This window comes from Cryptomeria japonica, chromosome 6 (genome assembly GCF_030272615.1).
Source record: "Cryptomeria japonica chromosome 6, Sugi_1.0, whole genome shotgun sequence".
NCBI classification, from domain to species: domain Eukaryota; kingdom Viridiplantae; phylum Streptophyta; class Pinopsida; order Cupressales; family Cupressaceae; genus Cryptomeria; species Cryptomeria japonica.
In genome coordinates, this window is record NC_081410.1 from 448179623 (window position 1) to 448323801 (window position 144179).

General features: G+C 38.1%; 1 protein-coding gene and 1 long non-coding RNA gene across 10 annotated transcripts; both read left to right on the top strand.

The window, feature by feature from the left end:
* Positions 1 to 54481: 54481 nt before the first annotated feature.
* On the top strand, positions 54482 to 114152 carry LOC131856103 (uncharacterized). Of its 8 annotated transcripts, none has more exons than XM_059207412.1 (5): positions 54482 to 55006; positions 57928 to 58145; positions 58704 to 58777; positions 61042 to 61115; positions 62977 to 63282. In XM_059207412.1, exons 2-5 carry the CDS (start codon positions 58082 to 58084, stop codon positions 62993 to 62995), a joined length of 231 nt encoding a protein of 76 aa, XP_059063395.1. In that variant the 5' UTR covers positions 54482 to 55006; positions 57928 to 58081; the 3' UTR covers positions 62996 to 63282. The 8 variants fall into 8 exon arrangements, with proteins under 8 accessions (XP_059063395.1, XP_059063394.1, XP_059063393.1 ...); XM_059207411.1 differs by having other exon boundaries at positions 54483 to 54974; XM_059207410.1 differs by having other exon boundaries at positions 54486 to 54974; positions 57959 to 58145.
* On the top strand, positions 87174 to 111557 carry LOC131856104 (uncharacterized). Of its 2 annotated transcripts, none has more exons than XR_009358229.1 (3): positions 87174 to 87649; positions 107667 to 108487; positions 110303 to 111557. It is a non-coding gene; the product is annotated as an uncharacterized LOC131856104 (long non-coding RNA). The 2 variants fall into 2 exon arrangements; XR_009358230.1 differs by having other exon boundaries at positions 110834 to 111557.
* Positions 114153 to 144179: the final 30027 nt, after the last annotated feature.

The following is a 144179-nucleotide window of genomic DNA, read 5'->3' on the forward strand; positions in this document are numbered from 1 at the left end:
CTGGTCCTGCCAGGACAGGGGCGCTGGGTGCCCTGGTCCCTGGGACAGAGGCGCTGGGTGCCCTGGTCCTCCGGACAGACAGCATTTTCGACAGTTTCCAACAGTGTTCCAGAGTGCAAAATAGCAGTTTTCGGTGCAGTTTCAGGTGCAGAATCAGGACAGTGGCGCCCGCGCCCCCGTCCCGAACATTTTCAGTCTGATTTTGACTCTGGGTACGCATTTGCATTCTTGTTTTATCCTTGTGTTTACAGCTTTCCATTGTCTAAGTTCAATTCTGCAATCTTGTTGTTAGTTCATACTTGCATTTTAGGGTTAGGAATTGGACTTGCATAATCTTACCTTTCAATTACAACAAAGGAATAGAAACCCTAATAGGTAGCCCGTGGCTCTCTCTTTCACAAAAAGAAGTAGCCAATTGTGTGATACCTCTAGGCTCTTTCATATTCCGTAATGTGTGACAAGAGGTAGGATTAGGGCATGATAACCTAGTCTCGCTTTTTCCCCCACACAGCTAGGTAGAAAGTGCTAGCTTTAATGAAAGAAAATGGAGTAAGGGGCCTATGAGGGTATAGGTAGAGGTTGTATACCTCTAATATGTAGGAAACCCTTCTCCATTTCTGAAAAATCAGGAACAAGCAGCAACAGATGTAGGCTCTGATACCATGAAGAAGTTGAGGAAATACAACTTCAGAGATCCCAAGAACACCTGCATGCAAATACCTGTCATGAGAGAAGAATGGAAGCACATAAAGCAAAAAAGCATAAATGCTCTGAAGAAGAAGAAAAATATCATTTATAAAGGGAATCAATTTATGAAAAAGTACAATACAATCTTTATAAAAGGATAATAGAAACCCTAAAGATATGCAACCCTAAAGAAACCCTAAAGGGATAATGTGTATTTAATAATTAGAATAATTATTAAATACCTACAATATTTATTAAATGCCTAAGTTTAGCTTAAGCATAGAGTTTAATAGACTAATAATTAAATAAATAATTATTAGCTAATATATCAATTGGAAGATATTCGCAATCTACAAAATGATAGCGTGGATGAAGATATGATGAATATGACAACCCCAAGGATGGTGGATGGACACATCATTAGTTGAAGGACATGATAAATGGTATGAGTTAGAGGTGGAGTAAATGCCAGATCATGTGGAAAAAATATAAAGAAAAGCGAGGACGAATTTTTTACGATAGTGCATTTATGATTCAGGCCTATGGTGGCGAAGTAGGACGTTGGTGTCGGACGAAATGAATGAGGTGTTGTTTGTTTTATGGTTATTTGGTGGCTATGCATATCATTTTTTCATATTGGTTTCTTTGAAAACAAATTGAAGAGAGTTGAAAAATGAACTCAAAGGTGATGACACTATAGCAAGTAGAAAATGGAAGCCTTCTTCACCCTCAAAATGACGAAGAAATTAGTGTCATTTGTGGGGAAGGTTTCAAAGAGGCATATACAAGGACTCTTTCTATACAAGGATGAAAGGCTTTTGGAGGTGGTTAAGCTATTAATAGGTGAGGACATTGTGCATATTAGTCACAGATATAAGACTAAAATGGAGCATTTTTCTTTAATTGTTGCTTGGGGTTTAGAATTTGAAGATGTAGTGGATAAGATTAGACAAGTGTTGAAGGAATTAATCACAAAAGATTTTTTAGGCGGTATGGAATCCATACTTGAATGGGTTGTCCCAAGGGTTGGCATTATTATTTATGAAGGAACAGAGGAACCTACAAACCATATCCCATTTGTTCGTTGGTCGGAAGATGATTTGAAAGTGAGGTGTTGAGTGTTGGCATGGCGTGGTTGGGAGGTCTTTAAAACTTTTGTAGGTTTGATGCATGTTGAAGCAGCTACAAACATAGCGCATGAAGTGGCGAGGGTGGAGATGGGTCGAGAATTGAGACCTAGGGCACATATAGAGGAGGCGATGAGAACCTTGGCTAGGTTCAATGAGGAGCATGCTAATGATAGCTATTAGTTGAATTTTCTATATGTTTAGATTAGCAATGTTTTAGATAGTGATAGAGATACTGTTAGCAGTGTTTTTGGTTATCTGTTGGGTAGAAAATGTGCCCTTTATACTATTACGCATTGTCTTTCTATATTTTGTAGTGGTTGTTGAGATGTTATAAGGTACTATGATGTGTTAGAATTGATGGGTGGCTCTTTGTAGAAGGTTTTTGGGATGATGATTTTATGAACTATGTATTGTTTGATATTTCAAGTTAATACAAAAATCTATTACCGACCAAAAAAAAACTTATTTACTATTTACATTTTTATCAAATTACTATTTTATTCACGTTTTTACCAATGTATTACCTAATAACTATTTAATTTAAATTTTGATGTGTTTAACAATCACAACATAGGAGTGTGTTGTGGTTACTAACAAGCAAAATGGCATGCAGGAGTAGGCGAGCAAGCAAAGCTAGGGTTTCAGCAGAGGAAGCACAAGATTTAGGTGAACGAGACAATGATTGGAAGGTAGATGGCTCAGGTGGGCACAATTTTACCTTGGCTTGAGTTTGGTGGATCATCCTACTCGGTCAGGTCTAGTGCCCAGTTTGGGAAGCTTGCTTTGCTTCTCTCTGTGACCTTGTTGATCTCCTATATTTGGGTTGCCTCTGTTTGAGCATGATGTCCTTCATTTTTTCTCAAAATATTGGGAACAGTTGGTATTGTATGTGCTATATGTGTATTTTTACAGCTTTGACAAAGGGTTGTCATCATTAGTCTAGCCGTGTCTTTGTTGGTTTCATCCTTTGGATGACCTCTTCTCTAGTTTGGGCTTTGCTTTGGTTTTTTGATTTGTGGGGGTTGATGCTTTTGTTGGGGGTTTTCTCTTATCCTTTGGCCCTCTCTTTTTGTGGATGCCCTATTAGGGCTAAGTCACTTTGTGGTAGCTTTGGGGGGGTCTCTCTAGCCCTTTGAGGGTATGATCTTTGTTTTGGATTTTGGACATGATGCTTCTTTGGAAAAAAAAATTTGGGGTCTATTTTGTTGTGCCTTTTGGGAGCCTTTTTTGCCTCTCTATGTGTCCTCATTTCGTGACTCTCAAAGTTATTGCTTTGTTCTTGGGGGGTGTAGTTCTTTCTTGTCATTATCATGTCTTTACCCCTTCTTTGATTTTATTTTTTGTGAGGGGATGGTCAAGTATTTTTATCCCCCTAGCATTGTTTAATGTGCCTACCCTATGGGCTATTATGGTTGTCTCTGTCTTTGTTGGCCCCATTGTTGGTTTCTCTCTTCTTGCTTCTTCGGTGCTGGCCTTTTTGCTTCTATCTCAACATCCTTGGTTTTCTTTGTTTGTTCCTATAGAGGTGGCCCTATCTTGTTTTGAGGTGGAGATGGGTGGTGCTAGAGATAAAATTTCTCCTATTGAGGTGGACTTGGATGCTACGGTTGATGTTGGGAGGTGTTCGTGGGAGGCTAATGATGCCTTGTCTCTTGGTTGTATGGGAATTGAGGCTAGTCTTTTTACTAATTTCTCTCCTTTTTCCTCTATTGAGGTGGTGATCTTGGAGTGTATGATTAACTCAGTTTTATTCATTCTCAAGATTAAGGTTATGGGAGCCTTTCAAAAACTCATTGTTAAGGTTGAGGGTACTTGGAAAACCCCTATGGCTATGTTGGTCTAAGCCTCCTGGAGTATGGCTTTGACTTTTTTCTTTTTTCAGATGGCTCTTCAGTGATTATACTTTGTTGTTAGGTCAAGGATGGGTTGTTGGATGTCTATATTGTATCTTAGGGCAACGTTCTTCTTTGGGTTCCAAATCCATGTAAAATCTGAGGGTTTCAGGTCCCTTCAAAACTTGTTGTAAGGGTTTTCAAGTCCCCTCAAAACCTATTCGATCCTTAATAAAAAATTATTTAATTTACATTCTATACCTGTTTATTGTTAACTTTCACTAATAACTATTTTATTTAGTATTTACATTTTATAAGTAATTACTATTTTATTTTGAACACTTCATTCCCTAATAAATTTTTAATTTACATCCTATAATTATAGATCAATTGGTATTTTTAAAATTTAAAAAATAAATAAACAACCATCAAAACTAATACTATTTTATGTAACAAAATATAACTTAATTGTACCTAGTAATTTATTTGTATGCTCTATAGTTTGATCTCTAATGCATTGAGTAAACCTTTCTCCTCTTTATTTTAATTTACCTTGTGGTAATTTATTCTCTCCTCTTTGCACCTTGTTGTCCTGCTCTTCGAAATAATTATTTTTAAAGGCATGCATTTACCTTGATTTGTGTCTTGCTATTTATGTTTTTTTTTAATAAAAAGTGACGGTTTGAAAAGTTATCACTTTTAATTGAATATTTTATGTTGTCGACTTATTATTTGTTCAATTTAACATTTTTTTTAACACACTCACGTCATTCCACTCCACCTCATGCTACCACTATAGGTTATGCCCCTCGACATAATTATAAATCAATATTTAGAAAAATATCTCTTTACAAAACTTAAAATTAAATTTAAATTTTTTTATTAAAATGTAAAATAAAAAATAGAAGTAAAATTAGACAACGTGTCTATTATATACAATTCAAATTTCAAACCCCAAAAACATTTAATTTATCGCAGAGAATGATGTTAAGACTATCATAAGTTCTTGATAAAATTGAAAATTATGGTCATTGTAGACACAGAAAGTTGTCTCGTGCCTTGAATGCTAATTTTATTAATTTATTTCTCCTTATGAATTAAATAATTTTAATTATTTAATTAACTTAATTAATTTAACTTTGTTCTTCTAATTCAACCTCATTCCTCCACTTCAAAATCAAAATTCAAATTTCACTCCAACTTCATAATTAAATATTTTTATTATTATTATTTTTTTATCGGTAATAGTTTTTGAGTTATATTAATGCAAAATTTTAAGCATACAAAAATGCAATCTCCCATAGTCCATTTACATATTGTAGGCAACAAAACCCCATACTACCCACAACCATACAGTATGTTCTAAAAAACCATACAACCTATGCAAGTCCAAAAAAGACCAGTTCAATGTTGCTCCCGCCAAACCCAAATATTACAGAAATAGTTTAATTTTAACAGTTAACTATTATCAAAAAATTTGCAAAAGTATATAAAAACAATGGCCAAATGGTCACTCACTCGTTGTCGCCCTGGCTCTCCTTCTCCCCTCCCTCCTTGGTGACTGGAGCTTTACCTCTTGTCGCTTCATTTTTCATCTTTGGGATGCAATCCAAATATTCGAAGTCGAGGTCACCTTCCAAGCTCACCAACAACTGAACAACCTGTCCTTCCTCAAACATGTCTCTCGGGTCTCTATCAATTTCCATCCGTTCTACCACCTATAATGCCTTTGAGACTTCATCCACCCTAATTAGTTTCACACATAGCTTCATAGCTTGCCATCCAATATGAGCATGCTCACGACACTATTCTTTTATATCATCCTCTAGCCAACGGACAAAAGGCAACGGGTCCTCCTGGTCATCTCCCTCATTGATATGAATTCCTACTCAAGGCACAACCCACTCTAGAAGTGAGTCAAGATTGAGAAAGTACTCCTCATCAATTAGTTTGGTCAATGTGAGTCTAATCTTCTCCACCTCCAGCTCAAACTCGCATGCCCATGCTAGAACCAAAGAGTACACCTCCATATTCATCCAGTATCGATGATTGACAAACACCACCTCTTCTGCAAGCATGAGGTGAGCCGCACTCCACAGCTTCTTTGCCTTGTAATGGAAAAGTCCCTGCATCCTCTTCTCTGTCACCTTGCCCGGGAATGGCACCAACTTCTTATCTATGCACAAAGTGAAGTTTGCCTCCATAGTCACTTGCAAATTAAAACTGCACTAGCTTCTGCAATGACAATTTCATAAAAGCCACAAAGTAGTGCAATCAATTAAAAAACACACAAACACTAGCTTGCAAACCAAAAGGAAATAAATTCCTACGTTGTCGTTTAGGATGAGTAATGAATGCAAAAGTGATGGCATAAATGCCATGAGATTGCATGGAAGATTTGTTGTCATCCTCTACCCGCACCAAAATGTGCGACCTGCCAAAGATAACTACCACATTCAAGGAGCAAGCGCCAACTTGCGTGGTGTACTTGCCAGAAAACTTCCCTCGCTTGCGTATTGCAGGCTGCAAATTCCTAAAAGACTGCATTTAAAACTACCTCCATAGTCTTCCATCTCCTTTCCACCACTTGGTCGTATAACTATCCATATAACTGATAACTCAATGATGAACGAATAGTACCAAACCGGTACTGAGAGGGGGGGTGAATCAGTACAGACAAAATACAGTCTTAAACCAGTTCATCAACAATTACTCCAAATGACTGGCAAATAGTGACACCGGTTTGAAACAGAGTGGAACTGGTAAAACCCAGAACAACTAAAGCAATCATAAACTGGTTACTCACTTAGCTTTCCACTCAACTCAAAACTACACTACCATTTCACCCTTATGCATGAATAGGTAATCTATCATCATATCTTCACTATAGCTAGTTCAACATGTTTTATTGACAGGCATAAAACACAGAACCATCATATGCTTAATAGGCAATAACAGAGTATCACAAAATAAAAGCATCACACATAACACACACATTTTTCACGTAGAAACCCAACTGGGAAAAACCACGGTGGGGATGAATACCCACAAGTTGTTTTGAACTCTTTGGAAGTCCGCTCTGTTAGGAGCCTTGTCCGGTTAAAGACATTACAAAAGGTTCTGCTAGGAACCAATCTTGTTAGAGATTACCAGGTTAAGAGATGGCTACAATACCCGGTTAAGGGTTAAACCCTGTTAAGGGTACCTTGTTAGAGGATTTAAAGAACTCAATAGCTAAAGGATTTCCAGAGCTCTCTAGCTTTCCAGATCTCAATAACTTCGAGTTACCCTGTTAAGGGATTTACAACAAGTCGGTTAAGGCTACCCTCTTAGGGGATTTCACAACTGTTGAAGTGGTTAAAGATCAACAGGTATATCAATGACCTGATAATATCACTCAATGCCAATGCAGATCCGCTTAAGCTCCTCTTTACCTTCTGCACTTACTCTCTGCAGATATAACTTCTCTCTTCTGGTCTTGAAAGAATCACGTATCTCTTCTCTTAGATACACACACACAACTTTTGCCAATAACCCTAGAAAGAGTCACAACATTGACCTTATAGAAAACAGTTAGGTCGGAAGCATAAACCCTAAACCCTAAACCTAATGGGTTAAGGAATTCAAACGGTTCAATCCTAACCGTTGAGCATACTGCATTAATCTCCATCGTTCATTTTCTGTCATTTTACAGTCTTCTCATATTCCTGAGGTAGATAGGAAAGATCTTCTTTCCACTATTTCCATAGCGGCTGATAACCCATTCACATGTTATCACCGTTTTGTAGTCTTCTTATATTCCTCAGGTAGATAGGCAAGATCTTATTTCTTGTTGTCATGCTAACTCATCGCACAAAGTCACCGGTTGAGCCACACAGGCTTGAAGCACTTCAACCGGAAACCCTAAGGCTGAGACTACAAACTGGTAGTCATTCAACACTTCCATGTGCCGGTTCCATAACCATATGCCAGTTCACCTTTAAACAAGAACACTACTTCACTTTGGCACAAGTGTCGGTTCACAGTGTTATACCGGTTCTCTCATATGTCGGTTCACACCTTTGCAACATAGTGACATCAATGACAACATACAATGTCATTATGTCCACATGTTGGTTCTCATAATGCCAACAATCTCCTCCTTTGGCATTGATGGCAATATACAAAGATATCTCTCCGCTTCACATCTTCTCCCCCAATTTTTGCAGATATATTCTCCACTTTACATCTTTTCCCCCTTTGACAACAATGCCAAAGTGGAGGCACAAACTTCCATGTTCCATTATGTTGCTCCCCTTGAGGAGTAGCATCCTTCAACACATCAATCCTGAAGAAAGATTTGACTATGCAATACATGACTAATGTGGAGCATATACCTTTAGTTCACCTCCTGAAGGGGCAACACCCCTAATTCACCTCTTAAGTGTGTAAATGTAGTCTTTGGGAGAGGCTTGGTGAATATGTTTTCTAACTACTCCTTACTGGACACATGCTCTAGTGCAATCTCTTTGTTCTGAACCTTTTCCCTCAAGAAATGATACTTAAGCTCAAAGTGCTTGGTTCTAGAATGTAAAACCAGATTCTTTGAAAAATTTACAGCACTTGTGTTATCACAGAATATACTTGCCAGTTCAGATACAGGGATTTTGAAGCCATCTAATACATGCTTCATCCAGATTGTCTAAGTGCAGTTCATGAAAGCTGCAACATACCTCGCTTCCGCTGTAAACTGAGAGATACAACTCCGCTTCTTACTCATCCATGAGACCAGTCTACCATTGAGAAAGAATGCACCACCGGTTGTGCTTTTTCAATCATCCACATTACCTGCCCAGTCAGCATTTGTGAATACTTTCAAGTTGAAATCATTGTTGTATGGGTACCACAATCCATAGTCAATTGTTCCCTTCAGATACCTAAGAATCAGCTTGACTACAACCAAGTGGGATTCTCTTGGACTTTTCTGGAACCTTGCAGTAATGCCAACTACATGTGCAATATCCAGTCTGCTATGCACTATATAATGCAATTTACCAATCATTGATCAGTATTCCTTCTCATCAACCAATGTTGAGTCATCCTCTTTTGATAATTTGGGTCACCATCGGTGTACCAACCGGTTTGCTATCTTCCATGCCAAAGGTCTTCAATACCTCTTTGACATATTTGGACTAAGTGATAAAGATTCCATCTTTTATTTGCTAGATCTGCAGTCCAATGAAGAATTTAATCTCCCCTATAAGTGACATCTCAAACTCTTCCTTCATCTCATCAGCAAACACATGACTCATCTTGTCATCTCCACCAAAGATAATGTCATCAACAAAAACTTCACAGATCAGGATCTGATCTCCTTTAGATTTCAAGTAGATATTGTTATCTTCACTTGTTCTCTCAAATCCAATCTTCACAAGATGGTAATGTAGACGTTCATACCATGCCCTAGGTGCTTGCTTCAGACCATATAAGGCTTTATGTAGCCTACATACCATGTCACTGTCTTCAGATAGGGCAAACCCAGCTGTTTGCTCAATATACACCTCCTCTTCAAGTACACCATTTAGGAATACAAATTTTACATCCATTTGATATACTTTGAAGCCTTTAAAAGCTACATATGCAAGAAGCATACAAACTCCTTCCAATTTGGCTATAGGAGCAAAGGTTTCTCCATATTCTTCTCCTTCTTCTTGAGCATATCCTTTACAGACCAATCTGGCTTTGTTCCTAATCACTGTGCCATCCTCATTCAGCTTGTTTCTGAACACCCATTTGGTGCCAATGACATTTTTATGTTCCAGTCTGGGTACCAAGGACCATGTACCATTTTTCTCTATGTGGTCAAGTTCCTCTTTCATTGCCTTGATCCAGTCTTCATCTTTATGAGCCTCTTTGAATGACTTAGGCTCAAATTCAGAGATCAAACATGAGTTTTCTCTGATCTTTCTTCTTTTAAGGATTCCTGCATCTTATCTCCTATGATCTGCTTAGGATCATGATTCCACTTGACATACCAAGGAATAGTCTTGATCGGTTCTTCTTGCTTTTCCTCTTCATCCTCATCTTCATCAGTTTCGACATTCACCGGTTCAGGAACACTGTTAGTGGTACTTGGTTGACTGATAACTAGTTCCCAAAAGGTTGCAACCGATTCATTTATAGCTTGCTCAATGCCTGTTTCCTCTGGTTTCTTAGAGGTTTCATCAACTCTCACATTGATACTTTCCATAATTCTCTGAGTCCTATTGTTGAAACACTTGAGAGGTTTACTCTTGGTGGAATATCATAGGAATATTCCCTCATCACATTTAGCTTCAAACTTGCCCTGATGTTCACTCCTCTTGATGTAACACTTGCTACCAAATACCCTAAAGTAGCTAACCACAGGTGTCTTACCGGTCCAGTACTCATAAGGAGTTTTATCCTTACCTTTCTTGATGAGTACCCGGTTCATTGTGTGGACTGCAGTGCTCACCGCTTCTCTCCAAAAGGTGTGAGCTACCTTTCATTGAATCAACATCGTTCTAGCTACTTCAACCATGGTCTGGTTATTCCTCTTTGTTAATCCATTCTGCTGTGGAGTCTGGGGGGTAGATAACTACCTCTTGATGCCATGTTCTTCACAGTACTTGTTGAATTCATCGGAAGTGAATTCCCCTCCTTGATCAGTTCTCAGGCACTTGATCCTTTTATTGCTTTCCTTCTCCACTAATGCTATGAAAGCTTTGAACTTCACAAAGGCTTCAAACTTGTCTTTCAAGAATGTGACCCACATCATTCTTGAGCAGTCATCAGTGAAGATCATGAAGTACCTATCACCTTGCACACTTCTAGTTTTCATAGGATCACACAAATCAGTATGCACAAGATCAAGCAATTTGTCAGCAATGAAAGATTTACCTTTAAAGGTTGAGGAAGACATTTTCCCCAATTGACACTCTCTACACAAGGCATTATCCATTTTGCTTAGCACCGGCAACCCTTTAACTGCCTTGATCTTACTGACCTTTACAATGTTATCAAAGTTTACATGGCAGAGTCTCCTATGCCATATCCAGCTATCATCAAATTTAGCCATAAGACATGTACTTATATTTGCATTCAAATGAAATAGGTTACCTTTGGTCTGCATGCCGGTGGCCACCAATTCACCATCTTTTCCTTTGATTATGCAGACTCCATTCTTGAATTCTAGAGTGAGGCCACTGTCATTCAGCTCAGCAACACTCAAAAGGTTGTGTCTGAGGCCATCAACCCAGTACACATTGTTAGCACTACTCTTTGCATTTAGAGAGATGGAACCTCTACCTTTGACCATGCATGGTGCATCATTGCCAAAGCAAACCACACCACCATCATACTCCTCCAAGGATAGAAACTTGCTCCGGTCACCAGTCATATGGTGAGAACAACCACTATTAATGATCCACTCATTGGAATTATCAAACCAGGAGACAAGAGCCTTCTTGTCTGACACATCCTCTTTGACAACAACAAACACAATATCTTCATTTTCTTCATCCTCTGATTCTTCATCTGTGACACCTTCATCAACTGCCATAAAACAGTTTCTCCGGTTTCCTCCTTTATCTTTCCTGAACCTTTCAGGTTTGTCCTTGTTATCGCCATTAGGATAGTTTATAGCAATATGTCCTATCTGATTACAAGAAAAGCACTTCAAAGGTAGCTTACCTTTGTATTTACCGGTTCCTTTAGGAAGCTTCCTGACAAGGAGAGCTTCAAATGCCATCAGAATCTCCTCATCATCCATTTCTCTACTTTGTCTAGGTTCACCACTAGTGCTAGCTTCTTTTCCTTTCTTGGATGGTATAGCAGAGGCTTTAAAAACTGATTTAGTCTTTTGAACACTACCATCAAAACTATTTAGCTCATAGGCAATCAACTTGGCTATGATGGAGTCCAAGGATACCTTAGTCTTGTCTATTGATCTCAGCTCCTGAATAGCAGCAACCCTTATTGCATAGATTGGCAATAGGGATCTCAGGACTTTGCTTACCACAGTGGAATGTTCTATTTTACCACCTGCACTCTTGATTTCTCCCACAACTATTTTGATTCTTATTCCATACTACTGAATGGTCTCACCTTCAACCATCCGCATATCTTCAAACTTCCCTCTCAAGCTTTCTTCCTTAGCCTATTTTACATGTTCATCACCACCATGGATATTTTCAAGAGAATCCCATACCTCTTTGTGATTTACCTTGTCCTAAACATCAATAAACTCAATGTCAGATAGACTACTAATAAGGGCTTCCATGACTTGCCCATTTTCTTGTATCTCTTTCTTTTGGTCATCGGTGAGAGTACCAGTAGGGACAACATAGACATTGCCAACATAACTCCAGTGTTGAGCACCCATGCTTCTAATGAATATCTTCATCATATCTTTCCATATACTGAAATTTTCTCTGTTAAAGTTTGGACCTTCCCTCTTCATCATTTGACTGGGATCTTTACCTAAAGTGGTTAAGCTTACAACACAGAGGACCTGGAGGATGCTTTGATACCAATTGATAACTCAATGATGAACGAATAGTACCAAACCAGTACTTGGGGGGGTGAATCAGTACAAACAAAATACAGTCTTAAACCGGTTCAACAACAATTACTCTAAATGACTAGCAAACAGTGACACTGGTTTGAAACAGAGTGGAACCGGTAAAACCCAGAACAACTAAAACAATCATAAACCGGTTACTCACTTAGCTTTCCACTCAACTCAAAACTACACTATCATATCACCCTTATGCATGAACAGGTAATCTATCATCATATCTTCACTACAGCTAGTTCAACATGTTTTATTGATAGGCATAAAACATAGAACCATCATATGCTTAAAAGGCAATAACAAAGTATCACAAAATAAAAGCATCACACGTGAACATATTTTTCACGTGGAAACCCAACTAGGAAAAACCACGGTGGGGATGAATACCCACAAGCTATTTTGAACTCTTTGGAAGTCCGCTCTATTAGGAGCCTTGTCCGGTTAAAGACATTACAAAAGGTTCTACTAGGAACCGATCTTGTTAGAGATCACCCGGTTAAGGGTTAAACCCTGTTAAGGGTACCTTGTTAGAGGATTTCAAGAACTCAATAGCTAAAGGATTTCCAGAGCTCTCTAGCTTTCCAGATCTCAATAACTTCGAGTTAACCTGTTAAGGGATTTACAACAAGTCGGTTAAGGCTACCCTCTTAGGGGATTTCACAACTGTTGAAGTGGTTAAAGATCAACGGGTATATCAATGACCTGATAATAGCACTCAATACCAATTCAAATCTGCTTAAGCTCCTCTTTACCTTCTGCACTTACTCTCTACAGATATAACTTCTCTCTTTTGTTCTTGCAAGAATCACGTATCTCTTCTCTTAGATACACACACACAAATTTTGCCAACAACCCTAGAAAGAGTCACAACGTCGACCTTATAGAAAATAGTTAGGTCGAAAGCATAAACCCTAAACCCTAAACCTAATGGGTTAAGGAATTCAAACGGTTCAATCCTAACTGTTGAGCATACTACATTAATCTCCATCATTCATTTTTCATTGTTTTACAGTCTTCTCATATTCCCGAGGTAGATAGGCAAGATCTTCTTTCCATTGTTTCCATGGCGGCTGATAACCCATTCACATGTTATCACCATTTTGTAGTCTTCTCATATTCTTGAGGTAGATAGGCAAGATCTTCTTTCCTGTTGTCATGCTAACTCATCGCACAAAGTCACCGGTTGAGCCACACAGGCTTGAAGCACTTCAACCGGAAACCCTAAGGCTGAGACTACGAACCGGTAGTCATTCAACGCTTCCATGTGCCGGTTCCATAACCATATGTTGGTTCACCTTTAAAAAAGCACACTACTTCACTTTGGCACAAGTGTCGGTTCACAGTGTTATACCAGTTCTCTCATATGTTAGTTCACACCTTTGCAACATATTGACATCAATGACAACATACAATGTCATTATGTCCACATACCAGTTCTTAGAATGCCAACAATAACATCCAATATTAGATAGCAAGTCTACCACTGCATTTTCTCCTTGCCTGACATGAGAGACACAAAATTCCACAAATGATTTGAGCTTCTCTCAGATTGTAGACACCTAGCAGTTTATTTTCCAGCATGAAGCGTTGCCTTTAGCAATTGCGTTAATAACTACCTAAGAATCTCCTTCCAAATGCAATCGTTGGACTTTCATATTTAAAGCCAAGTCAGTTGCCAAAAGTGTCGCCTGGACCTCCACTTCATTATTTGTACCATCCTGTAGATGTTGTGCTCCTTTGAAGAGGATAGACCCATTATCATCCCTCGCCACCACCCCAACACCTGAGATTATCAGATTTCCTCTTAAAGCACCGTCAAAATTGACCTTTATCCACTCTTTACTAGATGGTTCCCATTTAACATCCCCTATATTAGAAAAAGGATCAACCCCCAAGGACCCATTAATGGGTTGGAAGTACACAAGAGACCAGTTTGCTTGAATATCTCTGTCTTCATTTGTGAAAGGGTGTTTTACCAAATTATGATTCTTAGCCGCCACAGAGACAGCTTCAACTATTTCTCTTTCTACCTTTGCACACAGGCTCTCCACTGATTCCTCTTTTCCTTGAAAAATTCTCCTATTTCTCTCCTTCCAAATCTCCCATACAACAAGGGAGGGGGTTACTAGCCAGAGGCTAGAGAAAACTAACTTGCTAGAGAAAACTAACTTACGACAAGGTAGTCTCCAACTTATAAAAATGTCAAAAATTGAGTTGGTTAATGGGACGGCCCAACCCAACTTATCAAGAAGGAAGCTTCATACCTTATGTGCCTCCTCACATTGGAGTAGCAAATGATCCAAAGTTTCTTCAGCCTTCTTGCACATTATGCACCTAAAGGGACCCAAGAAGCCTAATCTACACAATCTTTCTCCTATGAGGATTTGCTTTTTCAAAACCAGCCAAGAGAAGGCTTCTACTTTTGAGAGGATAGGAGAGATCCATAGCAATTTAGTTGGCCAGTCTGCCCTTCTTTCCAGATTTTCTAAAATACCATAACCAATCTTGACCAAGTATTGCCCTGATTTTGAACCACACCATCTAAGAGTATCTTCCTTGTTAGATAAAGGTGGCATGTACTCCTGCAGGATGGTCTTCAAAATATCTTTGTGGTTTGATGTTAGAGGAAGGTTATCCACCTTCTTCCACTCCCAACGATCTACCCCATTTGTCCTACATTTCATAAGGAAATCCCCTACCTTCAAACCCCATTGTGCTTCTGTGACCTGTTTGATTTTTGCGAAGCCTTGTCTCTCATAAAGGGTTGGTCTCCCCTCCCAAGAGTCCATCCAAAAAATTTCCGTTGTCCCTTTACCTAATTACCAAGTGATATGCTCAGTAATAACATGTCTATAGGAGCAAAGGAAGTTCTAGATAGCAAAGCCTTTGGGTAGGACACTGATTGTAAAAATTCATTCCCTGCTCATCAAATCTAGGTATTTATGTTTAAAAATTTGTACCCACTTCTGATTTGGATGAGAGTAAATTTTCCATAACAATTTTGCGCCCATTACCTCATTAAGAAAAGTCCAATTCCGCAAACCTACATCCTCTGCCTATTTGGATTGGCAAACTTTATCCCATGCAACCAAGGGGATTTTATCACGCATCTCTTTGCCATTCCATAGAAAAAAATTCATTCCTCTGTTAATGCAGCTAGTCACTTTCTCTGGTATCTTTAAAGCCGTCATGGAGTATATAGGAAGAGAAGAGAGAACCGATTTAAGGAGCATAATTCATCTAGCCAAAGTGAGCCATTTACTTTTTCAACCTTCAAGATGATTGACACAACTGTCAATAAGACTATGCCATAAATCCATGTGGCTTGGCCCACCAAATAAAGGAGTACCCAAGAATTTCCCAGGTAGTGTGCCCATTTTGACTCCTAGGATGTTGGTAATTCCTTGTTGTCTACTACCCCTAGTGTTGAAAAATAAAACTTCTATTTTTGCCCAATTAACCTATTGACCAGATGCCCTACAAAAGGTATCTATTGTCCTTCTAATTACTCTAGCCTCTTGAAGTGAAGACTATCCACATAAAAGGGTGTCATCCGCAAATTGTTGATGGGTTACTGGATCCATTCCTTCCACAATTTTAAATCCTTTCCAAGATCCTTGATTCTTCTAAGAGAGAATTAATCTTCCCAAAACTTCAGCCAAAATAATGAATAGAAAGGGTGAAAGTGGATCACCTTGACTGATCCCCCGGGAGGTCTAAAAGAAACCTTGTGGAGTGCCATTAACCAAAATAGAGGTCCACACTCCCCCAATACGTGCTCTAACCCAATTAATCCATCCTTCTGAGAAACCTAACCTATTCAGTGTTGGCATATGCACACTCCAATGAGACATTGTATGTGATTGAAGGTTTTGTCATTGATGGCAACCTTGCAATCCTATGGCACTGGCAAGACATTATACCGGCAAAGCATTACACTGGAAACCTTGCAATCCTATGGCACTGGCAAGACATTATACCGACAAAGCATTACACAGGAAACCTTGCAATCCTATGGCACCGACAAGACATTATACTAGCAAAGCATTACACCGACAAGACAGTGCACTGGCATCAACAGATCACTCTACACTGGAACTGGCACAGAAGAAAAGATGTATACCGGCACAGAGGCCGACAGGATTTTTGTTATGTAATATTTTGTTTATTATTGTAACTCAACTTGGCAAATTGTAAAATGACTCTTATATATAAAGGAGATCATTGTAGACATTTGTAGAAGTGAGGTAAGGAGCATAAAGAAAATTATTAGGCAGACCTAATGTGCGAAATATAAGTCAAGGGTATATGTAAAGAACAGAGCAGGAACCGGTACTGAATCTGGCATTGAAGATGCTATTGTAAAGTAGTACAAGTTATTGGATTAGTATAATCCTTATTGTAAGTCAGTGTGACTTCTCATTGAGTAGTGAGCTCTAGGCAGTTGGCCTTCCTGCATGTGCAGGCCCCTATTGTAAGTAATATTCTCTTATTGGCCAATGACTAAATATTGTGGGTCACAAATCCCACCAAGGTTTTTCCCACACTGGGTTTCCTCGTTAAACATCTTGTGTTATGGTGTACTTTTCATGTGGATGTTCTTGATTCTGTTTATTGCATTATTTCTTGCATACCGGTACACTGTTATATTATGTTCTACATGTTTTAACTTAAGAAATTCTTATTACCGGTTAGATGCTGATTCACCCCCCCCTCTTAGTATCTGTGGGACCCCTAACAATTGGTATCAGAGCTTGGTCCTCTATTTTCAAAAGCCTAACAGCATGAGGAAGATCTTGACACCGGTAAAGATGGAAAATCTGATGAAGCAACTTGAAGGAGCTCTCACAGACTATGATGTAGAGAAATTGAAAAATATCAAATTAGAAGATGATTTAAGGGTTGCTCAGGATATCATTCAGGCACTTCAAGAAAATTTTACTGTTGCAAGAAATAAGAGAAGAGAACTTTGTGAAAAACTGCAAAATGAGAATGATGAAAAGGAATCACTTAATGATATGATAAGCAAGTTGAAACAAGAAATCATGACAACAAAAAATGAAATGCAATATATGACTATGAGATTTTGCAAAGAGATTGAGGACAGGAAGAAGAATGAAGAAGAATTGACTAGAAGACTAAGTGATGCAGCAAATGAGAACACAAGACTTAGCTATGAAAATGACATGCTGAAAACAGATTTGATGCATACTCAGAATGACTTAAATGAACTGACGAGACAAAAAGAAATCTTGGAAAGGGAACTGGAAACTGCAAATCAACACAAAGAAAAATTCAAGAAAAGCTCAGAGGAACTTGGTACCTTGCTGAAGAATCAAAAACCTAAAGGTGACACTTCTTGAATTGGCTTTGAAGTTGGTGAAAGCTCCGGTACTGCAAATACTCAGGATCACAACAAACCGGTAAGACAACCTAATGCTTATAAATTCAATGGAAAATGCTTTAACTGTAATAAGTATGGTCATAGAGAAAATGAATGTAGATCTAGGAATTTTCAGAATATCAATACACCCACCGGTCAGTGTTCAAAATGCAACAAAGTTGGTCACAACTCTGAAAACTACAGAATGAATGTGAGATGTTATGTTTGTGGAAGATTTGGACATTTATCAAATCAATGTAGAACACAAACCGGCATAGGTTATGGGAAAGCTATTCAAAAGAATAATGTAACTTGTTATGCATGTAACAAGATTGGGCATATTGCTAAATTTTGTAGAAGTAAAAGAACACCGGTAGACAACAAAAGTGCTAGCTTGAAAGGTAAAGAAAAAGTTGAAGAGGTTAAGCAAGAATTCTCAAAACAATGGATTAGAAAAGCTGATCTAAATATTGGGAATACTTCTCCACCGGTAGAACCAACCAATGCTTCACCAGTAGAACAAAGTGATGCCTCACCGGCAGGACAGAGTAGTGCTCCACCGGCAGGAAGTTCTTCATCTAATTGAAGAAAATTTCCTTGAGGGTTTGGCAATCTAATGACACATGTGCTAATTATTCCCTCGGTTAGAGATAAGAAATTGAAAATTACTTATTACCGACAGACAATGTTAAGTGAATAGTTAACCGACATATAATAAATATGGTAGATGGTGAAAAGATATTATAAAAATAAGGTTTTGGCTCCATTTCATTTCACCGTGATTTCAAATTTTCAGAGAGCGTGAAGATTCCGAGCTAAGGCATTTTGAGCAAGAAGCAAGCACACTCCAAGCAATCATCCACCCAAGGTAGTAAAAGGTATTTAATCATGGCATCCACCTCTGCAATTGAATACATAGCAAAACCTACTATTGTTGAAGTAATTAAAAGACCTAGGCCCGTATTTCAATTAGTTCCTAAGATAGCAAAGAACGATGATACCCTAGGTGCTTTTTCTCAAATCCCTAAAGGAGTTGTATATGTTGAAGACCCTAGAATGTACCTCCACTATAACATTGAAGAGTTAGGAGATGAGGAAATCAAAACCATGTATAAAACCATAATATGTGATGATACCGACAATGTTAAAGATGAACACAAGGTTATTGAAACCCTAGGATTCACAGAAATCCTTAGCATTCCTGAATTTCCTAAGGATGTGATTAGGATAGTTTTAAGTAGAGTTCATGGAGAATTTTTCTGGTTAGATGCAATCCATAAGATCACCAAGGAAGTTGTGAAAGCTGTCACAGGGTTACCGACCATCAGTAAGAGATCAGATAAAACCAAGAAGGTTCCAAATGACCTAGTTACAAAACTAACTGGTGCAACATTCGATAAGAGGTCCCTAAGGGTTAATGATGGAAAAGATATCAATGTGAGATTCATAAGTATGATATTAGGTTACAAAGCCACTCATGCTAACAGACTTAACTCAGTCTCAAGTTTATGCATTAAGAGTGCTTATGATATGGTAACAGACAATGCAAAAATTGACATCTGTGAATAGTTAAAGGATGAACTGATTGACAACCTTGGAAAAATCAAGAAGGACAAGAAAGGAACTTTCAGATTTGGAAATATGTTAGTATGCCTAATGCTACACATAACAAAATAGGTTCCCAGTATAGGTTATAAAGAACTTGGATATGACATACTGGTAGGAAAGCAATTGATAGAACTGTTCAATAACATGGGTGAGAACAAGGAGAACAATATTCATGACTTTTTCCAAGCATTGAAGACCAAAATGAAGCAAAGAATAAGGTTATCTCATAAAATAGTAGACAAATACAAGGATGATATATGCTTTGTTATTAAGAAAGATGAAATCTGGATGGAAGCGGTCATCCCAAGGACAAATTGGGTAACCGAGATGGGCTATGAAACAGATGACTACATAGTTGAAACATATGCCAAAGCACTTCTGGAAGCCCCCAATGAACCTAAGGAAGAAGTATTTGGTAGTGTTGAGACCGTAGAAAGCCAAATACAATCAAATAAAAGAGTAAAGAAGGTTGAGGCATTTGTAAGGAAAGGATCCAGGCAAGCAAAGGCCATTAAGGAAGATGTATTAAAGAAAACCGGCATAACAGAGGATGAGTTGGCAGCTCCACAACCTGAAACACATCTATCACGAGTAGGTACTTCTTCAGAAGGTGACATGCCAGCAACTTTTAAAAGAGTTGTTAGAAAAAGAGATCCCTCACCAGCAACCACTCCTTCACCTAGAAGGACAAGGCAAAAGCAACAAGTAGTGAGATCTCTAGTTAGATAGGCCACACCAAAGAAAAAGTTGACACCAAAGAAAAAGAAAAGGACAAATAGTGACTTGACACCTCTTGATATACTATTAAATGAAATCACAGAGGAAGGAAAACTGAAAAATATAGAGAAAATTATGACACTCTAACTGCTGATGAGAAAGAGCAAGTTGAGAACAGTGTGATACTGCATATGGACATGTACAAGAAATTTTTTATGGAAGTAGCAAATGAAATTCCTGATGATTTATTCAAAAGACTTGAGGCTAGAAGGCAAGTAGTGATAGAATTAGACAAGAAAATAAAAATTGAGAAGCTACTTGATGTATATCCGGTAAACTCTCCCAAGGAAATTGATGATTTGATTGCTCAAGCAAACTGGTCAGTATTCTCTACTGCACACCGGCATATTTCACTAATGGCAGGAAGAGTTACCGAAGTAACAGAGGAAACAAAAGATGGTTGGAATATATTCCTGGTTGATAAAGAAAAACAAGAAGAGTACAGGAACCCTAAACCTATAAAGGTATATCAGAAAGACAGGGACAAGGGGAAAGGCAAAATTGGTGCACCACCAAGCATAAAAGTTAAAGACAACCTACCCCCACCAGTGAAAATAGCAACCACTAAAGATCAACTGGCAGCAGAAAGTATGGATGTAGAGGATAGCAATCCTAATTTTGAAGTCTTGTGTACTGTAAATGTTGATACTCAGAAAATCAACATAATAGTAGATAAAGATACAACTAATAAGTCAGGTATGGCAAATGAGCCTCCGGTAGCAGGGGAAACAGAGAAACCGGCAGAAGATACAGAGAAAAAGGTAGAATCTGAGGCACAGACAGAGACAAAACAACATACAGAGAAACCAACAGAGCTAAAGGCTCTGGAACAATAGGTACACAGGGAATCAGTGCCACCGGTAACTAGTGAAGTAGGAAAACCAGTGCTAAAAGAAATGCAGACACAAACTGACTTGCCAGAGGTCAATACAAGCATGGTTACTTCCACCGATACTCAGATTGTTGGATCATCATCAACATTCAAGTCAACAAATGTCACTGAGGTATTACTAGATTCCATAAAGAACATAACTAACTACAGCTCATAGGCTTATAAGGCAATTGATGATTCTATACCAATTTTGAAGGTAATAGCTCCCAATTGTAATATAGATAATAAAGATTCTTTAGGACAATTGGATACATTGTGTAAATATATTTCTAAAAACATTGAGAAAATAAAGGAAGAATCAGTAAAGGATAAGGTAGAGATTGAGAAACAAAAATTCTTTGATGAGGAAATAAAGAAGTGTAACAGAGATTTTGACACACTTCTACCGGAACTATGTAGTTTGTTGAAAGAATACAAAAATCTGTATAAAGATACATGTGAAACAAACTTTTTGACTGTAGATATTGACAAGAAAATAAGCAGGGCACAAGATGAGATAAATAAGCTTGCAAACAATTTTGTAAACTCACCTAATTCATTATCAGTTTGTGAAGAGAAGATAGCAAGTTTTGAGGAAGAACTACTCAAACTGGAAAGAGAGAGAGAGAGAATAATAAATAAGGCAAAACATTTTAGATCTAAACTGAGTCCAAGATTGGACTATTTAGCATCTTCGCGGAAGGAAATTTCAAAGGCATTAACATAGGGAAGCAAAACACCGGCAGAGCATTTGCAGCATCTCACCGATATAGTAAAAAGAATTGAGACAACAATAAAAGATAGTAAGAAGTTTATGGATAGTATACACTTAATTTTGGGAGATCTTTTTTAGATAATAACTACCCAGCTACAAGGTTGAAGATATGGATAGTTGAACCTACAAACTCTACTGACATCTTGACAACCTTTGTCATTGATGCCAAAGGGGGAGTAGTGGGATGAGAAAATTCAAAACACAGGAATCATATGCTTAGGGGGAGCTCTCACATTTTTGGTAAACATTTTTGGTAACATTTTTGGACTACACATTTTTGGATACTTTTTGAAATTTCTCATGAGTGTTGCCATCAATGCCAAAGGGGGAGATTGTTGGCATATGCACACTCCAATGAGACATTGTATGTGATTGAAGGTTTTGTCATTGATGGCAACCTTGCAATCCTATGGCACCGACAAGACATTATACCGGCAAAGCATTACACAAGAAACCTTGCAATCCTATGGCACCAGAAAGACATTATACCGGCAAAGCATTACACAGGCAACCTTGCAATCCTATGGCATCGACAAGACATTATACTGGCAAAGCATTATACCGACAAGATAGTGCACCGACATCAACAAATCACTCTACACCAGCACCGACATAGAAGAAAAGATGTATACTGGCACAGAGGCCGACAGGATTTTTGTTATGTAATATTTTGTTTATTATTGTAAGCCGACTTGGAAAATTGTAAAATGACTCTTATATATAAAGGAGATCATTGTAGACATTTGTAGAAGTGAGGTAAGGAGCATAAAGAAAATTATTAGGCAGACCTAATGTGCGAAATATAGGTCAAGGGTATATGTAAAGAACAGAGCAGGAACCGGTACTAAATCTGGCATTGAAGATGCTATTGTAAAGCAGTAAAAGTTATTGGATTAGTATAATCCTTATTGTAAGTCAGTGTGACTTCTCATTGAGCAGTGAGCTCTAGGCAGTTGGCCTTCCTACATGTGCAGGCCCTTATTGTAAGTAATATTCTCTTATTGGCCAGTGAGTGAATATTGTGGGTCACAAATCCCACCGAGGTTTTTCCCACACCAGGTTTCCTCGTCAAACATCTTGTGTTATGGTGTACTTTTCATGTGGATGTTCTTGATTCTGTTTATTGCATTATTTCTTGCATACCGGTAGACTGTTATATTATGTTCTGCATGTTTTAACTTAAGAAATTCTTATTACCGATTAGATACTGATTCACCCCCCCCTCTTAGTATCTGTGGGACCCCTAACATTTAGAACCTGGAGTAGAAATTCTCAGTCCACCATGTCGTATGCTTTCCTGATATCCAGCTTGATCAACATACGATCCACCTTTGCTTGTCGTACAATATGAATAGCTTTGTGTGCAATTATTATTCCTTCAACAATCGATCTACCTAGGACAAAACCACTATGTTCTTCTGAAAAAATGTGATTCAGAATTGGCTTTAAATGATTTGAAATCACTTTCGCTACCACTTTATAAATTGTATTATACAATGAAATTGGCCTGAATTCATTAAAAGAAGTAGGATGTTCCACCTTGGGGATAAGGGCTAAAAGTGTGCAGTTCAGTTCCTTTGCTACATGCACCTTTCTCCGTGACTCCTCCACCACAGCCCAAACATATTTTCATACTATATCACAAAAGGTTTGATAAAAAAAAGTCAGGAAGCCATCCGGCCCCAGGGCTTTGTCACCCACCATGCTAAAAACCACCTTTCGAACCTCCTCAAACTAGATAGGTTTCATGAGTGCCTGATTTTGTGCTTCTGTTATCAGCTTTAGAATAACATTGAGTCCATTTTGTTGATACTCTAAACTTGTATTTCCCTCCTTAGACAATAATACCGAAAAAAATTCAACTGCCTCTCTATTGATATCCTCCATATTGTCCAGCAAGACATTTTTACTATAATAAATGGAAGTGATTTTGTTCCAGGACCTTCTCACCTTGATCAAATTATGGAAGAATTTTGTATTCTTGTCCCCTTCCTTAAGCCAACACTCCCTCGATTTTTGTCGCCAATAATTTCTTCCCGTGCTAGGATTTCATTGTATTGTTTTTTGAAGTCTTGTTCCTGCAAAAAGGTCTCCAAGGACATTCCATTTCGTATTATTGCCTCTTATAATGTGGCCAGCCTCTTCTCCATATCTCGCTTATTAGCAAAAATTTTGCCAAATTTAGTGCAATTCCAATCTTTAATTTTAGTCTTAACAAATTGCAATTTCTTGACAAAACCAAAAGCCATAGTGCCTAAGACCTCAAGAGCCCCAAACCACCATTCCGCAATTAGGTCTCGCAAACTCCCTTCCCTCGGCCACATCTTTTCAAACTTAAAAGGGCATCTTATGGGGGGGGCATCAAATGCTATGATGAGCTCCACCGGTAAATGATATGAAGCAACCATCGGTTGGATATTTGAGACAAAAAGTAGAGGGGATTCCGCCTAGAACCCTCCCAGGAAGAAATGGTCAAGTTTTTCTGCTACATGATTTCCCAAAATCCTACAGTTCAACCATGTGAATCGTCCTTCCTTGGATTTGACTTCTCTGAGACCATTACTCATCACAAAATTTTAAAAATTTACTCGGGATGAAGTAGGTCCTCTCTTGCCCCCCACTTTATCATTTGATTCCATTATGGCATTAAAATCACCACCAATAATGATAAATCCTTCTTCTAGTTCTTGGATGAGGGAAGAAAGGGGTTGCCAAAAGTTTCCTTGTTAATTTGGTTTAGTCGGCCCATAAATATTAATAAAAAAGAAATTAGCATTCAAGGGAAAGGAATGAATCTTACACACTTGCCACATACGGGAGCCGATGATTACCTCTACCTTATGGTTGGTCAAGTTCCAAAGTATACCCAACCCTCCTGAGGCTCCCTTCGATTCTATGAAAACACTCAACCACTGCTTCCAAGATCTCATGAACAAACTTCCTTCCTCTTTATCAAGCTTAGTTTCTTGTAAAAACACTACATCCGGCCTTAATTGATCCAAACCTCGTTTGATCAATCGACGTTTGTCAGGGGTATTACAACCCCTGACATTCCAAGTTATAATTTTCATTGTCCTTTAGGAAGGGTAACTCCCTTCCCTACTGTAAGTTTGCTTTGTCCCTTAGCACTCCTGGCCATTGCAATTCTAACTTGATTTGACTTTCTACCTCTGGATTTATTTTCCCCTAGATGAACCTTGTTCCACACAGGCTCAGTTTTCTCTATTGTCCTTGTCTCTAAGATATCTTCCTCGTCCATCCATCCCCATTCATCATCATCTTCATCTCCCTCAAACTCTCTATTTTCATTAGCTCCATCCTTTTCGGGGTCATTATCCTGAAATTCCTCAGTCTTCTTGGCAAGCTCTGAAGTTTGTCCCATTCCCACAAGAAGTGAAGCTTTGGATTTTGCTTCGTCCAGGACCTCTACTACTTTCTCCACTCTAACTATAGCTTCTTCTACCCAACCTACAACCTCCATATTTTTATTTATGAGAGAAACATCCATTACTATCTCATCCTCCATTGAGGTCCTATTGTTAGTGGTCGTCAAATTAAATTAATGGTTTGAACCAAGGATGTAAGCACTACGGGTAAGAAGCCCCACTATTTCTCCAAGGTCAGAGAATCGAAGGTTGTCAAAATAGGTAGTGGCAACCATCGTATCGAGCATGGAAGGGACAAGAAATTCAAAGCTTTCATGTTGTGAAAAATAGGAAAAGATGCATTCACAAAGAAGGGAATGGGATAGAAATAAATGGGGTTTTTCATCTATTCATTCTAGACCTCGGGTGGATTTTAGAATGATTGAAAAGAAATTTTGGAGACCAAAGAAGGCTAGCCTAGAGCCATAGACAAAAAAGGTATGCAAAAGTCTATAGAATGTTGAAATACATACAAAGCAGGGCGAGAATCTAATGCCACATATTGAAGATATTCATTTTGAGGAAAATAGTGGAGTGTCTCCTAAAAACATAGTCTCTAGCAAAGTCCACCAGAATAGAGGCTTAATTCCTAGTGAACCTTTAGTTGATGATGTGAATGTCCAGAATCTCAAGTCTCGCTCAGAGGAGGGAGATGGATAGGTTGATAAGGTGGTGGAGGAATCTGATGATGAAATTTTCAAAGATATCTAGATCTCGCCTATAAGAACTCTAAATTTAATGGATGAGGATAATCGGGATATGGAATCTTCAGAAAAGGAAGGTTTGGATTTGCAAGAGTTGAAGGATGAAACCAATAATATTGTCAATCTGGGTCTACAAGAGGAGGAGGGATTTTTGGAAAAAGATTTTTGAATTAGACTAATTCAAAAATCACCAAACCAAAAATAGGTGAGAAGAGGTCCAGAGGGGCAAGGTCCAATAGGGAAAGGCTGGAGATGGAAAATCTATCTAAAGAACAAACCAAAATAAGATTTGGAAGAGCGTATGACTCTTCCCGGAGGTAATGAGGCATCTTTCGTGGAATGTAAGGGGTTGTAATGCCCCTGAAAAGAGGTGATTGATCAACAGATGTCTTGATTAGGTATGGCCAGATGTTGTGATGTTACAAGAAACTAAATTAAAAGGTGAAGATATTCAAGCTTTTCAATTGCGATTTCAGAAATGGAGAGGTGTTTTTTTCTTGGGCAACATGAGCTTTAGGGGGATTGAGGATTTTCTGGAATGATGAGACTCTAAATATTGAACCATTAAGAATGGAGAAGAATCAACAATGGGTGCAAGTGTACTCAAAAGTTCTACAAAGCAATTTTGATTTGTTTAATGTTTATGGACTGACATTACTTTAGATAAAAGGAGAACTTATGAGCAGTTGGGGAGCATTTTAGCAAATATGGATGATCACATTTGTGTGATGGGGGAAGACTTTAATGCCACTTTTTCCCCTATAGAAAAGAAAGGTGGGAATCTAAGATTTAGTCAAGTGCAGCAGGATTTCAATGCCTTTACTATTAATAGTAGTTTGGCGGAATTAAATTTAAGATAGGGGATTTCACATGGACCAACAAAAGAGCTGGATTTTCAAATATTACAGAAAATTTGGAGCAAATATTTCTTGCAGGTGATTGGGTGTCTAAATCATGGATTATCAAAGCTACCATATTGCCTATCCATGGTTTAGACCACTATTGAATAAGTCTCCTTATTCAAGATGATTTTGCCCCAGCACAATGTCCATTTAAATTTGAAATGGTGGTTCGGGGCTAAAGGGTTTCGTGACTTGATTTTGCCTATCCACGGTTTAGACCACTATCTGATAAGTCTCCTTATTCAAGATGATTTTACCCCAGCACAATGTCCATTTTAATTTGAAATGATGTGGTTCGAGGCTAAAGGGTTTCGTGACTTGATTGAGGACCTATGGAAAAATTCTCTGGCTTGGGAAGGAAATCATGCTTTCATCTTCTACAAGAAATTATAGTATTTGAAGGAGTCTCTAAAGAAATGGAATAGAGAGAAGTTTTAAAATGTTTTTGTTGAGAAGCTTGTCATTGAATTTTTTTTTTAAAAGATTGCATAATAGGGTTATTCAAAATAGCATGTTAGAATCAGAATACATGGAAGAGAAAAAACTCAGCTAGGAGTATATGGAGGTGCTTGCAAGGGAAGAGATATGTTGGAGGTAGTGTATACACCTGAAAATGGTATGAAGATATTTAATTAAATAAGCAATTATTTAATTAATCCCCCTTCCTAATTTAATTGAATTCATTAGGCAATTCGATTAAATTTATCCCTTTCATCTACTTATTAATAAATCTAAGGATTTATTTAATAGGTTCATTTCAATAGTCCCCTTTGATTAATTAATTCAAATTAATTAATCCTCCCCCCACTTCAACCAATTATTCTAATCCCCTAATTAATTAAAACAAATCAATTTATGAGTTGTTGAGAATTAATTAGTCTTTTCCTATTATTTGAATTTTTAAATTCAAATTACCCACATGCCTCCTAAATTCTAACCACTTAACCTAACATTGGGTTTGCCTAACCCTATCCTATCTTGCACATCCTAACCTCCTATGGTGTGGATATTTTCTTCTTGAGACACATGGAACTTTGGCCACATGTCTCCTCTCTTGGACACTTGCCCTTTTATGAGCAAGGCTCCTTGACACTTGTCACCATGGAGATGAAAAGTGTCTCTTCCTCCAACCTCCTCCAATTTCACCCTTGATATCTTCTTTAACACTAATTGGTTCTAAGAAGTACATTTGATAATCATACTAATTGGTCTAGTCAAAATATTAATTGGAGGAAATCTGAAATTTTCTTCTTTAACACCCCCTTGGGAATACAGAGGGAGATTTCACATATTTTGGGAATGCAAGTTGGTAGTCTCCCAAGAAAATACTTGGGTATTCCTCTATTTGGTGGGGCTAGTCGGTCTTCTCTATGGAAGAATCTTGTAGATTGTTGCATTTAAAGGATTGATGGATGGAAAAGTAAATGGTTGACTTCGACGAGACCTATTTTGATGTTAAAATCGGTTATTTCTACTATACTTCTCTTCTCAATGACGTGTCTATAAATTAACCAAAAGGTATTGAAGGTGATTGAACAAAAAATGAGAAAGTTCTTTTGGAACAGTGCTCAAGAGGAGGATAGGATTTTGCAGCTTGCTTGGGATAAAATTTTCATGCCAAAGTAGCCGAGAGGGGCAGGATTAAGGAATTGACAACTAATGAATGAAGCAATGGGGGAAAATTTAGTTTGGGCAAACTATAAAAAATACTCATCAACTTTGGGTACAAATATTACATGCAAAGTACTTGGATCATTCAGATGACTTGAGGATATTTACCATTGCAAACCCTCCATGTGGATCAACAATTTGGAATTTCATTGTTTCCCGCAGAAAAGTAATCACAAATCATTTTTCATGGTATATTGGTGATGACAGGAGTGCTAATTTTTGGGTAGACTCATGGGATGGTATGGAGGTCATTGGTAGCAATGAGGATGTGATGGAGGTCAGAAGATTGTTGGAGGAGGCTTAGGGAGTTAAAGTCGGGGATTATTTGGAATCCCAAAGAATTGATGGAAGGATTGAATGGGGGTGGAAATATGTTAGAGGTGTTCTACATAATCCATATCACATCGGAGTAATGGAGGATATTTCTTAAAAGCAGAAGAGTCTTTGTTCTTGGTGGCAAGGATGTTGTTATGTGGTGTGGTGTGAAACATGACAACTACTCGGTTAATATTGGTTATTAGTTGTTAGACAATAGGGAAGAGAGGGAGGAATGGGAAATAGGTTTACGTTGGGGAAAATAATGTCTCCCTAGAGCGGGGGTTTTTGCTTGGATTGCAGTGAGAGAAAAAATTCTGACAAGGGAAAGGAAGAAGTGCTTAGGAATGGTTGGGCCAACAAAATGTATAATGTGTGACAAGGACGAAGTGAGCATCGATCATCTACTATTGAATTGTAAATTTGCATTAGCTTTTTGGAGGATGGTGCAAGGAAAATTGGGTTGGCATGACCCTCTTATGGGGGCTGTAGCGTCGTAAATTGTACACCCTTGCTAGGGTGGTACAATTCTATGCTTAGTTTAGCACTCACCTTAGTGTGTTTACATCTTGCATTGTAATTTACCTTTAAGCATTTAATTAAATCCAAAGTCATATTTCATCACTCCCCATATCATAAAATTGGGCCCTTTACCCTAAGTGTGCCCCTTTTTATTTTATTCCTCCAATAAATCATTAAATCATAAACCCTAATTATGTCTTATTTCGACCTTTAAGGTCCAATTTCACGTATCAAAACATCTCAAAATTAGTTGTAACTTTGGGATTCAATCTAATATCATCATATCTAATGCCCTTGAAAATTTGGTGAAAAGTTGGTCAAACCATGTGTAAGTTATGCATGGTCCCCGACATTTTTCCCGAAATTTCAGGAGCATAGTTCTATGATATTATAATGTTTAATCCCAAGGAATTGGCAGAAAATTAAAATCCTAGGTCATCCAAAAGACAAAATTAAGATCTAGGGTTTCATACATAAGAGCTCTCTTTCTTCATTTGAAGGCCGAAAAGTTTTTGGCTAAGTTTTCTAGCGATCACAAGGAGCCTTCTATGCAGTGAAAGAGCGGGTCTTTTGGAGTCTTCAACAACATTCAAGAACATCTATTAAGAATTCATCAAGAATTCTTTCATCAATTGGGGGCTTTTGAAGATGAAGGAAAGCAATAGGAGATCACCAATTGATGATCGGCTTGTACCCCTCCCTTGGGGTTGGGTATGATTTCATGTTGTTTTCATGTCTTTGTATGAGCTTCTTACATCAATTTGCATATTTACATTTATGTTTTAGATCAATTAGCATCATTGATTTAGATCATTTACTTTGTCAATTACAAGCATTTAGGGTTTACTCTTTAAAGCATAGGGTTACTCTAGATTGTTTGCATTTGTCATTTTAGGGTCTTGCACACACACAAGATTCCTGCACACACTATTTTACTATACAAATCAACTATTTGTTGAGGTGGAAATTACCAAAATAGGGGTTTGATTAAGGAAAAACCCCATATAGCCACCCAAATCCCCTATTTTCAGTTGTAGGTGCAGGTACATGAGCAAAATTGTAGGTTTCAGGATCAACATAAGGCATAGACATAGTTGCAACTTTCAGATTTTCCCAAATCCCTTAGGGATAGGGGAATGGTGCCCTTTTCCACCCCAAGATAGGGGCATGGCATCCCTATCCCCTCAGTTTCAATGATTTTCAATAAGGTGGAAGCTGAGGACCTCAAGTTTGTAGACCTTCAGTTGCAGCTCCCTGTCAAACAAAACAGGACCAAGGCGTGGCACCCCTGTCCCGAGTAGTTTGACTCATTTTTTGGTGCAAGGTACACATTCAAATTATTTCCCCTCCTCTTCTTTCAGTATCTCAGTTTTAGTCGTGCAAGTTTCTGCAATTTCAGTTCATATAGACTTAACTATTCATCTCATAGTCTAGTTGATCAATCACACCTTATTTTTCACATCTTCTCTTCATATACAAAAAGAGGAATAGAAACCCTAAGAGATAATCCTTGGCTCTCTCTTTCTCACAATAATTATCCAAAGTGAGCTATCTCCCTAGGCTCTTTCATATTCCCAATGTGTTGGCAAAAGTGGGATTAGGTCCTAGTCACCCGGTCTCATTTTTTCCCCTCCACATTTTGGTGAACCTGACGTGAATCCAATATTCTTTAATTTTGATTTATGTTTTCATATTTGAGTGTTTATTCTATTTCAAATTAAAATTTACATTTACAATTTGCAATTCCTTGCAAATTTAAAAATTTAGGGGTCAATTTTGTTAAAACCCTAATTTTTTAATTCAAAATTGAACTTGTGGATAGCTTAATTTGGATCATTAATTTTAGATCTAATTTAGGAACACATTTCACTCATAAATTTCATTTTCTAAAACAACATTTAGATTTCTTGCATTGGTTAAAATTGAACATTTCCTTCTATTTTGCATATGCTATCATTTGAAAGAGAAAAATTGTTGTCATGATGCATTCATTTTATAAATGTGATAATGGGTTAGGTTCCCTTGCTTCAATTTTTCCATCTCTTAAAGAAATGCCTCCTATCTATGACAACATTTTAGTGCCTAAAAGAGTTGTTACCAACCCCTTCAAAACTCTCATGTGCTCTAAGGATGAAGATTTGAAGAGTGATCTTGACAATTCTCCTAAAATGTGCCCTTCCCATCTAGCTATCGTAGAGGAAGAGGATGATATCATAAATGCTTTTCTTAGTGTTACTTTACCTTATTTACATGATTCCTCTCTAAGTGAAAAGGTATTAATGGATATTGACTTATCTTCTCCTAAATTTGGTCTTACCAATGGGGGCATGTTAGTGCAACAAGAGGTTATGAGCACTTCTTTCAAAGATCTCCTTCCTAAGCATGAATCTTTGGAGAAAGATGTTCATCTCCCTCCTAAATAATACTCCCCTCATGAGGATAATTTTGTGAAAGAAGATGGTATTGTCCTTGCTTTTCCTAGTGATGGCATTTCCTCTTTTTACTTCAAAAAAATTCCCACTAGAGATGATGAATTAATGAGAAATGCTTCTCCTTGCCCCGAAGCTTGTCTTACCCATAAAGATGCCTCAGAAAAATAAGCTAAAATCATAATCAATTTCCTTAATTATCTCTCCCCTAAATATCCCATTGAGTACATTTTTCGGGGAAGAGGATTATTTAAACATATGTAGTGATGCTCTCTCTCATAAGGATGAAGAATTAATGAACAATATTATCCCTTCTCCCAAAATTGGCAATAATAATAAGGAAATATTTGTTCAAGATATTTCTAATAATTTTTTCAATGACCTTACTATTTGGGACGAACAATTAGAAAAAGGTGTTTATTATTATCTACCCCATGAGAGAACCCTAGCCAAAGAGGATGAAATCATGATTGATAACTCTCTTGATAGCATCTCACCTTCCATGAATCTCAATCATTTTTCCTCTAAAAGTAAGGCATATCCTTCTCCCCAACTAGGTTCTACTCATAAGGATACCTTAGTTCAAGAAGAGATTATTAACATCTCTTTCAAAGGTCTCTCTCTCAAAGGTGAAACTTTAGAGAGTAATGTAGATCCTTATCCTAGAGAGTCTATTCCCCATGTAGATCCTTTGATGATAAAGGATGATATGACATTTCCTACTAATACTCTTCCTTCTAAAACATCAATGCCTACTCCTAGTCTACCTCCTAAAATTTTTCTTATCCATGATAACATTTTAGTGCAAGAAGAGACTATGAACAATTCTTCCCACAATCTTGTCCATTATTCTTCTAAAATTAATAAGGACACCTTTGATATTCCTAAACCATCTTCAATAAATTTGATACATGTGAATGGAACACCTAATAAACCCCTCTTCATAGTTCAAGGTTCTCATCCTTCTCAAAGTTATCAACGTAAGTCTATCTTAGTGGTTCAAGGTGGTTATGCTAATGATTCTTTTTGCACTCCTAAGAAACCTGTTATTACTGTGCAAATAGGTTATCCTACTAAGAGACCTTATGAGTATGATAATAAAATCACTAAAGAGAGTTGTCATGCGGTTGCTCATACCTACAACACAAGAAACAATAGGCAACCTAATCCTCTTCTAGTTTTACCAACTTCACTTTCTCCCTCAGCACCTCATATATCACAGACTCTTAGTAAGGAGTATTACCTCATTGAACAACTTAAAGCACTACTCTTGCCAAGATTTCTATTTGGGATTTGGTTCAAACTTCACTTGCTTGTCATGGGATGTTACAAGATGCTTTGGAAAACTTAGATGTCTCACCTGCAGTGACACCTAATAACACGGCTTCTTTGATTGATCCTACAAACAAATCCAAATCTCAAATTGCATTCACACAAGATGAGTTACCTTATCATTAAATCCAACATCAACATGATCCTCTTATGATTGTGGTTATTATCAACAATAATGCTATAAGACGAACCCTTGTGGACAATGGATATGGCCTTAACGTTTGCAGTGTGGACTTATTGGATAAGATTAATGTAGATCGTTCTTTGATCGAACCTGCTTCTATTTCTATTTGAGGCTTTGATAATGTTTCTAAATAATCTTTAGGTATCATAACCTTTCCTGTTAAGGTAGTTCATGTTACTTTATCTACTCCTATTCATGTCATGCCTAGTAATTTGACATATAACCTTCTATTAGGGAGACCGTGGATTCATAGCATGCAAGTTGTCCCCACAACTTTGCATAGGCAATTCAAGTTCATTTATGACAATAAGACATACACCTTGTTAGTTCATATAAATCTTCTTGAGCTCCATTAAAAGTTGGATCTTCTTGTTCAACTACTTCCCATTCTTCTCACAATCCTCCTACTTCTTCAAATATATCTATTTCCTTTAATGATCTTGTTCCTTCTAGTACTTGTGATTCTTCTACTCAATCGGAATCTCCTCCTAAAGATATCTTTTCTCCCAAAGGAGTTCTCTCAAATGATGATTGGGGATCTCTATACTTTAACCCTACTTTTATTGGAGAGTATAGAGTGTCTTGGAAAGAATCTAAGATTGAGAAGGATAAATCTAAGGAGGAACCTAAAGAGCAGCCCACTTTGTCTAAACAACTAAGTAACAACTTTGTGTCTGCTTCTAATTCAAATAATTCTTGAAATCCTTCCTCTAATTCATATAGCACTGATACCTATGAGGCGCAACCATCTCTTTCTGATTTGGCATCCCTTTATGGTCATGGTTTTCCAATTTTAACTAAGAGTGGCTATAATGGCAATGGTTGTGGCACAAATGAACAAGGAATTAAAATTCCTTTAGAACATAACACACAAAGCTTCATTTGGACTTGGATATAATCCCTCTAAGCCCACCAAAGCATCTAAAATACCATCTCTTAATGTGAATGTTATATTTAGTAGTGATGATTCTCACCTTAATTAAATCATCTTCTACTTCTTTCAACACTCATCCCCCTCATAAGTAAATCTTGGTGATGAACAAATCTCTTTATGAATCTCCTCAAGAGATTTCTAATCCCACTTATGAGACTTTATCTTCTACTCATCCTAAAATCCCTTCTTATAGGAACAAAGCTCTAATGAATTACAGTTACCCCTCTCCTAAGATTTCTTGTGTGCAAGAAAAGTATGACTTAGTGGCCAATTCTTCTCCTATAAAATTCTCTCTTTCTAAAGACTATTTAACATTCATCATCTTATACATGTTTTTAGTCTCACTTATAGTAGACCATTTAACATGTCATATTCAAATACCTCATTCAATCTATCATGTCTTTAAATAACATTAATGGCTATTATGTTGCTCATCATTATGTGACATTGGTAGCTCACTTACTAGGGGGTAACTGTCATTCATGATGGTACAATTCCATGTGAAATCATACTTTTGGAAACAACATAATAGTCTATTTCTATCTATTCTCCCTATATATGGGGGACAAGAGTGATTTCAAACATCTCTCCTTCTTAAGATTAAAATTTCCCCTTTGTGAAGTAGTGTCTTCCATAAGGATTTCTTATTGATTGTAAAGGTGTATTCATATTTGAATTCCTTCTCTCATATTGGAACAATCATCCCTAATGGGGATCTTAAGTACATATCCTTAATTGGGACCTCCTCCTTGGTGTTGGAAGTCTTTGATCATTCATCAATTTCTTTTCTTCATTGAGTAGTATCTTTTATAATAAACCTTTCTATTTTGTGAATGTGCATGTCCCTGATGAGGATCTCTTGCCTTCTTTTAGAAAAGTGTTTCTATAAATAATCTCTCTTTGATGTCATTTCAAACCTCCATTCTTTTCCAATTTCCTTTATGGAGTTGCATTTTTTTTGGATTATATCTCATGCATTTGTTTCTAATTAAATATTTCATCTTGTGTTATAGAGCTCTCAAATCCTCACACTCTTTGTTGTGTTGGAATTGAGGTTTATTCCTCTTTCTTACCAAACGATTCTCCATTAGTTTTTGATCTTGTATCAAATCTTCTTGTGAGCATTTGTCATCAATCTTCTTTCACAATTCGATGTGGTAAACATGATACCATGTTTCAACTCACTAAATTAGCAAACTGAAACAGGGGGGCATATAGCTACCCTCTATTTTTTATCACCTTCCTTAGTAAGCATTTAGGTGATTTTATCTAACATGTATTTTTGTAGGGTGCGGTTCCTAACTGTGTACTGCAGATACCATTGGGGGCTTCATCCAACAACTCATGGATATATCCTTTTTCATGAATGTTTACCTTTCTTTACTTTAGATTTCATATGCATGTAGTGTCATATGACCGTTAAAGTGGGGGCTAAACGTAGCGTCGTAAATTGTACACCCTTGCTAGGGTGGTACAATTCTATGCTTAGTTTAGCACTTGCCTTAGTGTGTTTGTATCTTGCATTGTAATTTCCCTTTAAGAATTTAATTAATTAATTTAATTAAATCTAAAGTCATATTTCATCACTCCCCACATCATAAAATTGGGCCCTTTACCCTAAGTGTGCCCCTTATTATTTTATTCCTCCAATAAATCATTAAATCATAAACACTAATTATGTCTTATTTCAACCTTTAAGGCCCAATTTCGCATATCAAAACATCTCGAAATCAACTGTAACTATTCTCTCTAATATCATCATATCTAATGGCCCTAAAAATTTGGTGAAAAGTTGGTCGGACCATGCGTAAGTTATGCATAGTTCTATGATATTATAATGCTTAACCCAAAGAAATTGGTAGAAAATTAAAATCCCAGGTCAGCCAAAAGATGAAATTAAGATCTAGGGTTTCATACATAAGAGCTCTCTTTCTTCATTTGAAGGTCGAGAAGTTTTTGGCTAAGTTTTCTAGTGATCACAAGGAGCCTTATATGCAATGAAAGAGCAGGTCATTTGGAGTCTTCAACAACATTCAACAATATCTATCAAGCATTCTTCATCAATTGGGGGCTTTTGAAGATGTAGGAAAGCAATAGGAGATCACCGACTGACGATTGGCTTGTACCCTCCCTTGGGGTTGGGTATGATTTCATGTTGTTTTCATGTCTTTGTATGAGCTTCATTACATCAATTTTTAGATTTAAATTTATTCTTTATATCACTTAGCATCATTGATTTAGAGCATTTACTTTGTCAATTACAAGCATTTAGGGTTTACTCTTTAAAGCACAGGGTTACTCTAGATTGTTCGCATTCACCATTTTAGGGTCTTGCACACACATAAGATTCCCGCACACACTATTTTGCTATACAAATTGACTATTTGTTGAGGTGGAAATCACTGAAATAGGGGTTTGACTAAGGCAAAACCCCATATAGCCACCCAAACCCCCTCTTTTCAGTTGCAGGTGCAGATACAGGAGCGGAATTGTAGGTTTCAGGATCAACATAAGGCATAGACACTATTGCAACCTTTAGATTTTCCCAAATCCCTTAGGGGAAAGGGTGTGGTTCCCTTGTCCAAACCAGGACAGGGGTGTGGCATCCCTATCCCCCTCAGTTTCAGTGATTTTTTAGTAGGGTGGAAGCTCAGGACCTCAAGTTTGTAAACCTTCAGTTGTAGCTCCCTGTCAGACAAAACAGGACCAGGGTGTGGCACCCCTATCCTAAGTAGTTTGAATCAGTTTTTGGTACCACGTACACATTCAAATTCCCCCCCCTTCTCTGCTTTCAGTATCTCGATTTTAGTCCTGCAAGTTTTTGCAATTTCAGTTCATATATGCTTCATTGTTCATCTCCTAGACTAGTTGATCAATCACATCCTATTTTTCACATCTTCTCTTCATATACAACAAGAGGAATAGAAACCCTAAGAGGTAATTCTTGGCTCTCTCTTTCTCAAAAGAAGTAGCCAAAGTGAGCTATTTGCATAGGCTCTTTCGTATTCCCAATGTATTGGCAAAAGTGGGATTATGTCCTAGTCACCCGGTCTCATTTTTTCCCCTCTGCAAGGACATTCAAGGATGTGTTTCCATGTTGTCTGTATAGGTGCAAAAAGTCTAATTTTTCTTGTGTGTGGAAGATCAGTCTAGTAGTGATTTTGTGGGAAATCTGGAAGAGAGAAATAGAAGGATATTTCAAGACAAATGTGAATTGCTCGAAAGGACTCTAGCTAGAATCGATACCTCTATTGAAGAGGTTGTTGGGGCAGAAGCATCAAGATTATATGTGAAAGAGGTTGTATTATCCAAAGAGGACTTGTGTATTTAAAGTTGTTGGCCAAGAATCAAGTTCAGGCCCATTCATGGGCATAGGAGGGATGATCTGTCTATTGGGAAAAATCATGTTCATTTAAATTGTAGGTGGATTCCACTAGAAGAAGGGTGGATCAAGGCCAATTTTGATAGAGCATTAAAAGGAACCCAAGAAATTCTGGTGCAGGGGTGGTGTTATGAGATTGGAAGGACAATATTGTAGCTTGGGGTGCCAAACATTTGGAGAGTGGCACAAAAAATGCAGTTGAGGTGCAAGCAACACTTTTGGCAGTTGAGTGGGGACTACTAAAATATGGTTTTAAAAAACTACTTTTGGAAGGTGATTCATTGATCATAATCAATGCTATCATCAAAGGGGATACTCAATCTTGGATGCTAAATAAGTTTGTTCAGAATATCAAAGGTGATTTGAATTGTTTTAATGACTTTAAAGTCACTCATGTGTTAAGGGAAGGAAACAAAGTAGTTGATGTGTTATCAAAATGGACTTGCTCGTTTGACGTACTAAATGAATACCAACTAGAAGATATTCACAATCTGCAAGAGGATGATGTGGGTAAAGATATATGGATATGGAAACTTCGAGAATGGTGGATGAAGGATGCATTGGATGATGGACAAGGTAGTTGGCACAATTTAGAGGAGGAGTTAATGTTGAATTGTGCAAACAAAAAGGAAAAATATGCTCAGACAGAACACTGATGGATGTGTATTTATGATCTTGGCCTTTGGTGGCGGTGTTGGATGTTGGGTTTGTGTGATGTGCATGATGTATTAAAAGATATAATAATTTATGTTCACTCTGCTTTTTCATTTTCATTTTGTCTTCTCACAATCATTGTAAGAGGTTTGTAGAGAGTGGAGATTATGAATTCTAAGGTGAGGACATTGTAGCAGGAAAATATGGAGGCTTGCTTCACCTTCAAAACAATGAAGAAACTAGTGCCATTTGTGGGGAAGGTTTCGAACAGGTGCATTCAAGGCCTCTTCCTTCACAAGGATGAAAGATTGACAGAGGTGGTGAAGCTTATGTTGGGAGAATACATTGTTCATATTAGTCGCAAATACAAGACTAATATGAAAATATATTCATTAATTGTTGCTTGGGGTCTTAAATTCAAAGACACTGTGGAAAAAGGTTAAACATGTGCCAAATGAATTAATTGGGGATGAATACCTTGGTGATCTAGACTCAATCTTTGAATGGGCTATCTTGGGTGTAGGCATTGACATACCAGAAAGAATGGTAGAAAATTTGAACCCCATTCCTTTTGTCCGCTGGCTAGAGGATGATACGAAAGCAAGATGCATAACTTTAGTATGGAGAGGTTGGAGGCTTTCAAAACCTTTGCAGGGTTAATGTGGGTAGAAGATTCCCTCAGAGAAGCACACGAAATTGTGAGGGTGGAGATGGGATGAAAATTGTGATCGAGGGAACGCATAGAGGAGGTGGTGTGAGTTCTAGCCAAATTCAAAACATGAGAATGCTAGTTAGTAATGTCATTTGCGCTAGCATGTGTTTTCAATTTTATTCAAAACCAATGATAAAAAAAATAAAATTATGTAATATTTTTTGATCTCTGTCGGGCTGATAATGTGCCTATGAAATTGTTTCCAGATGTATGTTTTTAGTTTGCAGTAGCTACTGGGTGATATAGGGGTTTGTTTTTGTGCTATAGTTGGCGGTTTTTTTTTAGTAGATGCTTGGGATGGAGACTGCCAAAAATTTGTATTTTTTTGAATTGATATATTAATAAAATCAAAAACTTATTACCGACAAAAAAAATCAATTTATATTATCTTCCCTTAATTAAATAATTATTTATTAATTATTTAATTATTTAATCATGTTCTTTCAATTAAATAAATTTCTTAATTTATTTAATCTCTCACATGTCAAATCTCAATCACTCCAAATTAATTTAAATAAAACGATAATTTTATTTATCCTCTATGACACATGTCTAAAATGACTAATTATCCTCTTCTCTCTAATTGCCACTAACTCTCAATTCCACTAGTCATTTGTCTCCCCTAACTTATTAGTAATATTTTTCTAACTAGTTAGTCATTCCAGTTGGATATTGTTGATAATTTTGTTGGAATGATATGTTGTCATTGATGTCAACATATTCTTTTGTGTATTCCAGTATTGCAGTCAGATTAAATGAGTTGGTTTGGCTAGTGTGTGGCAGCTGAGCTATTATGGCTTAATGGGTTTAGAGATACTTATCTCTAGTTGATTCTGCAGAAGTTTCAGTGATCCACATGTTGATTTGATCGAGTTATGAGATCCAATATTGTGGTTGGTTATTTAGTTGTTCATGTTATTTGGTATTCTGGTTTGTGCTCTGCATTGTTTTGGAATCACATTATCTTGGTTTGCAGATTTGGTAGAGTGTTTGGGACGTTCATATGTGTCCTCAATTTAGATGGTTCATGATTTGGAAGTTTGCAAGTGAATCTTTCAGTCTATCAGTTAGTTCAATGTGTGTTCTTGAGGTTTGGTATAATGATGATGGAAATTCTAGTAAGTGATGATGTTGTGGTTGTTTCTAGTGTGATTCATGTTGCTTGTGGATGTTCCTAGATCAGGTCATATCCATGTTGATGGTCTACATTGATCGTTGTGTGTGTTATTGGTCATTTTCTTGATCTGGTGTTGTTCTTCATGTTATGTGATATTCTTGGTGATTGTATCATGTTGAGGATGATAGAGGCATGATTCTTGGCAGTGTTTCTTGGTTGCAGTATTGATTTAGGTCCATAATATGTCTTAGTCGATATTGTTTTGGTCTGTATGTATTGTTGTAACGTGTGAGGTTATTATTTTATAATTTGTGTTGAGGGTTTAGCCGACCTTGAGATATAGGTTGATGATCTATATAAATATATGCAATATTCATTTGTGAGATGTATTTGTGTGTGCTAACTTTAAATTGATCCTTCAATAGCAGATGATAAGTATGAAAGAGTGAAAAAGAGTGTGAAGAAGTGGAAAGAGAAGAGTTTGAGTATATGTGCTTAACCGAAACTATAATCAGGCATTGGGAGATGTTATTTCATCAGTTCATATAATTTGAATTGTTGTCAAATCTTTGTAAGAAAATGAGTCTTTCTTAGGGTTGTAGCCCTTCTTGTGATTTGAGCAGTGAGCTCTAGGAAGTGTGCCTGAATGCATGTGCATTCCCCATTGTAATATTTACATTTACTCCTAACAAGGTATTATCTCATTTTGGGTAGGTTCCCACCATGATTTTTCCCTTAATCGGGTTTTCCACATCAAAATCTTGGTGTTATGTGTGTTATTGATGTGGTGATGGTTTATGTTTTCATTGCTAATAATCAGATCTAAATTTAAGTTTGAATTGTGTTGAGTTTGTGATAAAACTAATTCACCCCCCCTCTCAATTTGCTGCATTGTTGGCAACAATTCCACCTTTATTGAAATATTTTTTTCTAATGAACTTATTTATTTATTAACTAAGTTAGTCAACTGAGTTAACTTACCAATCAAATCTAGTTACATGAGTGATCATTTCCCAACTAACTTGTCTCAGTGATCCTCCACCATTGATCTTTCTGCTAAACTCTCAATCTTGATCATCGATTCGAATCTCAAAAATTTATAAATCAAACCTCATTATCAATTAGGATCATAATCACAAGGAGTATAAGAAATCACTAATTTTCAGGAACCAATCCCCCAATCTTAAGATCTTAACTCACTCAATCACATGCAAGGGAACACAAAACAAGACAAAAAGACAAAAGGACACACACCATGCAAAAGCTAAAAAAAACCAAAAACAAGACCTCAAGTCAACTATTCAAAGAGACCTTGATATCAAAATGTCTCAACAACTAATATCACTCTTGAAAATGTCATCTCAAGAACACAAAAGATCACATAAAAAGAGCAAGAGCATACATCATCCATGAACTACAAACTGGAAAAGCTATGAGCTCATGAGAAGAAAGAGAGAAAGCATGGATACACATTCTAGATGTGTTTTTCTAGGTGATCCATGAGAAGAAGAATGAGAGAGAATGTGGATACAAATTCTAGATGTGTTTTTCTAGGTGATCCATGTTGGGGAGGAGATTAGGAATAATCTAGTTGTGTTTTGCTAGTTCCACTCATTTTCATGTGTGTGTGTAAGTGATTTATGGTTTCAGGTGTTAAGCATCCTATATACGAGTTTGTTTTCTTTGGTTTCAAATATGCAACAACCTATGTAGGACATGAAATGAAAATGTAAATGTGTGTCTGGTATCGAGAACATCTTGTGTAAGTGTTTGTTTGCTCCGGCTTCAAGAATGTGCACCTAGTATAATACATATATCAATGGTGTGTCTACTTTCAAGCATGAAGCATCTCATGTAAGAGTTTGTTTTCTCTTGAATTAAGAATGAACACCCCATTTAAGACATGCAAAAATATAGTATAATATATAGTACAAAGAGGGCGATATGTATGCCCCCACCTTAAGATGTCAACATAGGTTTATGTTGATGTCTTAAGGAAGCTAGAAACAAGGATACACACCTTTAACACCAAGGAGATATCATTTTAGGAAGAAATGTTCATAAATACAAGATAAAGAGGCAACACTCTTACAAGCAAAGATAATATGGTTGAAAAATAGATATCTTGCAACAAGTGTAAAGGGAATCCTTGAAGGAGAAGAGATCTTTGCTCAAAAGATATCTACCTCCAAGAGGAGTTTCTCGAACAAATATTGAATCTTCTACCAAAATAAGGGAAGGAGAACAATAATGCATACCTTCCCCCTATTGATAGGTGAAAGGAATGCTCGATGAAGAATGACACAATTTTTACCCAATGTGAGGGGTAAGTTTATAATAGATATAGATTGCCAAATGAAAAGGAGGTTGTAGTCGAGGACACACACCTCTTTCATAAGAGATAATCCTTGAGAAAACAAACAACTTCACACAAGGAATGACATCAAACCGTAAAAAAACACCACTCAATAAAGGAAAAGTGGATCCTTAGAAATGATAAGAAAGAAATCACTATCCCCCACGATGTAGGGGCAATGAGAATAATTACACAACCTCTAAGGAGAGATTATAGATAAATGCAAAATGTACTCACATGAAGGAATATTCAATGCAAGAAAAGACATTAAGATAGGTAAAATACAACTCTAAAGAAGAGGTAATCTTTAGAGGAAGAGAGAATTAGAATGAAGGATCAAAAATTCCCCTAAGGAGAGATTACTCATAAGAGACATACGATTCCATGCAAGAAAGGACATCAAAGTATGAAAAACGCAACCCCTAAAGGGAATAGTGAAGCCTTAGATAAAGAAAACAAAGGGGATAAGATTTTTCCCCTCCAAGCATAGAGGCAAAAATAAACTATGTTGTTGCCTCGAGATGATTGATATTGAAAAATCATCACCTCTTTTGACAAAGAGCCCCCAATGAAGTTAACTACTAATGTCATAGGGCGAGGAGCAACATGGAGGGTAAGTGGAGTGCTAAGGCACCACCTCTTCACCAAGGAAGAGTGCAAGATCAGTTGTAAGAGATATGCAAGCCCTATCATATAGGTCTTAAAAATATATATCAAATGCTTTACAATTTCCAAGAGAATGAGAATAAGTACAATGAAAAAGACAATGTACATCATCTTCCTTACACTTACAATTGTTATTTATTTTAATGAAAGGAAAAACAACATTCTTATCATACTTCAACCTCCAAAACATTCTAGTAGCTAATTTATATTGGTAATCAATGGGAGTAGGTCTTGTCTCTTAAGATGTAGGACAAGGGTTGTTAGAAGAAGATGGATTGTCATCTATGATTATAATAGTTCCATTATCCACTAGTTATTGCATACTTTTAAAAAAATCTAGACAATCATTAGCATGATGGTCACGAGTTTGATGACATGAGCAAAGAGAAGTGTTTAAAAAATAAGCACCTTCATATGGACGATAAGTTCTGTCTTGCAAGATAATCCTTAAAGTTTTTAATTATAAGGAGATCAAACATATGCAAATCATGATAATGCCCTAAACCTTCGGTAGTAATAGGGACTCTAATTCCTTGTTCAAAATTTCCAAGTCTTTGTCCTTTAAAAATTTGTTTTGATATTATGCTATAGCCACTCATATAAGAATGTTTTAATTGATAAGAAGGAGTATTATAATGAATTTCTTTAAAATTTGTAGTGCAAGTGTATTTAGAAGGAACAAAGGGAAAAGTAGATGAAGAAGGAATATCTTGTGTAAGGAGATTCTCCTTTATATCATCATGCATATCATCTTTGATAGGTTGGAAAGGAAGATCCTTATCATCTAAGGGATTATCTTTACTCAATGTGATGTTGGGATATAAATCATGAATGAATTGCATATCATCATCTTCTCTACAAATGTTTTGATGGTTAAGATAAACTCTAGGAGAATAAGGGGGATCTAGAGAGAATGAAACACCAATATTTTGACCTTGTCCCCCTTGCGCTAGGGTATGTGTATGAGAAGAAGATGGTGCCATGTTTCTCTTCAATGATTGCTCTTCATTAGAGAGATCATTTATAGGAGTATTAGCTCTTTCTTCATTCACATTAGATACCCTAGGAGATGTACAAGTGGTAGGTTTTTCATTAGCATCTTTAGGATTGTGATCTACAAAAGATTTTATGTGATCTACACATGTAATCCATTTTCCTAAAAATATCACCATAAAACAACATGCATTATGGATAAAAGATTTGAGATTTAATTGATTTATAGGAATGAATTTGGAAATTCTAATAATGCAATATGTCAAAGTGCTATGAATGAAAAGAAGCAATGTGAAGTGAAAGAAACCATTATCCACCACATGATTATGATGTTTATATAAGTGAAAAGTAATGTAATCATATGTGAAATGGAAAATAATTCAGATCTATTAAGTGTCATTATGAATTTCTAAGATCATATCTAAAAATTTTTTTTACAAATTATGCAACCCACAAACCAAATTAACCAAATAAATTAGGGTTTCTATGAATTTAACCTCTAAATTTATGTAGTTTGATTAAAAATAATCTATGAGTATAAATTTGAAAATTAAAATTCAAACAAATCAGATCTAAGAACACAAATAAAAAATAGTGGCGTAAGGAGTCGAGTTCATCAAAATGTAATGGTGAAAATTAGGGTTTCACCATAAAATATAATAAAACCATTAATTTTGCTTGATTACCATCACATTAAGGAAAGATAGGAGTTTGATAGATCTAAGCCTAATAGACCTAGATTTTGATATGATTCTAGGCCTACTTAATAGGACTCTTCTTTCCATTAATTTGAATTGTAAAGGATTAGGGTGAAATAGTGAATTGTTGAAGAGATCAAGCACAAACAATGAGCTACAGTCATTGCACGCCACCACAAACTTGGATTTGGTCAAAGGAATATGATTTGGATTTGCTCCCAAAAATTTGGCCTAAATTGTTGGGACTGTGGTGGTGGTCACCTTGGTCCTCCTAAAGTTTTTCTATCCAAAGGGGAACCTATTCATCTTTGTGAATCCTTTCATTCCTTCAAAATGTAGCTCTATACTTGTTCTCGCACATAGTGAAAACGAGAAAATTATTGGGAATAGGAGTTTGCCTAAGTCCAACCCCAGTTTAGGAATTAACCTTGAATGAATAAATATATATACTAAAATAAATACTGGAAAGCTATACCTTATATCTGATATTGTTGATGATGATGCTTTTTTCTTTAAATGTAATCATATTATATGAAATAGCATGAACATGACTGTTGGTGTAATTAATTATTCATGTTGGATATTATTACACCTTACTTAAGTTTACTTAGGTACATGCATATCATAGTAGTTTGGGTATGAGACACTTGGGTGCTTGTGCCACATTGGGATAGTGTGTGTAGGAGAATTTCCACCTTTTGTGGTCTTATCTTGTTGTTACATTCCACCTTCAGTGGGTGATCCACCTCATGTGGAATATTATATTGTTTCTCCTACCTACCACACCTATCTCTTACCTACCCTTGTTTCTTATTGAGCCACATGTCATGTTTGTGTGCTCACTTATCCATATAGCCTTGCATATATAAGAAGGCTCATATTCATTATATGTAACTATTGACGATCCAGCTGATCAATACTTTCATCTTGATAGAATACAGTTTATTCCTATCAATATTTTGTCTCTATTTTGAACTTTTCATTGAGCTCCTAATCTTGGCAAAATCTCACATGGTATCAGAGCCATTAAAGCGTCTTTGATTCGTCTTTTGGAGGCCTCAATTTTCAGATCTGAGGAGGTTCTATTTTTTTGGCATGTCATACAATGATTTGGACATCACGGTTGAGTCAGGAAGGTCGTTTCCATAAATTTTGACTATAAAGCCGATCTATTTTGGTGATAATTTTTTTTTTGCCAATTTTGCTATTATGGTACGAATTTTGTAATATATATATATATATATATATATATATATATATATATATATTTTATTTCTGCGAATTTAATTATTATTATTGTTTAAAATTCTATTTTAAATCACAAATTTTTTTTTGGGGGCATATTGTAAAGTTTTAAAATATATTTCAAAAAATCAAAAAATTATTGTTTTTACAAGGGGTTTAACCCCCCCCTCCGACACCCTGTATTGTTTTGCGTCGAGTTGCAGGTTTTTTGGGCCCCTCGTCCACTTCTCCTCCCGGAGATCTCCCATCCGAGCCCCGCCACTGCTCCGCACACCCCAACTCACCTCCCGCCGGCAACCGACGACTCCTAGTCGCCTCCCGCTGGGTCTTCATGGTCATCTCTTACCTTGGTCGTTGTCTTCTCACCGAAGCCGCTTCGACTTCCCACCAGTCATCGCCCTTGCTGTTGGCGACCCTTCTGACCCCTTTGGCAATCCTTTTGATGACACCCATTACTTTTGCCACCGTGTCACCTGCCATGTGGCCTAGTTTGATTCCCAGTCCGGACACTGTCAATGCCACATTAATAGGTACACATCAACCAGACATGTCGCCATTCCATATGGTACAAAATCATTCACAGAATACCACATGGAACTTTCCATACGACTGGCCAAGGGGAGCAACAGTCATTTTGACAGTCATACGACCGTCAATTTTAAGCTTGCAAGTTGCTAACATTAGCAATTTTGAAAACTTTTTACCCCCCTCTCATTGAGCTTTTCAATTTTGCAATTCAACTTTGGAAGGCCATATCTTTCTCATTTTTTCTCCTTTTTTGGTGCAATCTTTTTTGAAATGGGCTAGAATTTCATGTTCTTCACAATGGTGGAGGAATTTTTTAATTTTGATGGATGAATGTTTCAAAATTTGCAGATCTTCATGACTGTACCTGTCTAATCTCAGATTTTGCAACTTCAGAGACTTCATTTGGGGTCATACGACCTCCTTTTCAGGTGCCCTTTTTTTGGAAAGTGCATAATTTTTCATCTACTTTCACAATCTACCATTAGTTTGCAGTGATTTTGAGTAGAAATTGTACTCTCAGTATTTGGTCATTTTTTGCCTATTTAGTACTTGCATTTTGCTTGGATCTCATTTTAGATCACTTGTAGTATTTGTTGAGGTCTCTTACAACCTATTTGAGGTAGTTGTAAAGTTGAAATTAGAAGTCCACCTTGCCTTGTTTTGCAAGTGGCTCATTGTATATGCACTAAGTATAAAGTGCCAAATCATCATTTATTTGGGGGGGTGTTCTTGATTGAGTAATTTGGGGGGGTGTCTTATGTGATTGTGTCTCTCTCTATCTTGTGTTTTTTCATTTTGGTGCTATGGGTTCTCCTAAATTTCCACTTTTAGCTCCTCATAATTATGGTTCATGGAAGATTAAGGCATGGAGTAAACTAATGGAAAAATAACTCATTCATTATGTAAATGAAACTATAAGAACACCACCTGATCCTAAGGCTGATCCTAGTGCTCAAATCGAATGGCTCACTAAGAATGTTATGGCTCTTGGAACTCTTAGAAAGTATATATCAGATGACCTCATTTTTCACATTGATAAGTGTACTACAACTAAAGAGGCTTGGGATATTTTTGAGAAATTGTATGAACAAGTTGATGGGATTAAGGGCTACAAGTTTGATAGTGAACTCACAACTTTGGATCCCAAGGATTTTGATACAATCCAAGATTATGTAACAAAAGCAAATGAGCTAAGAGCAAAGCTAAAGGATCGTGGAATTGACAAAAAGGACGCTCAATTGGTTTATAACTTGTTGGACAAGCTTCCTTCAGAGTATGCAGCCTTTGTATCTAGCTTTCACACCCATAGGTTAGCTCAAGGTTCCTCGTATACTTCTCCCTCATTTGATACATTCACAGAGATGTTGATACTTGAGCAATCTAAGTTGACCAAGATGGGGATTCTCAAATCTTCAAAGTCACAAGCTTTGGTGGCTAATAAGGGGAATCAAAACAATCAAGGAAAAGGAAAGAACCAAAAGCAACCTAAGTCTAAACTACAACAAGATGGAGCACAATCCTCCTCTCCACAACAAGGTGATTCTACATTCTCACCTAAGAGGAAATCATATAAGGACAATCTTTTTTGTGCATATTGCAAGAAGTCAGGACATGATGAACATCATTATTACAAGAAGGATATTGATGAGTTGAAGAATCTTCTTGAGAAGAAGAAAATCAACCTACCTTCTAGAATGTCTACATTGGCTTCTTCTTACAAGGAAAAGGATAAAGGAAAGGATCACTCTTTTGGGACAGATAAAGGAAAGGGACAAGCTCTTTGTGCTACTACAAGACATGATTCAGGGAGATGGCTTCTAGATTCAAGGGTTTCTCATCATATGGAATCTTCATAGTCTATGTTCTCTTCATTTGAGCCTTGCCACATGCCACAAATTTTGATGGACAATCATGCATACATGGATGTGATTGGAAAATTATCTATTTCCATTGGGGATAACTTGTTCAATGATGTGTTGTGTGTACCCCATTTGACAAACAATCTTCTTTCCATCTATCAAATCACACATGGGGCAACTAATAAAACTGTGGATTTCACACCTGATTCGAATATCATTAGAGACTTGGAGACTAGAGCTATCATTGCGACTGGGGTGGTTGATCATGCATCTCGGTTGTACTCCTTTTCCCACTTTGGTTCTATTGATGAGGTTGATTCTTCCTATGTTGATGATTCAGATTTTGAGGAGAACTTTGGGTACTTGAACTTGGGGATTCTCACATGTGACCTCATTCTTGAGCCTTGCATTTCATCTCCTCCTATTGATATCACATCACCTCTTGCACTTGATGATGCAACTAGTGCGATAGTTTTGCCTTCTTGTGATTCAGTGCAGCAGGATATTTCATATCTTCCAGCTTCAGTTTATTGGCATGCCTACTTGATAGACATTGCAGATTTGTTTGTGGAATCCTACATTGCAGATTTGGGAGACATCTTTGATGACATTCATCTTCTCTTTGATGAAGATGATCCTTCTTCAATTATTGCAAGGGAACACTCTGACCCTCTTGTGCATTCTCTACATGATCATTCTTTAGAGGTTGACATGATTGTGGATACTTTTGTACATTAGTTGGAGGAGGTCTCTTTATGCTTAGAGGAGACATGTGAGTCTTTGGATACCGTTCTACATTCTTCTCACTAGATCTTAGAGTGCCTTTTTTAGCAGTGTGGAGCAATTCACCACCTTTGGAGTGGGTAACCTTTAGCATCGACATGGGGACACTTGAGAAGTTTTTCAGAGATTCCATTCATCATGAGTTTTTTTCCTACATCTTCCCTTCATGATTGGGGAGACTTCATGGATACACCTTTGGTTTTGTTTCTTCCCAAGGGGAGGAACGTTGTTCAATGTTCATGGAGCAGTTTATTCATACATCATCAAGCTTCTATCATTGGTGCAAATTCTACATTGAGGGGGGGCTTCCTAGCTTCTCTTCTTCTCTCATATGGGGGGACATTTTCCTCACATGGGGTTTGGTTCTTCACATACTTCTATGAGAGTTCTCTTATATAGTTTTCATCTCTCTTTTGGGGGAGGGTTTTTTCCCATTGGGTTTTTCTCTCTTTCCCTGCTTTATGAGAGATTTCATTGCATTGGTTTGCATGCATTTGTACATGGGTACCTAACATGGCCTAATAGCCGGGACCCATCTTGCATTACTTAGTTGCATTTTAGACTTAAGTGCATTTCCCTAAGTTGTACTTAAGGGGGAGTGTTGGTGTAGTTAATTATTCATGTTGGATATTATTACACCTTACTTAAGTTTACTTAGGTACATGCATATCATAGTAGTTTGGGTATGAGACACTTGGGTGTTTGTGCCACATTGGGATAGTGTGTGTAGGATAATTTCCACCTTTTATGGTCTTATATTGTTGTTACATTCAACCTTCGGTGGGTGATCCACCTCATGGGAATATTATATTGTTTCTCCTACCTACCACACCTATTTCCTACCTACCCTTGTTTCTTATTGAGCCACATGTCATTTTGTGTGCTCACTTATCCATATAGCCTTGCCTATATAAGCAAACTCATATTCATTGTATGTAACTAGTGATGATCCAGTTGATCAATATTTTCATCGTGATAGAATACAATTTATTGCTATCAATATTTTGTCTCTATTTTGTACTTTTCATTGAGCTCTTGATCTTGGCAAAATCTCACAATGACAAAACCATAATCACACACACATGCTTGCATATGAATGATGTAATTTTTCTTCATAATGGTTGCATGAAGAATATGCAACCTTGAAAATCTCAGAAAATGTTTGATAATGAAGGATTCATGGATGCAAGAGTGCTAGGAATTGATTACTTAGATTGGATAAATGAAATTAGGTTGATCAAATATCTTTAAATAGGTGTATCTAGGTAAATTACCCATTAGGATGACCTCCAATGGTCATGCTGAGTCATGGAGATAAATTCTTGTCAAAGAGATATGACTCCTAATGCAATTCAAATTTGGGTCCCAATGAGAGGGACCATGGCACTAGGCGCCATGATCCAGGACCAAGGTGTTGGGCGTCATGGTCCAAGACCAAGGCATTGGGTGCTATGGTCCTTCTAAAAAAGGGACCAAAATAAGCCTCAAGGGAAAGGGGCACCTCACTTGGGAATCCATCAATGGGTGTTCATGGCATCATAAGTGGAGAATAGGCACAAAATAGACCTAGATAGGTGAAGAGAATAGGACACACTAAAGCAAGGGCAATACATGAGGTGTAAATTGGCCCGATGACAATTTATGATGCTACATCATTATTAATATCTATTGATGCAAGATGACTTATAGTCAAATTGAAAGTGTTCAATTTTTTATCAATAAAATCACCATCCTTCATTTTCAAATAATAAAAATGTCTTTTAAAATATAAATTATTGGACAAACTCTTAGTTCAAGGTAAATTTCACTTATCTTCCTCCACAACTTGTATGCAATATCTTTAGTGGATACATTCTAGAGGAAAGAGTCTGTAAGACACAACCAAATGGCTCCCTGTGCCTTGTTGTCTATTTTCTTTCATTCTTAATTTGACATGGTAGAGGTAGCTGATTTATTTTCTTCTAAAATAGGTAACCATTGATCTCTCTATTTGAGGAGATCTTCCACTTTTAAATTTTATATCTCATAACTAGTGCCATTAAAATTATTGATATCCTGGCAAGAGGTAGAGGAAATGGTATACAATCTTTCATAAATCTACAAAAATCCCACAAAGAAAAATCTCCCACTATAACAAAATCCTTCAACACTTATAAGAGAAAGGTGTCCCTCCCTCAATTGAACCATTAGCTCTGATACCGAATTTTGATTAACAAGGTGAATGAATATAGCAATATGAACTTAAACTAAGTGTTTACAAATTTAAACATAAAATATTAATGCTTAAAGAATGTGATTACATAATCAAAGAAAGAAAGAGAGAACCATAATGTAGTTAACACTAGATATACAAGGAGAAACCCCTAAGGGAAAAAAATCTACAATAGAAAGAAAGGAAAGTATATTACTAATCCAAAGAGACATAACAATAATAATACACTTCTCTAAATAACTCTTTAGAATTTGCAGCACCTTGTTACCTATGCAATTGAACAAACTTGATACAAATTACTAGTTCGTGACCCTAATTTATAGAAACTCTAGGGAGTGAATACTAATATGGTATCACAATACAACAAAAAACAAAACCACCTAGATAAATCCCATGCACGCCTCCTTGGAATCATGCATGTAGCCCAAAATAGCCACTTATTGATGCTCTTACAGTCATCATAAGACATCTCACCAAATTGGATCAATATAGTGCAATCATTTATCATAAATGCACTCATAGTGACTCATGATAACCTATGACATCTATCATAATTGTCATACATGCACTTACAACCACTTACATGTGTCTAACAATCTAACAATAGAAGATTCCAAATGGGACACCTAACTATTTATCTATTTCTCAAACTCCAAACGTAACAGTAAACTTGTCTTTACATTAGCTCTTTCACCACCCTAGAAATTACAAATAACATTAAGAGAACAAATAATTGGGGTTGAAAACTTTGATGGCACCTAAATCCTAACAATTATCACCCACCCATAATACATTGCATATATAAAAGGAATGTCAATGCATTGCACAGTACATTGTGAGTCACTTTCTTTTTTCTGGGCTTTTAAACAAATTAGCAAGTGAGAATAATATTTGATGTATCCCATACTACATTGAGGGTCTTACCTTAACCCAACAGGGCCAAGTATACCATTTCTACATCAAGCTATACCAAAAATATACTACAAGGTTGGTCCAAACTATTACCTACTTATTCTTCATTAGAAACTCTCTTTTCCTTGTAGTCCATTAAATGACTAAGCAAATGAGGACATCCATTGGCTAACAATTTGCTGGAATACTATACTCCTTAAACACTATCAATCATAAGCATCGATAAGATTATCTTTGATTGGGTCATTGGATTACACAATTCACATCACATTTAATTTTCTGAACAAACTTATTTAACATCCATGCTTGTATTTCCCCCTTAATGATTGCACTGATTATGATCAATAAATCTCCTCCAAATGTAATTTTGTAAAACCAAAATTTGATCCCCACTCTATCACAGGAGTGCATCTTGCACCTCGGCCTCATTGTTTGTGCCCCTCTCTAGACGTTTGGCACCCCATACAACAAGATTACCTTTCCAATCCCTGATCACCACCCCTGCACCAAATTCACCTAGATTTCCTTGATGCCCCATCAAAATTTGCCTTGATCCACCCTTCTTCTGGTGGTGTCCATTTACCATTTAAATGCACCTGAGCATCCCCTAGAAGTGAATCATCCCAACTAGGTCCATGAATGGGCCTGCATAGTAAATAAAATTTATTTATATCTATGTCTATAATTTTATATTTATTTTTTTGTATTTAAGTTTGTCAAATAATTTTATTTCATAAAATATATACTTTTATGTAATCTTGGTTTCCTTATGTTTTTAGGTAGTAACTTTATTTATTCTTCATGAACTTTTTGTTTGTACTATGCATGCTAATTTTATAAGAATAAATTTAGTAATAGTTGATTTGGAATCACAAATGATTTGTTTTAGTATTTGTTTTTTAGTATCTTTATCCTAGCAAGAATGCATTGCCAAATGATAAACTTTGAAAATGAAGAGCAACAAAGACAACATCGAAGAGAATATGATCGAAATTATTTGAGACAACAACGTGAACAAATGGATAATGCACAAAGAGAGGAAGTGGGAAGTCTTGAAAATGAAGAGCAATGAAGAGAATGACAAAGAGAATTTGCTCAAAATTATACGAGACAATGATGTGAACAAATATATGATACACAAAGACAAGAAGAAAGAGATTGTTGAAACCAAAATAATAGAGAAAGACGTGTTAAACGTAAGGTAGATATGATAGTGGAATAAATTGAAGCATAAATGAGATGATAACACATTGTACATGAACATCTCAAGAGGAGTAATACATATTGAGAAGAAGATTACAAAGAGTTATGCATTCAAATCAATTGAATGAGATAAAAACAACAACAAATATAAGTGTGCAAACATGAATCGATTCTAAGACAACGTCAATCTCACGAGAATGCAAAGGTTAGTTTTGAAGGGATGAATTATGTTACAATAGATCGTATGTTACAAACACCAAATAATAGAGTACAAGATGTAATAAATATTGAAATTGTTTTGAAGACTTTACAAACAATATTTTGACATAGATTAGATAAACTTGCTACACTAGTATGTACTACATTTGTCAAGAAGTTATCCTACAATAAAAATTGTTCGTTTACCTAAAGGCCCTATTTGTAATCAATATCGACAAGAGAAGAATGAACATCAATTTTCAGTATTAAACAACATGGATCTTGGTCCACAACCTTTAGAACTTACAAATTTAAAACAAATAAAGGAAATGTTGATATCACATGTTGACCCAATTCTTTAAGTTACACATGCAAGTAGAAGTCAATATAAATATAAAGGGCATACCATAAGTTTTCCGAAAAAAAAAAAAAGAAATAGCTAAAATCTTACTACTTCAAATATAAGATTTATCCATCATTATTATTTGGAAGAAGGATCATCGTGAAACAAATTATAATTTTGCCATCAATAGAGAGAGAGTATACAAAACACTTAAATATAAACTAGCTTAGATATCTTTAATACATCTATCTAAAATATGTCGAGAGATGTCAGTCTTGAGACGCCTATATTTAAATTGTTATTGTGAATAAATAAACGCCTTGATATCTCTCAACGTATTCTAGATAGACGTATCAAAGATATCTAAGCAAATTATTTTAATTTTAAATATAATAGTATAAAATATGCACAAATATTTTTTAGTTTTAATAATTTAACATGTAACTTACAAATTCATATTAATTTTTTAAATTTAACTATTGCTTTGAAAGAAAATATAAGGTTTAATTTAGCTAGCCTATAGCTTTGAGGAAAAAAGAGAGAAAACATACTAATTTAACAATCGCTGTTGGAAAAACAGAGAAAGCTCCGCTCCATTCTCGCTGAAAAAAGAAGAGAAAGCGCCGCTCCATGGCCGTTGGCTCTATATCCATTGAAAAAAGCAGAGCCGTTGAGAAAAGCTTCATGGCCGATGGCCCCATAGCCGTTGATAAAAGCTTCATGGCCGTTGGCTCCATGGCCATTGAAAAAAGTTCCATGGCTTTCACTGCTTATATATATATGGCTGGGTGATCTGAGAAACCGGCAGACTGTTTGTTTAGTTTCCTGCAAGTTCCCTCGCCCGCGTGGAGAAGCCCTTCCCGTGGTGATGGCGATGGCGACTTCAACAGTGAGGGCTTGTCCGAGAGAGTGATGGCGCCCATGCTTCCACATTTGTTTAATTTGTCGTCCATGCTTCAAGATTTCCTCACCAGAATGCGCAATATGACCTGTGCCCTGCATCCGCTCCGACGCCACAGGGCTCATCCGCATCGCCAATCATCTGCGGAGGAATGTTGTAAGTCCCAGCGCCTCCAAAGGAATTCTTGAGTATGGTTACTTAAATTCATATGTTGTTTTTACCTCTCTTCTGTTTCATCTGGTTAATGGATGTATGTTTTTGATAGGGTAATTTTCAATATCAAAGAACATAGAATTATATTTTATGACATGTAGAATGTAATCATATTTTATTGACAAGAATGTTAACTTGATCAACACAGAATAAAAGATTCTGTTGAGCAATAGCATTTGAGACACTCTATATCTAGTATCACTGTTACCATTCATTTATTTTTAAATATTAAATTTGTGTTTGGCAGAAATTGATGAAGTTGGCCATGCGTATGCTGGCAATCTCTTGGCTTATTACATATGCATATAATATTTGTGATATTGTTCATTTTTATTTATTCATGTCAGGCATTTCGGAATAGGTCTTGTTTGTTGTTGACCTTGTTTATTCTTAGCCATTTTTTACTTGTGTGATCTAAACATATGTCCCGGGATGTTCAGTTTTACATTGGCAGAGTACTATTAACTCCTTGCAACCAACAAGTAAAGTCGTTGTGAACAATGAATTCTTTGCATGAGAGTTGGGACCAAATTTTGTATCATATTTGATCACATAAATCGTTAGATTATCTGGTCACTTGTGTATACTTTTGCGCTCTTTCTATAAATCAGGTTCTTGGACCATTTTTCTTGTTCACTTGGCTTGGTTACTCTGGTAGAAAGGAAAGCATTGAATTCTCTCTATTCAAGAGAGGGGCAACCAGTAATACCATGGATGTTAGATTGTCTCTCAAGCATTACCTTATACCTTGTTGTCCATGAAAGACACTATGACTTATCCCTTTGTTTGGTCAGACTTGTCATGTACTTGTTTTCCTTTTGCTGGCTGTTCCCATCCTTTCCTTGTGGTTCTCTGCTACTTAAAGACCTTTAAAGAATCTTGACAATATTGACTAGTATTTACCATTTTTAACATGTCAACTAATAATGTGGTCAACTTCCTTTCAACTGTCTTGACTGTGATTTCTTTGTAATTTATGAGAAATACTTAATTGTCATGCCCTGTTCACTGTTGGCTCTGCAACCTGAAAGGACTATCACAGTAAGCTTAAATAGAGGACTGCCTTCATCCTTTATGACTTTCACTATGTCTTGAAAACTCCTTTGCCTATGTTGCCCTTTTAGTTTCCCTTCAAGAGGCTTTATCCATATAGCTTCAATGACTAATACTATGTCTCTTGATGATTGTCCTTAACTGTCTTCATTTAAACTTCTTAGCTTGACATCATCTGACACCCCTTAAAGACTGCCATATCTCCTTTTTCATTATGCATGCATTCTTGAACTGTCACAGGCAACTTATACCATGACAGTCTTCTAAACTATTCTATGGCACTGCCATTGCACCCTTCTTCATTCCATGCACACGACTCTTAAGACAAGAACTCTTTATCAGTCATCTTAAGGTTAGGCATCTTTATTTTCTCATTATGATTACCCTTCTCTGTGTGTCCTCAATCAGCAATATCTGCTTATGGTTTGCTTAATGTCCTATACCTTTCAACAACCCTCATGACAGTCTTGAATCCCCAATGAAACCCTTTTTTTGACTTGAAAGAAACAAAGACATCTTTACCTGAGATTGAGTAACACTACTGTTATCTTTCCAATTCCCAGAGAAGTTACCTGCCCTTCTACTTATGACCAGACCTGTAGCATGATAATTTGTATCATGATTCACCATCTGGTACTTGCAATGCTTGAGCCTTTATGTCATTACAGTTTTGTCTTCTGTGACCTTAATCTGCAACTCTTACAGACTATGTTAGTGCATCTATGACTGTCCTTGTTTCTATATTATCCACTCTTGATCAAATAGCAATCACCCTTCTTGCAACATCCAACATCTTCAAACCTCAATAATAATTTTTTGAGATCCCTGGAGCAAAGCCTTCACATCCTCAACTTCATGCTCACTTCTCTAAATTAGTGTCCTTTAAAAGGTTGTGGCCTTCCTTTAAACTAGCACTAGACTGCCTTCCCTTATTAATGTCGTCTGTTGTTCATTGCTTTGTACAAGGGAATTGCAGATGTGATGGGACCTTGCCTTTTTTGCTACTGTCATGTTTTTCTCTAAAGACTGCCATTCCTTATTTGTCTTTAACCATGCTATCTAAGCACACATACCAAAGGAAACCCAACCATACCAGGTTTGTGCCCTATTCCTATCTAAGCACGCATACCAAAGGAAACCCAACCATCGTTTCCCTCTTCAATTGAAATATCACTGTCCTTATGCAAAGTGCAGCCAAATTTCCAGAGTGGGACCAAAATTTTATGAGTTATGGCATTCAACAATCACTAGAAGATCTCAAGATATCTCCTTTCATAAATTGTACAGTCTAGATTGTTGTTGCCATGAAGAAGTGTGTCGCATCTTCACCTGTGAAAAGATGAAAATTAGCCACGTTGAACCTGCGCTTAAGTTATGCATAGTCCCTCAAACTCCTCCAGCTTCATCCAACATGACATGCTCCTTTTTTCTTTTTTCTGCAACGTGCGTCTTCAATAGAACAGCAAAGTGCTGGTTTCCAGCCAAAATTGGAGGACCTTTCAATGCAACAACAGAAAGCCTAAGTTCCTTTACTGCGACGTCCCCTAAACTCCTGGGAAAGAGCTTTTCAACGTGGATTTTAGAGACTTAACAAAGTGAAGCTTCCTTTTGCCTCTTCTTTCTCGGCGCCTAAAATTTGTACCTGGCTTGGTTACTTTATTAGAAAGGAAGGCACTGAGACAAATTTTGAACTGTTTTTTAATTTTTTCAACTTTTACATCAAGTTAGGGCATTGACATCTATGAGTAAAAAAGTTTCATTGAGACTAAAATTTATTTAGCTTGAGATGTTATTTTGTCTGAATTTTTTATCATATAACAGGACTGATTTTATTGTATAACAGAAATGATTTTGAAAACCGACAAAATTTGCAGAGATAGAAGAATTCTTAGCCAATATAAGAGAGGGCAGAAACCAGGTTACTGAAACTTAAAGCTCTGAAAATGGGAGCATGTTGAACGCATTGTTAGAGATGGTGTAGCTTCTGGAAGACTGCAATGGTTCAGGCCAGATATGTAGATAGTATAAAGCAGGCATTTAGCAAATACCTGCTTATGCTATGTATGCTACATCTAATTCCTCATTTCTTTTTGTGATTACATGGATGATACAAAGATAATAAAGTTCCTCATTGCAAACTGAATATACAACGTCCAACAAATAGGTGGATGCATTTTGCTAAAAGTGGAGTGAATTTTAAAATATATTAAAACTTATCATAAAACAAAATAAAATTTATTGTGAACTTTTTTGTATATATTTTTAATAGTAATGTTAATATACAATTTTGTGTTTCATTTAAATTGATATTAACAGTTTGATTGTTGAAGTCATATTCACTTCAGTGACTAAATGAATGTTTAGAAAGTTCTGTTTACATCACATTCTATTGTGTTAGTTTTTTTTGGTCCATCATTCTATATTTTTTGTTTCTTTTTTGTTGTTGCTTTGATTCTATTTTTGTTTGGCATGGCCATGCCTCCTCTGTTTTTATTGTCTGAGTTCTATTTTTTTTTTTTTTATATGTATTTTTCTTTTGTATTTTTATGTGTAGATTGTTTTAAAAAAAAGTTTTATTGGTATTTCGTATGTCTTTTTTTATGGGTGATGATATTTCAGGTAGTAGTGGTGATGATGAGGAGGAAGAGAAAAGAAGCAAAACTACATATAACAAGCACAAGGAAATACAGCAGGTACCGACATTTGAATTTGTGTATCAGAAGCACTACATTTGAATTTGTATTTGATTATAAATTTAGATTTTGCCATCGTTTTGTTTATTTAGATATACTCAAAAAATTGAATTTAAAAAATCTAAAATCTATTGTTTTATTTACTCTAATTAACATAGTTCTTTTACCCATTGTATGATCCTGGAGGGCAACCTTGCTCACCATGTCATGTTTAAATTTTAAGATTTGAGTCACTACATTTGAATTTGTATTTGATTATAAATTTAGATTTTGCCATCCTTTTGTTTATTTAGTTATACTCAAAAAATTGAATTTAAAAAGTCTAAAATCTAATGTTTTATTTACTCTTTATTAACATAGTTCTTTTACCCATTGCATGATCCTGGAGGTCATCATGTTTAATTTTTTAGATCTTATTCACGATATACTGTCTAATAGAGCATATATATCAAGTCTGTAGTCTTGTAATTTATAATCCAGACTTGAGACTGCATTTAATTAGAATTCACTCACAATCACATATCTACAATTTCATGAAGTTTGAAATATATATATTTCTTGAACCAAAAGGTCCGTATGAATTTTGCTTCACCAAATGTTTCAAATTTACTTTAAATGTATGGAACAATTTTATTATGGATTTTGGATTTCAAACCTCTGATTACCGTATACTTAGCTTCTCATGGATGCATATTCTATGCAAAGTCTTTTCAAACCTGAACTAGAATATCAATTTTGATTGATTGCAGAACTCAAGTCCATAGTTTAGCTGAGTATAAGTTTGTAAGTGGAGTCATCTTGATTCTTAACCATAGATTTGAAACTCCTAGTAAGGATTGATGTTCTTGTTCTGATTACCATATACTCTTAGCTTTCCATGGCTGCATATTCTATGTAAAGTCTTTTCAAACCTGAACTAGAATATCAATTGTGATTGGTTACAGGACTCAAATTTGATTTGAAGCTCCTAGTAAGGATTTATGTTCTTGCTCACTCTGTTTTGTGTGAAGAATGTGGCTATGACCTCAGAACTAGAAGTCTTATGAAATCCGCTTAACCATTGGGGTGAAGTCCAACTATTTCAACTTTTAAATCTATGTATAACCAAAATAATTCTATGCTCATATAAATGTCATGCCACTAAGACTCAAACACTCAATGATTATACAAAAATTGCATGCCTCGAGGAGGCACCAGCTATTCTCAACAAGAAGCTTCAACAGTACCAGGGATTGTTGGATCAGGCATGTGAGTATTTATTATACAATATTTGACTATGACCTATTAAGGTTTTCCTTTCTGGTGCCCATGCTGATGTTGAAATCCTCTTTAAAATTGATTTGAGAAATAAGTAATTTTAAAGAGGATCGTCTAAACCAACTCAACAACTGAATTTTAAAAATCTTTTTCTACGACATAATAATTCTACACAGCAAATAGCTCATGCCATAACTAGAAAAACCATCATTTCCATGCAACTGAGTAATGTTTATAGTTTCTTGCTTAGAGACTAAAATTTATTTAGCTTGAGATGTTATTTTGTCTGAATTTTTTATCGTATAACAGCAACAAAATTTGCATTGATAGAAGAATGCTTAGCCAATATAAGAGAGGGCAGAAACCATGTTACGCATTGGTAGAGATGGCATAGCTTCTGGAAGACTGCAATGGTTGAGGCCAGATATATAGATAGTATAAAGCAGGCATTTTTAGCAAATACCTGCTTATGCTATGTCTGCTACATCTAATTCCTCATTGCTTTTTGTGATTACATGGATGATACAAAGATGATAAAGTTCCTCATTGGAAATTGAATATTCAACATCCAACAAATAGGTGAATGAATCTTGCTAAAAGTGGAGTGAATTTTAAAATATATTAAAACTTATCATAAAACAAAATAAAATTTATTGTGAACTTTTTTCTATATATTTTTAATAGTAATTTTGTGTTGCATTTATATTGATATTAACAGTTTGATTGTTGAAGTCAGATTCACTTCAGTGACTTAATGAATGTTTAGAAAGTTCTGTTTACATCACACTCTATTGTGTTAGTTTTTTTTGGTCCATCATTCTATGTTTTTTGTTGCTTTGATTCTATTTTTGTTTGGCATGGCCATGCCTCCTCTGTTTTTATTGTCTGAGTTCTATTTTCATATTTTTGGTATGTATTTTTCTTTTGTATTTTTATGTGTAGATTGTTTTTAAAAAAAGTTTTATTGGTATTTCGTATGTCTTTTTTTGTGAGTGATGATATTTCAGGTAGTAGTGATGATGATGATGAGGAAGAGAAAAGAAGCAAAACTACATATCACAAGCACCAGGAAATACAGCAGGTGCCAACATTTGAATTTGTGTATCACAAGCACTACATTTGAATTTGTATTTGATTATAAATTTAGATTTTGCCATCCTTTTGTTTATTTAGATATACTCAAAAAATTGAATTTAAAAAATCTAAAATCTAATGTTTTATTTACTCTAATTAACATAGTTCTTTTACCCATTGTATAATCCTAGAGGGCAACCTTGCTCACCATGTCATGTTTAAATTTTAAGATTTGAGTCACTACATTTGAATTTGTATTTGATTATAAATTTAGATTTTGCCATCCTTTTGTTTATTTAGTTATACTCAAAAAATTGAAGTTAAAAAATCTAAAATCTAATGTTTTATTTACTCTAATTAACATAGTTCTTTTACTCATTGTATGATCCTGGAGGTCATCATGTTTAAATTTTTATATCTGATTATCTAACAGAACATATATATCAAGTTTGTAGTCTTGTAATTTATAATCCAGACTTGAGACTGCATTTAATTATAATTCACTCACAATCACATATCTACAATTTCATGAAGTTTGAAATATATATATTTCTTGAACCAAAAGGTCCATATGAATTTTGCCTCACCGAATGTTTCAAATTTACTTTAAATCTATGGAACAATTTTAATATGGATTTTGGATTTCAAACCTCTGATTACCATATACACTTAACTTCTCATGGGTGCATATTCTATGTAAAGTCTTTTCAATCCTGAACTAGAATATCAATTTTAATTGATTGCAGAACTCAAGTCCACAGTTTAGCTGAGTATAAGTTTATAAGTGTCCTAAACCACAGGAGTCATCTTGATTCTTAACCATAGATTTGAAACTCCTAGTAAGGATTGATGTTCTTGCTCTGATTAGCATATACTCTTAGCTTTCCATGGCTGCATATTCTATGTAAAGTCTTTTCAAACCTGAACTAGAATATCAATTTTGATTGGTTGCAGAACTCAAATTTGATTTGAAACTCCTAGTAAGGATTTATGTTCTTTCTCCCTCTGTTTTGTGTGTAGAATGTGGCTATGACCTCAGAACTTAGAAGTCTTATGAAATCCGCTTATCCATTGTGGTGAAGTCCAACTATTTTCAACTTTTAAATCCATGTATAACCAAAATAATTCTATGCTCATATAAATGTCATGCCACTAAGACTCAAACACTCAGCAATTATACAAAAATTGCATGCCTTGAGGAGGCACCAGCTACTCTCAACAAGAAACTACTCTCAACAAGAAGCTTCAGCAGTACCAGGGATTGTTGGATCAGGCATGTGAATATTTATTATGCAATATTTGACTATGACCTATTAAGGTTTTCCTTTCTGGTGCCCATGCTGATGTTGAAATCCTCTTTAAAATTGATTTGAGAAATAAGTAATTTTAAAGAGGATCGTGTAAACCAACTCAACAACTGAATTTTAAAAATCTTTTTCTACGACATAATAATTCTACGCAGCATATAGCTCATGCCGTAACGAGAAAAACCAATTGTTGACGTATTTGGATTGATGGATGCAACATAATTTTTCTCTAACGTGTAGAAACATCATTTCCATGTAACTGAGTAATGTTTATAGTTTCTTGCATTTTATTTTATTCCCGTTTTTATTTATGTGGCATAAGTATAAGGGTTAAACATCGCCTTTGCAATACTATACGGCCCTTGTTAGAGTAATGCTAAGGAGCATAATGTGCTTATTGATCACGTGCAATCCCCCTTGTCTTCCCATTAATCAAACACAAGATTTCACTTTACTTGGTGCTTGCAAAGTTGCCACCCATTAGTAGTTGTACTAAAATTAGTTTTTACTAATTTTTTTACTAATAAATCATAACCCAATACGTTTACTTTATGATTTCAGGAGAGCAGCCACATATTGATATTGTCCGGATCTGGCATTATTTGATTACTATATTCATAAAATCTTTGCCATGTCTGTAGACTGGCACCTAGAGTGTAGAGTGATCTGTAGACTGACACACAGAGTGCAGAATATCTCAATTGTTATTGGAGTCAATGCAGAGCAAATTTTAATTTTTACTGTTTGATTCTTGAATCAGTTGCTTAAATTGGTCAACTTATTTGTAAACCGGTATGTATATAGATTTGTTGTTTAATAAAAGAAATTATTTAGGAGGGTTTGAATTGGCCCCTCCTCAAGGCTGCAGGGAATGGTCATTTGTCATGGTCATTTTTCCAGCCTACCGTTTCTGTGTTGATTTTTATATTATTTTTTGTTGCAGAAAATATAATTTTTATTTTTATTTCATCATATTGAATTATTAATTATATAACATTTTTGATGTTCTGTAATTATTTTTTTTATGGAATTGTGAATCTAGATTTTGGGTTCGGTGGAACTTTGGCGAACCAGGTCTTAACTTTGATCATCGTTGGGAATGCTCCCAGTTGGATAGAGAACATTTTATAGGGCAAAGTTCTGTTTGAGAAGATTAGGGCAATTGCGATGCTTAAAATTCCTTTGCTTTCTTTTGGGTAGGGTAATCAGTGATTTTACTTGAGTTCTTATGTATTATTTGAGAAGATTAGGTCCATTGTGATACCCCAAATGCGTTTGCGTATTCTTTTGGGTAGGGAATGTAGTCAGTAAAAAGTAAAAAATATGTATTGTTTTGAGTGGATTAGGGCAGTTGCGTTACTCATGCATTTGGTTGAGTCTCTGTTTGGGTAGCTAAGTATGTATCGTATGAGTGGACCACGACAATGGATTACTTAACAGCCTTTGGATCAGGGTTTGTCTGGGCAGGAGTAAGACAAATAGGTGAATTCCCCAAGTTTTAAATATGTATGGTATGAGTGGCTTAGAGTAATGGTTTACTCAACAGCCATTGGAATCTTTGGAACATTGCATAGGTTCCAAGGGTTTGTCTGGGCAGGAGTAAGACAAATAGGTGAATTCCCCAAGATTTTAACTACTCTACAAACTGTAAATATGTATTGTATGAGTGGCTTAGAGTAATGGTTTACTCAACAGCCATTGGAACCTTTGGAACATTGCTAACCCGTTCTATAGGCTCAATATATATTGTTTGGTAAACTTAATTTACAAGAAGAGCAACCTTCAAGAGATGAAACATCATGTTCCATAGTTAGTACTCCATAGCTTTAAGCATAGTTATATTTTATTAAACTTGAATTTGTCTTTTTAACTGTAATTTTTTTTAACTATTAATGTTGTGTTATTAACAAGTTGTAGTCTAAATATGTTCAGTGTTTTATTTTGGGAAATCATTTATACTTTGTATGATATTGAAGTGTGGGTTTGAGTTTTGGCATTCATCAGCTTACATTTATTGTTTATATGAAGTGTGTGTTTGAGTTTTGACACAAATTAATTGTTTATTTGAAGTGACTTGAACAAACTTGTTTGTTTAGTGTGTTTTGGCACCCACTAGTTGTGAAATGTGTGTTTGAATATTGATTTACTTAGTGTTTATATGAAGTGTGTGTTTGAATTTTGATACAAATTAATTGTTTGTTTGACGTGACTTGAACAAACTTGTTTGTTTAGTGTGTTTTGGCACCCACTAGTTGTGAAATGTGTGTTTGAATATTGATTAACTTAGTGTTTATATGAAGTGTGTGTTTTTGTTTTGACACAAATGAATTGTTTGTTTGAAGCGACTTGAACAAACTTGTTTGTTTAGTGTATTTTGGCACCCACTAGTTGTGAAACGTGTTTGAATATTGGTTTATATGAAGTGTGTGTTTGAGTTTTGACACAAATTAATTGTTTGTTTGAAGTGACTTGAACAAACTTGTTTGTTTAGTGTGTTTTAGCACCCACTAGTTGTGAAATATGTGTTTGAATATTGGTTTATATGAAGTGTGTGTTTGAGTTTTGACACAAATTTGTCGTTTATTCGAAGTGACTTGGATAAACTTGTTTGTTTAGTACCCACTAGTTGTGAAATGTGTGTTTGAAAATTGATTTACTTAGTCTTTATATGAAGTGCGTGTTTGAGTTTTGACACAAATGAATTGTTTGTTTAATGTGTTTTGGCAGCCACTAGTTGTGAAATATGTGTTTGAATATTGGTTTATATGAAGTGTGTGTTTGAGTTTTGACACAAATGAATTGTTTGTTTATATGAAGTGTGTGTTTGAGTTTTGACACAAATTAATTGTTTGTTTGAAGTGACTTGAATAAACTTGTTTTTTTAGTGTGTTTTGGCATCCACTAGTTGTGAAATGCGTGTTTGAATATTGATTTACTTATATTGGATCTATTTTAATATTTAATTTGCCTGTTTGAATTTTAGCTCTTTTAAATTCACTTTGTTTGCATTTATTATTATATGATCTTTGGTATTCAATTTGTGTGCATGTTTTGAATTTTTGCATCCTCTTATTACATTTTAAAACCGTGTGAAGTGTGTGGGTGAAATTTGGCATTGTCTTATATTATTTGTTGGCATTCATTATGTGAGAGTGTGTGAATTTGACATTGCCTTATATTATTTGTCGACATTCATTATATGAAAGTGTGTGAACTTTGACATTGCCTTATATTATTTATTGGCATTTATTGTGTGTGTGTGTGTGTGTGTGTGAGAGAGAGAGAGAGAGAGAGAGAGAGAGAGAGAGAGAGAGAGAGAGAGAGAGAGAGAGAGAGAGAGAGAGAGATTACTTTGCATATGTGTGAAATATGTGTTTCAACAAACCTTTTTTGAGGTGTTTTAACTTTTCACATTCACATTGTGTGTGTTTATTTCAAATGTGTTTGAACTGATTTTGTGTGAAGTATATTTGAACTTTGACATTTACTTTGTTTGTGTTGCACTTCAAATGTTTACTTCATGTGTGATTGAACTAACTTTGTATGATGTGTGTGTATCTTTTGAACTTTTAACATCAATTTTGTGTAAAATGTGTACTAGCTTTGACATGTGAAGTGTATATTTGAACAAGATGCGTGAAGTGAAATAATGGTGCATGTCTTTGAACTTTCATATTCATTTATGTCAATATTTAAATTTTTGCATTTGCTTCGTATATGTTTGAACAAACTATGTGTGAAACAAAAAAAATATATGTGAAATATGTTTTAAAGACAATCATTTTGTTGTATATGTATGTACTTTGGCACACATTTTTTCAATGTTTGATCAAACTTTCACATTCACATTATATGAAGAGTGTATTAACTTTGAAATTAACTTATGTTTTTATGTTTGAACTTTATATTTCACATTTTTTGTATTTGTACTTTGACATGTTTGAACAAAATCCATGTACTTTGTTTCCATGTGTGTGTTGAAAGGTAATTTTGACATTACCTTTGTTTGGTATTTGTATTTTAACTATCTTTGGAATACATTTTGTGTGATGTGCCTTTGACTTAACTTTGACTTTCACTTTTGTGTGGTGTGTTTTAATTTCTTTGTGTTTGAGAGAATTCCATGTGCAACATTTCATATAATTTTGTTTCCATGTGTGAGTTGAAAGGTAATTTTGGCATTACCTTTGTGTGGTATTTGTATTTTAACTATCTTTGGAATACATTTTGTGTGATGTGTCTTTGACTTAACTTTCACTTTCACTTTGTGTGGTGTGTTTTAACTTCTTTGTGTTTGAGAGGATTCCATGTGCAACATTATTTATAATTTTGTGTGAATATAATTGAAATTAACTTTTTGTGTGAAATTTAATTTTTGTGGTGTTTGTTTTAACTTTGGCATTCATTGTGTGAACGTGTGGATGAATGCATATGTGCATGTGCATTATTGCATTCATTGTATGCATTAGCGTTTGTATGTATGTGCATTTGCATTTGTATGTATGAAAGTTAAATTTGTGTGGTGTATTGTTTTTTTGAACTAACTTTGATGTTCACAACACTAACTTTGATGTTCACCTTGTTTTGTGTTTGAACTCAATTTGGCATTCACTTTGTGTCATGTTTGAATGGACTTCAACATTCAATTTGTGTGTGTGTATTTTGGTAAGTTTGAGCTAATGCTTATTTTGTGCGTGATTGTACTTGGGGTGTGTGTGTGGTGCGTGCGTGGATGCGTATGTGCATGTGCAAGTGTGTGTGGGTGTGCATGAATACAAACACCTCATTTCTATTTAAAAAATATGCATAAATAATAATTATGTTTTTACGTTGAGAGGTGTATTACACTCACTACGGATGTTAAAATGTGTTAATAAAAATAAAGACATTGATTTGATGTGCTTGTGAGTGTAAATTAAATAACTAAAGTAAAATGAAATGAAATTAAATAATTTAAATTACTGTCGTCTAAACTCGAGTTGAAATATAAAGACCCCAAGTTTGTTGATTTCATAGTTTAAAATGAATATCATAGTTTTATTTTTAAGAGAAATAATGAGCTAATTAAAAATTTAAGAATTTAAAAATTAAATTAAATAAAAAAAATTAATTAATTAATTTAAATTCGATCATGTGTCACTGGTTATTCTATCTGTTGCTTTGAATGTTTTTTCAGGATTGCACTATCTTATTAACTAAAAAGTTAAATGACCATTAAACAAGGAACTAAATGTAGGTGACTAAAATATAATTAAATATTCTAATACCCTCCCTTAATGGTCATGGTATCTATCACACAAAGTTGCCCTCTAAATTTGAGAAACTTTGCCGGGCTCAAGGACTTGGTGAGGATATCTGTAGTCTGATCTTCTGTGGGAATGTACTGCAGTATCACTGATCCATCTTCAACATGTTGGCAGATGAAATGACAATGAAGCTCCATGTGCTTTGTCCGCTCATGGAAGACTGGATTTTTGGCTAATTTTAGAACCCCTTGATTATCACAAAACAAGGGAGTAGGTCTTGGTTGAGACATTTGCATGTCTACAAGCATCCTACGTAGCCAAATTGCCTCACATGCTGCCTTAACAGTTCCCTGAAACTCTGCTTCGGTCGAGGAAAGAGCTATTGCCTGTTGCTTCTTGCTGGTCCATGTGACTGCCCCTGTACCCAAGCTGAAAACATACCCAGAAGTTGACTTTCTGTCATCAACACAACCTGCCCAATCTGAGTCTGTAAAACCAACTAGCCTAGGATCTTTGCTTCTGTTGTCCAAAATGTCAAAATTAGGAGTGCCCTTCACATATCTAAGCACACGCTTCGCTACAACCCAATGTTCAACTTTTGGGGTTGACATGAAGCGAGAAATATAGCTCACAACATAATTGATGTCAAGTCTAGTGGCAGTGAGATAGATGAGGCTGCCCACTAGTTGCTTGAATGAAGACTCATCCACTACAGGTGAATCTGATTTGGCTGATAATTTGAGCCCTATCTCCATAGGTGTAGATGCAAGTTTACAATCTTGCAATTGAAACTTATCTAGTAGGCTCTTGGCATACTTTGACTGAGAAATGAATATGTGGCTATCAGTTTGCCAATCCTCTACACCGAGACAATAATGGAGAAGTCCCAAATCTGTCATATCAAAATGCTGACACAAATTTTGTTTGACTTGCATGATCAGATGTGCTGCATTGCTAGTAATGTTGAGATCATCAACATAGACTACTAGAAATAGAATATCATCACTAGTATGTTTGACATACAAATTGGGATCTGAAGGACTCCTTTGAAAGCCTTAATCAATCAAGTACTTATCAATTTTGATGTACCATGCACGAGGAGCCTGTTTGAGGCCATAGAGTGCTTTGACTAGTCTACATACTTGGTGTTCCTTACCGACAACCTTGAAACCTAGAGGTTGCGTCATGTAGTCTTCTTCCTGCAAATCACCATTGAGAAAAGCACTCTTGATGTCCATTTGATGGACTTTCCATCCAAATTGAGCTGAGAGAGTGAGGACAAGCTTAATGGTACTCATCTTGGTTGTGGGAGCAAATGTCTCTTCATAGTCGATGCCCTCCTTCTGTGAAAACCCTTTTGCCACCAACCGAGCCTTGTACTTATCAAGACTTCCATCAGCTTTATACTTGACTTTAAACACCCATTTGCAGCCAATGGGCTTCTTTCCTGGAGGAAGATCAGATAATACCCAAGTGTTGTTTTTCAGAAGACTATGTTGCTCTGCTGCCATAGCCTTTTCCCATTCAGGTACACCTTTAGCCTCTGTATATGTTTGAGGCTCATAAATATTGTGAATGTTGGCCATAAGAGCAAAATTAATTGTGTGTTGTCTTACCTCTAACGGATCTACCCTCAATGAGCTCATCATCATGAAGATCACCAATGGTCTTGGCCCACCACTTAGGCTGGAGAGTAGAAGTACCAACATCCGCTGCAGGATGAAGAGTGCCTGGAATATCTGGAGCAAGCTCCTCTAGATGTGGATCGATAAGATCTTGAGGAAAGTCAGGGGGTGCAATGCCATGCCTGGGAGACCCCACAACTTTAGAGTCAACTAAATCCCTCCCATCAAGTGGAGCTAAGGGAAGATGAACACCCATACTTACAACCTTTGGAGGGTGATCCTCAGTGCTCAAATCAGGAGAGGAAGGCTGAAAAGGCCCTCTTTCTTCATCAAACACTACATCTTGACTGAATATGAGGTGATTAGTGTCTATATCAACTAGCTGATATGCCTTGTGGTTGTCACTGTAGCCGATGAACATCAATTTCTAACTCTTTGGATCTAGTTTGGTGTGCGTGGCATCTGGAATCCAAACATAAGCTATAGAGCCAAAAACTTTCAAATGACTGATTTTGGGCTTCCTGCCAGACCAAGCTTCCTCTGGAGTCATCTTCTTAACGACCTTTGTGGGAGACTGGTTCACAAGGTAGACTACAGTGAAGACCGCTTCCGCCCAAAAGTGTTTTGGAACATTTCTATGCTCCAACATAGACTGAGCCATCTCAGTGACTGTACAGTTCCTGCGTTCAACAACATCGTTCTGCTGTGGGGTGTCATGTGTGGTAAGCTAATGCTTAATGCCATGTGATGCACAAAAGTTGGTGAACTCTGTAGAACAAAATTCCACTCCATTGTCGGACCGAAGAGTGACTATCTGATAGCTAGACTCTTTTTCCACTAAGGCCTTAAATGTTTGAAACATGGTGAACACGTTTGATTTCTGCTTAAGAAAATAAACCCACATGTGTTTGCTGAAGTCATCAACAAATAATAGAAAATACCTGCATCTAGTGACTGATGGAGTGTTCATGGGACCACAGATGTCTGCATGAACGAGTTGCAAGACCTTGGATGCTCTCCAAGCGTCTCCATCTGAAAACAGAGTCCCATGCTGCTTTCCAGCTTGACATGCTCCACAAACTCCATGATTCTGAGTTTGAATCTCAGGTAATCCTACGACTAGATCCTCTCGAACCAACTGAGAGAGATAGTGGACATTGAGATGCCCATATCACTGATGCCAAAGAGTGCTGATGGAAGTACTCCTAGCTGCCATGGCGAGCTCTTGAGAACCAGTAGAATCAACAAGTCTATAAAGACCATGATCCTCAATACCAACTGCAACTGTAGTGCGAGTCTCCCTGTCAACAATGCTGCACTTGTGCAACTCGAAGACGACATCCAACTGTGGTGAATGTTGCATAATCTGACTGATTGACAGTAGATTGAGCTTCATACTAGGTACAAAGTATACATTGAGGAATATTAAATCCCTCCCACCAGATGAAATCTGAACGTTGCCCTTCCTGACAACAGTATACTCTTCACCTCCACCAAAGAACACTGAATCAGTGAAAGACATGTACTCTGTAAACCAATCCCGACGATGTGTGAAATGTCGAGAGGATCCAGAGTCAATGTACCAGGCTGATGATTGAACATCATTAGAGGAGGTTTGGGCCATGAACACATAGAAGGCAGATTCCTTCTAATCAGGATGCGTGGCAGAATTGGCTTTCTGCTTGGACCCTCCCTGTTTGGATTGCTGAGATGCTATAAATTTCTGACACTTTCACCAAATGGCCATATATATGACAGTAGGAACACTATAAGCTCTTCTTTTGGAAGACTGCTGAGGTTGACCTTGACCTTGTCCTTTCTGCTGGAAGGACGGAGCTTTACCCTTGTACTTATGCGAAGCTGAGGCTATGAAAGCCTGTTCAGTGGATGAACTAGCGCTGCTTCAATCGATCTTGTTAGAGCAGCTTGTTGCAAAGATTAGGAAACTTCAAACTAACACTAGTAGAGGAGATATTGAGCGTATCAATGAAATGCTTGTAGGATCTGGGAAGGCTTTTCAACGTGATCACTACCATATCCTCTTCCACCATGGTTCGACCTATAGCTTCTAACTAATCATGGATGTCCTTGATCTTCGTAAGATGTGCCTGGATAGATGACTTCTCATCCATCATGATAGAAAACAACATATTCTTTAGAAAGAAAGCTCGGCTCTTGTCGGACGTTTCATGAAGATCCTTCAAAAGATCCCAGATCTCTTTTGTTGTTTTACCTGAAGGCACTTGTGGGAGTTGATCATCTATGACAGAGAGTTTGATAAGCATGACAGCCTCTCGATTCTTCACATCATGTTTGTTTTGATCATCACCTGCCATTGTAGGACAAGATTCCTTGCCCAAAACAAGCTGATCAAGGCAACGATACTCAAAGATGGTAAGCATACGCTATTTCCAGGTGTTGTAGTTGCGGCCGTTGAACTTCTGACTGTGTTCCAACATGATGTTGGTTAATGATGCCATCACGGAAATCGAGGTTGATCGAGGTCAACTAAGTGAAAGCAAGAGACAGAAGAATATGATTTAAAAAAAAATCAGAATAGAAACAGCTACTGAAAAAACTGAAACCCTATAAGAGAATTCCGACATGAATTCCAAGGCACAAATTTTGAGGTTTGGAAGAAACCCAAAAATTAAAATTTTCTGCACAATTAAAACAGCATAAATGGTGCCAAAAAAACAACAAAAATCCCAACGTCCACAGAAATAGCAGAAATTGTGAACTGTTTTTAAATTCCAAGGCAAATTTGTTGGCACAAAAATTGAGGCACAGAAAATGAGGGACCCAGAAAAATTTGAGACCAACCCAGAAAAGCTCTTGAAGAACCCACCAAGAATTTGAAAACAGAATGCAGATCTGACGGCTCAAAAAATGAGGCAAGGAAAATGATGCACCCAGAAAAATCTGACGACGACCCAGTTGAGCTCTCGAAAAACCCACCAAGAATTTGCAACCAAAATAAAATTTTGACTTGAATAAAAAGGGTCAAAACCCTAGTTGAAAATTGTAGAAACCTTAGGAAAATTTTCAACCTGCAAAAAAAAACTGCCCAAGAAGAGAAAAAAATATTTGTTTTAAAAAAAAAAAACAGTTTTAAAAAAAATCTCTTCAATAAAAACTTCAAAAAATTTTAATAACAAAAGTTTTCGAAATTTTTAATTTCCAAGCTCTGATACCATGAAAAATAAATTGAATGAATGATTCAATAATCGGATGATTACATTGAATGATATACACACGTATATATAGAGGTTACAAGACAATGTTCTATAATTAGAACATAACGTTAAAGTAAAAGATTAAAGAGCTAAAAGCTAATTAACTAAAAAGAAAAAAACTAAATGCTAAATAAAGCTTAAAAGCTAATTAATTAAAAAAAAAAGCTAAATGCTAAATAAAGCTTAAAAGCTAATTAACTAAAAAGCTAAATGACCATTAAACAAGGAACTAAATATAGGTGACTAAAATATAATTAAATATTCTAATAGTTGTGTCCATCCCAAGCATGGTGGTGCCTTTGTAGGTGATTGCTCCTGACGATCAAGATGCAATTAATTATGTGGCTTCGTCTCCTCCAGATGTAGGACTCAGTGACTAGTTTCTTCATCCTTGAAGGCTTTATTGCTCGGATTTTTTGACTCCATTTGCAAAAGCTTGTTGTATCTGGCCCCATATCATTTTGTATTGGTTGGGTTTTGTTTAATGTATCTGGGTTTGGGATTGGGTGAATTTTTTGTCTAGTTGGTGGGGCTTGGGGTTGAATCATATAGTCTCCTTGTACTTTCATGCTAATATCTTTGGAGATTGTATAGTTTTTTAGGATTTTATGAGCAAGACCAAAGGTTTTCTTTGCCTGGTTCTTTTCTATCGGTGCTCTTTGAACCAGGACTATAAATTTTTTTATAATTAATAATATTTTGTGGTTTCTACAACTTTTATCAAAAAAACCAAAAAAAATTTAAAAAATTAATTAAATAAAAAATAAATTAATTTATATAAGTAAAATTAAATAATATTAATAGCTAAAATATTGGACATTTAATTTCAAGTTGATAAGTTAGTTGATTTCATGGTTTTTATGATTTAAATATCATAATTTTATTTTTAATATAGAATTAAGTGAAAAAATAGGTTAATTAAATTTAAGAATTAAAAAATAAATAAAATAGCTTACTTAATAAAAATTTAAATAAAATTAAATAATTTAAATGAATTAAATTAAATAACAAAAATATTGATCCTTTAAAAGTTTATTGATACGTTAAAAGGAATATCATAATTTTTTTTGATCGATATTGAATACATTAAACTTAAAATACCTGTATACATATCTAACCAGTTCATAAAAAAAGGGATACTAAATATCCACCATTAAAGGCCAAACAATTTTCCTACTTGGTTTTCAAATTCTAGCTAGGATCAAACCCCCAACCCTCTGTAACGCTAGTCTCCATCATCTTGCCACAATCCTACTTCTTCTTTGCCTTACAAGCCTTGTCCCTTTCAATCTTTGTCGAGTGAATGTATACCAATAGATCCTCCCACACCTCTTGAGCCTCATCAGTTCTTGCCACACGATCTATACCATCCTACCAAAGCATGGACAATTGATATTCCACATGCACTTGGTCGGGCATTATTCCCTCCCCAAACAAATGTCTCAAACCTTGCGCTAGAATTGCTCTCCCTAGTAGAGAAACCAAACCACACAATGAATGACCCGAGACACACACTTTAGTCATCCATTCAACTTCTGCTTTAGTCTCAAAAGAAAAACCCCAGGCCACCAACATTGACACAATGTCCATGTTTGTTCTGTATCGAAACTCAGACACCAAATATTCACGGCCCAACAGTCGCTTGAAAATGTTCAGAAATTCCTCCTCATCACAAAGAAAAAATTGGCCTCCATCTCCAACCTGAGAAGCTGATATTAACAATTCCACCACCACACCTCACCCTCTCTCCAAAACCAGGGAAAGCCTCACTCAAAGGTAAACAATGTTTGTCAAAAATCTAGAATTTTTCGATTTCAAGACTAAGCCAACCCATTCACACGACGTAATATGTGCCACCCCACAAACATCCAATCACAAAAAAATTGTCATATTAATAAATCTAGGTGGCAACTCAAAAGTAATGATGAGGAAGTAAGATCAGAACGAAGAACAAAAGTCGAGGAGTGAAATTAATGAATTGTACATCCCAATGGCAAGAAAAATAATTACCAAGTATCGCTCAAGTAGCCCATGCCACATCGACCTCTGAGTTGTCCCACCACCGAATCCTTTGAGGGTCTAACTCACATCCCAGGTTGGTCAAAAATGTGAAATTTTGTATGCAATTTTTGGATTAGTTGGTTAAAAATTGCTCACACAATCTAATCCAGAAACTGCATACAAGATTTGAATGGATTGTGGAAATTTGATAGCTTTGAATGTGTGAAATTTTAAAATCTTGAAAAGAATCCAATTTTGTGCAAATAATATAAATAAATTTATTTATTCACTAACATTGGGAGGATCCACTAGAAATTGCATCCGTAACTATCTTGGAATCCCCTTCAAGATAGTGTTTTTATATTTTGAGTTTGTTGATTTCATGATTTGATACATTAAAAGGAATATCATAATTTTATTTTTAATATAGAATTAAGAGAAAAAGTAAGTTAATTAAAATTTAAGAATTAAATAAATAAATAAAATATACTAACTTAAACTAAATTAAATTAAATAACTTAAATTAAATTAAATAATTTAAATTAAATTAATAACTTAAATTAAATTAAATAACTTGAATTAAATCAAATAACTTAAATTAAATTAAATAACTTGAATTAAATCAAATAACTTAAATGAATTAAATTAATTTTTTTAAAATAAAATAAAATAAAATAACTAAAATATTTAGAAAACATACATTTTCACTAGCTCATAACACTACCTAATTTTTCTTTAGCTTCCAAAATCTCGAGAGACATCAAAACTAACTCTCCAAAATGGGATACAAAATCTCGAGAGACATCAAAACTAACTCTCTACTTCCCCCTCATTGCCTGGAGGAGGAGGTGGGGGATGCGGTGCTGGTACACCATCTTGCCTCAACGCCCTAGCTCCCTTAGATCTCGCCATATAGTGTAAATAGGGTACCACCTACCTATCCCCTGGCACCGCTGCACTATAAGCTTCGACATAGTAAGCCTCGTCTGATGCATCACCTCACACTAGAGGCTATCACGCTCTACTCTCATGCTAGGCAATTGCTGATCTCTCTTCGCTATTTGTTCTTGTGATACTGTCGGTTGTGCCTGCACACCTCTAAGTCTCTTTGTCAACACACGAATGACATCTTGTGGCGTTTGCCCTCTAGGTATATCACCCCCACTGGTTGGCTCGTCCATCCGTTGCCTAACCTGTCAAGCTGCCTCCTCATCATCAAGGCCTGCTCCCTCACCCATCTCCACATAACCCCTAGCCTCCACTCCGGTATCACCACCTAGATCACCTACCACTTCTCCAAGTGATCCTCCCTCTCCCTATCTTCGTTGTCGTCCTATAACGGGCGCTCTGTTCGAGCTAGTATCAGGGTCTCCTTCTTCTCTCCTGGGTGTTGCATCTCTCTGCGCACGCGCTGGAGCATCACTACTCTCATCTATCCGAGGTGCTTGCTCTGTCGGATCTATGAATCTCAGGAATGGGTGTCTATGAAAATAATCTTTGAATTGGGGAGTGATCCCCGCATCTGTGACATCCTCCACATAATCCCAGCTCTGTGTCTATATCCCTGCCAACTCCTGCATCGTAAGGGCATATGATAATCTAGGCCCCCATCCCTGTCTCTCCTCATCTGCAAATCGGGCATATGTTGTGAACTCCTGAGACATGCCCTGTTGTCTTCCATACTACCTCAGGACCCGACTGACAACAAATCGCTCTATGATATCTGAGGATCTCTCAATGAGTGGTCGGGTCATGAACATGTCCCTCTGCTGCCTCCTCTAGTCATCCCATGGCTCTAAACCCCTGTACAACCTCTAGATGACGACTATCAAATCATCTAACTGACGTCTCCAGTAGTTAGTCTTCCCCAAGATGGGCTGTGACATGTAACCTGTGTATCTATAAACAAATGGTTGCCCATCCTGTCGGGTATCATCTGCAATAGGCCTGAACATTGGGATATGCTCCCATGCCCATATTTGTAATACCAAAACCACGATCACCATACTCTTCACTCCTCTATAGGCGATCTCATGCATCTCATGGTACATGTGGGCCAATAAACACAAACCCCATCCTAATCTCATGGGGTGAGTAACTAGTCCCTCCAGCAGCCTGCCCCATCCACAGAGGAATCCCTGCTGGCCCCTATCTGACATCACAAAACAACCTATAATCTCGACCAACACACAAGCGAGAGGGAGATGCGCTCCATATCTACTCATCATATCGTCCCAGGTGATGGAACAATCCAAGATAGTATCATCTCCAAATACTCGCCTCGACACCTTAATTCCCGATCGTGGAGTGGCATCATAATCCACCTTGTCTCCAACAAATGGAATCCTCAAAATCCTCTATATACATCCTCGGGAGTGATGGTCATCTCCCCAGTTGACAAGTGAAAAGTGTTATGCTAACTGTGAAACCTCTCAACCAAGGTTGTGAGTAATCCGTGATTCACACGGATGTCAGGCATCTCCAGTAACCATTTGAATCCACACAAACCAATATGACCCCTTTGTGCATTTGTCAACTATCGAACTAATCTCATCGTGGGAGGATATGTACATCAAAATTGGATATATGGCAACTGAACCTACAAATTGAACGAAATATCATCAATTTGCAATCAACTTTGACCTAATAATGTGTCTAAAGTAATAAATACTCTAAATCAACAAGAATTAAATCAAAATTTGATGATAGGACCCTAAAAAATGCTTATTGTTTTCCATACAAGTACCCACAAAAAGATAGCAACTCGTAGGATAATTATCTACTGTCCATACGAGTAAATAGGCTCGTACGAGCAACTGTGTGATATCAGAGGACTAAAGAGTATTTCATGAATATGGTCGTACGATTCAAGGGTAATAGCCAAACGACAAATCTAATTCGCCCATATGAGTAAAGAAGTTTCAATGGTTTCTTGTACAAAAAACCCTACTCTACCATACGACTAGATGACCTAGGATGACCTAAAACAATGAAAAGTATGAAAAAATCAATCAAAATGCACAAAATTTGAATCACACAAGGCTTCAAATCGATGACTTACTGCTATAGCGAAGTTTTGGGGTCGGTTGTGGCGTCTCTGGTGCTCGAATCGATGATTTTGCATTGAAATTGCCATTTTGCTTTCAACGAAGGTTTTTTGAACTTTTGAATTTGTGAGGTAAAAATGAATTGAAAATGACTCCTTCAACCCCTTATATAGGCAAAACCCTAATTTTCAAACTTGCTCTGAGGGGCATATCCATTTCATCGCACTAAATCAAGCTGATATTGTCTTCATCTGAATCAGTCTCTTAACAGTAATCAATTTCATTGCACCTCATCAAGTTGATTATTCGTTTAAACCTAATCAAGGGTTTAAAGAGTCTTTTTGACAGTGATCACATGCTCAATCCAAATAGGTGTTCAGTTTCATCACATCAAATCAAGATGGACATTCTGTTTCACTAATCGGTTCTTGTTCAATCAAGTTCAAAATTGGTATTATCTCTTCGCTCAACCGATTCTAGTTCAATCAAGTTCTAGATCGATACCCGCTTATTGATCCATCAAGTTCAAGATCGGTATCTTCGCTCTTCATCGATCCTAGTTTAATCAAGTTCGGGATTGGTATCGCTTTGATCAATCTGTTTAGTACTTTCATTGTTTCAAATCAAGCTGAATATCTTGCTTTTCATCCATCCATGATCCAGCAAGTTCAGAACCGATATCTCTTCAACATCAATTGTTCTTTGAATCAATGCGCTGATTGCACATCAATTCAAAGAGGGGCAAATGTAATACCCTAAAAATGGTCATCTAAACCATGGACCCCTAATCTCGGCTACATCACCAAGCTCCTAACCAAAGGCAATTAAATCAATTTTGAGCACCTAATTAATTTTTTCCTAAATCATCAATGTCACATGACAAATTAATCTTTTCCATTAAATAAATCATCAAAATCTCTTTAATCAATTATCCTATTTATTTAATTAAATATCATAGCATATTTAATTAATAAATCAATTTGCCATTAAATCAACAAAAATGAATTAATTTGAAAAAAAAGGAATTCATCATCAAAAAGGAATTAATAATCAAAAAAGAATTATTTTGAGATAATTTGAAAAGGAAATTTCAAAAAAGGAGCAAAATTGAATAAAAGGGAATAAATCAAATAAAGATTGCTTTAAGAAAGGAAAATTGAATAAATCAGTTTTTCTAATTTTATCTCAAATTTAGCTCAATCTCATCTCCTTCAAATCTTAAGAAAACAACCAAAAAGAAGCCAATCACATCAAATCACCTGGATTGTGCTACTTCTGGGAAAATCTTGACCGCTCATCAACAATCAATCTCGACCGTCTTGCCAATATTGTATCTTAGCTTAATCATGCTTGCATCTAGATTTCATATAGCTTAATCTTGCATTCATATAGATTAAAATCTCCACCTTGGTGTAGTCTAGTCATGGTATTCCTCAAATAAATTTGAAAGCAAATCTATACTCGCATCTTTTAGGAGGCAATAGGTCGAATTGTTATGGTTTTACATTCATTAATTTTGATCAATTAACCATGCATGCAATGACTTATTGAGTGTTTGTGTTTCAGATACAGATTCCAAATTTCACACACATTTTTGGCGGCCACCGTGGGGCAAGAAACTCAAATTTTTAGGCCTCGTAGATCATCAAAATTTTACCTTTTGGATTTTGTCTATATCTGCAAAAACTCATACGACATTATATTCATTAAAGTATGATATTCTATCTTCTGTCATACGGTCAAGTGAGAAAACTCGTACGAATTACTGTTTTCTCATACGATCAAGTGAGAAAACTCGTATGAATTAAGTTGTTTTCTTGTATGAAAAACAAAGAGGTTTTTAGGGGTTTTTTGACATGAATTTTCTTATGCTAATGCTAACCCTGATCTGTTTTCTATCTATCTAAGTGTTTTTCACAGCCTGACAAGTTTTTGCAGAACATTTGTCCAAGAATATGTCTGTATTGCTAAAAAACTATATGATTAATGATTCGTTGTTTTTGTAGGTTGCCTAAGGAGATTCAAGCAAACTTTGTGGATTCTTAATTATTTTCTAGGCACCTAAATTGCGATGTGGTAAATAGACAAATCTATTTTTCATGTTTGAGAAAAGTCTAAAAGGTAGGAGAGTATGCTCTTGTCTGCACAGACAATCAGAAATACAAACCCTTGAAGCTTTTATAGTTTGAGATTTGTGTTCCTTTAGCGGGCCTATCGCAGTGGGAAAAAGTAATCACCTTGTGAGAATGACCCAAGTGAGTACAACTAGACCCAAGCATTCCGACTCACTATAATAAATAGGCCTCTTTGAGATTAAAGTCTCGGAGGATGGAACTATTTGATTTTTCTCTTCGAGATTTCTCATATTAGGCATTTTATAGGGCGTCGCAGACTCAATCATGCTTGTGTGACTATATCTTGCTTGGTACCTTGTCGGGCTATAGGCCTTAATTGTGCTTGTGCGACTTCAAGGGGTAATTTCAAATGTAAACCCTTACTAAGAACTCTAGGATAGAAGCTACTCGGTTCACGTCCGAAAGGGGGATAATCTTTGTGCAAGAGAGATAGTAACTATCCCAAGACATTTTCCATATCATGGCCCCATTAGCGTTTGGAGTCGGCTAATACAGAGTTGAGAATCCATTGCGTGAGACTCAGTGGCCATATTCTGATTAGCTATTGGGTGTGTACCTATGTTTGCAAGCAAAGGTTTTCTCCCTCAGCCAACTTCCTTAGGATTAATGTGTTGTGCTTGAATTCATTTTACATCTTGCATGTTTGTTGTCTCTCTATCCTTGAACTATCTAAAACTATCACTGAACAATTTGAAACTGGAAAACCTGGATAATCAACTGAAGCATCAAACTCAACGGTCAAAACCCTGTTTCCTATCAAAACTCAAATCTTCAACTTCAATAGTTTGTCTCCATACTCCCTAACTTGACTTCAGTTCTATATATTGTAGAAGTGGATGAACTACTTGTCATTGAATGCAAACCCTAGCATGCATACTATATTCTTTTACCTCTAGAGCTTCATCGACCATTAAAAACCCTCCAAGATTGTCGCCTATCAACTTTAGGGTTTTAGTATCCTAATACTCATGAGGGAGATTATAGAGTCATATCCATAGTGGAACAATATCAATCTCCTCCTCCTTGAGGTCAAAGTTCAGCCTCCATTCTTTAATAACAAACCCTTTCCCCCATGAGAAAAGGACCGCTATTTATTATTCATTCCTTATCTTACTCACTTAGATTGATGACAAGGTAAAACCCATTTGGGAGGGTTTTCAACACGTAGGCCTCTCCCAAGTTAGTATCAACCCACGACCTAACTCTGGAGAAAGCAAGCCAGTCTGCATATCATTTCGTGTTCAAAAGGATCTACTTTTTAACATTTGAACTGAAATATTCCATTCATAGTTATCTACAAGTATGGAAACTACAATTGCGTTCTCTGAAATTTTGCATACCTTTTTTGTTTGCGTCTCCAGGCTAGCCTTCTTTGGTCTGCAAAATTTCTTTTCGATCATTCTAAAATCCACCCGAGGTCTCGAATGAATAGATGAAAAACCCCATTTATTTCTATCCCATTCCCTTCTTTGTGAATGCATCTTTTCCAATTTTTCACAACATGAAAGCATCAACTTTCTTGTCCCTTCCATGCCCGATACGATGGCTGCCACTCCCTATTTTGACAACCTTCGATTCTGTGACCTTTGTAGTTCCAAATTTGCCTTTGGCGTCCTTCTACGAAACCCTAGCTCCGCCATGCTTTTTTTGAACTAATATTGTTGTTAGAAAATATAAATTGATTTACTTAAACAATAAAGACAATTTATCTAAAGTATGTGAAAGAGGATAAATTAAATAATTAAATTATTTAATTAATATTAGAAAAAATTAAATAATTAAATAATAAAAAATATTTAATTATGAAGTTGGAGTGAAATTTGAATTTTGATTTTGAAGTGGAGAAATGAGGTGAAATTAGAAGAACAAAGTTAAATTAATTAAATAATTTAAATAATTTAATTCATAAAGAGAAATAAATTAATAAAATTAGCATTCGAGGCACGAGACAACGTTAGGTGTCTACAATGACCATAATTTTCAATATTATTAGGAACTTGTGATAGTCTTAACATTATTCTCTGCAATAAATTATATGTTTTTGGGGTTTGAAATTTGAATTGTATATTTCGAAGAGCAGAACAACAAGGTGCAAAGAGGAGAGAATAAATTACCAAAAGGTAAATTAAAATAAAGAGGAGAAAGGTTTACTTGGTGCATTAGAGATCAAATTATAGAGCATACAAATAAATTACTGGGTACAATTAAGTTACATTTTGTTACATAAAATAGTATTAGTTTTGATGGTTGTTTATTTATTTTTTAAATTTTAAAAATACCAATTGATCTATAATTATAGAATGTAAATTAAAAAATTATTAGAGAATAAAGTGTTCAAAATAAAATAGTAATTACTTATAAAATATAAATACTAAATAAAATAGCTATTAGTGAAAGTTAAAAATAAATATGTATAGAATGTATATTAAATAAATTTTTATTAAGGATTGAATAGGTTTTGAGGGGACTCAAAACCCCTTACAACAAGTTTTGAAGGGACTTGAAACCCTCAGATTTTACATGGATCTAGAACCCAAAGAAGAACGTTGCCCTAAGATACAATATAGACATCCAACAACCTATCCTCGGCCTAACAACAAAGTATAATCACTGAAGAGCCATTTGAAAAAAGAAAAAAACCAAAGCCATACTCCAGAAATCTTAGACCAACATAGCCATAGGGGTTTTCCATGTACCCTCAACCTTAACAATGAGTTTTTGAAAGGCTCCCATAACCTTAATCTTAAGAATGAACAAAACTGAGTTAATCATACCCTCCAAGATCACCACCTCAATAGAGGAAAAAGGAGAGAAATTAGTAAAAAAACTAGCCTCAATTCCCATACAGCCAAGAGACAAGGCATCATTAGCCTCCCACCAACACCTCCCAACATCAACCGTAGCACCAACTCCACCTCAATAGGAGAAATTTTATCTCTAGCACCACTCAGGGCCACCTCTAAAGAAGATAGGGCCACCTCTATAGGAACAAACAAAGAAAACCAAGGATGTTGAGATAAAAGCAAAAAGGCCAGCACCGAAGAAGCAAGAAGAGAGAAACCAACAACAGGGCCAACAAAGATAGAGACAACCATAATAGCCCATAGGGTAGGCACATTAAAGAATGCTAAGGGGACAAAAACACTTGACCACCCCCTCACAAAAAACAAAATCAACTTGAAGGGGTAAAGGCATGATAACAACAAGAAAGAACTACTCCCCCCAAGAACAAAGCAATAGCTTTGAGAGCCACAAAATGAGGGCACATGAAGAGGCAGAAAAGGCTCCCAAAAGGCACAACAAAACATACCCCAAAAAGCTTTTTCCATAAAAGCATCATGTCCAAAATCCAAAACAAAGAACATACCCTGAAAGGGCTAGAGAGACCCCCCTTAGGCTACCACAAAGGGATTAAACCCTAATAGGGCATCCACAGAAAGAGAGGGCCAAAGGATAAGAGAAAACCCCCAACAAAGGCATTAGCCCCCACAAAGCAAAAAACCAAAGTAAAGCCCAAACCAGAGAAGAGGTCGTCCAAAGGACGAAACCAACAAAGACATAACTGGACCAGCGATGACAACCCTTTGTCAAACCTTCAAAAATACACATAGAGCACATACAATACCAACTGTTCTCAAGATTTTGAGAAAAAAATGAAGGACATCATGCTCGAACAGAGACGACCCTAATATAGGAGATCAACAAGGTCATAGAGAGAAGCAAAGGGAGCTTCCCAAGCTGGGCACGAGACCTGACCGAGCAGGATGATCCACCAAACTCGGGCCAAGGTAAAACCGTGCCCACCTGAGCCATCTACCTTCCCATAATTGTCTCATTCACCTAAATCCTCCACTTCCTCCACTGAAACCCTAGCTTTGCCTGCTCGCTTGCTCTTGTGTGCCATTTTGCTTGTTAGTAACCACAACACACTCCTATGTTGTGATTGTTAAACACATCAAATTTTAAATTAAATAGTTTTTAGGTAATACATTGGTTAAAAAAGCGAATAAAATAGTAATTTGATAAAAATGAAAATAGTAAATAAGTTTTTTTTTGGTCAGTATTAGATTTTTGTATTAACTTGAACTATCAAACAATAGATAGTTCATAAAATCATCATCCCAAAAATCTTCTACAAAGAGCCACCCATCAATTCTAACACACCATAGTACCTTATAACATCTCACAACCACTACAAAATATGGAAAGACGATGTGTAATAGTATAAAGGGCACATTTTCTTCCCAACAGATACCAAAAAATACTGCTAACGATACCTATATCACTATCTAAAACGTTGTTAATCTAAACATATAGAAAATTCAACTAATAGCTATCATTAGCATGCTCCTCATTGAACCTGTCCAAGGTTCTCATCGCCTCCTCTATATGTGCCCTTGATATCAATTCTCGACCCATCTCCACCCTCGCCACTTCATGCACTGTGTTTGTAGCCGCTTCAACCCGCATCAACCTTGCAAAAGTTTTAAAGACCTCCCAACAAGGTCATGCCAATGCTCGGCATCTCACTTTCAAATCATCTTCCGACTAGGGAACAAATGGGATATGGTTCGTATTTTCCTCCGTTCCTTTAGAAATAATAATGCCAACCCTTGGGACAACCCATTCAAGTATGGATTCTATATCGCCCAGAAAATCTTTTGTGATTAATTCCTTCAATGTACTTGTCTAATCTTATCCACTACATCATCAAATTCTAAACCCCAAGCAACAATTAAAGAAAAAATCTCCATTTTAGTCCTATATCTGTGACTAATATGCACAATGTGCTCACTTAGTAATAGCTTAACCACCTCCAAAAGCCTTTCATCCTTGTATAGAAAGAGTCCTTGTATGTGCTTCTTTGAAACCTTCCCCATAAACGACACTAATTTCTTCGTCATTTTGAAGGCTTCCATTTTCTACTTGCTATAGTGTCGTCACCTTTGAGTTCATTTTCCAATTCTCTGCAATTTGTTTTCAAAGAAACCAATATGAAAAAATGATATGCATAGCCACCAAATAACCATAAAACATACAACACCTCATTCATTCCACCCGACACCAACGTCCTACTTCACTGCCATAGGCCTGAATCATAAATACACTATCGTATAAACTTCGTCCTTGCTTTTCTTTATAGTTTGTCCACACGATCTGACATTTACTCCACCTCTAACTTATGCCATTTATCATGTCCTTCAACTAATGATGTGTCCATCCATCATCCTTGGGGTTGTCATATTCATCATATCTTCATCCACGCCATCATTCTGCAGATTGCAAATATCTTCCAATTGATATTCATGCACAACTTCGAACATGCTAGCCCACTTAGCCCATTTAGATAGAACATTAGGCTCTTTTGTTTCCTTCTCTTTGCACACGACTGACTTTAAAGTCATTAAAACAGTTCAAATCACATTTAATTTTCTGAACAAACATATTTAACATCCATGCTTGTATTTCCCCCTTAATGATTGCATTGATTATGATCAATAAATCCCCTCCAAATTTAATTTTTTAAAACCAAAATTTGATCCCCACTCTATCGCAAGAGTGCAACTTGCACCTCGGCTTCATTGTTTGTGCCCCTCTCCAGACCTTTGGCATCCCATACAACAAGATTACATTTCCAATCCCTAAACACCACCCTTGCACCAAATTCACCTAGATTTCCTTTTGATGCCCCATCAAAATTTGCCTTGATCCACCCTTCTTCCGGTGGTGTCCATTTACCATTTAAATGCACCCGAGCATCCCTTAGAAATGAATCATCTCGACTAGGCCCATGAATGGGCCTGCATAGTAAATAAAATTTATTTATATCTATGTCTATAATTTTATATTTATTATTTTTGTATTTAAGTTTGTCAGATAATCTTATTTCATAAAAGATATACTTTTATGTAATCTTGGTTTCCTTATGTTTTTAGGTAGTAACTTTATTTATTCTTTATGAACTTTTTGTTTGGACTATTCATGCTAATTTTATAAGAATAAATTTAGTAATAGTTGATTTGGAATCACAAATGATTTGTTTTAGTATTTGTTTTTAGTATCTTTATCCTAGCAAGAATGCATTGCCAAATGATAAACTTTGAAAATGAAGAGCAACAAAGACAACATCGAAGAGAATATGATCGAAATTATTTGAGACAACAACATGAACAAATGGATAATACACAAAGAGAGGAAGTGGGAAGTCTTGAAAATGAAGAGCAATGAAGAAAATGACAAAGAGAATTTGCTCAAAATTATATGAGACAACAATGTGAACAAATAAATGATACACAAAGATGAGAAGAAAGAGTTCGTTGAAACCAAAATAATAGATAAAGACGTGTTACACGTAAGGTAGCTATGATAGTGGAATAAATTGAAGCATAAATGAGTGAACATGCAGATGAGATGATAACACATTGTACATGAACATCTTAACATGAGTAATACATATTGAGAAGAAGAATACGAAGAGTTATGCATTCATATCAATTGAATGTGATAAAAAAACAACAAATATAAGTGTGCAAACGTGAATTGGTTCTAAGACAACGTCAATCTCATGAGAATGCTAAGGTTAGTTTTGAAGGGATGAATTCTATTACAATATATCGTATGTTACAAACACCAAATAATAGAGTACAAGATGTTTTGAAGACTTTACAAATGATATTTTGACATAGACTAGATAAACTTGCTACACTAGTATGTACTACATTTGTCAAGAAGTTATCCTACAATAAAATTTGTTCGTTTACCTAAAGGCCCTATTTGTAATCGATATCGACAAGAGAAGAATGAACATCATTTTTCAGTATTAAACAACATGGATCTTGGTCCACAACCTTTAGAACTTACAAATTTAAAACAAATAAAGGAAATGTTGATATCACATGTTGACCCAATTCTTTAAGTTACACATGCAAGTAGAAGCCAATATAAATATAAAGGACATACCATAAGTTTTCCACAAGAAGTAAAAGAAATAGCTAAAATCTTACTACTTCAAATATAAGATTTGTCCATCATTATTGTTTGAAAGAAGGATCAACGTGGAACAAATTATAATTTTGCCATCAATAGAGAGAGAGTATACAAAACACTTAAATATAAACTAGCTTATATATTTTTAATATATCTATCTAAAATACGTTGAGAGATGTCAGTCTTGAGACGCCTATATTTAAATTGTTATTGTGAATAAATAAGCGCCTTGATATCTCTCAACGTATTCTAGATAGATGTATCAAAGATATCTAAGCAAATTATTTTAATTTTAAATATAATAGTATAAAATATGCACAAATATTTTTAGTTTTAATAATTTAACATGTAACTTACAAATTCATATTAATTTTTTAAATTTAACTATTGCTTTGAAAGAAAAGATAAGGTTTAATTTAGCTAGCCTATAGCTTGGAGAAAAAAAGAGAGATAACATACTAATTTAACAATCGCAGTTGGAAAAACAGAGAAAGCTCCGCTCCATTCTCGTTGAAAAAAGAAGAGAAAGCTCCGCTTCATGGCTGTTGGCTCTATATCCATTGAAAAAAGCAGAGCCGTTGAGAAAAGCTTCATGGCCGATGGCCGTTGATAAAAGCTTCATGGCCGTTGGCTCCATAGCCATTGAAAAAAACTCCATGGCTTTCACTGCTTATATATATATGGCTGGGTGATCTGAGAAACCGGCAGACTGTTTGTTTAGTTTCCTGCAAGTTCCCTCGCCCGCGTGGAGAAGCCCTTCCCGTGGTGATGGCGATGGCGACTTCAACAGTGAGGGCTTGTCCGAGAGAGTGATGGCGCCCATGCTTCGACATTTGTTTAATTTGTCGCCCATGCTTCAAGATTTCCTCACCAGAATGCGCAATATGACCTGTGCCCTGCATCCGCTCCGACGCCACAGAGCTCATCCGCATCGCCAATCATCTGCGGAGGAATGTTGTAAGTCGCAGCGCCTCCAAAGGAATTCTTGAGTATGGTTACTTAAATTCATATGCTGTTTTTACCTCTCTTCTGTTTCATCTGGTTAATGGATATATGTTTTTGATAGGGTAATTTTCAATATCAAAGAACATAGAATTATATTTTATGACATGTAGAATGTAATCATATTTTATTGACAAGAATGTTAACTTGATCAACAGAGAATAAAAGATTCTGTTAGAGCAATAGCATTTGAGACATTCTAGCTCATCTCTCTAGTAATGGTCTGCAATCTAGGATCATTGTTACCATTCATTTGTTTTTAAATATTAAATTTGTGTTTGGCAGAAATTGATGAAGTTGGCCATGCGTATGCTGGCAATCTCATGGCTTATTACATATGCATATAATATTTGTGATATTGTTCATTTTTTATTTATTCATGTCAGGCATTTCGGAATAGGTCTTGTTTGTTCTTGACCTAGTTTATTCTTAGCCATTTTTCACTTGTCTAATCTAGGCATATGTCCCAGGATTACCAAATTAGTTGTAGCTTTACTTCACCATGTTCAGTTTTACATTGGCAGAGTACTATTAGCGTAATTAACTCCTTGCAATCAACAAGTAAAGTCATTGTGAACAATGAACTCTTTGTATGAGACTTGGGACCAAATGTTGTATCTTATTTGATCACATAAACGGTTAGATTATCTGGTCACTTGTGTAACCTGGACCATTTTTCTTGTTCACTTGGCTTGGTTACACTGGTAGAAAGGAAAGCATTGAATCATCTCTGTTCAAGAGAGGGGCAACCAGTAATACCATGAATGTTAGATTGTCTCTCAAGCATTACCTTATGCCTTGTTGTCCATGAAAGACACTATGACTTACCCCTTTGCGTGCTCAGACTTGTCATGTACTTGTTTTCCTTTTGCTGGCTGTCCCCGTTCTTTCCTTGTGGTTCTCTGCTACTTAAAGACCTTTAAAGAATCTTGACAATATTGATGAGTATTTACCATTTTTAACATGTCAACTAATAATGTGGTCGACTGTCTTTCAACTGCCTTGACTGTGATTTCTTTGTAATTTATGAGAAATACTTAATTGTCATGCCCTGTTCACTGTTGGCTCTTCAACCTGAAAGGGCTATCACAGTAAGCTTAAATAGAGGACTGCCTTCATCCTTGATGACTTTCACTATGTCTTGAAAACTCCTTTGCCTATGTTGCCCTTTTAGTTTCCCTTCAAGAGGCTTTATCCATATAGCTTCAATGACTAACACTATGTCTCTTGATGATTGTCCTTAACTGTCTTCATTTAAACTTCTTAGCTTGACATCATTTGACCATTGCACCCCTTAAAGACTGCCATATCTCCTTTTTCATTATGTATGCATTCTTGAACTGTCACAGGCAACTTATACCATGACAGTCTTCTAAACTATTCCATGCACACGACTCTTAAGACAAGAACTCTTTATCAGTCATCTTATGGTTAGGCATCTTTATTTTCTCATCATGATTACCCTTCTCTGTGTGTCCTCAATCAGCAACATCTGCTTATGGTTTGCTTAATGTCCTATACCTTTCAACGACCCTAATGACAGTCTTGAATCCCCAATGAAACCCTTTTTTGACTTGCAAGAAACAAAGAAATCTTTACCTGAGATTGGGTGACACTACTGTTACCTTTCCAATTCCCAGAGAAGTTACCTGCCCTTCTACTTATGACCTGACCTGTAGCATGATAATTTGTATGCTTGAGCCTTTATGTCATTACAGTATTTGTTGATATTAATTAGGGAAAGGGCGGATTCAAATTGCCTTAGGCAACATTGGAATCTGCCTGGCCCCTCTTCCCCCTAATGTGGCCCTATCCCCCACGCTCAACAAACAAACACTCAGTGCACTATCCAATAGGGCCGACCCTATTAACAAGGCAGATTAAGGAAATAATTAAAAGTTTAATTATTTAAAAGGCCGACCTAGTTGAGGAGTTCGCTCCATATAAATAAGAGATCAAGATTCATTTGTAAATCAATGAATTCATCTCCTTCTTCATGCGAAACCTATATGTCTAAAGTGAATTCCAAGAAGTCATAAGAGATCTGCACTTAAAGCAATCTGCATAGTGAAGGTGGTGCGAAATACATGATAGCTACAACAACATACATAGAAGAAGGTGCGAAATCATGACAGCAACAGCAACATACATCTGCCATTAGAAGGAGGTGCAAAATCCATCACAAGCAATCAGTGAACTTCTTAAAGGTCTGCAATTTAGGTTAAGACAACATCAGCATCCATCAAGTAAATGTTGAAGGCAGCCACCATGGAATCAGTGAACTTCTTAAAGGTCTGCAATTTAGGTTTTTCCTCCTAGGAGGTTTTCCCAGGGTAATTGTGTCTTGTCTCTATTTCTTTATTTTTCTTACTGTGTTAAATCTGAAACTTTAAATCTCTAAATCTAATGAATCTAATTAGTAAATAAATTCTGATTTTCTGAGTCTTAGTTAATCTGAAAGTGTTAAAATTAACATGGTATCAGAGCTATAGGCGAGATCAAACTTTCAGATTCAGAATTCAGTACTCCTTTATTTCCAGATTGTTGTCTCTTTTTCAGGTTAAGTCAATGGGACTGAAAGTTGAAGATAGGCTTGATGGGAATCTAAACTTTACTGCCTGGAAAGTTCGAATCAAGTTGGCTCTAGAGGAAGAAGATCTTCTCCAATTCATAGAAGCAAAAGAGCTAACTGAACCTACGGATGTAGCCGAGCTAAAACAATTCAAAAAGGATGTTGTCAAGGCTAGGAAGATTCTCATTGATTCAGTCAAAGACCACCTAGTCATCTCTATTGCCTCATTTACCATTGCAAGGGAAATGTTCAGCCATTTACAAGGTACATATGAAATTAACAATCTCAGTAGGGCAATTACTTTAAGACAACAACTACTTAATATCAAAATGGCAAAAGAAGATTATATTATTTCCTACTTTATGAGAATTTCAGAACTAAAGAATCAGCTAGGTTTAATTGGCTATAACATGGAAGATAAAGACCTTGTCATGATTGCCCTAAATGGTCTACCTCACTCATGGGAATCATTTATCCAAACCATAAGTGGTAGGATTGAGTTACCCTCCCTTGATCGCCTTAAAAATGACTGTATCCAAGAAGAGTCTTGCCTCATCACAAGAGGACAAACCAAAAGTCCCCATATAGATGATCATCACATGCTTGCAACACAATGCAAGAAAGGGGAAAATTGGAAGAAACCTTATCCTAAAAGAAATAGGAATTCAAACCTTTTAGTTCCCAGCACCCTTGGAAGAAACCAAGAGATACCTCGCGTGTCCATTGCTTTAGATGTGACAAATTTGGTCACTATGCTAAAGAATGTCAGCATAACCCTAACCAAAGTGGAGCCAACCTGAATGAAGTTTCAGAACAAAATGATGATTTTTTATTCATCTCTGCTCTGTCTAGTAGTGTTCCTTCAGATAGCAATACTTGGTTGATTGACAGTGGTGCCTCCAGACACATCACAGGCTACTGTGATCACCTTTGAGACTTAGTAGAAAAGGATACCAGCCTTCATGTAGTAATTGGTGATGACGCTCGTTATTCGGTAAGAGGTTCTGGCTCTACCTCTCTAAATTTAGTTTCTGGTATTTCCTTGCACCTCAGTGATATCTTGTTTGTTCCTGGAATTAAAAGAAACCTAATTTCCATTTCTGCTCTAGAAGATAAAGGTTATCAAATTGCATTTTTTGATGGAATAGTTCTTGCATGGCCTAAGAAATCTAGTTTTAAACCTGCTCGCATAATTGGTCATAGATATGATAGTCTTTATAAACTCTCTACTAACCCTATTCAAGCACTCATTAATGAGGTTCCTGAATCCTGTGAGTTATGGCATAGAAGGCTTGGACATTTGCATTATCAAGCTCTTCCATCCCTCGAAAAGTTAGTCAAAGGAATGCCTAAACTCAGTCAAATCCATGATAACACTTGTAAAGGTTGTGCTATAGGTAAAAATGCTATAAGTCCATTTCATAAAAGTGAAAATAGAGCTAAAGTCAAACTAGAACTTGTTCACTCTAATTTATGTGGTCCTATAACTTCTCCTAGTGGATTTCTTTACTATGTAATTTTCATAGATGATTTCTCTAGGAAAACTTGGATCTACTTCTTGAAATCTAAAGAATCCGATGAAGTCCTAAGTAAATTCAAAGAGTTCAAAGCATTAACTGAAAACTCCTCTAGTAAAAGAATTAAATGATTAAGATCTGACAATGGAGGTGAGTACACCTCCGGTAGCTTTCATGATTTTTGTGTTGAGTCAGGAATTAAGAGGGAGTTTTGTGTTCCATACAATCCTCAACAAAATGGTGTTGCCGAAAGAAAGAATAGGACTATTGTGGAAGGCCATGATTCACGATCAAGACTTGTAGACCTCCCTATGGACAGAGGCCTCCAGAACAACTGTATATATCCAGAATAGATGCCCTCACCATGTTCTAAAGAACATGACCTCTGAAGAAGCCTTCACAGGATCCAAACCAAACATCAGTCACCTCAGAATCTTTGGAAGTCCCGTTTATGTTCATGTGCCCAAAGAAAAGCGAACCAAACTGGAACCCTCCGGAAAGAGAGGCATTCTAGTCGATTACAGTGAATCCTCTAAAGCATTCAGAATATACATCCCAGGTCAAAGGTATGTTGAGGTAAGTAGGGATGTTACATTTGAAGAAGATATTGCTTTTAAGAAATCAAAAGGTTCTTGTGTTATTGATGAAACTAATGACAATCAAGATATAAATGTTGACCCTAACCCTGAGATTCAGAGGGAGCAAGTAGAACCTCCACCTCAAGATGATCATGATGATCCACCAGAGCCCATGAATCCCACTGATATTCCTAGCGACATTGTCATTACCAAAAAGAGGCCTCTTTGGGTAAGGAACACCATTCAAGAAGCTGAAAGATTTGCTGCTCCCAGTGGCACCTTCCGTCAAACTAAGAAACCTCAGGTATTCTCCAACTACGTTGAATTGATGTGCAATCTCATTGAAACTGAACCTTGCAATGTTGAAGAAGCCTTGATTCATCATGCCTGGAAACTTGCTATGGATGAAGAATATCAGTCAATCATCAAGAATGATGTGTGGGACATTGTGCCCAAACCCAAAGGTAAATCTGTTGTTTCCTCTAAATGGCTATTTAAAATTAAACATAATGCTGATGGTAGTATTGAAAAATATAAGGCTAGATCTGTAGCTCGTGGTTTTTCTCAAAAGGAAGGCATAGGCTATGAAGAAACATTTGCTCCTGTTGCTAGATATACCTCTATTAGAACTATAAAAGCTATTGCTGCTGCTAGGGGTTGGAAACTACATCAGATGGATGTTAAGACTGCCTTCCTGTTGTGACGTTTTCACACATCGCCCCATTGCAAATGGGGACCCATGTTGTTTTGCTTTTTAGGGTTTGTTTTCTAGGTCTTTTAGGGTTTTGTCAGTTGTCTTTTGCATTTTTTGAGTGCTGTCGGGGAGATCAATAGGATAGCAGGTCCCGCTGGAGTGAAGTCCTGATCCTGAAATTTGGCTAAGTCTGGAATGACCTGATCCTGAAATTTGACTAAGTCTGGAAACTGAAAAACCTCAAAAAACTAGATTTTGCAATATAACTCCTGGAGGTCTGAAACCACTCTCAAACATCCTGAAAGTATATATGGAATATAACTTAAAGTATAAGAAAGAAGATAGAAGGAAATGTTATATTCCATAAAAATTATCTTGATAGAGAGTTCAAAAAGTCAAATTTCGCTCCCGTCCTTCACTGAGGATCCAGAGCGAATTTCGCTCCTGTCCCTCTCCAAGGGACCAAGGCAAAGCGCTCCTGTCCCTCACCAAGGGTCCAGGGCGAAAAGGCTTATTTGAGTCATTCCTGACCTTGTTTGGTCGAATTGGAACATCAAAGGCATGGTGGAGGACGAAATGAACGTAATAGAGCATCCAGACTTGACAATGAAATGATGAAGTTTTTTGCCTAGAAGGTCAAATTCGCTCCTGTCCCTCACTGAAGGACCAGAGCGATTTTCTTTATATGCACAATTTCAAACCTTTTTTGGACATTAACTTTTATTCATAGCATTAAGTAAGGTGAAATCTTCCCTAGCAAAGGAAATTTGAGATGAAAATTGTAGTGATTTGGCCTTGAGGACAAAAATCGCTCCTGTCCCTCACTGAAGGACCGGAGCTTGATTTTCAAATTTGCACTGTTCTTGCAGGATTAGGAAAATTTTATGATTGGAAGAGATCAAGGAGGGCATGTTTTGTCCATTGAATATAATTTAAGCAGTCTACAAAGGAGTAAATCAACCCAAATGACAAAAAGTGCTCCCGTCCCTCATTGAAGGACCGTGCCACTTTTTCAAGTTTCTCCTATTTGTTTGATATTTTATGGCAAAACTTGACTTGGATGGGAAGGACGAAGGATGTTTTATGCCTTGGACGCAATTGAGAGATTTAAAGAACAAAAGGGTACGCCAAGATGTCAAAAGTGCTCTCGTCCCTCACTGAAGGACCGTCCCACTTTTTCAAAAGTGCTCCCGTCCCTCACTGAAGGACCGTCCCTCTTTTCTAAAAATACAAATTTCTTGCAAAGGCAAGGCAAGTTGCGTGATTGAAATGAATGAAAGAGGGCAAGATTCATCCATTGAAGATAATTTGGAAGACTAGCAAAGGACAAATTGGCTTCAAAATGAAAAAGTGCTCCCGTCCCTCACTGAAGGACTGGAGCTTGAATTCCAAATTTGCATTATCCTTGCAAGATTTAAGTGATTTCGCGATTTGAAGAGGTCAAGGGAAGTGTGTTTTATTCGTTGAATATAACTTGAGTGGCCTACAAAGGAGAGAATCAACCCAAGTTGCAATAGGCGCTCCTGTCCCTCTCCAAGGGACCAGAGCGATTTTCTCACAGGACAAATTTCTGGCAAAGGTAAAGCGAATTTCAAGTTTGAGGTGAATGAAGAAAGGCATAATCGGTCCATTGGAGATAATTACAAAGGCTAGCAAAGCACAAGTGAGCTTATAATTGCAAAATCGCTCCTGTCCCTCACCAAGGGACCAGGGCGAAAAACACATTAACAAGCCTTCCTCCTCAAATTGGGACGAATCCAGGTCAAGGCACAAGATTGGAATGATATTCAAAAATGCTTCAAAGAGGAATGAAGTTACAAAGACCACAAAATTCGATGAAAATTGGCCAAGGCGCTCCTGTCCCTCACCAAGGGACCAGGGCGAAAATGTTCTAAGGCACGCTCCTTCTAAAGATCAAGTGAATTAAACTCAAAGTTCCCAATAAAATGCCATTTTGAACGTCAAGGATGAGGTTTTGAACGTAAAAAATGAAGGATGGAGGACAAAAAATGCAGAAACGCTCCTATCCCTCACCAAGGGACCAGAGCGAAGTTAGTGGCATTCACATTTGGGCTTTAATATCTTCCAAATCGTATTAGATGCTAGAATTGCCAAACTTCGAAATATTTGAAAAGGAAAAATTAATTAAATTGGCATTCAATAAAAAACACATTGGCATTTAATAAATTAATTTTGAGCCTTAGAGAATCGATTTTTTTATTATTATTAAGGCATTTAAAATTAATTTTTATTAAATTAAAATTTAAAAAGAGAGCGCTTGAGGTATCATTTTTATTAAGTCGGCCTTTTCCTTTTTTAGTTTTATTTATTTTTTGGCCTATTTTCATCAAGTCGGCCTATGGGGAGGTGAAATGGTGAGCGCTCTATATATTTGGAGTGTGTTTTTCATTATTCAAATCATTCGCTCATTGTTTCAAGTGCGATTTGGAGAAGCAAGGAAGGAGGTGCGAAATCTAGCTTGTGTGGAGCAAATTTCGTGGGAAATCTCATCAAAGTTGACGGGACGATGGCGCTCGGAGTGCACACGGTCCTCCGAAAAATCCGCGAAACGAAGGGGGATCTGTTCGTCTCTGCACAAGGATTCCAGATCTTCAATTACAGCCACGTACCTGCAACCTACACACAGATGCTAGGCTGGAGGAGGTCGTCCTTGTCCTTGCTTGATCGTCCTTGATCTGGCTTGATTTTCCTTGAGGAGAGTCTTCCGACTTGTAGATCTTTCGAGCTTGGGAGTCGCCATCTTGATACCTACACAACATTTCACAATTAATAATATATCTTGAAGTGTAGAAAGGAAGATTCAAGATTCTAATTTAGGAAACTTCATGATAAATCTTGTGTTATCATTTCCTAATTTAGGATTTTTAAAGCAAAATTTAAATCTTCAAAAATGGTGCCAAGGTGATTACGCCATACCTTCACTTGGGAATTAATTCTAAAAAAAAATGCAAAAATAGGAGAATTCGCTAGGCAAAATGTAGATCAAGACTCCCTTTAGCAAAATGCACCCCCTTTAGTCTTCACAAGCATCAACTCCACCACCTCTAGCCTTCAACACCTTCAAAACATCTGGAATTTATCCTCCAATCTAGCAAGAAATACGCCTCTCCAATAGCCTTCAAGATCGGACCCAATCTAGTTAGAATTTCATGGAGTAACAGAAAAGAAGAAGGCCACCAAAGACATGCATAAAACAAACAAGTAAGATCATCTGTTGATTACTATATCTTCACACATTAATAGACTCCGAGTCATTATGGTTTTCAGGCAAAGCTGTGATTGGTGAAAAATCTAAAATCTGGCTTCTAGCGCCAATTCTGTTGACGTGTATTTTGTACACTATCAAACACAGAATAAAATACCTAAAGGTACCTTATCCTCTCTTGAGTAAAGCCTTTGATTGCTGAAGATGTCGCGAAAAAGGATCAATCAGGATGACTCCAAGGTTCTTCGATGTAGGGTCTCTACGTGTGGATAAGCTCTCTGTGGTATGATGTGATTTGCTGGAATCACAAGGGGACTTACATTTGATGATTGAATGTCTGATCTGCTTTGAATATTTGCTGGAACACAAGATTTTATTAGCTTTGACGTGAAAAAAGGAAAAAAGATGAGGGCGAGGAAAAGATCTAATCCTAACACTAAGAATGTAAGAACAATGAATGATCTTTGATGAAATTCTAACTAAGTCTTGTTTTGACATCACAGGAACATCTCCACAAGGTTAGTGCGATCTTCGAAGGAAAGCTTTATGATGTTCAAATCATCACTGCAGGCATAGACACCATCAGGTTGATGCATATCAATGAAGAAGCGACAATTGAAGTTAAGCTTAAGCTGAATGATTCCAGTTGACTACACAAGGCAAGTCTGCAATCAACAAACTGCTAGTAGTATGGATATACGAATTCCACCATCAATCAAGCACATTTCTTCCACTCATCTAATAACATGAAATCAAACATGAGAAGTATAAAGACCATGCAAATTGTCGAATCGACCCATAAATTTCACCATTTCTTCAATGAAGTTACAAGTCTTTTACAACAACATCTTGGCAACAATCTTTGCCTTCTCTCTCTACTCTACTCTAATTGCTATTCTATCTATTAGCTAATCACCTTATAACTACTCTCTGTCTATCTTCTAACTGCTTCCAACTATATTCTAACTCTTGCCTTTACAAAATGAAATGCCAGGGCTTATATAGTGCCCTCAATACAATTCGATGGCTTAGATCAATTCGAGATCAATGGCCAAGATTCAACAATGAAAACCCTAATTAGGGTTTATTACAACCATTACATAACATTTAATGCTTGACCAATGATAAAATTGTATTGCTTGGACACATGTCCTCTCTAGAAAATTCCACCAATGGATAGCTGGGGTAGGTACATCGGAGTTTGTGCCACCTTCCATGAGTTAGGTACATTGAATTTGGAAATGTTGAGGTGGACCACACTGACTGGAGAAGTGATGACTAGGATGCCACCTCGTCTGACACTTGTAACTTGGTAAATATTCAACTTGATGTTGTTGAGAAGCTAGCTTTAATTAATTCATTTGGTACTATCTGCTTCTTCAACGAACCCTTGTTCTAACTTCTTGTGTCCTTGATGTGCAGGATGATTGATGTACCTCGCCTTGGAATACTGGATTGGAGAAGTCGCCCTTGATGATGTTAGTCCAAAGAAGGCCGTCCTTGCCGATGCTAGGCTGGAGGAGGTCGTCCTTGTCCTTGCTTGATCGTCCTTGATCTGGCTTGATTTTCCTTGAGGAGAGTCTTCCGACTTGTAGATCTTTCGAGCTTGGGAGTCGCCATCTTGATACCTACACAACATTTCACAATTAATAATATATCTTGAAGTGTAGAAAGGAAGATTCAAGATTCTAATTTAGGAAACTTCATGATAAATCTTGAGTTATCATTTCCTAATTTAGGAATTTTAAAGCAAAATTTAAATCTTCAAAAATGGTGCCAAGGTGATTACGCCATACCTTCACTTGGGAATTAATTCTAAAAAAAAATGCAAAAATAGGAGAATTCGCTAGGCAAAATGTAGATCAAGACTCCCTTTAGCAAAATGCACCCCCTTTAGTCTTCACAAGCATCAACTCCACCACCTCTAGCCTTCAACACCTTCAAAACATCTGGAATTTATCCTCCAATCTAGCAAGAAATACGCCTCTCCAGTAGCCTTTGAGATCGGACCCGAACTAGAATGGATTCTAGAGTGTGTCTGCCCCTGGCACGTCTCTATGTCTTCTGATCCTTAAGTGCGCAATGGCTTGAGGATGCATTGCTTGAGAATAATGTTGGTTACGAAAGACTTGTAAAGTATTCATGGATATGTCGGATGCAAGACTTGATATCGTGTTGGATAGAATGCTATGCGTGGGTTCTCGCATAAGTCATTCGAGAAGACTTGGGCTGTGGGATGTCGTAGGGTCATTCCCAGTGTGGTGTAGGGTCTTGTTCGGGACATGATCCGAGGTGTAACAATTAGGAGCTGCGAGGAGCAGTGTGGTGTAGGGTCTTGTCAAGGACAGATCCGAGGTGTAACAACTTGGGCTGCGGGATGCCTTGGAGTCATTCCCAGTGTGGTGTAGGGTTGTGTCCGGGACATGATCCGAGGTGTAATCAGTGTGTCTAGGAATGGGAGGTCTGGGACCTTGCCAGGATAGATATGGAAGTATTTGCGAGCTGGTGGCACAACGAGCTGACTTTAGAACTACGTGTGACTTTGAGCCACCTTGGTTGTGGGTACGTAGGAGGTTTTCATGAGGACGGCTCGTGTAGGCCACAAGTCCAACCCTGAATGTAGGGATATCTCTTGAGGGCGACCCATAGGTTGGGAAGTTCTCTAGCTTAGTTCTTGAGGCGACTTGCTGGATGAGAAGTCCTAGAGCTAAGTCCATTGGAGTGCCGCGTTGCACTCGTTGATGTCGTCTAGACTTAGATTCCGCATAAGTCTTGATCCAAGCGACATTGGTGAAGGCGTAGTTCGTATTAGATTTATTTGCAAGCTATTTGCAAGGTCTAAAGGCGGTGCCGCACGGGTGAAAACTCTGACCCCGTGACATACACGTCAACACTTCCTCAATGGTGTCATTGAGGAAGAAGTCTATATTGAGCAACCTGAGGGTTATGAGATTCAGGATAGATTAACTCATGTGTGCATGTTAAAGAAAGCTCTGTATGGTCTTAAACAAGCTCCTTGTGCTTGGTATGAAAGAATTGATAAATACTTGCTAAGTCTAGGCTTTTGTAAAAATGATGCTGACTCTAACATATACTTTAAGGTAGCCAATGATGAAATGCTAATTCTAGTTCTTTATGTGGATGACTTATTCCTTACTGGTAAAGATGAACTATTATTAGATGCAAGAAAGAATTAGCTTCAGAATTTGAAATGAAAGACTTAGGTCCAATGCATTATTTTCTAGGTCTAGAAGTATGGCAAAGATCTAACGAAATTTTTCTAAGTCAAGGAAAGTATACTATTGACATTTTGAAAAGATTTAGAATGATGGATTGTAAATCCATGTCTACTCCTATGGAATCTAACTTAAAGAAGTTAAGTGTTTTTGCAGCTAACTCTGAATTTGTAGATCCATCTGAGTACCGGCAGTTGATTGGATCACTGATGTATCTAGTTAACACTAGACCAAACATATGTTTTGCTGTAAATGGTCTCAGCCAGTTCATGAGCATGCCCAAACATGTTCATCTTGTTGCAGCCAAACATATCCTAAGATACTTGTGAGGCACAGTTGGTTTTGGGCTGAAGTATCCACTTAACACTCCAATAACCTTGGAAGGTTATTCAGATGCAGACTGGGCTGGAAGCGTCAAAGACAAGAAAAGCACCTCCGGTATCTATTTTAGCTTGGGATTCGCTGTAATCTCTTGGGCTTGTAGGAAACAATCTTCAGTGGCATTGAGTACTGCTGAAGCTGAGTATATTGCAGCAAGTGTAGCTTCTAGAGAAGCAGTGTGGCTTCGCAAGCTTCTTGCAGGGCTGTTTGGTCAGGCTTGGGATCCTACAGTTATTCACTGTGATAACAGAAGTTGCATTAAGATGTCCATCAACCCAGTGTTTCATGACAGGTCAAAACATGTGGAAACTCACTATCACTTCATTCGGGACATGGTGCAAAGAGGTGCTATTCAGCTGAAGTATGTCAGCACTAATGAGCAGGTTGCAGATATTCTTACCAAGCCTCTATCCAAAGTGAAGTTTGCATACTTCAGGGATAGACTTGGTATTATGGAAAATGAAACCCTAATTGAAAGGGAATCTCAATCTCAGTAATACATTGTGTTGTATCAAACCACCCTCTGCGGGCAATGTAAGGTGGTATTGTAAACTTCTCAGGGAGAAGTGTAATTAGTAACCATCCTCTGCGGGCAATGTAAGATGGTATTGTAAATGTTAAACCACCCTCTGCTGGCAATGTAAGGTGGTATTGTAAACTTCTCAGGAAGAAGTGTAATTAGTAACCATCCTCTGCGGGCAATGTAAGATGGCATTGTAAAACTTCTCAGGGAGAAGTGTAATTGTTAAAACCATCCTCTGCGGGCAATGTAAGATGGTATTAGTATAATTGATTGACCATCCTCTGCGGGTAATGTAAGATGGTCGAAAAGATCCTCTCCACCCTCTGCGGGCAATGTAAGGTGGATCCAATCTAGGCTTGTGTGCAAGCTGGAAGATTGTATTATGTAATTCCATTCCTTGCGTATGTATGTGTTGATGTGTATTTTGTACACGACCAAACGCAGAATAAAATACCTAAAGGTACCTTATCCTCTCTTGAATAAAGCTCCCGAATGTTGAAGATATCGCAGAAGGATCAATCGGGGAAGCTTCAAGGTTCCTGTTATGTAGGATCTCTACTCGTGGATAAGCTCTTTGTGGTATGATGTGATTTTGCTGGAATCACAAGGGGACTTACACTTGACGACCTAAACGTCTGATTCGCTGGAATCACAGGTCCTATTAACTAACTAGAAGACAAACAAATGACAAAAGATGCAGGGTTCAAGACGTCTACTCTACTACCTAGAATGCGAGAAGATGGATGAACGACTAGGTGGAGTCCTATTGGGCTGGGTCTCACCATCAAGTTGAACAATTCAACACCAACTCAGTGCGATCTTCTGGGGGATGCTTCAAATATATTCAAATCAGACACCATCAGACACTGATCATCATTCAAGTTAATGCATGAACAATAGACGTGTGACGACTTGAGATTAGGCTCATTTTATGCCAGTTGACAACGCAGGGCACACTTACAATCAGTAAGAGGCTAGTGGTATGGACTAGATGGATTCCACACAGGTGTATTCAACGACTTCTTTCATTCAATTTAATAACATGAAATCAAATATGAGAAGTATAGAGACCATGCAAATTGTTGAATCAACCCATAGATTTCACCATTTCTTCAATGAAGTTTTACAAGTCTTTTACAACAACATCTTGGCAACAATCTTTGCCTTCTCTTTCTATTCTACTTTAATTGCTATTCTATCAATTGACTATTCACTATTTCTAACTATTCACCTTCTAACTACTGACTAACTATTAGCTTTTACAAATGAGGAGCCAGGGCTTATATAGCGCCCTCAATACAATTCAATGGCTCAGATCACTTTGAGATCAATGGCCGAGATTTTACAATGAAACCCTAATTAGGGTTTGTTACAACAAACTTAATTCTGACCAATGAAATAATTGCATTATTTGGACACATGTCTTCTTTGGAATATTTGACCAATGGATAGCCGGGGTAGGTACATCGAAGTTAGTGCCATCTTTGATGAGTCAGGTACATTGAATCTGGACATGCTGAAGTGGATCAACCCGACTGGAGGAGTGATGATTGGGATGCCACCTTGTCTTTCCTTCAAATGTTGGACTGGAAGAGGTCGTCCTTGATGAGGCTGGGCTGGAGAAGGTCATCCTTGTTGATGCTGGGCTGGAGAAGGTCGTCCTTGTTGATGCTGGGCTAGAGAAGGTCGTCCTTGTCCTAGCCTGGTCTTCTTTCATCTGCCAAAACAAACCAAAAGATGATTAAGGACACATGATAAATTCATTTCAACATAGCATTTTCAACTTAAATCATCAACAAAAAGATATTAACATGAAACTTGCCCAAGATTTTCTCCAGGAACAGACCCTATAAGAATTTCGCCCTGGACCCTTTGGAAGGGTCAGGAGCGAAATTCCAACGTTAGCTCAAAATTCACATTTTTGAAGGTCAAACATCTTTCCAAGGCATTCCAAATAGCTTTTCTCACCCTAGTCCAGGCCTGACTTAGCACAAAATTTGGAGAAAAGGATGGTTTTAGTGTTTTTCGCTCTGGACCCTTTGGAAGGGTCAGGAGCGAATTTCTTGTTTTGAGCATGTTCCTTCATCCTTTCAACTTCAATTCTCCTCCAAGACTAAGGACACATTGTCTCACTCCTCTCCAGGTATAAAAAACCAAAATCTTGACTTGATTTGCAAGGAAAAAGGGTGATCTTAAGAATTTCACTCTGGACCCTTTGGAAGGGTCAAGAGCGAAATTCTCATTTTGGCTTCAAAATTTGCATTCTTGGTGACCAAAATCCACTCTAAGGCAATCCAAATGCCTTCTCACACCCTTGTCCAAGCTTGGCTTTGCTCAAAATTTGGAAAAAAAGTGATTTTAAGGATTTTCGCTCTGGACCCTTTGGAAGGGTTAGGAGCGAAAATCACTTCTAGGCTCAATTCCTTCAAACTTGATAATTATTGACCATTCAAGGACATGCTTAAGGACTTCTTTAATCATGATCCACACTAGATTTGGCATGAAACTAAGGGAAAAGATAGGTTTTACACAATTTCGCCCTGGACCCTTTGGAAGGGTTAGGAGCGATTTTCCTTTTCTAGCCCAAAATCATCATTTTTTCAATCCCAATCTTCTTTGCAAGGTGAAATTTCATCTCTTTTCGCCTTAGGAACAAAGTTTTAAGCTCAAGCAAGGTTAAAAATATATGCTTGTAAGGAATTTCGCTCTGGACCCTTTGGAAGGGTCAGGAGCGAAATTCACCTTCTTGGCTAGAATCCTTCATTTTTTCAAAGCTTTCAAACATTTCCGACGTCCAAACATGTCTACTCTTCCCTTCAAAATGCCTTGCAAATCAAAATTTGGTCAAATAAGGCAAGAAATGAGTCTTAGGTTGATTTTCGCTCTGGACCCTTTGAAAGGGTCAGGAGCGAAAATCCTGATTTAGGCTTTAATTGCTCATTTTTCAAACTTCAATCTTCTCCTGGAGGCAAATATAGATTGTTTTCCACTTGAGGAACTAGGTTTTAAGCTCATTCAAAGTAGCAAATGAGGATTATAGTGAATTTCGCTTTGGACCCGTTGGAAGGGTCAGGAGCGAAATTCCTAATCTTGGCCAAAATCCTCATCTCATCCACCTTTACTCACCTCCTAAGGTCAGAACATGTCAAAAATCCCCCAAACATGCCTAAGGAACTATGAAATTGGTCTTGACAAGTGATAAATTGAGGTGCATAAGGATTTTCGCTCTGGACCCTTTGGAAGGGTTAGGAGCGAAATTCCTAATCTTGGCCAAAATCCTTCACATTTCTACGTTCCATCACCTCAAAAGGCAGAGACATGTTATTTCCTTCCCAAATTCGCTCATGGAACAAGGTTGGTATCCAAAACAAGGGAGCAAATGAGGCTTATGAAGAATTTCTCTCTGGACCCTTTGGAAGGGTAAGTTATATTCCATATATACTTTCAGGATGTTTGAGAGTGGTTTCAGACCTCCAGGAGTTATATTGCAAAATCTAGTTTTTGGAGGATTCTTCAGTTTTCCAGACAGTCAAATTTCAGGGCATTTGAAGATCAGGATGACATTTCAGACTTCATCACTCACCAACTCGACCTAGCTCGGACCTTCAAGAATGATACCCACTCACAAAGCAAGACACAATTAACAACAAGAGCAAAACCAGGCCCTAAGGAAGACTCTCAAAGAAACCCTAATTCTGAGGCCCTGTGGACTCACCCTGGCTCAAGCAAACCCTGTAATCCAACAATCCCCTCGATAGCACTCATCCTGCAAAGGCTAACAGACAAAACCCTAAAAGACCTAGAAAACAAACCCTAGAAAGCAAAAAGTAGGGGTCCCAATTTGCAATGGGGCGATGTGTGAATACATCACAACAGTATGCAAGATGGAAGATTATAGTTATGTTCTTCTCCCTAATTAAGAGGGAGTGTTGATATTAATTAGGGAAAGGGTGGATTCAAATTGCCTTAGGCAACATTGGAATCTGCCTGGCCCCTCTTCCCCCTAATGTGGCCCTATCCCCCACGCTCAACAAACAAACACTCAACGCACTATCCAATAGGGCCGACCCTATTAACAAGGCAGATATAGGAAATAATTAAAAGTTTAATTATTTAAAAGGCCGACCTAGTTGAGGAGTTCGCTCCATATAAATAAGAGATCAAGATTCATTTGCAAATCAATGAATTCATTTGCTTCTTCATGCAAAACCTATATGCCTAAAGCGAACTCCAAGAAGTCATAAGAGATCTGCACTTAAAGCAATCTGCATAGTGAAGGTGGTGCGAAATACATGATAGTGAAGGTGGTGCGAAATCATGACAGCAACAGCAACATACATCTGCCATTAGAAGGAGGTGCGAAATCCATCACAAGGAATCAGTGAACTTCTTAAAGGTCTACAATTTAGGTTAAGACAACATCAGCATCCATCAAGTAAATGTTGAAGGCAGCCACCGTGGAATCAGTGAACTTCTTAAAGGTCTGCAATTTAGGTTTTTCCTCCTAGGAGGTTTTCCCAGGGTAATTGTGTCTTGTCTCTATTTCTTTATTTTTCTTACTGTGTTAAATCTGAAACTTTAAATCTCTAAATCTAATGAATCTAATTAGTAAATAAATTCTGATTTTCTGAGTCTTAGTTATTCTGAAAGTGTTAAAATTAACAGCATTGTCTTCTGTGACCTTAATCTGCAACTCTTACAGACTATGTTAGTGCATCTATGACTGTCCTTGTTTCTATATCATCCACTCTTGATCAAATAGCAATCACCCTTCTTGCAACATCCAACATCTTCAAACCTCAATAATATTTTTTTGAGATCCCTGGAGCAAAGCGTTCACATCCTCAACTTCATGCTCACTTCCTCTAAATTAGTGTCCTTTAAAAGGTTGTGGCCTTCCTTTAAACTAGCACTAGACTGCCTTCCCTTATTACTGTCATCTGTTGTTCATTGCTTTGTACAAAGGACTTGGAGATGTGATGAGACCTTGCCTTTTTTGCTACTGTCATGTTTTTCTCTAAGGACTGCCATTCCTTATTTGTCTTTAACCATGCTATCTTCAAAGTTTGCCTTTGCTCACTCTGACTGTCACCAACAGCTTTCCTTGTAACATCGATCATTTCTCCTTTCAGGCTCCTTCATTACTGTGACAACAGGTCAGTAGATTTTAGGTGACAGACCTTCGTTAAATTTGTCTATTTTCCATGTCCTTTATATGTTTAGGTCCATAACTGACTTCTTAACCCCTTGTTGTTACTACAGTCTCTTAGGCTTCAAAAAACTTTGATGCATTAGGTTAACAAAACAAAGATGAAGACATTTTAGAAAGAAGAAATAAACAAAATTTTGAAGACTTCAAAGCATAAAAAATGCCAATCACTACCCATAAAAATCTGTCTTATACTATCCTTCTTCTAATTCACTTTCTTTTGACACTTTATTGTTATTCTCTATCACCATCTCAAAGTGATCGTTCTTTGTCTTGTCCTGCATAGCAGGACAGATGCTAATAGATTAACCCCCTTCGTCATATCATAAACTTTTGCATCCCAAAGAAAATTAATAACAATTTTAACAGTCTCGTTTAAAGCAACTGTTGCTTTAACTCGCAGATGTAATTATCTTGCCTTTCACAAACATTAGAGATCAATCTTATTATATTTTCTACCAATGCATAACAATTGGCAAGACACCGTTGTCTTATAATGGCTTCTTCTAGGCTTGAATTTCTGCTATTACTGTATTTATACTTCAAACGAGCAAGCTCATTTATCAATACAGCAACTTGTCCATCATGGGGAGTGCCAATTGATCAGATGTTTTTGATCAGCCTTCTAAACTGTTTATAAAATTGTTCCAATTCAAGAATGCACGTATGTTAGCCAAGCTGCATCTCTAGAATCCAATCTCAGAAATCCGTATGGGGGCCAAATGCTCAGAATTAGTAAGAGTTAACATTGAAAGCAGAGCATCAAACTTGAGTAATGTTTTCTCGATTGCAAATTGCTTGGCTATTGCAACTGCCACAGTAGCTAGTTGACTTGAATATTCAGATATCTCTGTTTTCACAGGCATTTTGTCCAACAAAAATTTCATCAATATCATAGCCAGTTGAGTGATGGAGAATCAGTAGATGAATGGCTAACATGATTAGCAAGTGCATCTAGGGCCCTTGCTTCGTATAGGGCTATAAATCCCTTTTCAAAGGTTATTGCAATCTCCAGTAAGCACTCACAACATTCCGTGGAAACAGATTATTCTGGCCAATAAAACCCATGTCAGTTACTCTGGTCGGTAGTGCCAGGAGGCTGGTCATAAAGAAAGAGAGCTCAACAAAACTAAGCACACATACCAAAGGAAATCCAACCATTGTTTCCCTACAGAAGTCAAAGTATTTTATCAGGTTTGTGCCCTATTCCTATCTAAGCACACACACCAAAGGAAACTCAACCATCGTTTCCCTCTTCAATTGAAATATCACTGTCCTTATGTAAAGTGCAGCCAAATTTCCAGAGTGGGACCAAAATTTTATGAGTTATGGCATTCAACAATCACTAGAAGATCTCAAGATATCTCCTTTCATAAATTGTACAGTCTAGATTGTTGTTGCCATGAAGAAGTGTGTCGCATCTTCACCTGTCAAAAGATGACAATTAGCCACGTTGAACCTGCGCTTAAGTTATGCATAGTCCCTCAAACTCCTCCAGCTTCATCCAACATGACATGCTCAGCAATAGATCAGCAAAGTCCTGGTTTCAAGGCAAAATTGGCGGACCTTTCAATGCAACAACAGAAAGCCTAAGTTCCTTTACTGCGACGTCCCCTAAACTCCTGGGAAAGAGCTTTCAACGTGGATTTTAGAGACTTAACAAAGTGAAGCTTCTTGCCTCTTCTTTCTCGGTGCCTAAAATTTGTGGAAAATAATTTTTCTTTTGATAACCTCATCCATGATCTCTTAAGGACTTAAATCCAAAATTACGAGATTATATTGGATATTTAAATTTTAATCCAAGGTGCGACAAATTCCAATAACAGGACCATTTTTCTGGTTCACCTGAGACAAATTTTGAACTGTTTTTTAATTTTTTTAATTTTTAAAACTTTATTATAAATCAAGTTAGGGCATTGACATCTATGAGTAAAAGAATTGCTTTGAGACTAAAATTTATTTAGCTTGAGATGTTATTTTGTCTGAATTTTTTATCGTATAACAGGACTGATTTTGGAAACCAACAAAATTTGCAGAGATAGAAGAATGCTTAGCCAATATAAGAGAGGGCAGAAACCAGGTTACTGAAACTTAAAGCTCTGAAAATGGGAGCATGTTGAATGCATTGCTAGAGATGGCGTAGCTTCTGGAAGACTGCAATGGTTCAGGCCAGATATGTAGATAGTATAAAGCAGGCATTTAGCAAATACCTGCTTATGCTATGTATGCTACATCTAATTCCTCATTTCTTTTTGTGATTACATGGATGATACAAAGATAATAAAGTTCCTCATTGCAAATTGAATATACAACGTCCAACAAATAGGTGAATGAATCTTGCTAAAAGTGGAGTGAATTTTAAAATATATTAAAACTTATCATAAAACAAAATAAAATTTATTGTGAACTTTTTTGTATATATTTTTAATAGTAATGTTAATGTTAATTTACAATTTTGTGTTGCATTTAAATTGATATTAACAGTTTGATTGTTGAAGTCAGATTCACTTCAGTGACTTAATGAATGTTTAGAAAGTTCTGTTTACATCACATTCTATTGTGTTAGTTTTTTTGGTCCATCATTCTATGCTTTTTGTTTCTTTTTTTGTTGCTTTGATTCTATTTTTTTTTGGCATGGCCATGCCTCCTCTGTTTTTATTGTCTGAGTTCTATTTTGATATTTTTGGTATGTATTTTTCTTTTGTATTTTTATGCGTAGATTGTTTTTAAAAAAGGTTTTATTGGTATTTTGTATGTCTTTTTTTGTGAGTGATGATATTTCAGGTAGTAGTGCGATGATGATGAAGAAGAGAAAAGAAGCAAAACTACATATCACAAGCACCAGGGAATACAACAGGTACAAACATTTGAATTTGTATTTGATTATAAATTTAGATTTTGCCATCCTTTTGTTTATTTAGATATACTCAAAAAATTGAATTTAAAAAATCTAAAATCTAATGTTTTATTTACTCTAATTAACATAGTTCTTTTACCCATTGTATGATCCTAGAGGGCAACCTTGCTCACCATGTCATGTTTAAATTTTTAGATTTGAGTCACTACATTTGAATTTGTATTTGATTATAAATTTAGATTTTGCCATCCTTTTGTTTATTTAGTTATACTCAAAAAATTGAATTTAAAAAATTTAAAATCTAATGTTTTATTTACTCTAATTAACATAGTTCTTTTATCCATTGTATGATCCTGGAGGTCATCATGTTTAAATTTTTTAGATCTGATTATCTAACAGAACATATATATCAAGTTTGTGGTCTTGTAATTTATAATCCAGACTTGAGACTGCATTTAATTACAATTCATTCACAATCACATATCTACAATTTAATGAAGTTTGAAATATATATATTTCTTGAACCAAAAGGTCCATATGAATTTTGCTTCACCAAATGTTTCAAATTTACTTTAAATCCATGGAACAATTTTAATATGGATTTTGGATTTCAAACCTCTGATTATCATATACACTTAACTTCTCATGGATGCATATTCTATGTAAAGTCTTTTCAATCCTGAACTAGAATATCAATTTTGATTGATTGCAGAACTCAAATCCACAGTTTAGCTAAGTATAAGTTTGTAATTGTCCTAAACCACAGGAGTCATCTTGATTCTTAACCATAGATTTGAAACTCCTAGTAAGGATTGATGTTCTTGCTCTGATTACCTTATACTCTTAGCTTTCCATGGCTGCATATTCTATGTAAAGTCTTTTCAAATCTGAACTAGAATATCAATTTTGATTGGTTGCAGAACTCAAATTTGATTTGAAACTCCTAGTAAGGATTTATGTTCTTTCTCACTCTGTTTTGTGTGTAGAATGTGGCTATGACCTCAGAACTTAGAAGTCTTATGAAATCCGCTTAACCATTGGGGTGAAGTCCAACTATTTTCAACTTTTAAATCCATGTATAACCAAAATAATTCTATGCTCATATAAATGTCATGCCACTAAGACTCAAACACTCAGTGATTATACAAAAATTGCATTCCTTGAGGAGGCACCAGCTACTCTCAACAAGAAGCTTCAACAGTACCAGGGATTGTTGGATCAGGCATGTGAGTATTTATTATGCAATATTTGACTAAGACCTATTAAGGTTTTCCTTTCTGGTGTCCATGCTGATGTTGAAATCCTCTTTAAAATTGATTTGAGAAATAAGTAATTTTAAAAAGGATCGTGTAAACCACCTCAACAACTGAATTTTAAAAATCTTTTTCTAGGACATAATAATTCTACGCAGCATATAGCTCATGCCGTAATTAGAAAAACCAATTGTTGACATATTTGGATTTATGGATGCAACATAATTTTTCTCTAGCGTGTAGAAACATCATTTCCATGTAACTGAGTAATGTTTATAGTTTCTTGCATTTTATTTTATTCCCGTTTTTATTTATGTGGCATAAATATAAGGGTTAAACATCGCCTTTGCAACACTATACGGCCCTTGTTACAGTAATGCTAAGGAGCATAATGTGCTTATTGATCACGTGCAATCCCCCTTGTCTTTCCCATTAATCAAACAAGATTTCACTTTACTTGATGCTTGCAAAGTTGCCACCCATTGGTAGTTGTACTAAAATTAGTTTTTACTAAGTTTTTAGTAATAAATCATAACCCAATACATTTACTTTATGATTTCAGGAGAGCAGCCACATATTGATATTGTCCGGATCTGGCATTATTTGATTACTATATTCATAAAATATTTGCCATGTCTGTAGACTGACACCTAGAGTGTAGAGTGGTCTGTAGACTGACACACAGAGTGCAGAGTATCTCAATTGTTATTGGAGCCAAGCAGAGCAAATTTTATTTTTTACTGTTTCATTCTTGAATCAGTTGCTTAGATTGGTCAACTTATTTGTAAACTGGTATGTATATAGATTTGTTGCTTAATAAAAGAAATTATTTAGGAGGGGTTGAATTGGCCCCCTCCTCAAGGCTGCAGGGAATGGTCATTTGTCATGGTCATTTTTCCAGCCTGCCGTTTCTGTGTTGATTTTTATATTATTTTTTGTTGCAGAAAATATATTTTTTAATTTTTATTTCATCATATTGAATTATTAATTATATAACATTTTTGATGTACTGTAATTATTTTTCTATGGAATTGTGAATCTAGATTTTGGGTTCGAACTCCTTAATAAACTTTGTGGATCTTTGGCGAACCAGGTCTTAACTTTGATCATCGTTGGGAATGCTCCCAGTTGGATAGAGAACATTTTATAGGGCAAAGTGCTGTTTGAGAAGATTAGGGCAATTGTGATGCTTAAAATACCTTTGCTTTCTTTTGGGTAGGGTAATCAGTGATTTTACTCGAGTTCTTATGTATTATTTGAGAAGATTAGGTCGATTGTGATACCCCAAATGCGTTTGCGTAGTCTTTTGGGCAGGGAATGTAGTCAGTAAAAAATATGTATTGTTTTGAGTGGATTAGGGCAGTTGTGTTACTCATGCATTTGGTTGAGTCTCTGTTTGGGTAGCTAAGTATGCATCGTATGAGTGGACCACGACAATGGATTACTTAACAGCCTTTGGATCAGGGTTTGTTTGGGCAGGAGTAAGACAAATAGGTGAATTCCCCAAGTTTTTAACTACTCTACAAACTGTAAATATGTATTGTATGAGTGGCTTAGAGTAATGGTTTACTCAACAGCCATTGGAACCTTTGGAACAGTGCTAACCCGTTCTATAGGCTCAATATATATTGTTTGGTAAACTTAATTTACAAGAAGAGCAACCTTTAAGAGATGAAACACCATGTTCCATAGTTAGTACTCTATAGCTTTAAGCATAGTTATATTTCAATAAACTTGAATTTGTCTTTTTAACTGCATAAATTTTTTAACTATTAATGTTGTGTTATTAACTGCTTAATTTTTTTAACTATTAATGTTCAGTGTTTTATTTTGGGTAATCATTTATACTTTGTATGATATTGAAGTGTGGGTTTGAGTTTTGGAATTCATCAGTTTACATTTATTGTTTATATGAAGTGTGTTTGAGTTTTGACACAAATTAATGGTTTATTTGAAGTGACTTGAACAAACTTGTTTGTTTAGTGTTTTTTAGCACCCACTAGTTGTGAAATGTGTGTTTGAATATTGATTTACTTAGTGTTTATATGAAGTGTGTGTTTGAGTTTTGACACAAATGAATTGTTTGTTTGAAGTGACTTGAACAAACTTATCTGTTTAGTGTGTTTTGGCACCCACTTGTTGTGAAATATGTGTTTGAATATTGGTTTATATGAAGTGTGGTTTTGAGTTTTGACACAAATGAATTGTTTGTTTATATGAAGTGTGTGTTTGAGTTTTGACACAAATTAATTGTTTGTTTGAAGTGAATTGAACAAACTTGTTTTTTAAGTGTGTTTTGGCATCCACTAGTTGTGAAATGCATGTTTGAATATTGATTTACTGATATTGGATCTATTTTGATATTTAATTTGCTTGTTTGAATTTTATCTCTTTTAAATTCACTTTGTTTGCATTTATTATTATATGATCTTTGGTATTCAATTTGTGTGCATGTTTTGAATTTTTGCATCTTCTTATTACATTTTAAAACCGTGTGAAGTGTGTGGGTGAAATTTGGCATTCATTATATGTGTGTGTGTGTGTGTGTGTGAGAGAGAGAGAGAGAGAGAGAGAGAGAGAGAGAGAGAGAGATCCATTCACTTACATTTGAGAGTTGTGAACTTTGACATTGCCTTATATTATTTGTTGGCATTCATTTTGTGTGAGTGTGTGAATTTGACATTGCCTTATATTATTTGTTGGCATACGTTATGTGTGTGTGTGTGTGTGTGTGTGTGAGAGAGAGAGAGAGAGAGAGAGAGAGAGAGAGAGAGAGAGAGAGAGATCCATTCACTTATATTTGAGTGTGTGAACTTTGACATTGCCTTATATTATTTGTTGGCATTCATTATGTGAGAGTGTATTAACTTTGAAATTCACTTATGTTTTATCTTTGAACTTTATTTTTCATATTTTTTATATTTGTACTTTGACATGTTTGAACAAAATCCATGTACTTTGTTTCCATGTGTGTGTTGAAAGGTAATTTTGACATTACCTTTGTGTGGTATTTGTATTTTAACTATCTTTGGAATACATTTTGTGTGATGTGCCTTTTACTTAACTTTGACTTTCACTTTTGTGTGGTGTGTTTTAACTTCTTTGTGTTTGAGAGAATTCCATGTGCAAAATTTTATATAATTTTGTGTGAATATAATTGAAATTAACTTTTTGTGTGAAATTTAATTTTTGTGGTGTTTGTTTTAACTTTGGCATTCATTGTGTGAACGTGTGGATGAATGCATATGCGCATGTACATTATTGCATTCATTGTATGTATGTGCATTTGCATTTGCATTTGTATGTATGAAAGTTAAATGTGTGGTATATTGTGTTTTTGAACTAACTTTGATGTTCACAACACTAACTTTGATGTTCACTTTGTTTTGGTGTTTGAACTAAATTTGACATTCATTTTGTGTCTTGAATGGACTTAAACATTCAATTTTTGTGTGTGTATTTTGGTATGTTTGAGCTAATGCTTATTTCGTGGGTGATTGTTCTTGGGGTGTGTGTGTGTGTGGTGCGTGCGAGGATGTGTATGTGCATGTGTGGGCATGTGGGAGTGTGTGTGCATGCGCATGTGTGGGTGTGCATGAATACAAACACCTCATTTCTATTTAAAAAATATGCATAAATAGTTGAGAGGCGTATTACACTCACTACGGATGTTAAAATGTGTTAATAAAAATGAAGACATTGATTTGATGTGCTTGTGAGTAAATTAAATTAAATTAAATAACTAAAGTAAAATGAAATGAAATTAAATAATTTAAATTACTGTCCTCTAAACTCAAGTTGAAATATAAAGACCCCAAGTTTGTTGATTTCATAGTTTAAAATGAATATCATAGTTTTATTTTTAAGAGAAAAAATGAGCTAATTAAAAATTTAAGAATTAAAAAATAAAAAAAATAAAAAAAATAAATTAAATAAGTAATTTAAATTCGATCATGTGTCGCCTGTTATTCTGTCTATTGCTCTGAACATTTTTTCAGGATTGCACTATCTTCTTGAGTCTATGGTTGCAGTTGTGTCCATCCCAAGCATGGCGGTGCCTTTGCAAGTGAATTGCTCCTGACGATCAAGATGCAATCAATTATGTGGCTTCATCTCCTCCAGATGTAGGACCCAGTGATTGGTTTCTTCATCCTTGAAGGCTTTATTGCTTGGATTTTCTAACTCCATTTTGCAGAAGCTTGTTGTATATGGCCCCAGATCATTTTGTATTGGTTGGGTTTTGTTTATTATATCTAGGTTTGGGATTGGGTGAATTTTTTGTCTAGTTGGTGGGGCTTGGGGTTGAATCATATACTCTCCTTGTACTTTCATGCTAATATCTTTGGAGATTGTATAGTTTTTTAGGATTTTATGAGCTAGACCAGAGGTTTACTTTGCTTGGTTCTTTTCTATTGGTGCTCTTTGAACCAGGACTATAAATTTTTTATAATTAATAATATTTAGTGGTTTCTACCACTTTTATCAAAAAATAAAAATAAAAATAAAAATTGTTTTAATTAAATAAAAAATGAATTAATTTAAATAAGTAAAATTAAATAATATTAATAGCTAAAATATTGGACATTTAAATTCAAGTTGATAAGTTTGTTGATTTCATGGTTTATATGATTTAAATATCATAATTTTATTTTTAATATAGAATTAAGAGAAAAAATAAGTTAATTGAAAATTTGGAATTAAAAAATAAATAAAATAGCTTACTTAATAAAAATTTAAATAAAATTAAATAATTTAAATGAATTAAATTAAATAACAAAAATATTGATCCTTTAAAAGTTTATTGATACATTAAAAGGAATATCATAATTTTTTTTTTGACCGATATTGAATATATTAAACTTAAAATACCTGTATACATATCTAACCAGGTCATAAAAAAAGAGATACTAAATATCCACCATTAAAGGCCAAACAAATTTCTTGCTTGGTTTTCAAATTTTGGCTAAGATCAAACCCCAAACCCTCTTTAATGCCAGTCTCCATCATCTTACCACAGTTCTACGTCTTCTTTGCCTCACGAGCCTTGTCCCTTTCAATCTTTGCCGAGTGATTGTATACCAATAGATCCTCCCACGCCTCATGAGCCTGATCAATTCTTGCCACACAATCTGTAGCATCCTACCAAAGCATGGACGATTGATATTCCACATGCACTTGGCCGGGTGTTATTCCCTCCCCAAACAGATGTCTTAAACCTTGCGCTAGAATTGCTCTCCCCAGCAGAGAAACCAAACCACACAATGAATGAGCCGAGACACACACTTTAACCATCCATTCAACTTTTGCTTTAGTCTCAAAAGAAAGACCCCAAGCCACCAACATTGACACAATGTCCATGTTTGTTTTGTATCAAAACTCAGACACCAAATATTCACGTCCCAACAGTTGCTTGATAATGTTCATAAATTCCTCCTCATCATAGAGAAAAAATTAAATTGGCCTCCATCTCCAACCTGAGATGCTGATATTAACAATTCCACCACCACACCTGACCCTCTCCAAAACAAGGGAAAGCCTCACTCAAAGGTAAACAATGTTTGTCGAAAATCTAGAATTTTTCGATTTGAAGACTAAGCCAACCCATTCACACGACGTAATATGTGCCACCCTGCAAACATCCAATCACACAAAAATTGTCATAATGATAAATCTAGGTGGCGGCTCAAAATTAATGATGAGGAAGTAAGATCAGCACGAAGAACAAAAGTTGAGGAGTGAAGTTAATGAACTATACATCCCATGCCACATCGACCTTTGAGTTGCTCCACCGTCGAATCCTTTGAGGGTCCAACTCACATCCCAGGTTGGTCAAAAATGTGAAGATTTGTATGCAGTTTATGGATTAGTTGGTTAAAAATTGCACACACAAGATTCGAATGGATTGTGGAAATTTGATAGCTTTGAATGTGTGAAATTTTAAAATCTTGAAAAGACTCCACTTTTGTACAAATAATAGAAATAAATTTATTTATTTACCAACATTGGGAGGATCCACTAGAAATTGCATCCGTAACTATCTTGGAATCCCCTTCAAGATGGAGTTTTGGTATTTTGAGTTTGTTGATTTCATGATTTGATACATTAAAAGGAATATCATAATTTTATTTTTAATATAGAATTAAGAGAAAAAGTAAGTTAATTAAAATTTAAGAATTAATAAATTAAATAAAATATACTAACTTAAACTAAATTAAATTAAATAACTTGAATTAAATCAAATAACTTAAATGAATTAAATTAAATTTTTTTAAATAAAACAAAATTAAATAAATAAATATTTTGAAAACATACATTTTCACTAGCTCATAACACTACCTAATTTTTCTTTAGCTTCCAAAATCTTGAGAGACATCAATACTAACTCTCCAAAATGGGATACAAAATCTCCAGAGACATCAAAACTAACTTTCCAAAATGGGATACAAAATCTCGAGAGACATCAAAACTAACTCTCTGCATCCCCTCATCGCCTGGAAGAGGAGGTGGGGGATGCGGTGCTGGTACATCATCTTGCCTCGACGCCCTAGCTCCCTCAGATCTCGCCATATAGTGTGAATAGGGTACCACCTGCCTATCCCCTGGCACCGTTGCACTATAAGCTGTGACATAGTAAGCTGCCTTGCTCGTCTGATGCGTCACCTCACGCTGGAGGCTATCACGCTCTGCTCTCATGCTATGCTATTGCTGATCTCTCTCTTCTATGTGTTCTTGTGATACTGTCGACTGTGTCTCCACACCCCTAAGTCTCCCTCTCAACACACGAATGACATCCTGTGGCGTCTGCCTTCTAGGTATATCACCCCCGTCGGTTGGCTTGTCCATCCGTTGCCTAACCTGTCGAGTTGCCTTCTCATCATCAGGGCCTGCTCCCTCACCCATCTCCAAATCACCCCTAGCCTCCGCTCTGGTATCACCACCTGGATCACCTCCCACTTCTCCAAGTGATCCTCCCTCTCTTTGTCTCTGTTGTCGTCCTATAACGGGTGCTCTGCTCGAGCTAGCACCGGGGTCTCCTCCTTCTCTCCTGGGTGTTGCATCTCACTGCGCACGCGCTGGAGCATCACTACTCGCATCTATCCGAGGTGCCTGCTTTGTGCCGATGTGGAAAACCTTGCTTTCTGATGTCGATGCCTCATAGGTAAAACGAAAATCCTTAGATGGCCTCACATTAGCCGTGGTGATGGACCAAAAAGGACAAGGATGTGATGGACCTGCAAAGGTGGGCTGGACATAGCTAGATAAGTACGGGGGGCCACCACGGGGATTCTTCGCACCACCCCCTGGGGGGTGGCCAGTAGTTAAAGTTAGCCAGTGAGTAAGGGTGTTCGACGTTGGCTACCATTATAGATAGCTCTTTTCGGACAACTTTACTAATACAAATAACCAGTTTGATGGATACGTTTCCGTGGCCAGAACGTGAAGAACTAGAACTAGAATTGTTTATAGGACCCGAACCCCAAACAATTCTAGTTTAGTTATAGTTGTGGCTTACTCATTATGTGGTTGCAAATGAGTACGAATTATTGGAGACCCATCAGACACTAGCCTCTATTGCCTAGCTAGTCTTATGCCGATCCACAACTACTCTTATCCACGGCCAGGGGCTTCTACTGCTACTTCTTGACAAAAGGTCCTCATCCCTATAGAGGAATTGAAACTGGAAATCTACAAAACCATTGATCAGTCAGAGCAACTGGGATAAGCTCCCCCAGCTAGGATTTGATTGTAGCCAACCCTACCATCTATAGGGCCATCCAACACGGAAAGCATTTAGAATCCTGTGACCTTTTGGAAGGAAGCCCATGCTGGGTAAAGCATAATTGTGCTTAAGAGATGCTATGCTGAGATTCCTTAAGTCAACGAGTGGGTGGGAAACTAGAGTTCCGATAGTTTTTCTCGATTCTATACGTAAAATTAATTCCCCCCACCAACAATTAATCTATCTCCCCCCTACTATTTGAAGGGCTACAGGCTCCTCGAATTAACCCCTCCCCCCCGCCCAATTCGGCTGGGCCCTTCTAGATTCGAGCCCTTCCTCGCCCAATTCGGCTGGGGTGTACATTAATGGCAGAGGTAGCTCGATTGTAGGGGGCTAGAGTAACAATTCTAGTTGGGGGGCTTGCATTGGGGCTCGATAAGTGATGTTTAGCTGTTTTGTTGCTGCCCCTTAGAATAGTAGGGGCCTCCCACCCACCCCCGCTGCTCCCTACCAGGGGCCCTCTTTGCAAGCATAAATTGAGTGGTTCACTACGAGTTCTAGTTATAGGGCCCTTTTATTTTCCAAGCGGCGGTCGAGGAGACCACCCCCTCTAGATATATGACTCGACTGACTGTGCAGTGCATCCCACTTTAATGCAATACTAGTGCTAGTGATGCAGTCTATACTATGTACATAACATGAGTGGCCAATGTAGGTCATGCCATACTCTATATGGGATGGTAATGAAGTGTGGAGATCCCAGTATTTCTGGTTTCGCCTTACTATCTCATATATGGTTCCCATTTTCATACCAGCAGTTCTGGTTCGCATTCTCATACCAGGAATAGAGGTTGATCTCTACTCCGTCTCCACTCCTATTGATTGGTCCACTCCACCCCATACGAAACAGAGGCCCCTACTATTTCTATGGCTCCACTCCGTATATAATAGAGTGATTGATATCTGATCTGCTATTATATACGCCGCCGCAATACAACATATAGTTGATGTTAATTAGATTTGGGGATCACTTGCGCATCACTGAGTATAGATAGGGGCACCCCCCTATATAGAGAATGACCGTACCGGTAGTCCGAACTGGAATCGTATATCTAGATTACATACGTCCCTATCTATATTTGGTGAATGGAATGATCCATTCGATAATGCGCGCATCACTTCGACATGAGTATAGATAGCCCCATCGATTCTATCGAGAAGACATGAATTCCAAGCTGATCCATCACATGATGGATTATAGATGTAACAACTCAATAGATAGAGATAGAAGCCCGTCCATCCCATCCTAGACTAGACTATAGTCGCGTGTCACTTCGGCATGAGTATAGATAGGGGCACACCATCGATTATAGATGGGGGAGGGTATGAATGCCATATCTATATATAGGGAAGTTGCTACGTATATGCCAGAGGAAGGTTTAGTCATATTACACAATACGACGTCGATTCTGATGCATCATCCATCAATCACACATCATCCATCCATTATAGTAACCGTGATAAAGCAGACTGATGACTTAAACACAGTCTATGGGCCCATCGGCCCCCCTCCCGTATCTATAAGTAGCCCTCCGGGGAGCAGCCCGTGCATAGGATAGGCTATATATATAGAGAGAGTTCCGTCCCTAGACCTATCACAACAATGATAGGAAAGGTTCGCCCTCCCCTCGATTGATTTCTAAATCGAGCCCCTAAAGGACCTCGTCCTCCAGATATATAGATAGGGCGGGCGAGCGCCTAAAGGCCCTCTATATGGATGGGATATGGGAGATGGGCCCGCCAACTGGAACTGGAACTAGATATAGCCGGGTGGGTAGATATAGCCGGGCCTCCTCCACTGGGGGAGTGCCAACTAGAACCAGAGATAGTCGCCCTGACAATAGAGAGTCTCCCCCCCCTCCCAAATGGTTCCTGATTCACCCATACCATGTATAGATTCTCATTATATGGGGTTGAGATGCATATAGTCGATAGTCTCTGTGCATGAAGGAAGACCAACACTGAACCGGATGGGAACCTTTCATCGGTCGGCTGGGGAGATAGATGGCTGCGCATGAAGATCGACTATATACACTATCTATATAGAGGATTCTCTTAGAGGGCGTAGGGAACCATATATGGTATGGGCACATAGATGGGCGGAGAGATCTAGATGGGGGGCCATCTTATAATCCATATAGAGGGTTGGGTCCCTGGGGGGACGGGGGCTTGTAACAATCTCCGCCAATTACATTTCCCCAGGGTTTTTAAGGCCCCTACTATTCGCCAGGGTAGTGCAAGGTGGGAAACTCTAGTTCCGAGGTTGGGTGGGCCCCGGGGTGGGTGGGAGGAGGAGACGCTAGGGCCCTACTATTTTCAAGGGGGCATGTTACGTATAGAATCTACCCCTCCCTACCTTCCTTTCGCGTTTCTTGAAACATAGGCCAATAGAAAGGCCCTACTATTCTAGACGAAAAAGATTTGAATCAATTGCAATCGCCCCCGCGTTAATGCTAAGCATCAATTTATGGACCCTAGAATAGTAGGCCCCTTAGACAACTATACTAGCAACCGAGGGACGCTGCAAAAGTTTGCCTTACCTTATAATAGTAGGGGTAGGGGGTGGGCAGGCTAGTGGGTGGGGTTCCGATACCCCTACTGTTCACCCTATTATTCTATTATTGCTCGATTCTATACGTAACATGCCCGGTTGCGCCATATAGTTCTAATCTACCTCTGCATGCACAACTCTATTCAAGGCTCCAATCCGAAGATAATATTATAGTAGGGCCGATGCATGCACAAGAAGGAGATCTAGCCTTCGCACAAACCCAATTTAGAAGAACAAATATCAAAACAGCAGGGGATAGTAGCCGAGCGAAGCATCTCAAAGAACCAGGTGCCAAGGTATACTCGTAGGTCTTCCGTAGCAGGAATGTTAGGTGGGAGTTCCCACCAACCCAACCCAACCCAACCTAATTGATCCTACCAACCCACTATTAAATTTGAGGGCCCAACTGATCCTCCCAACCTAATCCATATCGGGGAATAGCCAGTTTGCAGGGATACGCGAAATTCATCAGGAACCAACACCCAGATAGAGTAGATAGGGCCAACCCAATTGCACATGCATGCAGGGGATAGTTTCGGGAAGTGCAAACCATCATGCTGCGAAGAAGGAGGTGCGAAGTATCTTAGGTCCGAGCACGGATGTTATGTACTAATCTCGATTAACAATTGCTAGCCAGCAGTTGCTAATCAAGAAGCCCCATATCAATTCTATTTTCTCATAGCGGCCCCTACCCCTACCCCCTACTATTGTGCCTGCAGGGGAAGGGAAGAGGGCAGTGGCCCCTACTATTAAAGAGGGCAGCAGATAATTAAAGCTAACACCCCTCGGTGCATGCATGCAAAGGTAGTTTATTGTAGGGCGGCTCATTGGGGCCATACAATTATAGGGCCCATCCTGCTAGATGGCTGGTGTTAGCATGCTACGTATAGAATCGAGCCCTATTATTCTATTATGAAACTATAGTCCCACCCCGACTATGCCAACTATAGTTTCCGTCACTCTAGCAACTATTCAACTATTCTTTGGGGGGGTGGGGGGAATTATATGGGCCCTGCTAGATTAATAAAGAGGGTATGTAGATTTTCATTCCAGCGGGCTAATTAATTAGAGGGCTACTCTCAATATTGGTGGGAGGATATAGGAGAAGTCCGGGTTGGGTGGGGCTCGATAGTTCAAACCCGGGTGCTGCCAACTAAATCTTCCCACCCACAGCCTCCGCGGAAGCCAATCCACCAACGACTTGCACTCCACTGTTAAGTTAAGGGGAGAGGAGCTTAAGAGGATAGGTGCTCCCCGGCTTGCAAGAAGGAATAGGAGTGATGGAGGCCACCTCATTACCAATAGTCTTGAATGCCTTGATTGAATCCCCATATTGCATTGGTGAAACTCTCCATATTTGTTAGTTCAGTTCAGAAGAATAGAATGGAACAACAGAACCCCTTAGAATAGTAGGGGCCTCCCACCCACCCTAGCTAATCCCTAAACTTTGTTCCCTACCTTTGAATGAACTCCATCTGTCGAATCAAGACAGTATAGGGGCCTAGCCTTGCCAATCTGGATAGAGGAGTATTTTCATGCCCAGATGCTCCTCTCCTTCCAGATGTATTCCCTACCCAGATGCCCTACCTTGGATTCAAAAGCAAGAGATAGGAGTATGCCCCCGAAGCCTAAAATATTCTATGGGCCCCTACTATTCGACAAGGGCTAGCAAGCTCCCTACTATGGCAATAGGCCATCAAAATTGTAGGGGGAGGAGGATCTCCTATGAAAACCAAGCAGAGGTGTGGTGGCCCCTACCTTTCATTCATTACGGAAATGTTGGTTGCTCTAGTAAACCCTTCCATCCAATAAAATGTATTCAAATGCCTCTTAATGGCATCAACCCCTAGAAATTGTAGGGCGAGTCGTTCATTAATGACGTGCCCTACTATTCTATGGATGGGCTTGCACTCAACCTACAATTCTATGGGGCTAGAATAGCCCCATAGCCCCTCGACATTTTATGGTAGGGGAATAAGCTAGCCATAGAACAATAACCCTCCCCCCCACCTCCCTATTATAGTTATTGTAGGGGAGCCCCCCATAGCCCCTTGACATTTTATGGGAGGGGAATCCTTTCCCTTTCCCCTTTTCAATAGTAGGGGTAGGGGTAGGGGGGGCTAGAGTAACAATTCCCCCTACTTCTATGGGGGGGCCGTTTCCCAATGAGTAAGCTCCCGCCTCGGGAACAAGGCGAGGCCGATGCATATGCAAGAGCTACTAGTCCTTTTTGGTTACGTTTCCCAATACAATACAATCTAGTCGGCCAAGCAGATCGGATAAGGAAGGGTTATCGCTCGAGGCAGATCTTCGGCTCATCCAACTCCTTTGAGTTTCGCGGTGCAAATTTCTATGATGCCATACCGAAGTGGATCGGCGCTGCACTACACTATATGGATATAGCAGTGGTACACAAGACTATTAACTAAGTTATACATCCGAGGAAGGAGGTGGTTATCTGCTCGGTTACACATAATACTATAGCGATGGATGGTAGGCACGACCTATTCCTCTCTGTACCCACAACACATAAGCATGAAACGCCTTACTCAACTATTCCAGATCAGCACAATAAAATAGTCTCTTCTGAGATTTGACTTGGAGATGTTACTTCAAGGTGGATCGGAGAACCGACCTAACTATTCTCTATCCCTAGTTTTAGGCTCTGCTACTGTTGGTGGTACTGGGGCTACCGCTGAATTGACTGCTTAACCTGGATCTGTAACTACATTATATGGACCTTTAGTAACCCAATTAATTGTAAGGGCTGCAGCTTTTTCTGCTCTATAAACAACAGAATCGACTCTTGCTCCTTCGACTGAGTCAACTAGTACCCTGCTAATGGGGGTTATGAATCAATATTAGATGCTACTGCCTCTCTAACTCCCCCAATTAATTAGCCTGCTAGAGTAAGGCAACAGGGTGGGAATAGTAAAGTGGAGGAGTGGTTTGGCCGAGTTGAACCCAGCATCTTAGAGTGGAGAGGGAGAGAGGAGAGGTTGCTGCGGCCGTACGAGGTGGGTGGGAGGACATTAGGAGCAAGTTGATTCCCTTCAAATAGTGGGGGGGGGGATGGGAACGGCTGGAGGAGGCTATGGGACTGTAGTCAAGCCCTACCCCTATAATTGGGCGGGCCCCTACTATTCGTAAAGGGCTAGCAGGCGTACATTAATTGACGGGAGTGAGAGGGAATAGTTATGGTGGGCCCCTACTATTCGCTAGGTGGAGAATATATAGTTGGGGGGGGGGGATGACATGTTACGTAGATAATCTGGCCCGCCTCCAGTCAACACTCGATAGTTGGCGGGCCCCCCCTAAAATTATATGGCCCCTACTATTCGCTTGACTAGGGGGTGGGCCCCTACTATTATATGGCAGGAGAAGATGTTCTCGAGCGTTGCCCCTACTACTATTTGGCGAGAAGGTTCAGTCGGTTCAATGCCTACTGTATCGAAAAGAATCATAGCCCACTTCAAACAAGCCACTATTTTATGGACTGATTAATTACAGGTTTATTTATTAATGCCGACAGTGGGAGGCCCTTTATTCCCACCCATCCCTTGCCAACGGTCGAATTTATATATCCACCTGCCATAGAATAGTAGGGGCCCACCCCTAGATGTCATTGTTATTGTGGGGGGTTCAATTCGTCCTCCCACCCGAATTATAATGGTTGGAGGTGGAGGGTTGTGGGGTGGGTGTTGTGGGGTTGGGTGGGTGGACATAATTCTATGGGGTTGGGCCCATGGGTAGGTAGGGACTCGATAGTTCCTTATTAATCAGCCTGCTAAATAAGGAAGCAGGGTGGGACTAGAGTTTCGGAGGCCTGTAGGGGGAAGCCGAAAAGACTAGATGACATTCTAGATGTGGTGGTTGATCATCCGAAATCCTCTTGGTGTCCCCATCCCGGTGAGAGTGGTCGATCATTCGAAGCCATTTTGGCTCATGAATTGACTGCTGCAGCTATTGATTCGGACGCTGCGAGGTGCCCAGGGGGGCCTTCTCTGTATCGATTATTCACTAGTGTTGCACATATGGGTATGGTAAAATGACTGCCATATATATCTATAGGCAACTACTTTGACTCATGTAGCGAGATAGCCACCTTGCCTTTACCGAGATAGGGGATAGGGGCTCTCGCCCCCCAACTCTTTTATATATGGGGGATAGAGGGGAGCTCAACCATCCACTAGCATCATGTCTGTGTGGCTACGAGTTCTCATCCCGTTCATAGGATTAGGCGCCAATTCGACGTTGAAAGGGAGTCCTAGTACTTACTAGACTATCGCCCTATCCCGCTTCCCTACTATTCTAAAGGGGTCGCGATCTTCATCGGGGTGGATGGACAACTACATCCATTCATTCATTCATAGATCATTGGCAGGGCGACAAGACCAATCATAGGAGGTGGACCGATTACTGCCATTACCGATTACGACATTGCGAAGGTGGCATGCCAACTAATCCATGGGCAGATTGCCAGAACAGAGGCTTCCTTCATGCAGTAATCGTTATCATGCCCAACATCATTGAACCTCAACCTCTCATTCCCAACGGCCTTGGGAGATAGTAACAGTGAAGCTGGGGTTCACCACCCGGGGAAATGGGTACTTTTTTCAATTCAACCCCTCTCATGAATACAAACTCGCTTCAGTCAAGTTTAACGCCAGGGGAGGAGAGCTCATGAAGTGGGATAAAACATTGAATCTATCGGTGAACAATGGGATCGATCAACAACTATCACGGGAGGGGGTTTATAGTGGTGGATTGGGCCAATACGACTCGACTTTTGCCATTCCACACAGATCAATGGGAGTGTTGCCGGGCGATATGAGGGACTCGGGCTTTTCTGGCCTATTATTGCCCCTTTCCGGCCTATTTTCGGATTTCATTGTTCGGGTTCAGCCCTATATATAGTTCCATTGTTTGGGTTCCAATCACGGTCCCTACTCTATATACCCCATTGTTCGCCTATCTCTATATTGGGGGAATCTCATGCGGGCGGAATCGATTGGTAGATATGGTAGGCCAATGGGATGCATGCAGAATATTATTCCATTCTATCCGTAGTGATCCAATGACCATCTCTATCCCCAGGCGGACCCATATAGATATATGGCCGAAGACCTTTGCCATAGAATAGTAGGGGAGCGCCCAATAATTAATCTACCTCTAATTAATTAGCCTACTAGAATGACAATATACATACCCTCCCCCCTACTATTTGAAGGGCTAGCCCCCTACTATCTAAAGGGCTAGCAGGCGTCATTAATGTACTGATCCCTTCCCCGCCCAATTCAGCTAGGGTTAGGGGGGAGGGGGCATGTTATGTATAGAATCGCGGTAGGGGAGAGGGCCTTGGGATAGGCTCAACTATAGTTGGGTTAATTAATAAGCTTGCTAGAATAATTCCATTATAGGGAGCCCCATTATAGAGTAGGGTGTATGCTCTTCTATCCTTTCTATTGGGGAGAGGAATCAATCCACAACCCCTACTCTATAATGGGCCCAGGCCCTACTTGACTTCCTAGGGTAGGGCCGCCTATACCTTCGGCAAGCTGATTCCCTTCAAATAGTAGGGGGGTGGGTGGGGATAGTAATTGACTTAGCCAAGCTCCTTCAGTAACTCTTTGGTACTGTAATCGCAACCTGCTACCCCATTGATGATAGGTAACCCCCCAACCGTTCTAACCTCCTCCCGGGGTGGTGTCAAAATAGTTCCCACCCACCCGACGCACTATCTCCTCCCACCCATACCTATCAAGCCTTGCCCGCCTATCAAGGCTAATAACTACTGGTAACGCCCACAACAATAGAGGGCCATTATAGATGGCTATTTCTGGTTGGGAGCTGGAACCATACATAGAGCATTCCGTTTCCACCTGGCCTACTTTCGTCACTATCGGTCTCGATGCAGTGATTTATTAAGCCTTTATCAAGGATCTGGAATGCTACCAACATCCATGTTATGTAATAGAAGGGGGGAATCAAACCTACGGGAAAGATTTACCAATTCATGGAACCATCAGCCATTATTCTAGCTCGATTCTAGCAACTATCGAGTGCTTGATTCTATAATTTAGCGGGCTTCAGTCAAGCCCTACCCCCATAGAACTGTAGGGGGCTGGGTACCATAGAATGTCGAGGGAATGCGTCCCATAGCCTCCTCCTCCCACCCACCCCTAAGGCGAGAAACTTGCACTCGATAATTGCTAGAAAACTCTGAGCTCACCCTACTATTCAGCTGGGGGTGGGTGGGAGGCCACCCTTATTGCCACCCACCCACCAATCAAGCCCCACACATGCCTTAAAAATAGTGATGTTCATTAATGTGCCCCATAGCCTCCTCCCACCCACCCCTAGGGAATCCGCCTACTAGTCTCGCCCTTTAGCATAGAATTGGGGGCTAAAATAAGTTAGCCCTACAATTATAGTTGCTAGAATCGAGCTAGAATAAGCAATAGACTGTTCACCTGAAGTGCCTTCCCTTGATGTTGCTGTTCCATTTTCCACTCCACGATGTGGGACCCTTTACAAAGTCGCTTTTGTCCTATCTTCCCCATAGAATTGTAGGGCAGACATTTCGACATTGCTGACACAATCTCTCTCTATATATCGGTATCAGCTGTCAACAAAGACTAGTGATGAGCAAATCATCCACGTGTAGAAGAATAATAACAATATTGTCCATCTTCCATTTTGTTTTTAGAGGGCGATGAACAAATCATTATCGCAAGAGCATTTCATGGGATTTGGGGAATGAAAGAAAGAACTAATTGTTCCATACCATGCTCGTGGTGCTTGTTCAAGCTCATATAATGATTTCTGAAGCTTGCACATGGGTCTCTCTATCGACGTGAAAAGCAGGGGCCGTATAGATTTATTCCTTTGACCCGCCGGAAGGCATTCTTAGCATCCATCTGATGTACCTCCCAACCCTCAGCCGAAGCACAAATAAACCCGATGGAAGGCAGACCACAAGAGCGAAAGTCTCATCATAATCAATACCGATACGAGTGAACCCCCTAGCCACAAGTCTAGCTTCATACTCATGAACACTTCCGGGCCCCTACAATTCTAAGGCGGGTGGGGATTATGTTGCTTTGTTTCAAACAACCATTTACAGCTAACAACATTCCTTTTAGCTAGTGCAATAACTAATTTCCAAGTATCATTTCTGATCAAAGCATCATACTCATTTTGCATAGCCTTTACCCATCTAGGATCCTATCCTGTGCAGCCTCATTATGAGGAGATGGCTCATTCGCACATAATGATGCAATATAGGCTTCTCGACTCCTTGTACTCTTAGTGAGGTCATTAATCTCATCACTAAGACAACCACCCCGCCTTGCTGAATAGTAGGGCCGAGTAGATTGATTCAATGCTTTTGTAGGAGACCTGTTCAAAACGTAAACACTAGTATTCCCCCACCCCCACCCCAACATAGAATTCTTTCTTCCTCCCCCAACCCCATTAATATTAATGCCCTGTTGGTAATTCTGGTTCAAAATGCTTTGAAAATGAGAGGGGGGCTTCTATATTGAGGGTATTCTCCTCACCCCTAGGAATCATAGATTAATGAGGGGGTGCAGTTGGGAATAAAATGAGGGGGGGGGAACCGCTCGACACTACCCACCCAAACATTATATCTTGATGGCCATTCTCTCTTGACGGTAAGGAGGCCCTTCCCCCACCCCCAACTTATACATGGTAGGGAAAAAGACCAACTTATACTTCGTGGTTTGCCACTTCTCTCTCAGTTGTTTCCCTCTGATGAAGACCCTTTGGGAACCGATTAGTTGTTCCCAACTTTAATTAGCTGCTTTATTGATGGATGTGACATATGTTAATTTCACTCTCTCTTGGCCTATCTAAACTATATAGAGTAGGGGGTTAGTAGGTCCTCCTTGTAGTTCATTATAGACGTAACATGTCTCGGATTCGAGCTATTGATTGGTTACGAAAGAGCAAGAAGGGTGGAAAGACCTAATTAGGCTAGGCCTTCATACCTGGATGGAAAGCAATGGAATGATATGCCTTCAAAGGCATGAATATTACGTATAGAGATTAGTTGGTTGCCCCTACTATTCGCGAAGGGAATCCCTACTATTCTAAAGGAGATCTGGTAAACTGGCTAGGGATATGCATTTGGATTTGCTCGAACTAAATCTAAAACGGGGCTCCGACTCCTTCCGAGTCTCTTAATGGGCATGCCCCTACCTCCGTCCGTGATGTTGCTTCCCCTGCTCCTTACTGAGATGCTTCTAGTTTTTCAACCGGATCATCTGCCCCCTTTAGAATAGTAGGGATCTCGCTCTCTAGCATGAGAATCTTCCTTAGGCCATAGCTTGTTCCAAATCCAATTGATCTAGGACCCGTGAATGATCTAGTAGAGGAAGGGAAGGGGTATGTTTACAAATCAATAGACCCCACAATATAAGAGGTTAGAGAAGCTAAGGTCGGAGCCATTAGCGATTTACCTGGTTCCACCATCATTGGCAAAGGCTGGAGTTCCGGTTCGTTCAGTTCCATATCGAGATTGCGTTGCCCTTTAGAATAGTAGGGGGTGAAAGCAACATAAAAGCCAAAAGCAAAGGCAAGGACAAGGGCAGCAAGAAAGTAAATAGAAGATCCTCTAGTTGCATTTTACCGAGTTGATCTACCTACAACACCAGTAGCACTTGTTTAAGTTTACCGAGCAACTTTATATCCATATTCGAAGCCAGTAGACCAGTCAAGCTTACCCCAAACTAGTAAATGATCCCCTTTATAATAGTAGGCCATTTTTAGAGTAAGCATCACTACCAATGCCATTTTGATAACCAACAACATAGCAAGTATAAGCAGAGACTACGACAATTCCATATCCATTCATTAGAGATCCATATCTATATCCCATAGTGAAGTCTCCCTTAGAATAGTTGGGGCCTCCCGCAGATAAAGATACAGAGATAGAGGTGGAGGTACATTATTGAGATCCCACGTCAATTGAGCTTGTTTCAACTTCCCCAGTCTCACAAACTCGGGTTCAGTCATTTCAGTTGCATATTTAGTAAGAGATCAAACAGATTCACCCGCGAAACCTATTGATTTAGTCCCACCAGCGCAAGCACCCCTTCCTGTCCTAACTTCCCTCAGTTTGGTTTCGTAAGCAGATAGAGATCAAAAGCGTACGCATTCTCACCACCCCTTTCTCCCCTTTTAGTTACAGTGAGAGGGGCAGAACACGCATCTCTCGATATAGGGGTAGAGGTAGTTGAAGATCTTCTAGTTGCAAAGCCCATTGATTGATTGACAAAGTCATAAGCCTGTTGATCGATTTACAAAGTCATAACCAGGGGCAAAGGCAAGAATACATACCCACATAGGATGCAGCTTATTCCATTGGTTGTTATCTAGTTCAAAAAGTAATGACTGGTTTCACGATAAAGCTAAGGTGGGCGACACACATCACTATACCATTGATTATCATAGCGCCTTCCGGACCACTCGTTGTTCTAGCATTGTTACAGGCAGGGCACAAAGTGTGTGGCTCGAATGAACACAGGCTCTAGTTAGGGTGGGATGGGTTATAATAGTTAGTGGGCCTCAGCCCTGGGACCCTCCTCCTTATTCTAGCAGGCTAATTAATTAAGGGTGTGGGGCTCGAACGTGCCGAGGCGGTGAGGCAAGGGTCCTTACCCACATAGTAGGCCATTAATCATTGGTGGAGTCCACTAATGATGAATATTGGGTAGGGATATTACCTATAGATGTGAAACGATAGCTGCATCACCAACTCGGGACCACGAAACGTCGATCGGGAATAGCTTAAAAGTAGCAGCTAGAATTCCCACCCTGCTATATCTCCCACCCATCCCGATTAATTGGAATGAGCCGGAGTGATTTGGAATACTCAACTGCCTCTGCAGCTCTATGTTATTACTGTCGGAAAAATGTTTATGGGTGGGCAGTACTGTCTGCTCTTAACTAACTGCATAAAGAGCGTAACTAACTCTATGTGAGTCCTCGGTTGAGCAGAGAGGATTGCGCTTTCTGCTGGTGAGAATCCCGAGCAGGGAGGAGCTACTACGGCTAGCTTCCATAAAAAGTCTCTGGTATTGTGTACCATTTCCTGGTGGATTACTGATGCTGAAATGATGCTGACCACCCCATCAGGGTGGGACCTCATTTGTTCCCTGAGAGGTGAGACAATCAAGGAGGAGATGTGCTCGAGCTAGGAAGCATTCATTGCTCTATATAGAGAGAGTTCTAAACAAGAACCTGTGGTGGCACAGAGGCCATCACAGAGTCTCTGGTAGGTGGCTTTGTCGTTCCGTCCATAGTGTACTAAGCGGCACTTCAACCCTCTGTGGATGAAGAGAGGGGCTAGTCCCCGAGGTGAGCGTCATCTAGGGATTGCTTGAGTAGGGTCTGCATGCCCAACGTTAGGTCTGGTTGGTTCCGCCGAATGGGCATCCACCCATCTATATTAATTGTGGGGTATTGCCCATCCCAACCTAGGGGAGGATGGAGGAAAAAACTTGCACCCAAATGAAGAGCATGTAGGTTCTAAAGCGAGGTTGGGGTGCAGGTCCTTGCCCTGATCCCTCTGGCGTTTGCTGGGGTGGTGTGGGTAGGGTCTCCATCACTCCCAACGGCTATCTTCCTGACGTTCCCACCCTGCATTTAGGATAGTTTCCAACTTGACACTGTGTTGATCATCCCCTACTATCTAAAAGCGGACTTCGGCATTCCAGTCAAGGTTTCGGCCGTGTTGAACCCCATAAAATCACGTCAAGGTCCCCTTGTTATGCGACCACCGACTATAGGCCCTACTATTCTAAAGGCTCGATTCTATATGTAACATGCCTAGGGTGGGAGGAAGAGAGCCCCCGGATTCTAGTGAGCCCTAGGGCCGCCTTTCAATTCTTCGCTCGATTCCTCTTGTGGCCCCTGTCAAGAGTTAGTTAATTGCTGCCCAGCTGCCTAGAGTGCCTGTCGGCCCTCTCACAAGGTCCAACTAGACAAGCCGGTCACATAAATGATGCATGTCCGCCCCCACTATAGATAGGGTGGATAGGGGTCGATCGATGGTTTCAATATTCTCCGAACAGAAGGCCTACTTCCTCCCACCCACCCCGGTCGAGTTGGTTTAGTGGCTCTTTAACCAACCGAGTGCCTAAGCTAAAATCCATCGAGCGCATCTCTATCTCCATTTCTTTATCCCTGTGGGTGCCCCGCTAGTATAGTCCTTTGCAGTCATCAACTTTGCGGTCATCCCGGGGTGGGGGGGGGAAGCTACTCTAGTTTTGGTGACTCTCCTTTCTTGATAATCGGTTTCCGGTTCCCTCCCGGTTCATCTTCTAACTAACGAACCGTCGAATGGAGTCATCCGGCACTATCTGAATAGCCCCGAACCCTGAAAACAACGATTGGGCCCAACCATGAAGCCAAGCCCAGCCCTCCGAGCGTAGGGAGTAGGTCCAAATTTGAATATGAGTTCTCAATCTCTCTTGCCCGCCCCCTACTATAGATAGGCAGAGGTAGGGCGCCATCTTACTAGGCCATCTTACAACAAGGCCATCTTCTGAGGCCCGGGGCGAAAGGTCGCATATCTTCCAAGGCCCGACCCCCCTACCTATATAACGATTGCATAAAAGCCTAGCAACTATAGTTCATCAATCAATAGCGGGCCTAATAAATCTGTTATCAATCCGGGGTGGGGGAAGCATCTCTAGTACCTATCTTTCTTCCGGTAGGGGGGAAAGAAGACATACAAAAAGGGTAAGAAGGCAGGAGAAATGCGCCCGGGGGGGTGCGGGCACAAATGAATGATTCGGTATAAATTCCCTTGACCTCCTGGAGTCAGCTAAGTGTCTGAATGAAGTCCCTTTATTTCCCCGATGAGAAAGTTGCTAGCTAATATTTGAATTGCTCCCTCGGCGTTGGAATGATAGTGAGAAACCCCATATCTAGTATAATCACTTCCATTGGTCTGTTTCGGCACTGGTGAGTCTTTTCCATCACCTTAGGAGAATAACTGCCGAAGGCAACTTGAGGGGATTGGGTCTCTTCAATGGTATAGAGGTTCACTAGGAGCACTCAAATGGTTGTTGGGGGGTCGGGCCCCTACTATTCTATGGTGTTCAACGCCCGCCGGAGTGGGAATGGCAAGGTGGATTCTATACATAACATGCCCTAAGATTCAATTGATTCGATAAATAAGAAAGAAAGTTGCCCACCGGCGACGATGCATCGTATATGATGGCTAGCCATCAGCTGTGTCGGGACCTACAGCTTGGGTGGCAAGCCCTCATGGCGTGGGATAGTTTTCGATTCAACACATCTTGCCGATCCAAATTGAGTCACATTCTTGTTTTACGCCTACTAGGAACTGCGACATCAATTTGATACGATCGATCATATATTGAAATGAATAGAATCAAATCAAAGAGAAGAGAATACCCACCCCCCGAAATGCCCATCACTAACACGGAGAAGCCAGGGAGAGTTCAATTTCTTTATAGGAAATCAATTTGTCGAAATATCATATTAAATAGAAGTTATCCTACCGACTTAAATACCAACAATACCAATCTGTACCAAGCGGTCTTCTCCTCTGATTCGGTCACAAACACTCACACTAACACTCAAATAGATAGAATAGCCATAAATCCTAGAAATATTGATAAATGTGGAGCCAGATAGCCCCTGCCCAATAGAGCCAAGAATGCGCAAATCCATAATTCTAGTAGCCAAGATGGTTAGATACCGTGATACCGTCTACTTGAGATCGTGATACCGTTTCCCGTCCTCTTTATCTATAATTAAGTTACCTGTTACCTCAGCATATGGCTAGATTCTAGGATAGAGAATGCCTTAATTCCGTTGAAGGCCCTTGGTTCGGGTTTGCCCGTGGAATGCCCCTCAGCCTGTATTGTGCAGTGGGAAGTATCTACCTTATCCCTATTTGTATCTTTGTTTATGTATCCCTCTCCTTTCTAGTAGCCGATATGCCCCAATCTGTATGCTAAGTGGAGAAATACCAGAAATATCAATAAATTAAGCCGCTATCAGATACCCTCAAGTGTTTCTAAGTTATTTCCACAAACTATATTGCTAACTCTTTTTTTTTCCTACCCATGCAACCGACCAATAAAGTAATAGTTTGTTTCAAAGGGATGCTTTCTATCTAGACTTATTATCGAACTCGAAGGATGAATCCCATCTCACTTGGCTTGTGGTATCTCGTTTACTTGATGGCGGTATCTCGCTTTACTTGATGGAGGAATTGGGGGGCCGGGTGAAAAATAGCAGGCATAGCAAGGCCTCCCGTTCATTCGTCAATTAAGAGACTTGGGGCCGCTTTCTGATTAGGTTACTTGGGCCGAACGGGGTGTTTAGGATTCAAACTGATTGAGGGATCAACACCACACCCACACTAAGAACAGAACTGGGTCCGGAGCTCTACTCCACTCTACTCTACTATATCTAATCAATCTAATATAGCAGAGATTTTGACCCAAGAAGCAAAAAATTGCTTTTGGAGTTGGGTGGGAGAGGGGCCTATCACTCATTGAGGCTAGCAACAACAAGTGGAACGTGAAGTTGAACGACGGGTTTACACCTAAAACACAGTAGACGGGTTGTGAAGCCCAAAATCTTGCTTTATGAAACGATACTCGTATTTTTATTTGATTAGACTCCATCCATGATCCAATTTTGTGCTTCTTCGGTCTAACCGAATTCAAGAATGTGTTCGTTATTCCCCATATTGGGTCCGAAAACCATCATTTCACCCGCCCATAGACAAGCAAGCAATAAAGTGAAAACTCTGCTTATTATTATTCTAATAGATTAGATTGAATTGGAACAAGGAAACCTGACTTACTTTTAAACGAGGGAGGCGTAGGAATTGAGTGATTCCGCCCCACCCACGAGCGGAGGCTAATTGATTAGTTGGCTTAAATATAGTTCCCCGTGCGTGCAAGCATGACGAAATAAGGAAGAATCAATAATAAGGGTGGTTTTTTGAAGGATAAGGCTGACAATTCTCGCTTGACCGAAAGGGGTTTTTTGAGATCGGAGCTTATAATAGGTCAATTGCATCGTGGGGGGGTAGGTGGCTCAATTGAACCCCCGCACATGATACTTTTTTTTCCTGCCTGGAGTTCCTAGGTAGTGCTCACTGTACCTGCCCCTATACTTATCTTTGGACTAGTAAATGTACCCCTACCTCCTACCTATGATTCGGAAGGGGAGCATCTCTTTCCCAACCAGTGCTATGCTTAATATACCACACTTCGTTCAGTAACACAAGGATACCTCTATTCGTTCATCCACTTATCTAGTTCGGTTAATCCCTCACATTCATTGGGCACCATGTAATCCATGCCTTTGGCTTTGGTCAGTCACTGGCCTATTTCCTCTTCATGTAACTACTCTCTGATCGATCCCTACCTTTTGCCGGCATGAATCCGTATCCGTATACCTCGTCATAGTTGGGTCACAATCAATACTTGCCTTTTTATGTTCGTTTAATGCATGTAGAGGAACAAGCCAAATAGCAACACGCACGAGGTGTGGTATGACCACAAGTGGCTAGTGAGGATGCCCCTCACCTTCCTCCCTCACTGGTTCGAGTAAGCTGGTATGGGGCAGTTTGGGCTTACTTGTTGGGTAAACTCCCACCCAGTAGTGACAAGCAATCGTTGCTCTAGATAGGTAGGAGGACTCGTTAGGTTTTTAAATGGTGTTGAGAAGGAAGGATAGATCTCTCCTCCTTCCTTATTAGCTAAAAAAAACTCTAGTTGCCAAAAGCCAATTCCAGCAGGTGGGCGCCCACTACCAGCCAGAAGGGTAGGTGAGACCTGGAGCTAATGAAGAAGGCCCTACTCTGTTGGTCCTAGAAGAAAGGTCTTACCTTACCTGAGCTAGCTCTTCTTTCTTTCCTTGGCCACTTCTTTCTTTCCTGGGCATATCAAATACTCGGGTAGCTAATACCAATAGAAAGGTAGGGTGGAAGGACCAAAGACAGAGCTTATTGATAGCCTATTCATGAGCTAGATTCCGACCCTAGTTATAGGGAGGAAGATCTCGACCTTCATGAGCGTGATCCAACACCAGCAGTATATCCAGCTCATCCAGCTTATCCAGTACCTCGCTTAGCATTCCTTCCAAATCAAGCAGAGTCCGTTGTTTCTTTTGTTGTCGATGAAGCAGTTGTTGGTTCAGTAGATTATGTTGTTGATTCGTAGCACCCACCACTACCCACCACCAGGTCAAGATCCAAATCCACCAGCATAGGCATTATAGGACATAGAGGCATAGGCAAGAGCAGAGCTAGGTGCTAGTTACCCGATCCCAGAAGCAGAGACAAAGGTAGGAGAGGCAAAGGTAGCTGGAGCAAGGTAAGCAACACCAGTCATAGGAGAAGCAAAGGTAGTAGCTAGAGAAGCAAGGGAGGTAGCTAGAGCAGAGCCAAGAGAGACAGTTGTTTCTGTTGCTTCAGTTGTTTCAGCACCACCATCCATCTCTTGACCAACATCCCTTCCAGTTAGAGATATAATCCCAGTAGTATAGGTTTAAGATTAGGCTGTTGCTTCTATTGATCCTGTTGAAGAATCGTAAGTCGTAGTTGAACCAGTTGATTTAGCCCTACTATTCTAAAAGGATCCAACATAAACAACAGTTCTAGGTACAGATATATAAGATCGAGACCTAGCACCAAACCAAGCAGGAGTATACAGGACGAAGGCGTAGGCATTAATAGTAGCAGCTATTGACTCATACCCATACCATAAACACGAGTAGCAGCACCAACTATAACACATATTTAAGCATACATTGAAGAAATCGGGACCATATCGAGAGCTTGAAGCAGCACTACCAGTGGTTTACCTTGAACCATCAACAACATCCAAGTGGCGTATATGTATATTATTCAGTTTACTCAGTCGATCTAGTCGATGAAGCAGTCGTCGGTGAAGCACCAATAGTTGTAGTGTTTGATCCTATTTATTAAGCAATTAGTTAAGCCCCTCTATCCAAGAACATATCCAACAACTGAGTAAGCAGATGGGTGGTTAAGTCGATTATCCATATCCAGGAGCACTAGTAGCTCCAGTAGCAGCATATCCTGTTCTAGATACAGATACAAATCCAGAAGCATAAGAAGCAGGAGCAACACCATAAGCATATCCAGTAGTTGAAGCAGCTATTCATGTTGGATCAACTGGATATGGTCCTGGTTCCTAGTCTACTAGCTTAGGGACTGAATCTGGACCTGGAGCTGCTACTCATACTAGTGGTATGGGTACTTATGCTATTGGTGCTTCTACTGGTTTTACTGTTACTATTGCTGAATCAAGGTAGCTAGCTGGTTCAATGGGTACTATTGCTTCTACTTGTTCTACCTCCACCTGTACTTGTGTGGGTTCTGGTCTGGATGGATCTGGTTCTGTAGGGTATGGTCCTACTACTGGATCTACTGCTGCACCTGCCTTTGCTTATTGATATGCACCTGCCCTTGCTTATGGATATGCTTATATGCTTACCCTACTGCAGGTAGTGCTTCTTTCACTAGCACTGGCCCAATAGGTGTTGTTGCTTTCACTGGATAACCTGCATAATCATAAGAATCAACTGCTTAAACAACAGGATAACCTGCTGCTAAATGAGCATATACGGTTTTGACATAAGGGACTAAGCGAAGGGAAGCTGGGACAGGATCTATAGCTTAAACTACTTGCTCCGAATCTATATATGCTACATATGCTATAGGTGGATCAACTCGGTCAATTGGTTTTGGTTATTCATTCAATAGGCTCTGATGCCCTTGCCTTCACTTCTGATGATGGGTGATCAACCGCCTTTGCTAGTGGTGGGTGGGCTCTCTACCTAGGCTCTATTCATATAGGGGTGGGCTCTTCCATAGGTTCTACCCCTAGTGGGCTCTTTCTATACCATAGTGGGCTCTAACCTAGCGTGTCCTACCCTAGCGGGTCCTACCATAGTGGTCTATCTTACTATATTGCATAATCTGTAGCTACATCTCCTTATGTTGAGCCAACATAATCACATGTTTTCGTATCTGATTAAATGCGATTCAATGTGTGAGGGGAAATGGGGTCACTGAATCCATTGATTTATTCCCTCTCTAACCCACTCTTTTAAGGCAAGCATAATTACATATAGAATGATCTATCTCTTTGTAGACGATATTTTTATATTAGGGTATGATCGATGATTCAAACCTAAGGCATAATTACATATGTAATAGCAACATTGTCGAAGGATTGACTTTCCCAGAAAAGCCAACTCTGAACACAGTGAGAGAAACTGATCTCACATCTATGAGATAAGGAAGGGGAAAAAACACTTAAGGGTAAGATAGTTGACCTTGAAGGATACTACTATTTTATTCCCTCAATCTGTACCGATTTCTACTTTCTCAAAAAGGGCGCTCTGGAGAGCCTATTGAGATTACATGGGATTCGAACCCATACTTCCACAAGGAAGGTGATACCTCACTAATCTTATACGTAACATGAGTGGTGTTTCGGTATCCGGTTTAGGGGCTAGGGCAGATTTTGAGGCAAGATTGATCAGTCATCAATCTTCTTGTTTTGCAAGATCAGTCATCAATCAAATTAGTCCCAAACCAAACCTGCATTTCTAGTCCCTTTCCCCTGCTACATTTCTAGTCCAAAACCTCCAAAGATTTATAGTCCCTTTCCTTTCCTTCCTTCCATCCTTCCATCCTTCCTTCCACTTGATTTGGGTTTTTGTTGTTCTTTGGGCCCTATCGTCCGCTAGATATAGGAGTAGGGGTTATCTAGTTCATATCAATGAATGTGATGCCTTTTTCATAGTTGTTTTAAGCAACAAAGGCTTTCCGTTATTAATAAATGAATCCCCTACTAGGAATTTTGATTATTTAAGTCGAGTGAAGTGAATTACCAACGAAAAGCAAGAAGCGGGAGATGGGGGTTTCCTTATTATAAGAGTAGGGGGATTGAGACATAGATGGTGATTGAAAAACCACCTTTCCCTCGAGTGGATGAATACTGGGAGAGATGAACCCTTTCTCGCCTATAGTCAGCAGTCATAAAATGCTAAACTATCTGCATCGATAAAAAAAAGCTGTTCCAGATCAACACACACACATATATAAAGGGTCAGAGTAATTCGGCCCACTATCCAACAGGGAGGGAAACTTTGATGATTGGACCAGCAACCAAAATTTTGACTCTATAGATTGGCGTTGAAAAATGACAGGACTCGACTGCTTGCTCGACTCACCCAGCCTACACTGTAGTTGAATCTGCATTACTGGCAAGCACAGGCCATTATTCATTTCATGAAAAAGTTTCACGAGGAAACAAACCATCATCTTCATGAAATGAAGGTTACGGAAACCCCTCATCTTAATTAAATGAAGGTTAGTGATTTACTGATGCTTCCCCATGGGATAATAGCTGGTTGAAGCAACAAATAGATTGATTGAGCGGATCATATACCTTCTTCCAGCCGATACAAATTCTTCCCAACACCCGGACCTCCATCACTCGACATTGAGATCACTCGGAGAAGTGAACCACTGAAATATCCTTTTACCATGGAGCCTCTCCCCGCTCTCCCCAACTCTTCTATTGGGTCTTGGTGTAATACGTGAACTAACAGACTCGATTTGACTCAACCTTCGACTTATTGGGAGAGAGCAAGCACTCGACCGAAATCTATAACTCGATTGAGAGTCAATCCCGGAAAGTTCTTTTCACGTATATAACAGACTCGACCTTGAATCGTTCCAGAGTAGGAGGGGAGAGTGCAAGCATCTAATCTATCTCTCGTATGTATTTCGGCAAGTGATCTTCTATTCCATTAGTGGGTTGCCAGGTTCGATCTGGTTCCCCTCTCCCTCAACTCACGGAGGGTGGAATAAATGACCATGTGAGATTGAGTGCTCTCCCTCTCCCTACGTCGAGTGCATAAATGCCATCTTCCTTTTTACCCTTTAATGAATTGCGAGTGTTATTACATATGTAATAATACTTCTAAGTCGAGTGTATAAATGCTCTCTCCTTGATAATTGATCGATCTGGCTTTCAAAGTGGGTTGGTGGTGAAGGTCGAATGCAGGGGAGAGGAGGTGGAAGCTGCTTCAAGGTTGGTCCTTCTTGCGCTCGCAATTGAGATTGGTTGGTCTTTCTTGATCCATTGATTGACCATCGAGGGAAGTATTCTTCTAATTGCTCATTGTTTAGCCTATATAATAAGAGGGCGAGCGAAGCCAATCTTCTAACCGATGGGAAGCTTGGCACTTGGAAAACATGACTTGAATCAATGATTTTGTAAGCATTTTAACTAGCCTATTAATAATGGAGGACGCGGTCCTCATCTTAGTCCCACTTTCCAACGTCTCTATTGGAATAGGGATCCATGGGAACATCTTTCTCAGGGTAACCCAACAAATCTGTAGCCGGACTTGACGAGGGACTGAGATCCAACTCATTTGGGTCCACTTCCTCACTTCTCCATCTGGGCCAATAGATAGCGCTGAAATCGTATCGTTAAACCATCTCCCTAGACACCTTTCCCTTTTCTATAGAATTCACAACAAACAAGGTATTAGTCCGGTCATAGAAACGCGGATCGATCGACCCTGAATCAAGAGAGATTTCAGTGGTTTTGGATCGGGAGAAGGAGGCGTAGGTCGAACTTGTTCAATAAATACGTCTGATCCAGAAATAAATGAGTTGATGTGTGTAAGAGCTAGCATTTGCTCGCCCGTGTTCTGAAAGACGAAGATCAAGTGGGGCATGACCTTTCACTTTTAAATAGTAAGCATCAACATTTGCAAGTTCGGTAGCTACTCCGGTTAGGATACCTGTCATTATTCTATAAAGGGAAGGTGATAGGACACGTGTCGAGCAGATGGGAATGGGGGCAGTAGGACACGCATCTGCCCGATCTCCCTGCTAGGCCTGAGCACAATGGGGGCAAGTCAACCGAATGGAGTGGGTGGGGAGCTGGTGAAAGGGAGGACTATGGGGAAGGACTAAAACCAATATCTGATCTATTGGGGATTCCTATTATGAAGGCCGTAAATAGCAATAAGAATCTAGTTGAAATTGAACTGCATGTGAATGGAAAAACCCGAATTACCAACCGATATGAGTGGACCTGATTCCCGCCTGCAGGAGTCTTTTTTGAAAAAAAAAGTAGTTTGTTTCGGAGAGAGCTTGCTGTATGCCACTATTCCAATACGAACAACCCATGAGATATCGTGTCATACACCTCACCTGGACTCCGGTTGGAATAGGGAAGTGACAACATATCCTTGACCCCTCCGCACTTGACTTTCAGATCGATGAGCTGTTATTCATTGCGCATGGACATTCTGTTTTTTGGAACCACCGATACTGGGATCGAGGACCCTAGGTGGGCAAGTTTCTTTAGCCCAATTCCTTCGTTCCATTTTACCTTTTTTTATTAAGTAAGCAGGGGGGGTGTGGGTGAATGGCGCCTTTGCGTGGGGTTGGTATCTGGTGGCATAGCGCGGGCCTTGGGGAACCCGCCACTTGGCTCATCCAAGAAATATCATTTTGAGAATTCCTTTGATTGCGATCATAGGCTTGTGAGATAGCTACAACACTTATTTCTCCCAACTGAATGAACCCCTTATTGATTAAATACCTCCCGCACTTAATAAGTCTGATGTTTGGAACCATAGATAGTAGATCCAAGTGTCTTTACTACCACCATTTCGTAGATCTATGAGGCTTGGAAGTCACGGCGGAATAAGTGAAAGGATCATTTCCAGCCGGATGATTTATAGCGGGGCTTTTTTGCTCCGTCATACCACTTCCATTGCGGTGGATAGCGCAGTAACTCTGGCTACTGGATGTCCATACCCCTCACCTACCTTTTTCCCAAACCAAGGTATTTCCAATAAAAGTGAATGAAGGATACAAATTCCACCTTGCTGCCAACTTCTTTTATCCCACCCGCGGAAAGGCCGGAATGAATCAAAGCCTTTAGTGGATAGATGGGAATTGGACCATGCTCATTCCTTATGATAGCCCACAGGCTCATTCTGCACATCCTGTCGGGAGGGTCGGTACTATGGATCAGCACACTTCCCATGTTCATCCTTTTCCCGCCAGCCCCAATGATGCTAGAAATCTCAAGGCGTGGAGAGTGTTTAATATGTCTATAGGATGAGTTGTTTCTATAAGCCCACCCACCATTAGCTCAAGTTTCTCGAAGGTCCACCACTCAATACTTCTTCGTCCCATTGCCTTCCAGTCAAATTCCACCCCTGCCTAAGCCACTCCTATTTCTCCCCCACTCATATCATTCCTTTCTTTGAATCACTTTTTCGTGCGTGCGAGGGGTCTGACTATTCCGCTCTACCGAGAGGGAATCATTCTATGGAGTCCACTGGGTGATATCAAATTCTATGGATATGCAAGTTTCTATTCCATTTACTAAGAACTAGTGGAAACTACTTTAATATATGTCTAATTAGTTATCCCAGCTTATTAATCAAACCTTGCCCGTCGAGAGATGCGGCAAGGGTTCGGATCTGTGCTCACAAATGGGTTACCAGTTTTCCAGAATAAGGAATAGGTTATGTTAGGTCCACTTCTCAGCCATTATTATATATAAAAGGGGAATCGGATCTGGCATCTCATTGGGAATAGATTCCCTCCTGCCTTCCTCGAGCGAGGTTTTGACTGTTACTGGAGCTAGTCCGAAACCATATCAACTAGACCTGTCTATTTACATGTGAAAGAAAGGGATGGATAGTGTTTGTTCCTTTTCAATAAGGACGGGCATAAGGAGGGAGAAATGTTCACTATATCCAAATCAAGAGGTAGAAGATTCTCTAAGCCCATATAGCTCAGTTGTTTTGGAACTATATAAATACATTTTTTCTGGAGTAAGCCAATAAGCCCTCATCGTCTAAGTAAGGTACAGTAGGCTATAGTGGTTTCACCAGCCTTCCTGCTTCCTTTTATCCTTTCCCTCGGCATTGGATATTCGGTAATCAACCTAATTGAGGAAACACCGTAATCGTTGATTAAATGAAGGTGAGTGAATAAGTGAAAGAGGAAGCTCGAGCAAATGGCTAGGTCTCGATCTGGAAAGGCATAATCGAGACGAACAAGAGCTAAACCCGGAAGGGGTGCTAAGCGTGGTGGTGGCTATACAGGTTATGCTGGTCCCGCATCGTGAACTAGACCAGGAACTGCTACTACTGGATATGGAACTACTCCACCTAGGTATGCTTACTTTTGTGTTGCTAGCTATGGATCTCGATCACGAAGATCTGAATCAGGATCACGATCATCCGAAGGAACAACTGCATCATGATTACGATCATAAGGACCTTACGAAACAGGCACTACATATGGGTCATTTGAAACTTCGTCATGATCACGATCAGAATTTGATGCTTCTATTGGATCTACTGGGTTAGAGTCAACAACATATTAAACTACTACTGTAGGCTTTGGGGTACAGGTCTGCTGGATCTTGAACTGGATGAAGTGAATATGGAACAGAAATATGTGCTACAGGTGATTGCTCTGTAGCTGGAACTGGAACTTGAAATGGAACTAGGTAGCATGTGCAAAAAGCTGGAACAGGATAAGATGTGCAAAATATCGTAATGAGCTAGGGAGGCATGGGTCAATCCAATACGATACAACGGTACGTCCATTATAGACGACACAACCCCGAGTGGTTTAATTCCATTACTGGTTTGAAATCCTTAAATGCAACTCGAACTTAAACAAGATAATATGGTGCTACTGATGGTGCTTACGTAGATGCTACCGATGGCTCTAGATTTGGGCCTATATCTATAAGCTCTGGGACAGGCTCTGCCGCCGGTGCTTTGAGAATATCTACCTAAGTAACCCTTGCCTTTGCTGCCTTTACTGCTGCTTATTAAGAATCCACTTCTTTCGATAAAAAGAAATCTAGATATATGTGTATAGATAGACATGACGTGGATGGATTGAAATGTGGCTTAAAAGGGCAGGCATTTGCGAGTGTTCTATGACCACTTTTGACCCTTAAGATACTTCGTATATATTGGCATGCTTTGTTGATTGCTCTATGGGATGTAGAATGCTTTCTTAAATAGCCCAATGGTGAATGGAAACAAGGGTGAAACAATGGCGAATACATCTCTGACAGAGCCCAGGCCCGTTACAATTGCGAATACGTCTCCTATGGAATCTGGGCACGTAACGTCTCCTATGAAGTTGTCTCGACATGAGCATGAGCTATTGACTTGCCTATGAAAAATAGGAAGTTGATCTAGCCCATAGGTCAGATCTCGGCCTACCTTATATATAAGTCTTTATCCCAAGCTCAAAGAAGAACCAGGCTGGCTAACGAGATCACCTCGCCTAAATAAATAAGTACTAGAATAACCGATCTAACCTGAAGATATTGTCACCTAATGGGAAGCTAATGGGACTCACCTAATAAGATCAGTACTCAATTACTCGGATCTAGTCCATGGGTTATGCCTCGGATCTCCCTAATAACACTAGTTGTGTTAAAATAACCGCCTACATAGCATGGTTGATATAACGGCCTACAGGGTGTGTTCTAACGCCTACAGGGTGTGTTCTAAGCATAGTTTATGACAAACTCAGATCTTGACTTTCTATATGTAATAAACCCAAGCTACAGGAAGAACTAGGCTGGTTAATGGTATAACCTCGCCTCGTGGCTCCTCTTCACTCGCCTAATAGCTCCTATTCACTTGTATTGAGTCTTCTCTTGGATAGAATACCAGGAAAGCACCAAACCGTATCTGGGTGTTTCCTCTCGTACCTTGCCTTACTTCTTGACTGGGTATTTCTGACTATTGGAGATGTTCTTTTAAGGAGGAATCCTAACCTAGCCCAGAGGTCTTATTTCGGTCTTACCTATTGAGTATGGAATAAGGAAGCCGAGAGGTGCCGGAGGTCATGGTTCGGTCTTCTCTATTGAGTGGAAGGAGGAATCTAAGAGGTGTTAGAGGTCATAATTCGGTATGTGAAGCCGACCTAGTTCAAGGAAGGAACTGGGCTGGTTAATGGTCTTACCTCGCAGT

What these genes read in the sequence shown, in the direction of transcription:
- LOC131856103 (XM_059207406.1), top strand. Translation starts at nt 54,830, where the DNA reads ATGGCGCCCATGCTTCCACATTTGTTTAATTTGTCGTCCATGCTTCAA. An exon ending in ATCATCTGCGGAGGAATGTT is followed by an intron (nt 54,975 to 58,703) that starts GTAAGTCCCAGC and finishes ATGATATTTCAG; the next exon opens with GTAGTAGTGGTGATGATGAG. An exon ending in AGCACAAGGAAATACAGCAG is followed by an intron (nt 58,778 to 61,041) that starts GTACCGACATTT and finishes ATGATATTTCAG; the next exon opens with GTAGTAGTGATGATGATGAT.